Source organism: Equus caballus, chromosome 24 (genome assembly GCF_041296265.1).
Source record: "Equus caballus isolate H_3958 breed thoroughbred chromosome 24, TB-T2T, whole genome shotgun sequence".
NCBI classification, from domain to species: Eukaryota; Metazoa; Chordata; class Mammalia; order Perissodactyla; family Equidae; genus Equus; species Equus caballus.
The window spans coordinates 14,328,616-14,472,794 of record NC_091707.1 but is presented as its reverse complement, the minus strand read 5'-3'; the positions used below and the strand labels follow the sequence as shown (position 1 = coordinate 14,472,794).

General features: G+C 40.8%; 1 protein-coding gene across 12 annotated transcripts; it reads left to right on the top strand.

The window, feature by feature from the left end:
* The first annotated feature begins 51,642 nt into the window (after positions 1–51,642).
* Positions 51,643–127,131, top strand: FERMT2 (FERM domain containing kindlin 2). Of its 12 annotated transcripts, none has more exons than XM_070249459.1 (18): positions 51,643–52,592; positions 53,722–53,887; positions 81,225–81,458; positions 98,655–98,789; positions 104,681–104,713; positions 105,035–105,260; positions 105,372–105,474; positions 107,200–107,307; positions 110,767–110,901; positions 111,869–111,918; positions 112,987–113,111; positions 119,836–119,942; positions 120,073–120,294; positions 122,292–122,315; positions 122,833–122,853; positions 123,753–123,877; positions 124,457–124,598; positions 125,861–127,131. In XM_070249459.1, exons 1-18 carry the CDS (start codon positions 52,368–52,370, stop codon positions 126,032–126,034), a joined length of 2,355 nt encoding a protein of 784 aa, XP_070105560.1. In that variant the 5' UTR covers positions 51,643–52,367; the 3' UTR covers positions 126,035–127,131. The 12 variants fall into 12 exon arrangements, with proteins under 12 accessions (XP_070105560.1, XP_070105563.1, XP_070105561.1 ...); XM_023627747.2 differs by lacking the exon at positions 51,643–52,592 and adding an exon at positions 53,241–53,434; XM_070249462.1 differs by lacking the exon at positions 104,681–104,713.
* The last annotated feature ends 17,048 nt before the right edge of the window (positions 127,132–144,179 follow it).

The window sequence follows — 144,179 nt, the reverse complement described above, 5'->3', positions numbered from 1 at the left end:
AATGATTTAAAGCAGTCACAGTAAATGCAGGTTAAAAGAAAAACTAAGAGATTGAAGTAGAAAGGAGATAGTGTTACCAACCCCCAAGAGACTGGTAACCCGCAAGTGGCTCCTTTTGCCTGGAGCCGCCTGTGCCAGTGGAACGAGCCTGGGTTCGGAATAGCAGAGCAGAAACATTATTCATTGATCAATGAATGGAGGAGGCAGAGCTCGTGCTTTAAAACACCTTCTCCCAAAAGGGAGGTGAGCAGGGTTCTTATGGGATGTGGAGGGGAAGGTGCCTCTGTGCTATCATTTGGGGTAGGGTCACTTGGGGCATACACAGATCTTCACTTCTTGCACATGGCACCTTTTGCACACATTTCCTTTTGCGCATGGCAACCCATCACCATCTTGGGACCTTTCTGGTTTCGACTGGTTCTGTGGTTTGGCCATCTTGCAAAATTCTGCCTTGGTTCCTACAAGCAAGCATAACTTTAAAACAAAGGATTAGACATGGAAAATGTTTTAGGGACTTCCCTGATGACAAAATCCCTCCTCTGACTATGTCCTGCTCCTCATTCTTGAAGGGCAGTAGGTGAAGCTCTGTCTTCTATAACTATTTCCAGCTGGCCAAGGTGGCATCACAGGGGCCCATGGAAGAGCAGAACTTATCCCTAGCAACTTTAGATATGTTTCCTTGTCATCTTGTTGGACTCTCAATCTCTCATATCCCTGGTTAATACCATTTGGAATTTAATTAGCATTTTTCTAATGAACGAATCCAGATAGTTTAGGATGCAAGGCCCAAAGAGTAGAAGAAGCAGAATACTCAACAGAGGCCCCAAAAGTGGTAGAAACCAAGTCAGGCTGGGAAGAGCCTATTTAACCCCACTCCAGATGTGTTTTGTTGGTCTGATTGGCCTTTTTCCCTCTAACCAACTAGTCTCTCTTTGTAGCCTAGTGGTGATGTACATGTAGGCATTCCAGGGGGAGCACAGGTCAGGGTGAGGATACGTATAGTTATGAGAGAGGACAGAAGAAGGAGTCCCAGCACCTCCATGGGGGTGGGATGCCAATGCACCAAGGACTTATTTTTATGTCTCCAGAATAAGACCTTCAGGTCTGAGAGGGGCTCATAGGAGAAGTCAGGATGGGTTGGAGTTTCCAAGTCTTCTGGTTTAGGGGCTCTCTTGACTTGGGTCTGGAGCACCTGAGGGGTGACTTCCTGTAATTTTAGGGCAGAGTGAGTGGGTAGAATCACCAGATAAGGCCATCCCACTTGGGAGTGAGCTGGTCCTGTGGGCTCCCAGTTTTCCATGTTTTTAGGTATACCAAATCACTGGGCTGGATGGGATGGAGGGCCAGGTCCATGGGGCCAGACAGGACCTGGTTGCCATATGCTGTATGTGCCATCACTGTTTCCCCTATCTGAAGGGCACACTCTAGTTGTTCTCCTGTACTTCCAGTATTCTCCCATTGGCTTTTTGATCAGGAGTGTTGGAGTGTTACCTGTTGAAAGGCGTGGCCTGATGAGGCCATAATCAATCAAGTTCTGTACAACAGGGGCTGTGCAATTTAGGGTATCCCAACTGAAAGGATATTCTTTAACATTTGGGCATTTGTGCCTAGGTTTTAGTTTGACAATCATGGGGTCCACTAGGAGAACATGTCCCACTTTTCCTTGAGCTCAAACTTGGGGATTTACCTCTGGTAATCCTATTAAGCTTCTCTTTAAATCTTTGGACTCAGTTCCTTTTTTGGGGTGCATAATCAGCTGGTGACCAAAGGCTAAGTGGACATTTGCCCCCAATTTGTCCTCTTTCAAATAAATGCAGGCTCCTAATTTATGTGGTATGTCTCTACCCAGCAAAGGGCATTCTGGCACATATAGAAAGGAATAGGTTACCTGTTTTTCACCTAATTTGTAGCTTTAAAGTTTTAATCAGCCACTTGTTCTTTGGGACCCCTAATATACCCACTATATTACATCTCTGGCTGGTAAGTTTGGAAATTTGTAGCCAGATATTTCAGGAAACTAGAAGAATTTAAGATCCAGTCCAGTTTACAGGTAGAAAACAAAAACCTCAAAGATAATGAATAGAACTAGAATCTAATATCCACCAATTGTGTTTTAGTTTCTACTAAAACGTAATTTTTTTCTCTCTAAAATCACCCTCATTTTTACCAAAGATAGCCAAATTAAGCCAATGGCAATTGATCATAGGCTCTTTTAAATCTGCTTTCCTGGAACTTTTTTAAGGAATCTCAGATTGAACTTTAAAGGCCTCTTGAAGCCAGGAAAGCCGGACCAAGAACTTGTCATCAGATTCTGCCTGTAACACCTAGAGATTTGGGTGAATTCCTCTCTTGTCTTAAGGTTCCCCAAAATATCCTAAGGTTCCTTGCACCTGCCAGAGAAGTGACCTTCTTTCTCACCTGATAAGGTTGCTGGGAACCCTGTAAACAAGGTACCAGGCCAGTATTTCCAGGTGGCTTTATTACATAAAGTCAACCTTTGTTCCTAAAAAGCTTTCTGCTCATCTGAGTCTGCATGTTTTTCTCAAATATGACATTCCAGTCAAAGTTTTGGTAATATAACCACTGTTTCCAATTGTGTCCTGTTATAAGGAAAACAGATTCTTACTGAACCTATGTAAATAAATGTATTGCCATGAAAATAACAATATTCACTCACTTAAGAGTTTCCAAATTCTGGAGGGATCAGGTAGGGAGAAAAAGATAATGTTTCAATTCTGCTTACAAAAGTATAATTTATCAAGTTGCCATAAGTCATAGTTTAATAGAAAAGAGAAGGGGGCCGGCTCCGCAGCCGAGTGGTTAAGTTCGTGCGCTCCACTGCAGCAGCCCAGGGTTCGGATCCTGGGTGCGGACATGGCACCACTCATCAGGCCACATTGAGGTGGCGTCCCACATCCCACAACTAGAAGGACCTGCAACTAAGATATACAACTATGTACCAGGGGGGTATGGGAAATAAAGCAGAAAAAGAAAAGAGAAAAGAGAAAAATATTTCCCTAAATCTAAAAAACAAAACATGTAAAAAATCAGCAATATTTCTAATGAAAAGTAATAGAAATTATAATCATCTCTGTAAGTTCATTCAGTCCTATATAACCAAATCTTAATCTTGATCTTTTATTAGCAGTTTCATGAAGTCATCAGTTTCTCTATTAAAGTTCTGTAATTTCTTACTTAATTCAGCCTTATGATCTTTAAGTTTATCAGAAACCTGTGTTCTAGAGCCAGTGTCAGAGTCCTTTCCATGAATCTCTCTGAAGAGGAAACATATATACAAAAATATCAGAGTAAAACAACTGTTTGCAAATAACAAAACACTCAAAAATAGCAATTGACAGACACCTGACTATTTCTGTGACATACAACACTTTGAGATAATAACTAGAATTATAACCAACAACCAGGACAGATCAGAATTTTTGGAATGTTATATAATTTTTAAAAGTTATATTAATAAATTTACCCACAAAATATAACATAGGGAAGTTTATCATCATTGATTTGATAATATTTCCCATGTAATTTAACATACCAAATAAGTCTAATTGGTTTAATATCCTCTTCTTTATAGAAAGAGAGCATAAATTCTTTGAGAAGTCCCAAGCCTGATTGGAAATTCTCAGTTTCCTTTTTTAAGTCAAAAGAAAGACTCTCATTTGGGGGGAGGTTCATCAAAAAATATCAAAATTTTAAAACACTTGGTCAAATAGGAAACAATGATTAGTTATCCATTCAAAGTGACAACAGAAAGAGTCAAAAAAAAAAAAAAAACCCTTAATAGAGAGACCTCAGTCTTTTGAACATAGGAAATTCTTTTAGCCAAACATAGATTTTCTGTCTTTTAGGTAGACTTACTTAAAAATAAAGAAAAACCTTTTAACTTCTTTATCAAGAGCAGACCAAAATTTCAAGAAAATTATATTATTAAGAGAGAAATCCAAATTCTAATTTTTGTGCCCATTTACTTTCTATATTAAAACTCATTTACTTAATTAAATTCATTTCAACCTTAGCCAACTTGACCATGCACAAAACTCCTCAGGGTATTATTTCCCTTCACCTTCTGTCACTTACTTTTTATATTCAGAATTTGTCCCATGCATTCCTTTTTTTTTAATCATAGTACTTTAAGACAAATTTATCTTTCTTACCAAAGCAAACAAAAATATCTCCATTCTTTATACCTTCTATACTGAAAACATATATTTTACTTTCCTTGAATAAAAAGATGTTTTCCTTACTAAATTTTTGGTAGTCCTTGAATACAAAGATGTTTTCCTTATTAAATTTTAGTAGTTTTAATTACATATATTAATTAGAATTCTTAACTCTTACAGACCTTAATTTTTAGTGAAAACTAAAAAGCTAGCAATTATGAACAGTCCTTTACATTAGCATTCTTTGACTTGGCAAATTCATAAATATTTTTTATAATTTCTAGAAACATGTTACCTTTGTCAATGCAAAATAACCAGTAACCATTCTATAGATAAGAGAAATAACGTGAGTTTTATTTGGGTCAGACTGAGGATTATAACCTGGGAAGGCCTTAGAAAGCATTCCAGAAAGCATGGTTTTCAGTAGAGTCTTACATTTTTTAGAACAAAGAGCATACATTAAAAACACCCAGGATACCTTTTCATCAAAGTTTCAAAGAGGTACTTAGTTGCAAACTAGCAGGTCAACATGACCCTAACATTGATGTCAGGAAAGGGACTAAGCCAGGCAATACCAACAGAGTGTACGTGGGGGAGTGTGCATTCTTATCTTAGAGAGTGCATACTTTATTTTAATGGTTAAGCAAATGTACAATGTATATTTCATAGACCATAAGTCAGGCTTCTTTAGTTCAAGCCAAATCAGTTTTGAACCCTAATAGTTACCCCATATATCTCAATATGTGAACATCTCTTGTCACCTTATAGTACAATTTTAAAAAAAAAAAAATACAGGACATGTTGGGGCCTGCCTAGTGGTGCATTGGTTAAGTTCATGCACTCCACTTTGGTGGCCCCAGATTTACTAGTTCATATCCTGGGTGGAGATCTATGCACTGCTATACCAAGCCATGCTGTGGCAGGCGTCCCACATACAAAATAGAGGGACATGGGCACAGATGTTAGCTCAGGGCTAATCTTCCTCAGAAAAAAAAAAATACATGACATGTTTACTAACAGACCAAATATCTTTTAGTTTCTCTGTAATAAAAAGCCAAAAGTAGATAAACCTATATTACTGATTACTGTCTAATATTTTATCTTATTTGGAAATGATCTAGATACTTAATGAATTTTTTTATCATTTAAGTTAACCTAGCAAAACTTCAAAGTTTCAAGTTACCAGAGATTTTGGAAGCTGTTTTAGGTATCTGTGTCATAAACTGTCATTATTGATAAAAGTTTATCTATAAACTCTTATCTCACATCTAGACTATTTATTTGTAGCAATCATATTTAGATTACTCACAAAAACTTTATGTGACACTAAAGCAGTTTGCCATCACCTGAAGTTGTTTTAAATACATGCATTGTACCACATAATCATTGATAGAAAGCTTCTCCAAAAACTTTTACCTTTTTTACACTTATTTAGTTTACCTGTTTCCACTAATTATTTAGATTGCCTATAAAGACTTTGAGACATCAGACAAAATCAGCTATCATCTTAAGCTATTGCTTTGCTGACACATTTGTAACAGGGATACGATGAGCTTATTTGACTGGTAAACCCAGGCCGTATGTCTGCATCGTATCCAATGCTGATAACTCTGAGGACATGCCTATTTTAATCAAACCAACAAACTTAAGTTTTTATTTAGCAAAGATTATTTCATATCATGTTAACTTGAAAGACATTTGGGTTAGTTTCTATTACATTTAGAAATAATTTATGAAAGTGCTTACTTTAGGCCAACTAAATAGAGCTCTTAATTTTGGCCATGTGATCCAGGGGTAGAAAAATATCTCAAATTTATAACATATGTAGAGAGACACACACACACATAAACAACAAAGAGATGAAACAAAGATTTTATAGCCTCTGTTTTAAAACTTTTCCTTAGATTTTTGGGCAAGGGTGCTTTCATAGCAGGCTACATCTCCAAAAGCTTCTTTTCCATTTTTTTCTTTCTTTCTTTCCATTTTCTTTTAGTCTTAGGAATCTGAGATGGTCTAGATAACAGCTCCCAGAGAGGTCACAAGTTTTTGAGATTAACAGGGGAGGTTAGTTTCTTATCAAAAGATTGACACACCCATCCGATTACATTATCCTTAATTTGCTTCTTTCCCTGTGGGTGCATAGTTTTATCTTAGTTTAGGGAAGAAGGCCAAAAAAAATTCCTATCAGGTTTTAAATATCAGCTTCTGATTTGGCCACATTTCTGATCATATGTTACTAAATCCTTTCAAACACCTTGTCAAGTTTCAGCTGGGACAAACAGTCATTATTCCTGACAGCATTAAACAACTCCATTAAATTTCTGTTTTTCTTTTTTTTTTTTTTTAAGTTTCCCCTTGATTGTTTAAGGGTAGCAGTTTCCCAGAAAATCTCTCAGAGTCTCATTAACCCCTGGGAGGGCCTGTATTGGGTCCTCCTTTGAAGGTAGATTATGGGGATGTCTGTAAAGCCATGGCTTAGTAAATGCACTTCTTACCTAAATGGAAGGTTCCTTCTAAGAGCAAACATGCAAATTTTAGAGACTCAAAGGAGGCCAAAGTGACCACTGTAATTTTAAATGATCCCTCTTCTCCCTCAGTCCTGCATGTGCACACCCACCCTGTTCTGATGCTAAACTGAAGGTAGACTGTATGTTGGCCCACAGGAGATCCCCTTTGACTCAACAAAGTCACAGAAGACAAAAGTCTAAATGTGGCCACTGGTGCCAGTTCAGTGAGAGTCAGTAGGGAGAGTCCAGCAGCCAAGCACTGGGCAGGACAGCCCTGGTTTCCCTCCCGTTCACAAGCCTCCAACAACGTAGGCAAGTTAGCCCAGGATGTGCTGCTGCAACCCATTGCTTCATCTGTTGGGAGTCAAGAGGCCAGAATCAGAGGAGCCAGCAACTATTCCAGTCATGCCAGTCACCATATTTTGTTACGAAACCCCAAGGGATGGGGGTATCATACCCAAAAGTGGGTATGATACCAGCTCAACACAAGGTTGACATAAGGGAAGCCACATTGTAGAAATGACCTCTGACTAACTAGCCCAGATATGCTCGGTAGATTTTATGGCCCCTCCCAGCTGCTCTAAGTTGATAACTTTGTTCTTTTGAGTTCCTTAGGAATGTGATGACCCCAGAGCAGAGAGTCTCTGCTGATAGCCATCATCAATGACAACTGAAAGGTGAAGGTATAAGGCATTGCTCCTGTCTCTGATGCATATCCAGTAAAACAAAAGACTATCCAGGAACTCAGAGCAGATGTCTGTCCCTACCTAGAGATCAGATGGATGCCCCATCTGGAGACTAGATGCCTCCCCCACCCAGAGAGCAGCACCCTATATAACTGGCCTATAGTCTTTGTCTTGTAAGATGGTTCTTTCTGATATTAGTCAACCATCTTCCCTCTTGCTAGCAAGCTGTAATAAAAAGTCCTTTCTCTCCAACCACCTTGCCTCTTGACTATTGGCATGTCTTGCAGCAGGAGATGACCGCTGCTTGGGCAGTAACACCAATGCAAACTGTTGGACCATCAACGCAGAGAATGTTAATGTTACAAACTCATCAGTATAAAAATCATAATACAAAAGTTGGGGGTCAGGGATGTGAAGATGGGAGAAGGTATGAGAACGTTATTACCCCATCTTTCATAGATTGGATCAGTCAAAGGATGAATTTGAAATATGTGGCTCAAAAAATGCATGACAGGGGCCGGCCCAGTGGCACAATGGTTAGGTTCACACATTCTGCTTCAGCAGCCCAGGGTTCACTGGTTCAGATCCCAGGTGCAGACATGGCGCCACTTGGCAAGCCATGCTGTGGCAGGCATCCCACATATAAAGTAGAGGAAGATGGGACCGATGTTAGCTCAGGGCCAGTCTTCCTCAGCAAAAAGAGGAGGATTGGCAGCAGATGTTAGCCCAGGGCTAATCTTCCTCAAAAAAAAATGCATGATGACTTTCAAAATCTCTTCTTAATCTTAAAGAGATCTTTTAGGAGCTAATATTTCTTATAAAGAAAAAGTTGTTTTAAATTTAGCAAGTCTTTTCATTTCACTTCAATTTTGTTTTCTATTAAATCCAAGTTATTTGCTTCTATGAAATTCAAGTAAAACTAAATTGAGTATCATTATTCGTTTGATAGTAAAGGAGCCTTAACATGTGATGATGTCACACCTGTGGGGTTAGGACAATATAGGTGAATATTAAACTCTGTTGATCCCCCTCCTTAAAAAAACATACATTTATTTCTTTGTGCTCATATTTCCTAAGCCAGTGGTTTCAAATTATGCCTTACATGGTACATATATTTGCCAAACTCATCAAATTGTACATTTAAAATGAATGTCTTTTTTTTGTTTTGTTTTGAGGAAGATTAACCTTGAGCTAACATCCGCCGCCAATCCTCCTCTTTTTGCTGAGGAACATTGGCCCTGAGCTAACACGTGTGCCCATCTTCCTCTACTTTATATGTGGGACGCCTGCCACAGCATGGCTTGCCAAGTGGTGCGTAGGTCCGCACCCGGGATCCGAACCAGCAAATTCCAGGCTGCTGGAGTGGAACATACAAATTTAACCGCTGCACCACCGGCCAGACCCAAAACGGGTGTGTCTTATTGGATGTAAATTCACCTTGATAAAGTTAATTTAAAAGATTTTCTTTTAATTATGCCCCATTGGAGTCTGTAAAGAAGAGCAGGGAGGAAACGGTGAAGGTCAGTGCGCAGGCTTGCCCCTCCCCTGACCCCCACCCCTTTCTGCTGAATTAATCTCGGCAGTTCGGCATTTGTTTCTTTTACACAAAGACTTCAACATAAGGTTCCATAGCTAGGTTCCTTAGCTTTAAGGAAGAGAAAAACACACTACTGTTTTGAAAGTAGATGTCAATTGGCCTGAATATAAACATGTATTGTGTACAGCTGTAGGTGGTGGGGAGGAGGAATAAGCTAACAAAATAATTCCAGTGAATTAAAGGTAAACTATTATTTGAAACAAACGTTTCTGGAGTAGACACACATATCTGCTATCCAGAGTGCCTTCAACCCAGTCCTTCCTGAACAGATGGAGATGGTCTCCAGATGGTGTTTGGTGCTTCTGGATGTGTGAATGGGCTTCACTGGGGCTTGACAACCCCCTGACTCAGCCTCCACGGCATCCCCCCGCCCTGCTCCAGTTACCAGCAGGTCCAAACTAGGGAGCGGCTGGCTGGTGTTTTACCAGCAGAAAACCTTTCCAGTTTCCCTAACAATTTTCCCCTCATCCTTGCAATTATTTGGCAGCTGTGGGGACTCTTTTTCTCCTCCCTTTCAACTTGCCTAATGCTTTGAGCCACAAGGGAGCCCCAAACCCTGCAGAACATCCCGGAATGCAAAGCATCTACAATGAGTCACAGCTGCAGAGATGCCAGCGCGCACTGTTCCAGACTTAGAGAGGGAGCGAGGAGGGGTCAGTGGCACAGCTGCAGAGCTGGTGGCAAAGGCTGGACCCAGGACAGAGTGGCAGCAGCACTGGCCAGAATGAGGAAGGAAAACAATGAGGAAAGGCTGCATGGGACCCCACCTCTGAAACTTCCCCACCTGCTCTGCATGGAGCTGTCAGCTCTTCTGGCCACATTCCCTAACCCTAAACATTTTCACCGGAGAAACAACCTTCTGGAGGAGTAGAGAGGACTGCAAGTCAGCCCTGGAAGATGAGCCCTGACGGCCCTCTAACCAACGGTCACAAAGGCCAAGGCCACGGAGCTTGGAGTGATGCTATTTTAAGACGCACTTTAAAGATGGTGGGGGGGCCGCTCCCTCCCACTGTGCCAGCAACCGGGCGTTCACTGGCTCCTCACCGTCTGAAGGTCCTCCTCCCTTTTAAGTCCTGGAGAGAGCATTCAGGTGCCAGAAGATTCCCTCTTAAATTTTTTTATTAATGACTATGAATAGAGGATACATTCATACTATTCATCTAAAATATTTGCAAAACTATAGAATAAGAAGTGCTCCTCTCGCTTCTGCCCATCCAGGCACCTAGCTCTCCATCCTAGAAGCAAGCTCTGTTGCTCGTTTCCTGTGTATTTTCCGGAAGTGTTCTTCACATGTACAAGTATGTCTGATATAAGTAAAGTTTTGTACAAATAGCCCACAATACACAACGTTCCATTCTTTGTTATTAACTACCTTGGACACTGTTTCATATCAGTACAAATAGAACTGTCTTGTTTATTTGTTGATGTTAACTAGATATTTAAACAGTACCCTGTTAATGCACATGTTGGTTATTTTCAATCTTTCCCTGTTACAAACTGTGCTTCAGTGAATGTATTTGAACATATATCATGTGCAGGCACATACAGAGGTCAAATTTCTAGAGGTGAGATCACTGTGTCCCGTTTTGACATTTGATAAGATATTTTGTCAAGCCGCCCCCCGTGAGATGACCCCAATTTACGCTCGCGCGCCTGAGAGCGTCTGCTCCCCTGTTGCTCAGCACGAGGTTATCCAACGTTCTTACCTTTGCCAGTTGATACTTTAAAAAATGGCAGTTCATTGTAATTTTAATGTGGTTTCTTCTTACTGTAAGCGAGGCTGAGCACCTTTACCTCGGTTTGAGAACCACTGGTACTTTCTGTTCCATGAGCTGTGATCTCTGCCCATTCTGCATCCTATTGTTTGTTCCGACATGTTGAACTCGACATAGTAAGGAAATTAGCCCTTTGTCAAATGTATGTACAGAAAATCTTTTCGTTTGTTTTTCCTTCCTTTTAGCATTTAGATAGTATTTCCACTGAAATTATGAAAATTTCCCCCCATATCTTCCACTATAAGATATATTATCTTGTATTTAGCAGTTGAATCTGTGATCCAGTCAGAACATATTGCAGTGTCAGGATAGATACACAGGGCTCCGTCTGTATCTCTCTCCAGATGGCTATGCAGTTGCTCCAATACCATTTCTCCAATAAGCCAATCCTCCCCCCATTAAGCTGATATGCTACCTTTATCAGAAACTGTTTCCAAATATATTTGCATAGTAGTTATTTACTGCTGCGTCACAAATCACCACAAATTTAGTGACAAAATAACACACATTTATTACCTCCCAGTTTCTGTGGCTCGGGGATCCAGGCGCAGGTGAGCTGGACCCTCTGCATTAGGTCTTTCACAAAGGTGCAGTCAACGTGTCAGCTGGGGCTTGGGTCTCATCTAAAGATTTGCTTCCAGGCTCACATGGCTGTTGGCGGATTCAGCTCCTCATAAGATGTCAGACTGAGGCTTCAGCTCCTTGCCAGCGGCTACTCTAAGTTCCTTCCACAGCAGCCTCTCCATATGGCAGCTTATTTCACCAAAGCCAGCAAGGAAGAGAGTCAACAGAGAGAATCCACCAGCAAGATGGAAGTTACAATCTTATCCAATCTTGTCCAACACACAGAAGTGACATTCCATCATCAAGGCCATATTCCATCATCAAGGCCATATTCCATCATCTAGGCCATATTCCATCATCTAGGCCACATTCATACGGTTAGAAGCAAGTCAGAGGTCCCACTCACACTCAAGGGGAGGGGGTTACACAAAGGAGTGAATACAGGAGGTGGGGATTCATTGGGGGCCGTCCTAGAGTCTGTCTGCCCTCTGGCCCCCAATGATTCATGTCCCTCCCACAGGCAAATGTACCCACCACCTCTCAAGTTCTCCAGAAGTCTCCTCCCATCACCGCATCCCTTCAAGATCCAGAATCTGAAGATCTAAATCAGGCCCAGGCGTGGCTGAGGTTGCTCAGGTGTAGTTCATTAAGTCCAGTTCCTAGAGCACAATTCCTCTCCATCTGTGCACCTGTGAAACTAATGTGACAAGTTATCTGCCACACACGCAACATACAACCATGCACAGGCAAAGGATAGCAGCTAGAGATGCTCCCATTCAAAAAGGGAGAAAAGAAGAAAATGGGAGGTACGAAGGAGTCACTGTCCTTTCTGTCAATTCACAGGTTTAGGTTTGTTCAAAATTTCCATAGCTCAGTAGCAATATTATTTTATCCATTTGTTTTTTCCTGCTCCTTTCTTTATATATACATATATAGTTCCTTTTTTATTACTCCTCTCTTAATCAGCACCACCATCATCACTTCCATTGTGCCTACTAAGTTCCAAGTAGTGTTCTCAGTGCTCTAGGATGTTAACTGATTTAACCCTCACAACAGCCCTACGAGGGTAGGTGCTCTTATCATCCTTATTTTACATACGAGCAGAATGAAGTACAGGGAAGTTAAACGACTTTCCAGGAGCACACAGGTAATAAGCGGCAGAGCCAGACGTTGAGATGACTATTCCCGGAAGAGCGATTTATAGGGGGTTTGAGGAAAGGAGGAAATAAACCAGCGTTCTCAGTTGGCAAAAATTCTTCCCTGTTCCTTGTAACACAAAAGTGTGTGTGATGCTTTAGCCCTTTCTGCTCCCAAGTCAGCAGCGATCAACAACTGTGGGGCTGTTCTCAACTCACAGGTAGCATTTTGCTACCCTCCTTCACTGACAGACTGCTTCCAGCAAATACAGCAAGAGCGTGTGTTTCTTCATTTAACCCCGCCTCCCCGGCCACTCCGCAGTGCCGCCTGGAGACTCCTACAGCCAGCCTAAGCATCCTGTTCCCATCGTTTCCAACAAGGGAGTGTTGAGTGCTCCCTGGTGGCCTACCACGGAGGGGGATTTGGCTGAGACTCACACTGCGGGTGTCCCTCCTGCTGTCTTCACTCGCTCTCCTGGATCTTTGCTGCACTCGGCAGCCCTTCCTAGTGTTGTAGGTCAGGGCTGGCAGCGGTCACTTTTGGTTGTGCCCTCCATATCCATTCCCCTTTCCCTCCTTCCTAACAGAGCCCCAGCTTGGTTCAGGCATCCAATACCCGCACATGCAGCCCAGGAGCTCCAGGGGAAGATGGCGCCATTTCCTCTGTTCCCACTCAAGGAATGGGCTCTGATCGACCTAAACCAGTTTCAGCAATTCCTTCTCCCCTTTTTGCCAGTGTTTGGTTCAGCAACCAATGTTTGAGGCAAACAGCACATGGCAGTCCCTTGGTGACAGTGACTGATCCAGGGCCGGGCATGTGAACTAAGTCGGCCCATCAGGACTTTTACTTGCTCTCTCACCTAGTGCCTGTGAACAAAGAATCATGCAGTCAGAATTGCCATGGACGGCCACGTTAGGAGCACAAGGAGAACCAGCCTCCAGAGGACTCCTGTGACAAGAGTGAAGAGAGACAGAAAAACCCGGGTGATGGACAATATTCATGAGCCCGCCCTGTCTTTGGAGTTCCTGTTATATGACTTAATACATTTCCTTATTTTTTAAGCCAGTCTGAGTCAGACTTTCTGTTACTCAAAGTCAAGAGCTTTCTAATTAGTACAGAATTAAAGTTGTTGCCTAGTTTGATCAAAAATATATCCTGTCTTTTTATTATTTTAGCTTTTTTTGTAACTTCTACATTGGGTTGATTACAGTCATAAGTTTTGAGGATGTTCAAAACTAACTGTTAGTTCTAATGACCCTTGTGAACTCTACTAGCTCATTCAGGATTTTTAACTATCAAGAAGTATGATTATGGGGCCGGCCCATGGCATAGGGGTTGAGTTTGGCATGCTCTGCTTTGGGGGCCTGGGTTCTCGGGTTTGGATCCCAGGCATGGACCTACACCACTTGTCAACCATGCTGAGGCAGCAACCCACATACAAAATGGAGAAAGATTGGCACAGATGTTAACTCAGGGCTAATCTTCCTCAAGCAAAAAGAATAATAGAAGAAGACTGGCAGCACATGTTAGCTCAGGACGAATCTTCCTCACCAAAAAAAAAAGAAACATCATGAGTAGCTTCAAAACACAGAGCAAGAGCATTGCCAAGGGGAGGCTCAGCCTTGTGGTAATTGTCATACTCAAGGAAGCAGGGGGCATCCACAACATCATGCTTGTATGTCCCTCTTTATCTTCCGTCCATATCTGTCTCTTTACTTGTCAGTCATTCACCACTGGGGGTGTGGGGTGCTTGAGGCAGGGATTGGGTTCTCCTAGTCCAACATCTTAGCATAGTTCCTGCAACTTAAGAATGAATGCTAGGCATGAAACACGCCAATGTTCATTTCCAACTCTCAGAGTCATTCCAACGGCCATTAAGATGCCCTAGGTATAAAAACTGGAATCAGAATGGCACACGGAATAAAAAAATGGGGGGCTGGATGGCATAAAGACTTCTCTGAATCTTCAAAAGCCTTTATGATGGGAGGGCAGGAGGAAATGTTACGTTAGAATTTTTTCCTCAATCACCCATTGTGTTATATGTGCTAAGTACGTTCTATGTTGATTCTAAATGTCTGAGCGGTCCTTACAACTCTTCTTCTCCCGATGAAAAGTAAAGAGTTTTGCACTTCAGGCCCAGCATAGGCATCGATTTAAGTGAGTCTAGAGGAGGGTGGGATAGAGGCCGGGCTTGGAACAAGGCTTTTCTCCAAGCCTGGGTAGCCGGCAAGGAGCAGCTTCTACAGGTTATCTTGAAGTGGCAAAGATGGGACCTCATTTGCGTAGTGTCTCAGATAAGGGATTAGTAAGGGAAGGCTGAGTCCCTGGGGGTGAATTTACCCGTTGGCAGAGCGAATCACTGTGAAGAGCCACCCAGTTGGCCCAGCACGCCACAGCTGCAGCAGTGAGAGAAAGGGCAACCTCAACAATGCCAAGCAAATCTGATTTCATCTCAGTTTGAGCTTTTTGCGTTTTAGGAAGTCTTTCCCAGCATGGGTCACAGCAATCTGTATATTTTCTATTAGCTTCATGATAACTTTCAAAATAGATCTTTAACCCAATTGGAGCCAACATGTGTCTATGCAGTAGGTGGGGACTTGGTTGTATTTTTCTCAAAATATGTACTGAGCCAGTTTTCCCATCTACCAAACAGCCCATTCCTTCCTGCACTTACATGAGGGAACCAAGCTCCAGTCTCAACACGGCTCTGCCTCTGAGCCATGTGTTACTCTCTTCCAGTTGTCCATTGTGTCTATTCTTGAACTAGTACATGAGGCTCGAATGACCACGGCCTAGGAGTATGTCTTAAATATCCCCTCTTCACCTTTTTTTCAAAGCAAATTTAGCTAAATCATGGGCTTGTTTTTCCAAATAAATTTTAGAATAAGTTTTTAATGTTTCTCCAAAAAGCAAAACAACACAGAAGCTGCCATTTTGATAGAGGTTGAATTTAATTAATAGATTAATTTGGAGAGAATCTGCATTTTCATAATATTAAGCCATTCTGTTCATGAGCATGAACTATCTCACCATTTATTCAGATCTTCTTTTTTGTCCTTTAAGAGATTTTAAAATTTTTCCTTGTAGAGCTCTAGTGTATTCTTTGTTAGTTCCCAGATACTCTAGTGGTTTTTGTTGCTACTATAAAAAATATCTTATTTTTCTGTTATATATTTTCTAGTTGCATATTGGTAGTGTAAAGAAATGCTATTGAATTTTGTCTCATCAACTATTTATACCTTACTGGGAACAAGTTTTATAGATTCTTCACTGGGAGGAGATTTTAGTAGTTAGAAAGAGAGAGAAGAAAAAGGACATGAAAATGTATGTGTGAGGACGGGAGGCTGTCCAAGAAGCCAAAGGGCAGAGAAGAGAGCTGCCAGCTGCTTTGGAAACCAATTTTATTCCTTCAACTTTTTCTCTGAATTTTCATAGAATTAGCCGAGTTCTAGTAAACAAGCTAGCCTCTTCAGAAACATGTCATTCTTTCTTCTTTTTTTCTTTAAACATTGGCACCTGAGCTAACAACTGTTGCCAAACTTTTTTTTTTTTCTTTTCTGCTTTATCTCCCCAAATTCCCCCCTGGTACATAGTTGTATATCTTAGTTGCAGGTCCTTCTAGTTGTGGCATGTGACGCCACCTCAACGTGGCCTGATGAGTGGTGCCATGTCCGCGCCCAGGATCCAAACCAGTGAAACCCTGGGCTGCTGCAGCGGAGCGCGTGAACTTAACCACTGCGCCCTGGGGCCGGCCCCCATTCTTTCTTCTATGACTGGTCCCACCATCAGAACCGATCTGGAGTCCAGGCACCTCTCAGCACCGTCACCACTCTCTTTCTGATCCCAGCAGTCTCCTATGACAGTAAACCTTCCGGTTGGTCTCCCACGTTCAACACTCTGTCCCGTCAAGTCCGTCCTTTCATCTCATCACTCCTCTACTCAAAACTCTGCAGTCTGGATCCGCACCTCATTCAGAAGAGAAGCCAGTCTTTACTGTTGCTCCCAAAACTCTACGTGAGACGGTTGTGCATTTGCTCTCTGACCTCTTCTCCTGCCATATTCCCCCCGCCCACTCTGCTCCAGCCGCATTAGGCCCCTTGCTGTTCCTCCGACTTGGCCAGCAAGTTGCCTCCTCAGGGCCTAAATAAATTACACATTGCTGCGTAACAACTTATCCCAACACTTAGCAGCTTAAAACAACAAAGCTTTATTATTTCTCACAGTTTTTGAGGGTCAGAAACCCTGAAGTGGCTTAGATGGGTGGCTCTGACTCAGGGTCTCTGATGAGATTGCAGTCAAGCTTTTGGCTGTGGCTACTGTCTCGTCTGGAGGTTCACCCTTGGGAAGGATCTGCTTCTCAGCTTACTCACAGGGGTATTGGCAGGCCTCAGATCCTCACAGATTTTTGGACTGAGGGCCTCATTTCCTCCCTGGTGCTGACCAGCCACTGCCCTCAGTTCCTTGCCACGTATGCCTCTCTGCAGAGCATAGAGCAGCTCTCCTGGCAGCTGGCTTCCCCCAGGGAGAGTGATCTGAGACGAATAAGCACCCAGAATGCAAGCTGTAGCCTTTTTGAAACCTAATCTCAGAAGTAACATACCATCAGTTCTGCCATCTATTTATTCAAATCCAGCCCACTCTCAAGGGCAGCGGGTTAAGCTCTCCCTCTTGAAGGGTATCGGCATTCCTAGACATATTGTCATAGCCATCACTTATTCCCTCTGCAGGGACCACTGCATGGCTGGGTCCTCCTCTCACTCAGGTCTCTGCTCATCAGAGAGGCTTCCTGTGACCTTCCTGTCTAAAATAGTATCATTCTCTATCCCCTCCCTCTGTTTTTTTTTAATAGCCCTCATCATCTGACATATTAGCTGACAAATAAAAATGGCAAGCAATAGGATATATTGGGGTATATGAGGAAGGCATTTGGTATAAACCTAATTCGGCCTGACTTTGTTTTTTCCGAAAGGGCCTGACTGTGGCCGTTGAGCATGCATTGTATATACATTTCCTATGGCAAGAACAAAGGCCCTTGAGATAAAGGTGCAACTTCCCTCCCCCTCCCAACGTTGGCATTTCCTTAAAGATTAAGCATCTTTCCTTAGGCTAGGAACTGATTGCTGCACTCACCTTTGCCCATCCAGCTCACCTGTGACCACCTGGTTCGAGACAACAGACTGCCACCCTGCTGTGTTCACTGAGACAGCAGACCTACCTGCTGTTTCCATCAATCGCTGTGCCGACAGAGCAGTCTCACGACCATTGTAAAACGGACATTTCAATCCTATGTGAAACATCCTCTCTGGGGGTATATAACCACTCTGTGCACCCCACTTCTTTGGTGCCCTTTCTTCCTTTGGGAGGAAAGGCCCCAGGCCATGGTCCTCAGATTTCAGCTCAGAATAAACTCTCCCAAATTTTCATTTATAGATTGGTTATGGATTATTTTCATCGACATAGCTTTTATTTGTTTATAATTTGTCTTCCCACTAGAATATTAACTTGATAAAGGTAGAAACTTTGTTTTACTTACTTTTAAATCCCCATTAGCCTAGAATTATGACTGGCATATAGTAAGCACTCAATAAGTACTTGTAGGGAGAAGGAGGAGGTGGAAGAATCCAAAAATAGAGGCCCATGGCCTTAGTGTCTTCCAGGTGGAGGCCTGGTTCACTTCCAGAGTAAACCCTCCATCTGGCCCAGCCCCTCGGGCGTCTGGGGGAATCCTGGGGGATGATGGCAGGCCAGGGCGGAGCCTGTAGCTTTTCTACACATGGGGATTTGTAGTGGATTGAATTGTGTCACCAACAAAGATACATCCAAGTCCTAACCACTAGTATCTGTGAGTGTGACCTTATTTGAAAGTTAGGTCTTTACAGAGACAATTAAGTTAAGGATCTCAAGATGAGATCTTCCTGGATTTCCACTGGGCCCTAAATCCAACAGCTGGTGTTCGAGGAGAGGGAAATTTGAAGCACAGAGACACAGAGAGAAGGCCAAGAGCAGACGGAGGCAGCCTGGATTTATGCTGCCACAGCCAAGGAATGCCCAAGGCCACCAGAAGCTGGAGGAGGAAAGGAAAGATTCTCCCTCAGAGCCTTCAGGAGTGCAGCCCTGCCGACATCTTGATTTCAGACTTCTGGCTTCCAGAACCTGAGAGAATAAATTTCTGTTGTTCTAAGGCACCTTGTTTGTGGAAATTTTTTACAGCAGCCCTAGAAAGCTAATACAGGACTTCAGTGCATCTCTGAGCCCCTGGCCCTTGGGTCTCTGATTATAAGTGGTTAAGAAGGATGACTCCATCACTTCCATAAAAATTTATGACTCAGATCGCTTTTTATAATCCTACATACCAAATAAAAACCCTTTAAAATCATGTTGCTAACTACATATGTGTCTTTTAAAAAACAGCTTGTTGGGGCCGGCCTGGTGGTGCAGCGGTTAAGTGTGCACGTTCTGCTTCTGCGGCCTGGGGTTCCCGGGTTCAGGGTTTGCTGGTTCAGATCCCAGGTGCGGACATGGCACCACTTGACAAGCCATGCGGTGGTAGGCATCCCACATATAAGTAGAGGAAGATGGACACAGATGTTAGCTCAGGGCCAGTCTTCCCCAGCCAGAAAAAGAGGAAGATTGGCAGCAGATGTTAGCCCAGGGCTAATCTTCCTTAAAAAAAAAAAAAACAACTTGCTTGTATATGCTTAGAATTCTCTCTAAATTCGGAATATACAAGAAACGGTACCATTGGATGCCTCTGGTGAAGGGGACAAGGATGGAGGAACAAAGGTGGGAGGGAGACATTTTGAAATTTATCCCCTTTTGTGCTATCTGAGGTTTTATTTTGTGCTTTTCTTTTCTTAAACACACACAAACACAACGTGGCATTCCTATTGATTCTCTGGACAGTGTGGTCGTTTCCACAGAGTTACGGAAAAGTATCCTTTAGCCAACATGGCTTAATCAAATTCACACGTCTACCAAACCGTCACTGTGTTTATATGGAGAACAGTGATAAAAGCAGAGAGGGACCAGTGGTCACCCCAGGAGTGGGGGGTGCTGGCCAAAGCGAACAGTGTCAGTAACACAGGGCGAGTGAGTCGGGGACAGCGGTGCTCGAGGAGCCGGCAGGACCGTGCTGCGCGTGCCAGAACTCGTTAGGAGGACAGATCCTGTGTTAGAAATTCTTATCCCACACACAAAAAGAGAGGGAAGGAGGAAACTTTAGAGGTGATGCTTAAGTTTGCACCCTTGTTTATGGTGATATTCTCATGGGTGCCTACTTACCCTCAAACTCAAGATGTATACATTAAATATGTACAGCTTTTTTTGTATGCCAATCATACCTCAATAAAAAAGATATAAAGAAAAATAGAGCAGTGATATTACTAATAACAGTTTGGGAAACTGTTGTGAGATTTTGGTGCCTTGTTATATTGCCATTGCCTGAAATCTGTTTGCAAATCAAATTTGTCTTCCTCCACTTGTTTAATTTCTTTGCTACAACTTTGTTTGGAGTTTAGTGTGTGTTCGCAGCTTCCTTAACGTGGCTGAGTGAGTGAGGGCAGGCGGAGTGATCGTTACAGCTGGGCTTTCCTTAAAAATACCACAGTGACTCCAGAACCCAGGCATGGTTTTGTTGTTGCTGTTTTTTGGGTTTTTTTTTTTTTTTCAAATAAGAAGCTGAGACAGGCTTCTGTGTGAATGTTAAATTTAAGGATACTGATTATTATATCTGTCAGTAAGTAAGTATTTTTGGAGAACCACAATAAAAGTGCACTCATTGACACTCATTTATTCTTTCCTTCTTTCAGATGTATGGCCTGCATGTGACTTGTACTGTGTTAGAGGCTCAGGAGAAAGCGACAGGGCAGGCGACCCGCTCTCGGGGGGTGACAGAGGTGCAGCTGAGTACGCACGACTCACTGTGACAGCCCCAGTCACAGCACAGGGCAGCCGCAGGGAGGAGGGCAGCGCCACGCGGGGACGTCAGGAGCTTGGCGAGGAGGCTTGTATGGTAAAAGTCACAGAGACAGTGGATTCTGTTAATGAATCCGTGACGGACTGGATGACAACACTATCACTATAGTACCAGGCCATCTAAACAGAACCATTTTTTCCTCTTATGTTATCAAATTCTGTGATTCTTGGCAGTGTCTGTTCCTGGTCTGCTCTTAGCAAGTTTCCAAGACTTGATAGAGCTCATTGGCACGTATTGTGGGAGGAGGACGACCATCAAATAAGAGATATAAATCGGAAGCAAAGAGAGGTTTCCCTATAAAGTAACATAAGGAGCTATAATTTTGAAATGAAAATTTCACAGTCTTGGGGCCAGCACTCTGGAATAGTGGTTAAGTTTGGCATGCTCTGCTTCAGTGGCCTGGGTTCACAGGTTCAGATCCCCAGCACGAGCCTACACCACTCCACGGTGGCCATGCTGGGCCATGACCCACATACAAAATGGAGGAAGACTGGCACAGATGTTAGCTCAGGGCGAATCTTCCTCAGGAAAAAAAAAATTTAACATTCTTGGCCAACCTAGATCTTTAGTGACTTACAACGTGCACTACACTTTCCAGTTTTCACTGTTAGGAGCTGGCCATAAACTCGCTGGAACCACTTAGAGGAGTGTGGTTCTATCAAGAGCTTAGTCTGTTACTTAGGACAAACCAGTTTTGCTAAAGGACATTATTTCTGTACAATGGCAGACATGCCAGCTGCTCCTATCATGTCATCCTCTTCTTCCTGGGCACATGGCTACACCACATGTCCCCACCTCTCTTGCAGTAGGAGTGGCTTTGTGACTGAGTCGTAGCCAAGGGAACGAGCTGAAGTGGTGTGTGCTGGCTGGAATGGAGATGACCCCCAAGGCAACCTTGGAGGCCACCAGGTAAAGACAGAAAGGCCTCCGTCAGCCTAGGTGCTCGAATGACTGCACAAGGAGGCCCCCGCTGCCCATGGGGTTTGCCCAGTACCACCATGGGAACAAGAAATAAGCTAAGGTATTTGAGCTGTTAGACATTTTAGGGTCAATTTGTTACACTAGTTAGCCTTTTCTAACTCATAAACTACTTGCCTAGCAAAATTCTTCTCTTGTACCTTTTTTTGGGAGGGAGGAGACACACAAGAAAGGATAAGTTGAGGGAAATTTAATTACAATGATTGTGCTAGGCATCTATCTTTTGCCCCTCTAGGCCAATGCGGCCTCCTCCTGTGTCCTGCTCTCAGGCCCTGCAGACTGACCTACGTCCTGGGCCTCTCAGCCCTGAGTGCCTGGGAGATGAGAGGGCGGGAGGAGTCCTGCACTGTTCACCCCTGGGAGGCCCTGGCCTGGCCTGCAGGACTGTCTCGGCCCCACTGGAGGCGAGGAGCGGTTCCCTGCTCTCGTCCGTGTGGCCTTGTCTCAGCACAGCTTTGTCAGCTCAGGCTGCCATAACCAAATACCACTGGGGATGTCGTTGGCGGCTTAAACAACAGACACATTTCTCACAGCTCTGGAGGCTGGAAGTCTGAGATCAGGGTGCCAGCGTGGTCAGGTTCTGGTGAGGGCGCTCTTCCTGGTTTGCAGAGGGCTGCCTTCATGCTGTGTCCTCACAGGGCCAGGGAGAGAGAGAGACGGAGAGAGAGAGACAGAGCGAGAGAGGGAGGGTGAGAGAGCAAGCTCTCTGGTCGCTTCTCATAAGAGCACTGATCCCATCCTGGGGACCGCACCCTCATGGCCTCATCTAACGTGATCACCTGCCAAAGGCCACCTCCTAAGACTGTCACTTCAGGGGTCAGAGCTTCAACACAGGAATTTGGGGGGACACAGACATTCTTTCATAACAGCCTGGCCGTGTGTTGTTGTCCCGGCTGCTGCAAGACACGGTTACTGCAGCGTCCCCAGCAGCGACTCCATGCCCACACCTTTGAGTTATCCCTCAGTAAATAAACCCGCCTACAATCATCCTGCTTTGAGTGTTCCATCTATTTCCTGTTAGCGCTCTACTGAAACAATATTGCTTTGTCTTAACTCTCAAAAATAACAGTAAAAAATATTGTACATATTACCAGACCTAGTAAGGCAGGTGTACATTTCAGTACAATACAATCACAAGCAATAATTCACAAGCAAATCATTACATCTCTCTCTTCCATGACGTCTTGAACTTCTTGGCATCTCCAGGGTCACCACTCTCCACAACCCAAACCTCAGCATGGAAGTCCCCTTAGCCTTTAGGTCAGGATTTTAATCCTTAGCCCGGCATTCAAGGCCCTTCATAATCCAGCCCTTCATAACGCTGTCTCCTCTCCAGCCTTATCATTGCCATTTCCCTTCCCCCTCAACACCCCCATGCCACAAGCCCGGAGAACCAGGACTCGGTGACTCTGCACATCACAGGTGCTTTCTCTGAATGCACTCCCACCTTCCTCTTCACTGAACTCCTGGTAGTCTTTCAAAGCTCAGCTCACCTCTCTCCTGCCGGGGGAATCCTTCCCTGACACCTACACCCAGCACACACCCCCTTCCAACCCACACGCACACACACCTTCCCAGGCTGGAGGAGGTGCTCCCCGATGCTGGTGTCACATTGTGCTATATCACACCGCTTTACTCCCCGCCCCCGGACTCCTGGATGGTGATTCTCTCATGGACTGGAGGCAACTATTGTTAATATCTGTATCCTCATTGTAGGTACTTAATAAATGTTTGTTGAATGTCTATCTCCAATGGCTTTTGTCAAAAACTTGCACGTGCACTGGAATTCCTGTAGAGGACCTGGAGAAAGCTGGGGTGAGGACAGGGGCACGTGCCTCTTCTCTTCCCATTCACCCCTCTGCAGCGCTGGGGACTCGGGACAAGAGTCCTGTTTTTCTTTCGGAGTCTCTGCTCCTCCCCCCTCCCCATGGAATGAAGAGAGAACTCATCACTCCTGCCTTTGACGTGTTCAATTCACCACAAATTCCCAATGAGGAGGACCTGAATGACTGAAGTGTTGCTGTTAGACACATTTAATCTTCTTTTTAAGTTTAGTTTTCTGAATAGGTAATATATTCTCATGGGTCAAAACTAAAATGTATGAAAAGTTGTATAGTGAAATGTCTCCTCTGCCTCAATCCATGTTTCCGTTAGCCCAGTTCCTACGCTCCATGTGTAGCCACTCTTCCCAATTATTTACATATACGTAGTTCCAGAATTGTTTAATGCACATAAAAGCAAATTGCAAATATATATTCTTGTATTTCTCTCTTCTTTACCTCAGCATGATATACTTTTTTGAACTTTTCTTTTTTTACTTAACATGTTTTGGAAACCTTCTCTTACCTGTTTGTAACTTGCTGCCTCATTCTTTTGCACAGCTGACTAGTATTCCAGTGTGTGGGTGTATCATAACTCATTTAACCAAACATTTATTGATAGACATTTGGTTGCTCCTAATCTTTTTTTGTAAACAATGCTTATAATGCACATTTAATTTTGATATGATAAGATATGATTCAAGATGTAATTCTTTTTTTTTTTTTTTTTAAAGATTTTATTTTTTCCTTTTCCTCCCCAAAGCCCCCCAGTACATAGTTATGTATTCTTCGTTGTGGGTTCTTCTAGTTGTGGCATGTGGGACGCTGCCTCAGCGTGGTTTGATGAGCAGTGCCATGTCCGCGCCCAAGATTCGAACTAAGGAAACACTGGGCCGCCTGCAGCGGAGCGCGCGAACTTAACCACTCGGCCACCGGGCCAGCCCCTAGATGTAATTCTTATAATGTTTTGACTTTATTTCCAAAAACTTTTCTTTTAATCTGTGGACTAATCAACACATGACATTTATTAAAGGATAAATTAAGGTTAGACCATAGATGAGTGACCTGAAAAAGTTACTTAACTTTATGAGTTCATTTCTGGGCGTTTATCCATTAGAATGTTGGATGATATAGCAGAGCATGAGTTCATCTGAATGGAGCAGGCAGTGTATGTGTAAACTTTGCAGTTCCTGCCAAGGTCATCTGAACAAAGCAGCATTCCGGGGTTCCCCTTGGGAAAATATTCAATCATTTTGGAACCCTTGATGATGAGTAATACTTCAATATTATTTGAGAAGGTAATACATTGTATTCAGCAGAGGTTTACAAAAAAGGGAAGGACTCAGCATGTCTGTCTGCACCCAGAGCACCCGAGGCCTTTGGAGGAAGGCATAGCTCATCATCATCAGGTCCTTGCTCATCCCAGAGGCTGAGAGGTCAGTTCCCTGACTGCTCCCCAGTACAGAACAGACATGTATGGGATTCCATATGTGAATCCTGTTTATACCTGCTGCTGGAGAGGCTGGTGTTCCATCTGGCCAAAGAGGAATTGCATCCGGCTGGCCCCTCCTATGTGGCTGATTGGCATGGTTGCCTAGTGAAGAGAGCCCTCAGGCATGGCACGTGCAACACCTGCTGGAGGGCAGTGATGGGTTGGAAAGGGCCAACTAAATACTGCTAGAACTTACTAAAGGCATGTAAGAGCTCGTTTCCTCAAAGGGGGGCCCTGAGGGTCTTATGAAGCTACTCAGCCTAATGTTTGGGCTTAAGACCAATGCTGTAAGACTAGACACAGCTCCCTTCAGGAATGCTGGACCTCCAGGCCCTCTGAAGCAGAACCACAGAGGATACTCAGCAAGGCCCCAGAACCCTCCACCAAGCCTTGCTGGTGGAGCCTAGAGACATTTAAAGTTTTATCTCCTTTATCTCTTTTATCTCTTTACATGTATATTTTATACTTTCCAATTTGAAGACCTTTTTCTATTTTCTTAAATAAAATATGGGGCCAGCCCAGTGGCGCAGCGGTTAAGTTTGCATGTTCCACTTGTCGGCGGCCCGGGGTTCGCCTGTTGGGATCCCGGGTGTGGACATGGCACCACATGGCACACCACGCTGTGGCAGGCGTCCTGCATATAAAGTAGAGGAAGATGGGCACGGATGTTAGCTCAGGGCCAGTCTTCCTCAGTACAAAGAGGAGGGTTGGCAGCAGATGTTAGCTCAGGGCTAATCTTCCTCAAAAATAAATAAATAAAATAAAATTTAAAAAGTAAAACAAAAGAAAAAAGTGGAGCTAAAAATTAAAAGATCTAAATTAGAGGAAACTATTGCTGAAGAATATAGGTTTAAAGCCTTTTTATGAATAGTTTTCACAAACCTTGGCTTTATTTTGACCTTTAGCCCTCCTAACCCTCTCTGAGTTTCTGGTAATGGCATTATGTCTATTTTATAGATTTCTGGAACTTTCCCTAATTAACTCAGTCCACCTCTTCCCATCTCACCAGTCATCAGTTTGGAAACCTTAAATTGGATGAACTATTCTATTACATATCTGATATTTATTAGGTAAATTTTTAAAATTATATGACAGTTTCCATGTGTGTTTGTTTCCTGCCACAAGTTTTCAGTGAGCCTTTTGAGGCAGGCCCGGTTCCAGTCACTTGGGGATGCATCAGTGAGCAAAACCAGGAAGATCACATCCCTTCCAGTTTCTACACAGAAGACTGGAGTGGTAGATGAATGACTTTGTGTGACCAATAGTTGAACGTGTATCAGATTAATACTTATTTCCAATGCTTCTTGAATTCAAACATGGTCCTGAGAGAAAGATGAGCCCATCTGTTGACTATTTTCCCTATTCTTTTTTCTCCTCCTTTGGTTTTTCAGATATCTCCTTGACCTTCCCCCAACACACAGACACACGCATACGTGCACCTACACACTCACAACTTGTCTTTATCCTGTATTTAATCAAAATACAGTAATAATGATTCATATCTTTATTCCATGGATTTCTTCCAGGGTCTGAATTCCTCACTCTTCTTTGGGAGAGTTCCATTTGCTACAGCGTAAGGCCCAGGCAAGCAGAGATATCTCACACACACACACACAATTGTCTTTGCAAACTTCCTGACTGAAACCAAATGCAATTAAGTGCTTAATTAAAAATTTTTATTGTGGGGCTGGCCCCGTGGCCGAGTGGTTAAGTTCACGTGCTCCGCTGCAGGCGGCCCAGTGTTTCGTTGGTTCAAATCCTGGGCGTGGATATGGCACTGCTCATCAAACGACGCTGAGGCAGTGTCCCACATGCCACAACTAGAAGGACCCACAACGAAGAATATACAACTATGTACTGGGGCGCTTTGGGGAGAAAAAGGAAAAAAAAAAATTTATTGTGACAATATTTGCACATCTTAGTTATCTATTGCTGTGTAACAAACAACCCCAAAATTTAGTGGGTCTGTGTAGGTTGCTACACAGACCTGTTTGATGTTAGCTGCTAATCCACTCTAAATCCTAGTTCTGGGCAGTAGTAATGAATCTAATGTTAATTTCTTTGTTTTCTCCCTGTACGTCTGTCTTTAGCTTTTTACTAAGAGTACCTTAGCTATAAAGGATGTTTTGAGTATAATCCTGAGTTCCACAGGTATCAGTCAGTACTTTCAGTTCCAACGCACAAGAAGGAATTCTGGCTAACTTAAGCAGAAAGAGAATTCTCAGTGATTTATCAGTTAGTTCACAGAAGATGGGAGGTTGGAGAATTAGACTCAGGACACGGACAGAACCTCGGGGAGGCTGGGTGGGAAGGCATATCCACCGTGACAGCGCAAGGGCACTGCTGCTGGTGCTGCCCGTGCTGGATCGCAGACACGGCTGCCATGGGGCTCCCACTGCCGCTATGCCTGTGCCCACAGCTTTCATTCTTTCTCCTGTGGCTCCAGGTCCTGAGTGGGAACCACCAGGTGTGCAGCCTGTTTGCTCTCGTTGACCGGGAAGCGGGGAGAGTGTCGGTCCCACTTCACAGGCTGGGGCCCACGGTGTTCCGCCTCCCACCTGGACCACGTGATGGACTGTTCCCTCAGATGTGAAGAGCTGCCCAGTACGGGACGTCCAGGGCTCATCGCTCGAAGCAGCAAATGTCCTGCTCTGGCCCCCGCTGCCTCTCTGACCTCAGCTCCAACTCACTCCACTGCAGCTTCAATGCAACACACCAGGCGCGCTCCGGCCTCAGGGGCCTTGCCCGTGCTACTTTCATATCCGAAGCCCTCTTCCCCAAAGGTCTGCGGGACTCACTGTCAGCTTATTCAAGTCTTTACACGAATGCCACCTTCTCACGAGGCCTTCCACCAGCCAGTCCCTCTAGAATAGTGACTCCTCCCCCGCACTTTCTATTCCCCCTCCTTGCTTTTGTCTTCTTTTTAACTCTTGGTGTTATCTAACGCACCATTTGTGCATATTCTCTTCTCCCTAGAATGTAAGCTCCGTGGGGCAAGGATTTCAGTCTGTTTTGGTCAATGTTGTGTCCTCAGAGTCTAGAACAGTGCCTGGAAGATAGTAAGTGTGCGGTAGATAGGCTTTGTAGAAAGGAATCACAGCCGGTACCTGCACGAGCCTTTGAAACATATTTATTACATGGCTGACAGCGACTCCTCTTAGAGTTTAATCCTCCTACCAATACATCTGCCTAGAATATGTTTGTGTCATTTTAAGTTGTTATACAAGACAAAATGAAAACTTTTGATAGGTTCAAAAATTGTTTAAATTTATTGCTCCCTTTCCTTCAACCAGGCTTATCCCTCTGCCTAGAAGGAAATTAGATGAGTCAGACAAGGATCATTTCCTACAAAATATACTTTATGCTTCGTTCTCTTCTCAGCATTTCTAAATTGATATTTTGCTGGTTTATTATGCTACTTTTCAGGGTATTGCTGCAAGCTTAATAATTTTCAAGGTCATCCCTTCCATCCTTCATACAGAACGACATTAAGGTGGCCTCTTTCCAGTTTTCAGGAATGTGTTAGTCCTGGGGAGCTGCTGTGAGCGAGGCGGCCCCACAGTGACCTTAACTGATTCACGATCCAGCCCAGAAGGACAGTGTTCAGACAGCCATCAGTGAGTCAAAAGCATCTGCTGAGTGTCTACCAGATGCAAACCCTGCAGTAGCTCTTCCCTTTCTGGGGTTCGAGGGCCTGCCTTCCCTCTAGCCCAGGGACATCAGCGGAGGCGTCATCAGCTCTGCCGCGTGCACAGGAGAGGGGGGGCGGGGGAGGCAGACGGGCTCGACCAGCGCTTCACGGCAGCTCACCTTTGTGTCCCTGGCAGGGGCTGAGGTCAAGGGCCTGTTTCAGATGATAGGATTTTCCCTGTTTGCATAATAACTGGTGAAGATGATCTCTCATTCGTTCATTCATGCATGCATTCACGGAACACACACAGAGCCCCTCTCTGCCTCAGGCATTGTGGTTATAACAGTGACCAAAAGAAGTTCCAGCTCCCAGGTGGCTTATGAGTAATTGTACCACCTAGTTTTTACCATTCTTGCTTTAATAACCACCAGTAGACACAGAAGAGTGTTGATGCCTGGCACCCTTACCACCCCCGAAAGCAAAAAGCTTAGGCCAAAGATGAGCAAAAGGGATAAGCGGTGTTAGGTCCTATTCACATTCCCAGCAAGTGTCATCCAGACACACTGAGAAGAGGTGAGCAGATGTGGCTCCACCTGCCCCCTCGCTGCAGGCTCTGTCACACGCAGCACCGCCTCATTGTCACCCATCTTCCCCTAGACGGTGACCCCTGCTGTTCCGGTCCTGAATTGCCAGTGCTGGGATGTGCCCCATGGGCAGGCACTCAAGGGCTGTAATTGTTACAGCATTTGGGGCAGCAGTGCCTCATAAAACTCAAACCCTGAAATGTAAAACAGAAAGCTTGCAAACCGTTTTCTTCCGTTATTCCCGTCCTGGTCCTGGGTTGGGGCAGCCCGTCGGGTTTCCAGTTTTAGAGCTTGCTTGTTTTCTGTCTGCTATTTCCCATGAGAAGCCCTGCCTGCGGGCCTTGGGAGTTCATCTCCTCCCCAAAGCGGAGGAAGGACATCAACCCCAGGATGTATTAAGAGTTGGCATTCAGTGAGCAGTGAGCGCAGAGAGTGTGAGGCCAGGTATCTTCCAGCATAGGCAGTGAGCAAAAATTAATGCGACCTCTGAGACCCTGGATAAAAAGGAATTAAAGTCAGGCTGCGTGGCGCACAGCCATCTGTGAGCGCTCCGTTTCAGTGCAGCACACATTCTCTTTGAACGCTGGCTTTCCCTGGCTTCCGCAGTCCTGTTTCCCGTCCTACGTCTCTGGCTGCTGCTCCTCAGGCTGTGTGGGGGGGTCACTCCTCCGGCATCTGACCCCTACTTGTTGGAGATCCCCATAGCCCAGTCTAAGGCCACTTCTCTTCCCAGTCTGGCTGCACTTTCTCTCTAGGGGATTGCACCACACTCTTGTCTTTAATTACTACACATGATTTGATTTAATTACATTATATATATCTATTATTTTAATTACTATATATATGGGGGAGAGGAAGAAGGGAAAGAGCAAGGGGGAGGGGGAAGCCAATTAATTACTATATATATTACTTTAATTACTATCTAGAGAGAGCAACAAAGGGAAAGAAGAGGGAGAGAGACCGGAGGAGGGGCAGGGAGAGGGAAAGAGGAGAGAGAGGACATATATATATATATATATATGTTGTGCAATGACCCACAAATGCATAGTTTCTGCCCAGCTCTCTCCTCTGAACTCCAGATCCACATATCCAATGCCTTTTTGTTTGTTTACTTACTTATTTATTTTTTGCTGAGGAAGATTGGCCCTGAGCTAACATCTGTGCCCAACTTCCTCTATTTTGTATGTGGGATGCCACCACAGCATGGCTTGACGAGCAGTGTGTAGGTCCTCACCTCAGATCGAAACCTGCGAACCTGGGCCACTGAAGTCAAGCACACCAAAACTTAAGCACCACACCAAGGGGCCAGCCCCCCCAGTGCCTTCTGAACAACTCCACTTGGATGTTTCAAAGGCACAGGAGACTCAACATGTCGAAACTGAACTCCTGTTCTCTCTCAACACCTGGTCTCTCTCTACTCCTGACATCAGTGAGTGAGGCTTCCAAGCTGAAAACCCAGGACTTATTTTGACGCTTCCATCTCTCTTATCCCACGTCCAAACCGTCACCAAGTTTTGACAAGTTTGCCTCCTAAATACCACTCAAATCTGTCCTCTTCTGTCCTCCTCCCATCACTTCACTCCACACAGAGACCATAAATCCTCTGATTTCACTCCTGCTGGTCTGCTTGCATCTATTTTTGTCTCCTACAATCCATTTTCTTTTTTGTTGTTGTTGTTGTTGTTTACTTTTTTTTTTAAAGATTGGTACCTGGGCTAACAACTATTGCCAATCTTCTTTTTTTTTAGTTCTTTTCCCCCAAAGCCCCCCAGTACATAGCTGTATATCCTAGTTGTGAGTACCTTAGGTTGTGGCATGTGGGACACTGCCTCAGCACGGCTTGATGAGCGGTGCCATGTCTGCGCCCAGGATCTGAACCAGCAAAACTCTGGGCCGCCGAAACAGAGTGCGCCAACTTAACCACTCGGCCACAGGGCCGGCCCCTACAATCCATTTTCCACAGAGCAGTCAAAGAGACCATTCAAAATGCAAAGTCCTCAATGGCACCTCTGCTGCTCTTAGGATAAGTGTGGCCCCTGCCTACTGATAAATAAATGGCAAGCAATAGGATCTATTGGAGTATATGAGGAAGCCATTTGGTGTAAACCTAATTCGGCCTGAACTTGTTTTTCCAAAAAGGCCTGACATGGCCATTGAGCATGCATTGTACATCTGCTTTAAGTATTTGCTGTGTCCCAAAGACAAAAGCAAATGGCCCTGAGATAAAGATACAACTTACCCCACCTTGGCATGTCCTTAAGGATAAGCATTTCTCCCTAGGCTAGGGATTGATTGCTACACCCACCCTGTGACCACCCAGCTCAAGACAGCAGAACTGCCACCTGCTGTGTGAATAGCTGTGCTGTGTCTGCTGGTCAATCTCATGACTGCTGTAAAAGGGACATTCCTATCATATGTGATGTATACTCTTTGTTCCAAGACAGTATATGGCCACTCTGTGCACCCCACTTCTTTAGTGCCCTTCCCTCCTTGGGGAAGGAAGGCCCCAGGCTAGGCTAGTCCTCAGATCTGGCTCTAATGAACTCACCCCAGTTTTGATTTATACATTGGTTATGGATGATTTTCGTCAACACTGCCTGTATCGGCCCTCATCTGATCTGTAGTCCCCTCATTCTCTCCAGCCAGCTCCCCAGCCTTCTTTCAAGTCCTCATTTCTGCATGTCCCCCTCCCATTAGGCCTTTATCCTTCAGCCTGGAAATCTGGACCATATCTTCTCGGAGTTTACTCTGATTCATGCTTCGGACCTTGACTGTCTCTCCTCAGCACTTACCACAAAAACATTTGCTAAATGATGTTGGGGTTTGAAGGCAGGGGACCTGTAAGTCAGACTTCTCTTTTCCCTGCCTGGGTTTAGAGGCAGTTAAGCGATAAGATATGGAGGAAACAATAAGATGGAGATGAAAATATCAGTTTTATGATCAATAAAGTTGTTGAAAAATAAAGGTCAGGTGCATAGCAACATTGGTATCCTCAATACAGAACCCCAAATCAGGGAGTCTCATTTACCCAGGCTGCACTGTGCTGGAAAACTCCACACACACACACCCGTGGGACGAGACCCTCACAGAACTCACCTCCTAGAGTAAGAACAGAATGTGTGTCCAAGAGAGGAGAGAAGAAAGAGTCTAGGCTGTGCCCCCACCCTTATCCTTAACAGCCTTCCCCAAACTCACCAGTCAGGTAACCCACTCCCGCCCTGCGAGTGGAATAATTGTGCAGCAAGAGGGCGAGCGTGTGGGGAAAATCCTTCCTCATCAAACCAGAGGAGTGGATAAGAAGCAATCTCCTCTGACAAGTCAGCAGGTGGTTGGGTATGTGGTGAATGAAGGAGTGGATGAGCAGGGACTAGCCCTCCACTAAGTGGCAGGCCCAGTGCTAGGCAGTGGAGATACAAAGATAAATAGGAATGTCTGACTTTTATTGAACACACACTACATGCTTGACTCTCTTTTAAGTGCTTTGCCTGTATTAGTTTATCTAATATATTAAATACATTAATATGTATACATTTGTATTAATACATTAATCAAATTTAATTTTATTTATCAATAGAATTTATTTTATTTTGCTATAATTAATTTGTTATATGTTATCATCCTTTATTATATTTTATAATATTAAATATGAAAGTAATTCAATATTTATTGATATTTGTGATATGTTAATATATTTAATCCCCAGAGCAACCCTATGAGGTAGGAATGATTACCCCCATCTTTCTGCCCTCCAGATGGTCTGCTGGGCTGTGGAGAGGGCACCGTGCACGCCCACCACAGCCATCTCTCTCTCCCCTTCATCTCTGCCCGCCCACAGAGAGGGTGTATTCTCCTTTGCTCTGCCTGTGCAGTAGGCTCAAAAGCGGCAACCTACAGTTTTGTGGACTTCACTGGCTCTCTTAGTCAAAAAACCCCAACAGATCAAAGTCTCAGATTATGCTCACATTGAATAAAAATCTCACTGAGCATTTGTTGAGCATGATTCTGCAAGGTTAGGCCATTAATAAAAACTCAGCTCTGTCTTCTGCATTACTTAGATCTTTGATAAACAATATTATACCTAGTTTTGATATTATACTTTGAAAAAGATATCATGAATGTGCTTAAGTTTCTAAGAAAAGAGACAAAGATGTCCAAATCAATAGATAATATTATTGCAATGAAAGTTTAACTTAATTCAAGTAGTTAGCATATAGAAGAAAAGGCTAAGAAATTATTTGATTATGCTTTTCAATTAAATGAAGTGTTTCAATAAGTAGAATGGTCCCTATGTCCACGAGAAGAAATGAGTTAAATTTAAACAGCCGAGTTTTTGGTTTTAGAAATTTTAATTTTTAAACTACAGAAAATTGCAACCAATACAACAAAACCTGTATTCCTACAACCCAGAATTAGCAACTATTACCATTTTGTCTTATTTTGTTTCGAGCCTTAAAAAAATTTAAACAGGGGGCCGGCTCCGTGGCCGAGTGGTTAAGTTCACGCGCTCCGCTGTGGCGGCCCAGGGTTCGGATCCTGGGCGTGGACATGGCACCGCTCATCAAGCCACGTTGAGGCGGCACCCCACATCCCACAACTAGAAGGACCTGCAACTAAGATATACAACTGTATACAGGGGGGGTTTGGGGAGACAAAGCAGAAAAAAAAAAAAAAGATTGGCAACAGTTGTTAGCCCAGGTGCCAATCCTAAAAAAAAAAAAAAAAAAAAAAAAAATTAAACAGAAGGTTATACAGTGCATGACAGAAATTAGAATAATGTCCGAGGGTAAAAAGTAAGTCCCCAGTCCCTCAGCCCCTGATCTCCCCCCGCAAAGGCAACCCCTAGTACAGATTTCTTGTATTTCCTTACAGAGATATTCTACGCACATAAAGGCATATATGTAAATATATCCTCCCTTTTTTTTATTTTTTTATTTTTTTTTTAAGATTTTATTTTTTCCTTTTTCTCCCCAAAGCCCCCCGGTACATAGTTGTGTTTTCTTCGTTGTGGGTTCTTCTAGTTGTGGCATGTGGGACGCTGCCTCAGCGTGGTCTGATGAGCAGTGCCATGTCCGTGCCCAGGATTCAAACTAACGAAACACTGGGCCACCTGCAGCGAAGCGTGCGAACTTAACCACTCGGCCACGGGGCCAGCCCCTCCTCCCTTTTTTTTTTTTAAATAAATAGAAGCTCATGATATACATATACAACATTCTGTATCTTGCTTTTTTTGATTACTATATCTCAGAGACCACTGAAACAGGACAGTTTTAAATCTAACATGAGAAAGTACTTTTTAGTTGTTGTGATGATGAAATTCTGGAATGAGTCACTAAAACTGATAATATTAGTTTCAGCTCTCTCAAGCTACTTCTGGTACCAAATGCACAGATTGGGGTTCCTGGGAAGCCCACTCTGAAATGGAGATTAGTGCACAGGAAGTTATTAGGAAGTGCTCCTTGGATCGACATCTACGGAAGAGAATGGAAGGGGGGGGAAAAAAAGCAGACTTGAGCAGAGAGGAAGTTTGGGCTGCAATGCAATCTCAAGAAACACTTCACAACCTCTGGGGGAGCTGGATCTGGAATGGCCTTCTGAGTAGTCCTGAGTCAAGACGGAGTCCAGGCCTTTATACCTCCACATCAATTAGTCATGGGATGCAGACGGCCCCAGGGAGGGTGTGACCTTGGGCTTCACAGACTCTTTGACCAAAACACTTTCCCGAGAAGGCCAACTAAGGGCTATCTGCCAGCAGCACTCCAAAAATATGGGGCAATAAGTTCTTCATCCCTGAACAGGGATCTGAGCAAAGCATCATAGTACCTACTGCAAAAAAAAAAAGTCTTTGTTTTTAGGACTACATGCTATAGTATTTAAGAGAGAAATATCATGACATATATAATTAACTTTCAAATGGTTCAGGAAAATATATTTGTGGGAGTATGAGAAGGGAAAGAGATAAAGCAAATTTACAAAATGCTAACAATTAGTGAATCTAAACAAAGGATATATGGGTATTCACAGTATTGTTCTTGCAACTTTCCTATGGCACTGGTGACATAGCAGGAAATTGTACTTGGAACCCAAATGTTAGAACTAGATGCAATGACTTGTTAAAGGCAGGTTTTGTAACTATCTAGGGCCATCATGCTGGAATGGCAGGGTGACATGATTGGGAGGAACAAAGAACTTGATAAGCCCCCATTGACATCTTCTCCCAACCTGTCGGACCTCATTCTGAACAAAAAGAATTTTCCATTAACCCAAATATGTCTTCAGTAAGGATAGTGGGGAGATTTAAGAAGCCATTCTCTCTGTACATCATCGTGAAGAAAAAGTACCCAAAACCTACAAATAAAACAAAAAGTACCATGAGCCTTTTCAATATTCTGCTAGAGCATTGGCTAACAAGATGCCCAACAAGTCTGATTGTCTCGGAAATGTAATTTTGTTTGGTTTACCATTTACTGTTGACTAGAGCCTAGACTCTGTAAAGTTAAATATTACCATAGAAAATTGATAATGATTTTTGTCCAGTCAATAAGGTAACCTCAGAGGTTATGGCTTTACTGCCCTGAGGACATTTACCAGTTTTGTACTAATTTTGCCACCTTATTCCAGTATTTTTTTTTTCACTAATTCCATATATCAGCTCCCCAGATCCTTTTTGGATCCACTTTACCCTCCTGCTGTTTCCTTTGTTAATGAGTTAAATATGTTTTTAACATGTGCTCACTATATATTTATATGAAAGCATGTTTTTGAAAATTATACTGACCTCCCCCAGACTTCTAACTCCTAGTATCTTTTGTAAAAATGTGTTCCTTTTGCTTATCATTATAAATTCTCTTCTTAGAATTTATACATCCGAATGCTTTTTTATGCCAAGCCTTCAGCCCTGTCTTACATGGGACAACTTTGACAGAGTCTTCTGTGGCTTGCCACTGACAGCATTCTCCTTGAGATATGAAGCTTATTCCTCTCTCCCATATACTTTAGGGGGATTACAACCCCATTAGGCCTACAAAAAAAATTAGGGAACCAATCGAATCAGCTGTATAATTGTTACCTGGAAAGAAAATATCTAAAAATGATACAAGGCAAATAGCAACATGAGAGAGAGTTATGTAAGAGAGCAGGATTTGCGGAGCAGCTGTGAGCAGTGGTCGGGCCGTGCTGTTCTTTACATCTGTCGTCCCCTCTGACTGCCCTGAGCTTTGTTCTGAGCACCCAGGGCCCTGCCATTTCAGGCGCTGAATATTTTTAATATCACCCTTGAACTAATACAGCTGTAATAAGCTTAGTGTTATTTTGTCATTATTTAAAATCACTGCATGTTAGAGTTCAGAGGCATCAGTTCCTTCAACAAACGAGAATGAACTTGTATGCAGTGCCTAGAATAGTCAAATTCATAGAGACAGAAAAGAAAGCAGTGCTTACCAAGGACTGGGGCTTCAGGGACCGGGAGCTCTGTTTAACGGGGACAGAGTTTCAGTTGGGGATGAGAAAAAAGTTCTGGAGCTGGATGGTGGTGATATTATTTTATGTATGTGGTATATTTTACCACAAAAATGTCACTAGAAAAGAATAGTCAATTAAAGAAGAAGGATGAGACTATAAGCAGAAAATAAGTTCATACAGATAATAAAAGGATAGAAAAAATGATAGGCGTTCAGGAAAACAATGTAGCAAATGGTTGGGGGTATTAAATTCTTTGAAGAGACTAAAGAAATAGATTGCCTATGGGAAATTGTTGGCATATTTATACCACATTTGAAAATTTTAACTTTTCAAAGAAAGGAAATACTTAATTTCTAAGAGAACAAGATGAAATTTTAAAATTTGGGTTGATTACTGGAAACACTCCCTGTCTGGGACATAAATATTAAATTACAAAATGGTCTCCTTAGGGAAATTGTGAAAGTCATCATCCGAAATATTAAAAATTAAATCAGATAAAACATTAAACAGGCCTAATGTAGGAAATTATTTTGTTCTGGTTTTGGGGAGACAGACTGGAAGACTTATTGGGGCTTCTCTATTATTTAAAGATTCCACCAAGAAGAGGAATTCATATGCTCAATTTTAAGCATAAGCTTTGAAATCGCTATTTGGAGTTTTTGAAGAAACGTGCTTTATTAGAGGTTGGAGGTAAGGTTCGGGTCCTCTTTTGACTGTATTAAGGCCCAGACCCTGCACTGGCAAGTGTCCTTCATCCCCAGTTGACCTCAGCGCATGTAGAGAGGCCTCCAGAGGCCAAGCCCAGCTCCACTTCATGCACAGCTGAGCAAGCACCCCCACCCCACACAGCGGGTCTCCAGCTTGAATGAGATGTGGCTTCTGCGGAAGCTCTAGGTGAAGTCTTATTTCATTCTCCCAAATAGGAAGGACCTGAGTCTCTGGAAGCCACACGGAATGAAAGAGAAGAAGGTGTTGAGCCTGCCCCAGGCTCAAAAAACCCACAGGGCTATATATAGGTGCAAATTGTAATGTACAGTAACCTTGCCTGTTAACAAAACTGTCCCAACTGATAATCTAGATTCTAAACAACAAAATTAACACTGCCTCTCTTGGGGTATGAAGGCAACAGAGAAGGGCAAAGACTTAAATGTGTGGGGAGAAGAGGAAGTATCCTCTTTCTCATTTTCTCACACACAAAAAAAGTAATTTATAAGAGCTGATTAAATCTCAGAAATGCAAAGTTATTTAATATGTTTTCATATGTTCACCTCCTTTAGAAGTGAGAAGGCTTGGGGTCGGCCCAGCGGTGCAGTGGTTAAGTGTGCACGTTCCGCTTCAGTGGCCCAGGGTTTCGCTGGTTCGGATCCTGGGCGCAGACATGGCACCGCTTGTCAGGCCATGCTGAGGTGGCGTCCCACATGCCACAACTAGAAGGACCTGCAACTAAGATATACAACTATGTGTCATGGGGAATTGGGGGAGATAAAGCAGAAAAAAAAGAAAGAAAGAAAAAATTGAACTTTATAAAAAGAAAGAGGAGAAGACTAGGAGAAATGTGAAAGAAAAAATATGTTGAAATGTAGACAACAGAAAACCTGAGAATTTCTGAGCTAGCCCTTCAGCAAGTTATGAATGAAAGGGGGTACTATCCACTCCTTGTCATTTGTTCAACAAACATTTATCAGGTGTCTATTTTTGTGCCAGGCACTGGTAGATTTTGAGGATATAACAAGAGTGAAATAGACACTGTTCCTTCAAGGTGGGGATGGCATACATTAACCAAGGAATCACAAATATCTAAGGATAAACTGTGAAAAGTGCTGTGACGCGAAAGAAGAGAGTGGAAAAAAAAGCATGTAACAGAGTGAACTGACACAGTTTGGGGTGAGGGAAAGCTTCCTTTACATGAGCTATTTGCATTGTGTATCTTAGTCTGGGTTTCCCCAAATACAAGGATTTAGGCAAATACGACTTATTCAAGAGTCGATCCCAGGAAGCTCCGTGAAGGAGTAGGGAAGTGAGACAAGGAAGGGAGGAAAGCCATGAATGAGCAAGTTACCCTGTGGCTAACCAGGGCTCAGTCCTACACGGGCTCTCAGAGAGACTTTGTGGACATCCCTAAGAACCTCTCACTAAGAGGTGTGAGGCTGGGCCATTGATCCCCCAGCTCCCATCCCTCCGAAGTTAAAGGTCACGCCAGGAATGTTAAATTCTCAGCACTTTCCCCCTCCCCCTCAGGCAGAGAGACATAAGACGCTTTTATGGACAGCATAAGCCAGTCATTCTCAAATCATCAGAATCCCCTAGAGGGTTTGAGATAACAGGCTGCAGGGACCTGGCCTGAGTTTCTGATTCAGTAGGTCTGGGTGGGTTTGGAGAATGTATTTCTTATTTTTTTTAAAGATTGGCACCTGAGCCAACATCTGTTGCTAATCTTTCTTCTTCTTCTCCTCCTCCTCCTCCTCCTCCTTCCTCTGCTTCCTCGTCTTCTTCTTTCTCCCCAAAGTATCACTAGGACATAGTTGTATATTCTAGTTGTGGGTCCTTCTAGTCATGGTATGTGGGATGCCACCTCAACACGACCTGATGAGTGGTGCCATGTCCACGCCCAGGATCCAAATTGGCGAAACCCTGGGCCACTGAAGCGGAGTGTGCAAACTTAACCCCTCGGCCACGGGGCAGGCCCCAGAGAATGCGTTTCTAACAAATTTCCAGATGCTGCTGCTGGTTCAGGGACTACACTTTGAGAGCCACTGCTCTAGACCAGCTATGGAGCGGAGCGTCAAAGTATCTGCCACATACTAATATCTAAAGGATAATAGTCATTAACTAGACAAAGAGTCCGAGGAAAACTGTAGATGTCTAGGTAGAAGAAACCCTCTACAAAGACCCTGAGGCTGGAGAGAGTCTGTGGGGTGAGAGGAACTGAAAGGTAGTGCCGAAGAGAGAGAGAGAGCAGAACAAGATGGGGCTGGCAAAGTGTGCAGGGGTCAGATCAGCCGGGGCCTTGGGGGCATAGTAAGGATTTTGGTCTTTTTCATAAGAGAAAAGTAAAGGCATTGAATGGTTTTAAACAGAGGGATGATCAGATCAGATGTGCATTGTTTAAATGTTCATTCTGACTATAGCACTAAAAACAATAGAAGGGGCAAAGGCAGGTGTGGGGACCCTCGTGAGGCTTCTATTGCATATTCAGATGGGAGACCATGGTGGCTTAGACTAAGGTAGTGGCAGTGGAGATGAAGAGAAGCAAATGGATGTGGATCTAGTAAATATATAGGAGGAAAAAAATGAGACGTTGATGGACTAAGAAGAGGAAAGAAGTGAAGAATGTATCAAGAATAACTCTTAAGTGTCTGATCTGTGCAGTGGATTAACAAACAACACAGCAAGAAAAGATCCAGAGTTCAGTTGTGTGCCTGTTGTTTGAGGTTCATGTGGAACATCCAAGTAGAGACCTGGAATAAGCTATTAGGTACACAACTGGAGCTCAGAGAGAGTTCTGGGCTGTTAGGAGTTATTAACATATAGCTGGTATTTGAAGCCATGGGCATTGGTGAAACCCCTCAAAAGAGATCCTCAAACGAGAAGAGAAGGGGATTCAGACAGATCCTCAAAGGCTCCAATAAATCATGGTCATGATGAGGAACATAAGCCAGCAAAGGAATCTGAGAAGAAGCAAGGGAGGATCAGGAAAATATGGTATGACAAGAGGCAAAGGAATTGTTGCAAGGAGGAAATGAGCATCAGTGTTAAGCGCTGCCAAGAAATCAAGTAAGGTGAAGGTTAAAACGACTTTTGAATTTAGTGACACAGAGGCAATTCATGACCTCATCATGAGACACTCACGTGGAGTAAGGAGGCAGAAACAAGGATGAAATGGGTTCAACAGAAAGACAGAGGTAAGGAAATGGAGATAGTGAGTATGCAGACAATGCTTAAAATGCTTTTGAGAAGTTTTGCTATTTGGAAGGGGAGGATGGCAATTGAGGAGATGGGGAAGTCCAGGGAAGGCTCCCCGACCTGTGCTCCACCCAGCTTTCCAAATGATGGGACACACTTCAGCATATTTAAATGCTGATAAGAAGTCTCTGGGTTAAGGAGAGAGTCTGAAGACCCTGAGAAGAATAATCAAGAATTTATGAATTGGGAATAGGAGGGAATGGGATGTGGGGCACTGGTGGATTAACCTTTGATAAAAACATGAATGCCTCTTCTGCCTAAGGGCACCAATGGAGGAATGGGCACCGTGTACAGATGCAGGCAGGCTGAAGGTCTGGTAGCATAAGTCTAGGGACTTCTACCCTAATGGCTTCAATGTCCAATGGAAAGTAGGAGATGAAGTCATGGGAGAGCAAAGATGGGGCTAGGTTGGAAGGGGTGAGGGCCAACTATTCAAGGACAGTGGAGAAGACTGAAGAATGATTTTCCTTTTTTTTTTAACACTGGAAGAAAAAAGTCATGGCTTGAATTCAAATGATTTTCTCAAATGGACTCTCCTGGTGTGAAGATGAGGAGAGTATCTGTGTACATTGATGTACTTGTTTACAGCTCAAAGACCAGAGGGACCATGCTACTAAACATGAATGGGGCCCTGAGAAGCACATCCATATTTGTATGCAATGTTGATACTCTTGGTATTAATGGTCTCCAAGAGTTTAAATTTCTTGGAGGTGTGAGGGATTGGAATTGGCCACCCCAAGATATGTCTCTTTGGCATGAGGATTATTTTGGGCTGGTTACTTTTAAAAACTGCAGACATGAGAGAAACTCTGAAAAGTAGAATTTAACCCTTTGTAAAAAGACATTTACATTTGTGAAGGAAATCTCCATCTGTAAAGATGTCTCCCTCTGGGTACCAGGAAGAAGGAGGATGACCTTATCTCTAGAAACTCTTATCAGTGCAGAAGGTGGGGACTTAAATCTGCATAATAACCTTACTCTTGTTTACTGTACTTTTCTGGTAATCTCCCAGAACTGATTCCCCCCACCCCCAACAGCCTCCTTTGTCTTTAGCTGAGGATGGTATTTAAGGTAAGCTCTTCTGCCATTTTAGAGCGCTAGTCAGTTTTTCTGAGTGTCTCCCATGTATAATGTTATAAAGGTTTGTTTAATTTTCTCCTGTTATTCTGTCTCATGTGAATTTATTTCCATTTTCCAGCCAGAAGGACCCAGAGCAGGCAGAGGAAATGTCTTCCTCCCCTACAAGGCCTATCTGACTGGAGATGGTCAGCGAGAGGTCAGCGAGGTAGGTCAGCCCAGAACCCATGAGGCCTTTTAAGCAATGGTAAGCAATTTGGATTTTATGCTAAGTATGATGGAAAGCTGTTGATGTTTCTAAAGAGAAGAGTAAATGTTGTAATTTACAATTTAAAGGATCATTCTAGCTACTGCATAGGAAATACACTGGAGCGGGAAAGAGCAGAGACAACTCTTAGGAGGCTATTGGATAAATAATCCAAGTGAGAAGAAAGTGGCCACGACTAGGGTGGTGATGGTGAAGATATAGAGAAGCGGATCAATTTGGGAGCTATTTTAGAGACAGACTAGTGTTAAATTAGTCACTGGAGGAAGAGTGGTAAAGGAATGTGGGAAAGCAAGGCTGACTCCTAGTTTTCAGGCTGAGCAAACAGATAAAATGGTGGTGTCATTTCCTGAGGAGGAAAACATTGGAGGGTTACCACTCCAGGAGGGGTCCTTTGCTCCCTGCAAGACATGCCAATAGCCAGGAGACAAGGCGGTAGGAGAGAAAGGACTTTATTACAGCTTGCCAGCAAGAAGGAAGATGGCCGGCTCATGCCTGAAAGAACCATCTTCCCAGAGCAAAGACTACAGGCCAGTTATACAAGGGCCAGTCTCCATGTGGGGGAGGTGGCTGGTCTCTGGGTGGGCCACACATCTGGTCCCAGTTCCTGCTAGTCCTTTGTTTTACTGGATATGCATCAGAGAATGGAGCAACTGCCCTACACCCTGCTCTTTCAGTTGTCATTGATGATGGCTATCAGCAAAGGCTCTCTGCCTGGGGGTCATCACATTCCTAAGGAACTCAAAAGAACAGAGTTATCATCTTAAAGCAGCTGGGAGGGGCCGGCCTGGTGGCGCAGCGGTTAAGTTCGCACGTTCCACTTCTCGCTGGCCCAGGGTTCGCGGTTCAGATCCCAGGTGCGGACATGGCACTGCTTGGCAAAAGCCATGCTGTGGTAGGTGTCCCATGTATAAAGTAGAGGAAGATGGGCATGATGTTAGCTCAGGGCCAGGCTTCCTCAGCAAAAAAGAGGAAGACTGGCAGTAGTTAGCTCAGGGCTAATCTTCCTCAAAAAAAAATAAAATAAAATAAAGCAGCTGGGAGCGGCCATAATATCTACAGAGCATGTCTGGGCTAGTTAGTCAGAGGTCATTTAAAGTTACAATACAGTTTCCTTTCTACAATATGGCTTCCCTTATGCCAACTTGTGCTGAGGGGGCTGGCCCAGTGGCGCAGCGGTTCAGTGCCCACGTTCCACTTCAGCAGCCCGGGGTTTGCCGGTTCAGATCATGTGTGTGGACATGGCACTGCTTGGCAAGCCATGCGGTGGCAGGCATCCCACATGTAAAGTGGAGGAAGATGGGCGTGGATGTGAGCTCAGGGACAGTCTTCCTCAGCAAAAAGAGGAGGATTGGCGGCAGATGTTAGCTCAGGGCTAATCTTCCTCAAAAAGAAAAAAAAGAAAACCTTGTGTTGAGCCGGTATCAGGAGCAGGAATAGGTATTAGAGGAAAGTCAGTCTCATGCTGCACATGCTAGTTTGAAATGCCTATTACACATGGATCTCCAAGTTTGGAGCCCTAAGCACAGGTCTGGGCTAGAGATTTGGGAATGCTCAACGTAGGGGTAGTACTTTAAGTCTTGAGGCAGGAGGAGATCAGCTAGAGAGAAACTGCACATAGAGAAGAAAAGAGGCCCCGGACAGATTCCCATACCTACCACGCTGAATTTAGAGACTGGCTAGAGAAGGAGACAGCAAGGGAGACTGCAAAAAGAGGACAGAGAGTAGAAGAAAAGCAAGGAGACAGCGATTTCCAGCCTCCAAGAAGAGCAAGCCTTTCAGAAAGAGAGCAGACAGGCAGCTACTGCTGCTGAGAGCTTGAGTAAGAAGACGACCAAAGAAGCACCACGTCTTTACAACACACAGGTCATTAATGATAGTAAAAACCGCTGCAGTGGAGCATGGAAACAGACATCAATTTGGGGGTGAGCTAAAAAGTAATGTAGAGTTGAGGGAGAAGAGAGGTTGCATAGGCATCTCATTTAAGGGATCTCGTGTTCAAGGGGACCATAGCGGTAAGCAGGGAGTGGAGGAATATATGTGATCAAGAGAGACCTTCTCTTTCTCTAAATAGGAGATGGTAGTGACAAATAAAAATGGCAAGCAATAGGATATATTGGAATATATGAGGAAGCCATTTGGTGTAAACCTAATTCGGCCTGACCTTGTCTTTCCAAAAGGGCCTGACTGAGGTCGTTGAGCACGCATCGTATATCTGCTTTAGATATTCCCTATGGCAAGAGCCAAGGCCCTTTAGATAAAGGTGCAACTCCCCCCGCCCCCCCCCCCCACCAACGCTGGAATTTCCTTAAGGATTAAGCATCTTTCCTTAGGCTAGAAACTGATTGCTGCGCCCACCTGTGATCACCCAGCTCGAGACAATAGACTAGGCTCCTGCTACGCCCACTGAGATAGCAGACCCACTACCTGCTGTGTCCATCAGGCGCTGTGCCAACAGGGCAATCTTGTGACTATTGTGGGAGGGACATTTCAATCATATGTGAAACAGCCTGTTTGGGGGTATATAACCACGCTGTGCACCTCACTTCCTTGGTGCCCTTTCTTCCTTCAGGAAGAAAGGACCCAGGCCATGGTCCTCAGATTTTAGCTCAGAATAAACTCACCCAAATTTTCATTTATAGATTGGTTATGAATTATTTTTGTCAACAGTAGAGTCTGTTTATAGGGTGATGGCAATGATCTGGAAGCAAGCACAGAATCAGATGAAGCAAGAAAAATTGCTGATACAGGACTAGGGTGGATACCTGCAAGAGCACAGTTCTGCAGAGAGGATGGGATCCAGAAAAGAAGAGTTTATCTTTTAATATGTGCAAGCACACATTTTTCATTTGCTTACTAAGTTCTTAATGATTTATTTGTTGAATTTAGTTCGAGAGAAAAGATTTGCAGTGACACCTCCCAGGCACCAGAGCGCAATGTTCAGCTGCTGTCAGTCCTCTTTCACGTGAGCACCTTCTTAGGAGCAAGTAGATAGAAAGCACTTTTGTCCTTCCAATTTGGACTGAGTTGGCCCTAGGGCAATTGGCATTGTAGGTGACTTTCTGGTTTGGCTCTTTTAGTGGAACTGCAACTGCTGGTCTGGGAAGAAGAGAGGGTTTATGCACTTGAAGAGGACATTGTGACACAAAGCACAAAGGGTAGAGAGCATTTCTCAGAATGGGGGTTGGGAGTCAGCAGGTTACCTGCGGCCAAAATCTGGGAGGAGCCAGCTAGACAATAAATAACACTGAAACTCAGAGAGGCTCTGGCATGTTCATTAACAAGGAAACTCAGATCCCGTCGGAGTTTGTGCTGTGTTGTAGGAATTGACTGCATGAAGGCAGCTGTGGGGATTGGCCTCTTGGCCCGGGGCCTTCTGGTGATTTACAAGTGGTGGCTGTACTGTCCCCAGGCCAGCTGACCCGCAGCAGCACCCATGGGCTGGGCAAGTTGGCATCTGTGCTGTCACCACTGGCTCCCTTACGACCTCTGAATCTCTGCCCTAGTTGTACTGAAATAATCTCTCAGTCACATCCTTCCTTTGTTACATCCTGGCCCCAATCTGACCTCCTGGGAGGACATCCATCTGAACAGCACAATAACCCAGCCAGCCCCTGTCTCGTGGACAAAATGAACCCTGTTTGTCTAATTACGTTTGTGCACTAATTTGTGTATCCTGCTGTGCCTTTGCGCTTGTATAAGACGGTTGGGGCTTCCAATAACCCCATCCTATCCTGCACGCTGCTGTGTACTTCCTCTGCCTTGGCAAGGGCCACTCCAACTTCCCCCTGAACCTTTGGAATTATCCCAGATAATCCCAGAGGGATCCTGGTTTTAGTTTTAAGCAACTATTTCCCCCTTATAGTTTCCGTAAGTCTTTGCACATGCTCAGATCTCAAGGCGTCTTTGCTCCTGCAGCACCTCCAAATTACCATCCTATTTCTTCTTTCCTTTCACTGATACACTTCTCTTCTTTTCTTTGTCTCTTTGAAGCCCATCTTAAGTCAGCTATAAAATTGTCCTCTGCGAGGTAAACAATGATTTTCGCCAGTCCTCACATTCTGCAATCTTAATTCTCCCGGACTTCTCTGCATCTTGGATACTGCTGACCTCCTTTCCTTCCTGAAATGGTTTCTTCCTTCTTTCCTTCTTCCTTCCTCACTCTCTCCTTCCTTCACTTCCTTTCTTTCTCTTTCTTTTTTTGGCTTGCCTAACACGGGACCAACCTGCTTCTTTTCCCACCTCTGATCCTTTCTTCTCCATTGCCTCAGATTACTCTTCTTCTTGCTCCTGCCTTTCAGGAGCAGTTACCCAAGGGTCAGTCTCATTTTGGGGGGTTCAGCCATCCATTATGGCAGCCTCTATGTTAATGATTTCTCTGTGTGATGGTTCCTCTCACAACATTGCCAGGCTTATTTATCTAATTGCCCTCTAAATATTTCCACTGGGATATATGGCCTTCCCTCCAAGTTCAATATTTCTTTTTCAAAACACCTCATCTCTCCCTTGGTCCCTGAAATCCGCTCCTCCCAGCTTCTGTTCTCCAGTTCAGTAACTCCACTGTTCTTCCCAGCCGCCCAAACATGAAAACTTTGAGTCATTTCAAATCTTCTTTTTTCAGACCCGGTTTTTTTTTATTTGTTTGTTTGTTTTGCTGAGGAAGATTTGTCCTGAGCTAATATTTGTTGCCAATCTTCCTCCTTTTGCTTGAGGAAGATTCGCCCTGAGCTAACACCTTTGCCAATCTACCTCTATTTTGTATGTGGGTCACTGCCACAGCATGGCCACTGACAAGTGCTGTAGGTCCACACCCAGGAACCAAACCCTGATTGCATAAGTGGAGTGCACTGAACCTAACCACTAGGCCATAGGCCCAGCCCCTAGACCTGGATTTTAATCCTAGTTCTTCCATATACCAGCTGCATGGTTTAGGACAAATTATGTAACCAGATAACCAATCTAGCCATCAGTTAACTCACGTTAAATGAGGATAATCATAAAAACTCAGGGTTGTTGGGAGGAACCGTTAAAATGCCCTGCACAGCACTTAGAACAAAATGTTCAAAAGCTTTTGATAACAATTCTTTTGAAATTCTCTCCATCCCCTACCCCCATTACCTACCTTAGCAGCCAAAGGCTTTTTCTTACATTTAAATTATGGACAGATTCCAAACCAACTTTCTGGATTCTAGTCCCTAGCTCTTCCATTCCATCAGGCATATTTTTACTGGATTAATCTTATTTGAACATTGCTTTCATGATGTTAGTACTGTGCACCAACTTTTTAATGGCTCTCCATTTTCTATCTCCAAGTCTAAACCCCTGTCCCCCGTCTTCTGGCCTCACTCTGTGCTCGCTCTTCCCTAGAGCACCTCCTCGGCATTTCCTCCTTTCTTCTCCCTGGTGGTTGACATGACATGCTTACTTCTGCCTCATGATTTCACACACTCCTCCTCTCAGTAGGCCTCGTCCATCTCCTCCTTCAAACTGCTTTATCTTCTTCATAAAACGTTCCATGACTTCATTCATGAGCTTCTTCCAGAGGCTAAGTTATCACAGTCCTCAAAGTGAGTTTATACTTCACAGTTTAGTCATTAGAGTAACAGTTTTTCTCCCATCTGTTTTTTTTTTTTTTTTTTTGAGATTAGCCCTGAGCTAACATCTGCTGCCAACCCTCCTCTTCTTGCTGAGGAAGACTGGCCCTGAGCTAACATCCATGCCCATCTTCCTCCACTTTACAAGTGGGACACCTGCCACAGCATGGCTTGACAAGCGGTGCCATGTCTGCATCCGGGATCCGAACTGGCGAACCCCGGGCCGCCGAAGCGGAATGTGTGAACTTAACTGCTGTGCCATCGGGCCAGCCCCCTGATTTTTTTTTTATGAATCACTTTTTTAAATACTTGTTTATGAATGTTAAAAATAAACAAAAGATAGAAACAACCCAAATGTCTTTCATTCATTACTTGAAAAACATCTGGGTTGTTTCCATTTTTGGCTATAGTTAATATTTGTATACAACTGTTTGTGTGTATGTATGTTTTCAATTCTCTTGGATATATACCTAGGGGTAGAATTGCTGGGTTACATGGGAACCGTATTTAATGTTCTGAGGAACTGCCAAATTGTTTTCAAAACAACTCACCATTTTGCACTCCCACCAGTAACGTGTGAGGGTTGCAATTTCTCCATATCCTAGCCAGCACTTGTTATCATCTTCTTTTCTTTCATTCTAGTAGATGTGAAGTATTATATCATTGTGGTTTTGATTTGCATTTCCCTGATGCTTCATGATCTTGAGCATCTTATTATGTGCTTATTGGCCATGTACTTTTTGTTGTTGTTGTTTAGATTAGCCCTAAGCTAACATCTGTGCCAATCTTCCTCTATTTTGCACGTGGGACACCACCACAGCATGGCTTGATGAGTGATGTAGGTCTGCGCCCAGGATCCGAACCCATGAACCTGGGCTGCCGAAGCGAAGTGCGCTGGACTTAAGCACTATGCCACAGGACTGCCCCCGCTTATTGGCCATTTGTATACCTTCTTTGGAGAACTGTCTATTTAGATCATCTGCCCATTTTTAACTGGGTTGTCTTATTATTGAGTTGTAATAGCTCCTTATATATTCTAGATATGTCTCTCAAAAGATAAATGATTTGCAAATATTTTTTCCCATTCTGAGTTGTTTTTTCACATTTTTGATGTTGTCTTCCGGAATATATGCATTTTTAACTTTGATAAAATCCAACTTAGTTTTTCTTTTGTTGCTTTTGCTTTGATGTCTTATCTAAGAAGCCATTGCCTAATCCAAGGTCACAAAGGTTTACTACTATGTTTTATTCAAAAAGTTTTATAGTTTAGATCTTACATTTAGGTCTATGGTCCATTTTGAGTTAATTTTTGTATGTGCTGTAAGGTAGGGTTCTAATGTTATTCTTTTGGTGTGTGCATATCCTTTCTGAGTTTTTTTTTTAAACAAACCATTTTATCTGGCTGTGTACTCTAATTCTAGTCTAAACTTTTTTTAACTGAACATTTAAATTTAGTGTACAATTTATTTATTTATTTTTTCTTCTTCTTCTCCCCAAAGCCCCCCAGTACATAGTTGTATATTCTAGCTGTAGGTCCTTCTGGCCCTGCTATGTGGGATGCTGCCTCAACATGGCCTGATGAGTGGTGCCACGTCTGTGCCCAGGATCTGAACTGGCAAAACTCCAGGCCGCCGAAGAGGAGCTCCAACTTAACCACTCAGCCATGCGGCCTGCCCCGCTTTCTGATTTTTTAAATAGAAGCTCCCTGCATTAGACAGAATTTCCTTAGGAGCCTGTGACTGTTATATGTCTACATGTCTATCTCAGTGCCCTGCTCTGTGCTAAGCATACAGTGCTAACTGACTACCCCGTTTGTCTAAGTGTATGTGTGAACATTTCATACTTTTGTCAGGGGTAGAGCACTTCATAAGCTGCCGTGACATTTGAACTTAAATCAGAGGAAATTTTTTTTTTAAAGTGTCACCCAGCACAGTTTTCTGCAGTAAACGCAAGCAATGCATTTCTGTCCCCTTGAAGTAGAGATTTCACTGTTCTGTCAGAGCCCCTCTTTACCAGCCCCACTCCTGGCAAATCGTCCCTGTTTCTCAGTTTGCCAGTCCTTTTCTTGCTGTTTACAGTGACTGCCTACTTCTACCAAAAAAAGTGCCCCTGCAACTTGCATTCCCGTTCTTAGTCCATACTCCATGCCCCTAGATTTCTACCCCCTTAAACCTTAAACTTTCTATCCCCTAAAACCCCAAGACAGAGAATTCTGCCCGCTGGGTATTTAACAGAAATAATTCATTGCCTTTTATCTTGCTGGCCTCACATGGCATCTTAAGCACATTTTTAACCACCTGACACATTCACACTCACATAAACCTCTTATTTCTCCTATCCCTCAACCTCCCTTTCTTTCAAACCCAGTGGTTATATTTTTTTTATTAACCTCTTAGAAATTCAAAGCACAGTTTAAGTGGGTTCAGAGAAAAAGCTAAAGTCAACCTGCAGATTACCAAGCCCGAGGGCTGCATTTGATGGCAGATCTGTGAGGTATCATTTGGTCTAAATCTAAGTCCAGTGCTTAGTACCTTATTTGGATATTGCTGCTTTCACTGCTTGAGCTGTTCTTCCAAACACTGGAGTTCTCGGCTCCTTTTCAGTATGATGTAAGTTCCATAAGTATTGCATTGTCTTAGAGGTTCCAGTGGGGGATTTCAGATAAGATTCCACATCTGAAAACACTGGAAAATATTAGGTGGAAGTAAACATTTAAGAAATGCACTTGAAGGTCTCACTTGATAAACTAGAAAAAAAATCCCAGTTTCAGAGATTCGAGTCTGACTCCTCTTTAATCTTCAAAGCAAGCAACAGCTTGAAATACTCAAAAAGAGGGCCTGAAGGGACCAGCTGCACCCACCCTAATCTAATTATTCTTCCAATGGCACGTAACGGAGGGTCACTGCCTTCCTGTTACTCTGCTCAAATATAAACTGATGATTTTCTAAAGATAGTAAAGTCTCTTATAAAGCTATAATTAAGCTATTTCAGATGTTAAGAAATGAAACTGTTATTTATGATATTAAGCCCCTCTCCCTGTGTCACTAAATGTACGAAACATGGAAGCGGGCAGCAGTGAGAGTAGTAGGCACTGTGGCAGGAGGTTGTTCAGAAAGTAACTCACTGGAGAGAGAGGACAGTTGGCTTCGACAAATTTGTCTGAAGGAAAGAGGCTATTCAGAAAGGACATGGATCTTTTTGGTTCTATAAGGGCTTGTTTGAGAAGCCATAGTTACTCGGAGCTTCTTGGAGCACTTGTGAAGGTCCTTAGGCACAAGTCTTAGCCTCATCCTCAGCTCCATTTTAAATCTCTATCCCTACACCTCCTGCCTTTTTTTTTCTTGTTCTGTGCCATTTATAATGTATGTATCTCACAGTTTATGCATCCTTATACATTGCCATACATCTTTTTGGGATAAGGTGTGGAAATAAACACGTAAAATTTAAAAGCCAGGATTTCTCCAATAATGAGCTTTCTCCGTGGGCAGCCCTGCTCTTTCCTTCACATTTGCGCCGATTTGGTACCAGCATGTTTTCCATTTTCTTTGTGCCAAACTATTTGTAAATTTGTGGGCAATGCAAAGAATTGGAAGTCCCGGCTCTCACAGAACTCATGTTTTACTGAGGGATATTAAAAAAACACAAAATGAAAGTCCTCCCAGGAGTCCAGAAACTGCTCTATCAGCTGTGTCTCTCCTCAAGAATGGAATGGCGTGTGCAGAGAAACGGATGCTCCATGCAGTTTGAGGTGTCGATAGAGAAGTCTTGGGTGCAAAGTGTTGGAATGTGTAGGAAATAAAGAAGAACAGAAGGGAAAAAGATGTCCCATGATCTCAACATACAGACAGCTTCTTAACTTAACTTAACTTAAGCTTCTTGATGTATTTCCTTCCAGTCTTTTTTCTGTGAATAAAGATAAGCTTGTGATTCTACAGCCATATGTACAGTTTTATACAGTTTCTTGCCCTAACAGGCAATTCTCCATTTTATTAAAAACATTTTCCTATATGTTTTCAACACCATGATTTACATAAACATTCCCTCCTCTCCAGACATTCCTATTGCTTCCAAGTGAACTATTTGGAACTCCGATGAGTAGAAATAATTGGAGAATGGGCCGGCCAAGGGGCACAGAGGTTAAGTTCACATGTTGCCGCTTTGGCAGCCCGGGGTTCGCTGGTTCGGATCCCAGGTGTGGACATGGCACCATATGGCAAGCCATGCTGTGGCAGGCATCCCACACATAAAGTAGAGGAAGATGGGCACGGATGTTAGCTCAGGGCCAGTCTTCCTCAGCAAAAAGAGGAGGATTGGTGGAAGATGTTAGCTCAGGGCTAATCTTCCTCAAAGAAAGAAAGAAAGAATTGGAGAGTGAAGAGACTACAAACTCAAGGCATCAATTTCTCCATGATGACTAGCTGAAAATACTCTAGTGGTTTTCCCTATTTTTTGTGCCAAACCTCTGGCATCTGACTAAATTTCTCTACTTTCCTTTCACTTCTTTATGGGTTCCACCCCTTTCTTGAGGCCTCTCTAACCTCGTTTCCCAATTGTGTTGATAAACGATGGGTTATTTGCCTGGTGGGTTCCTCTTCAAAGTGTTTGAGTCTTTTATGGCCCCTGGGATACCTTACTCCTGACCTAAATGTTTTGAGCCATGCTTTTGCCAGCGAGACAGTTTTCCTGGCAAGCTGTTTCCTTACAGAGCGCCCTGGAGAGCGCAGCAGTAGACAGGAAGTGTAAGTAAAGGGGCAAGCAGGACGGTGGTTCTCCATCACTCGTCAGTCCCAACAGGTACAGTTCTTTAGTTTCTCCCTGTACCTGCTGGCACCGTTCCAGAGTTGTTAAAATTCGTTCTAGGTGTGGCTGAGGGCGGGGTAGAGGATGCATATCCATCTAAAGCCTTAGTAGACTGTTAGTTCTAAGTTGCATATGAAAATACACAAATAGGTGCAGTATAAAGAGCTGGAGAGGCTGGAGAAAGTCTCTGAGTAACGCTCACTACACTGAATTTTTTTCCTCAAACAAGAGCATCGTAGGATGCATTTGACTCGCTGGTTGGAGCTTCCGAATGGGTTAAGAGCGCATGCAGACTCTCGGGAGTCCAGTAGGAGTTGCTGATTGTGCCGGACACTGCTTGCAAAGCAATTTTTGTGGTTCACCTCCCTCTGGGCTTTCGCATTCTTTTGTGGGATGTTCATGGAGCTGGCTTGGGCATTTACTTTTTAAAGATTTTGTGCCCCGAGCCCCTCTCTCCAGCTCCCGGAGCGCGACACTTCTCACCGCCCGGAGACTTCTGGACTCGCTCCAGGTGTGGGGAGGAGGCGAGGGGACTTTCTTCCCCCAAAACGACCTTGCCCTGGGAACTTCCTGCGGCCATTTCTCACGGACGAGCCCCCTCCCCCGCCTGGGAGCGCAGACGCCCACCGCCGCCGGGCCTTGCAAAGCCGCAGCCGCGAGCGCCGGAGGGAGTGCCCCGCCGCCCACCCGCGCCCCCCTGCGCCCCCCTGCGCCCCCCTCGCTCCCCTCCTCAGGTCCCGCTGCCGAGAGCCCGGATGTTGGATTCCATCCCTGCGCCGGGTCCTTCATTTCCATAAAAGGGCAGTGGCTCGCCGCGGCCGAGATTGCTGCCGCCGCGGCTCCCCGCCTCCCCCGCACAGCTCCCGCGCCGCCCCGCCCCCAGCCCGGGGGCCACGCGGACCCCCGACGCCCCCCGCCCCCCCGAGCGCGGCCCCCAAGGCGCTCCAGCCCCGAGCGCGGCCCCCGCGGCCCCCCAGCCCCGAGCGCGGCCCCCGCAGCCCCCAGCCCCGAGCGCGGTCCCCGCGGACCCCCACGCCCCGAGCGCGGCCCCCGCAGCCACCCCCCCGCCCCGAGCGCGGCCCCCGCGGACCCCCGCCCTGAGCGCGGCCGCGGGGACGTGGGGGAGGGGCGTGGGCCGCGCGGCCGGGGCGCGGGCGGCGGGGAGGAGGGAGCAGGCGCCCTGCCCGCCGGGCTGGACTGAGGGGCGGGGAGCAGGGGTGGAGCGCGCGGAGGGAGGCGAGGGGCTGCGCGGCCGGACTCCATTAGTCGCTCGGCCGGGAGCAGCGCGTCGCCGGCTGAGGAGGCCCCGGCCCGCCGCCGCGCGAGCCTCTGGCCGGGAGCGCGAGGAGCGCGGTGAGGGCCGGCGGGCCGGGGCGCGCGGCGGCGGGAGGTGCGGGCCGGGGCGGCGCCGCCGGCGGGCGCGGCGCTCGAGGGGCGGGGGCCGCGCGGGCCGCTAGGCGGGGGCGCTGGGCCGGGCGGCGGGCCTGGAGGGGGAGGGCCGCGGGCGCCCCGTCCTGCCCCGCCGCGGCCCAGCTCGGGCGGAGCCCCGGCCTCGCCTCGCGCCGCGCGCGGCCGCTTCGGTGGGCTTTGCCGGCCTGGGGGAGGGACGCTGACGAGATCCGTTTCCTCCGTGCGCGCAGGAAGGAGCCATGGCCCTGGACGGGATCAGGATGCCGGATGGCTGCTACGCGGACGGGACGTGGGAACTGAGCGTGCATGTGACGGACCTGAGCCGCGATGTCACCCTCAGAGTGACCGGGGAGGTGCACATCGGAGGGGTGATGCTCAAGTTGGTGGAGAAGCTCGGTGAGTGCCGGCGGCGACCTTCCGGACGGGGGGAGGGGCGGCCGGCGGTGGGGGAGGGCCGCTTTGGAAATCTGGCTCGGCGTCCCGCAAATACTTCAAGAAAGTAAGAGCTTTCAGTGTTTAAGCAAATGGACCTTTTCCTCTTTGCGTCTTGTTTTGTTTTGTTACTTTCTGAAATATTCATAATGTGGTGATTGCAGCCTCCCCGTTAATAAACTTAATTGCGTAGTTAACGGGAGAAAACACTTAGTTCTTCGCATTAAAAGAAATGGGAGTAGCGCGCAAGAGAACGCGACGGGGGTATCACAGGCTTGCGCTTATCAGCGAATCTTCAAAGGATCTGAAAGTTGGTGACGTTTAGCATGGAGGATGATGCAAAATCTATTTAAGAAGAAACCGTGGTGGAAAATTGCGGCTCCGGCGCCGGTGCGGAGCCTGGTCCTCGCGGGCTGCCCTCTCGGGAAGCTGTGTCGAGCGTTCGGTTTTTCTATTAATGACAAGCTAGTGAAAGAATTTTATGTGGAAAAGAAGACAGGATTAAACTAATTCGAGATTGAGAGTGTTTGCTCGGGTACAAATATATAGCGGATCGATTTTTAACTGACTCAGTTTTAAATATTCAACAAAATGAGGTATAAGAAAGTTTTGCAGTACATATTTTGTTTGTGATGGATAAAAACATTTTCAGCTGAAAGAATCAACTGAAATGATTCACTGGAGGATTTTATCACAAGATAAATGCCCGGAGGACAGTCTTGCTGAGCTTTAATGTGCCTTTTGTGTGTGATGCAGTTCTGATAAGGTGACGTGTGTGGCCTTGTCTTTTTAAGCTCTTTGCGGGGGATCTTGTTGAAACGCAGCATTCGTTGTTTAAGCTACTCTGGAAGAGTGGCGGAGTGGTTTTTGATCAGGAAATGCATTTTTAACCCGGGGATTGTTGTATACTTTCCATATACACTTACCCAAATAGTGCCCCCAAGCAATTTGCAAAATAAGACAGAATTCGTTTCGGTGGACGTTTTTTGTATCCTTGCAGGAAGTTTAATAATTGAAGGACCAAAAAGAAGCTCCTTACAAGACAGCCTCCTGCTTAGGACTCTGCGTTGTTTGACGCTGAGACACAGCCCCGGAAGAGAGCCCTCTGGGAAGCCCCTTGAAAATGAGATTTTGCTGTATTTTTTATACAATTAACTTTTGGTTAACATTGCTCTTAAGTGATTTGACTAAATCAATCGCGGTTTGCAAATATTTGTGAACCTTTTTTGTCCAGCAAGAAAATATCACGTGTAATTGTTGCTGTTTCTTTTGTTTTCAAAGGAAACAATCATTTGCATGCTTTATGCGTGAAAAATGGACCTTATCAATATACTGGTTTCAATAGGAGATATTTCTTATTGTGAGAAAGGAGCTGTTGAAGGTGACTGAGACAACTTCTAGTTCTTGAAAGCCAGTTTTTATCTAATTAAGTAATGGCTTCTGTATTTATATTGCATTGATTAGGACTGTTTGTTACAAAATTACAGGCAGAAATAGAAATACAGAGAATAAACTACTTGCTGACAGAACTGATACTAATTTTAAGTACCTATAAATCTTTTAATGTTGATGCATTTTTAATTTTTTATGCAGTGAAAAGAAGCCCATTAACGTAGGAAATGCTGTGTACCTGGAAACCTTGCATCTATCTTGAACTGAACCAGAACTGACCTTCTTATATTTTGACTTCCAAATAGAAAGTGCTTTTCAGCATAATTCTGACTTTCCTGTTTGGTAAAAGTAGAGCTAAACTGTTGCTCCTGACTTTAGGATTAGGTGCTTTGAATGGAAAGCTGTTTTGTTACCTGTTGGCAAGTAAATAGAGGAGAAATTCAGGAGGGCAGCATTTAGAACTTAGGGACCAGGCCAATCAGATCAGAAAAGAACTTTGTAATTCTTCAGAGTTGCCTAAAATTGGCCTGGTCTGCCTTCTGAAAGCTTAAATTGTGTCATTGAGGGTATTAGAGGGCAGACTGGATGGCTACTTGTCAGTAGCTGAAGTCAAAGCAGCTTGCAGTGTCTAGATGAAAAAAGGAGTAGATGATAATAGGGGTGAGGTGGCACAGGGTCTCATGTCTCAAGGGACTGCAGAGCAGGGCTGGACAATTAGCTGAACCAGGCTGTTGTGGCCTTGGAGCAGTTACGGTGCCACGGCACAGAAGGTATCGCAGCATTCACCTACGTCTTCAAACTCCAGATGCCAGTCTGATAGCCTTATTCTTATAGGAGTGTGTACGAATACCAAAAGATTTGTGTTTGAAGACTGTCTTCCCATGTAATCAGTGATAGCAGTTATTTCCCTTGGGTTGATAGATTCTGTGATGACTCCTCTCCTTGACATTGTGTTCAAATTTTGTGTGTAGTGCATGTGTGGAATTTTCTAGAAAGAGGCCTCTTAGCTTTCATTAGATTCTCAAAGAAGTCTATGAATAATGCTTCCTTAGTATGTGACAGCAACATCTTTGTATTTAGTTAGAATTTTATAAAGAATTTTGCACTTTAGTTAAGGTCGTTAAACCATGGTTCTTAGATTTATGGCTTTAAGTCAAAGATCTGAAAGGTCCCTTTTAAATCTTAGTGTAAAACGCATTTGTCGTTCTGCACTAATATTTTAAAAGAAAATAAAGAGTGTATACCATGAAGAAATGGGCTTTAGGAAATTATATCCTGACGTCACAGAACTTTTTGCATCAGTGACTTAGTCTAGGCTGATACTAGACAAATAGTCTCAACATCAAACCCCTCAGTGTTTAGACCTCATTCAGAAAATGAAAAATTATTTTCACCTTTTTATTTTCTGAAAACCTAGATCAAAAGTTTTAAATAGAATTTCTAAAATTTATTGCAGTTTATGTTAAAAAATTTCAATCCTGTATATGGCTTTTTATTTTAAACAAAAGAGTTAAAATATAAAACATCAGGGATAAGGATTATAAAAATAAGAGACCACAGAATAACATTAGAAAATAATTGTATTAAAAGATAAATTTTCTAAGGAAGAGGCCCAATTTTATGAGATTTCCTGATGTTCCTGTGGAGATCATTGAGAAGTATTAAAACTGTTCTATTCATTAGGGTTCAGAGCTTAGTCACTGTTGAGGATTCTAAATGCCAAAGAGATGCTTTTTTCACTGTATTGTTTTAGTATCACTTTATAAAAATTCTCCTTTTTTTTTTCTCCTGAGGAAGATTCACCCTGAGCTAACATCTGTGCCAGTCTTCCGCTGTCTTGTGTGTGAGCTACCACCACAGCGTGGCTACTGACGAGTGGTGTAGGTCCATGCCGGGAACCAAACCCTGGCATCTGAAGCAGAGCGCACTGAACTTAACCACTGGGCCATTGGGCTGGCCCCTAAAGATTGTCTTTTTAAAGCCATGTACAATTAAATTTTTACCTTCCTGTAAAAATTCGTATTAGTTGGAGAGTGAGGAATTTATTTTAACGTGGAACGTGTAAATGGAAGTCTCCAGTCAATAGGTCAATGAGCTTAGAGGGAGGGACAGATTATGTGGCTTCTGTTTCCTCTAGCTCTGATTCTATGAGTAGAAGAATGTAGAAAGTTGGGTTAGAGCAAGATAAATAATCCAGAGAAAAAATGCAAGTTTGGGGACTCAGGAGTAATTAAAAAGAAATGTATGGGGGCCAGCCCTGTGGCTTAGTGGTTAAGTTCACATGCTCTGCTTTGGCGGTCCAGGGTTTCACAGGTTCAGATCCTGGGTGCAGACATGGCACCGCTCATCAAGCCATGCTGAGGCAGCGTCCCACATAGCACAACTAGAAGGACCCACAACTAAAAAAAATACACAACTGTGTACCAGGGGGCTTTGGGGAGAAAAAGGAAAAATCTTTAAAAAAAAAAAAAGTATATGCCGTAGACTTAGATTTGAGGAATAGGTTTCTGAATGTAGCCTTTAGAAAGAAGTCATCCTTGCTGTAAAGTGTGTCATGTTCTTGCCATAGCAGTGAAATAGAGTACCTTTACGTTGGAGTTTCATGTCAGGATTGAGTTAGGTTGTGAAATTAGCACATGTGACCAAAAAAAATAGGTTTTAATTAAAATTACCCTTAAAAATTCCTTAAAGTGATCATAGATTATGATATACATTCATTCCATCTCACAGAAGTGTAAAACAGCTAGTTTTTCCTTCAAAAACTTAAAAAATAAATTTCTTTAGTTGAGCACCAGATGAAGAAGTTGGCTTGCATTAGGGGCTTTGTTACACAAAAATACTTTAAATTCTAGGATCAGAGCATGGCAAGATGCACACAGGGAGAGAAGCATATGTAACTGGACAGCTCCCTTCTCGTACTTTTGCTTGGTGCTCCATGGGGAAGGTGTGCTTATTTAGTGGAATGGTGTCTAGCCTGTTGAAATCCTGTTTTTCTCCCTGAGTGCTTATGGTTGAATTCATGGAAATAAAATGTCTACATAACGCAACCTCACTGCATTCATAGTGAAATATATTAAAATTATAAGAAAATTTTTAAATCTTTTGAAATAGAGTGGGAGAAACACCTAATGGTGAAATCCTGTATATTAAAGTGAATTACAATTTTAGTTAAATATGTCCTGTCTACCAGCAAGTTTACTCAGTGTTTAGAATACTGTTAATGATCCATAGGAATTGAACATTGAATTTTATCTATTTCTTAGCAAATTTTAAGCTCCTTAAAAATAGAGGACAGCATGTGAATTTTACTAGAATTCTCATAGCACCTAATAAAGTATGGGCTATTCCTTGGATACATTATGTGTTGTTTGCTGCCATGTTTTATACCCTGTTTTAAAAAAAATCAACAAATACCCTTTGATTCCAGCTAGATTTATAAACATAGGCACTGAAAAGACTATGTCTGATAGCTATTGAAAAAAACAGAAAATTTGAAGTTTCACCTTTTATCTTCAACTCTATTTTTTGAAATTTCAGAGTTACAAGTTCAAGAATAATAGTGAACACTGTGTAATCTTCATCTAGATGAGCAGTTAGCATTTCGCCATTTGATTTCTCTGCACACATGTTTTTGAACCATTTGAGTAAGTTGAAGACATGATAACCCTTCATCCCTAAATACTTAAAGTACGTATCACTTAAGAACAAGGACTTTCTCTTACATGTTGCCATTCTCAAATTCAGGAAGTTTGACATTGGTTCAATACTATTGTCTAATATGCATCCATTTTGAAATTTGCCAGTTTTTCCAGTACTGGCCTTTGTTTTTTCCCATCCAGGATCTCATTCCACATTTAATTGTCAAAAAATTGGCCTCTACTTAATCTCCTTTAATATACACAATGGCTGCCGAGTTTGGAACCACAGGAGAGTGTGTAATAAGTGGTTATTACTATTAGATTAATATACGTGTAAAGTAATAGTACCTGTTTGCACACTTTATTGCCACCCTGTAGAGCAGTTCCTTAGCCTTTGTCTCTCAAGACATTGTTTTACCTTTTTTGGTAAGATTCTTTACCAGTGTGAGTTTCACTTTAGAATGATATATGTGTTTTTTTTAAGATTTTATTTTTCCTTTTTCTCCCCAAAGCCCCCCAGTAAATAGTCGTGTCTTTTTAGTTGTGGGTCCTTCTAGTTGTGGCATGTGGGATGCTGCCTCAGCGTGGCTTGATGAGTGATGCCATGTCTGCGCCCAGGATCTGGACCAGAGAAACCCTGGGCCACCAAAGCGGAGCACGCGGACTTAACCACTCAGCCACGGGGTCGGCCCCCAGAATGATATTTTTATAGGTTCTTTTTCAATACTTTATCTTTGAATTTCAGTTTTCTTCTTAGCGTACTATTAGATAAGGTATTGATAATATTTTTAGACATCATTGGGTATAGATTTCCTGTAGTGTTGACTGTCTTCATACTGTGGTAGAAGCTAATGGATACACAGAATAGTAGGAAACAACATTCTGGCCTTGCCACTTGCTGGTTTGTGTGATCTGAACAGCTAATCCAACCTGAGTGTGTTTTGACATCTGTAAAATGGCAATTAAAAAAAAAACTTTCTCATAGGTCTTGATGAGATAGTACATATGAAAGTACATTATATAATGCGTGTGCTATACAAATGAGAGTGACTGTTTTCTCAGTGATGTTGAAAGTCGCTGAGTATACTGAACTGGGGGAAAAAAAAACTTTTAAAAGGAGTTAAAATGTAAATTAGACTACTGGACTTTAGTAGGTTTCAGTAGTGGAGGGTGTACTCCTCAGAAGGAGCTTAGTCTGGAACTGCTTCGTGTTCTCACCCCTAATCAACAAGAGACATACCTCTCATTCCACCCTTCGTCTCACTTCCAAACACACACCTGCCTCTGTAATGTAGCAAAGAGCTATTTAACTACTGTTTTCATGAGATTTCTGAAATGGAATGGAACTGTAAGTGGATCATGGTATTCCAGAGATTTGAAAAATTTATAGCCATGCAGCCTTTAGTAGTAAATTCTTCACTTCATGCATTTTATAAGAGCAATGTTTTCTATTCAGTTATAACAAAGGAATGATATAAAGATTGTTTCTTGGGGCCGGCCCCGTGGCCGAGTGGTTAAGTTCACATGCTCCGCTTCTGTGGCCCAGGGTTTCACTGGTTCAAATCCTGGACATGGCACTGCTCATCAAGCCATGCTGAGGCAGCATCCCGCATGCCACAACTAGAAGGACCCACAAAAAATACACAACTTTGTACCAGGGGGCTTTGGGAGAAAAAGGAAAAAAATAAAACAATCTTTAAAAATAAATTAAAAAAAGAAAGATTGTTTCTTGGCACATGAAAACGTTGGGCCCATTTAGAAACTAATGAAAGTGGTTTCACAGAAAAGCTAATGTATGCAGTATTTTTATTTCAATAGTTATTTTACTGAAGCAGAAATAATGCTAATACTATGGTACATTACAAAATGGTGTATATATATCCAGTGTGAAGTAAACAAATATTCTAGAAGAGTATTTTAAAGTAATTTTCTTTATTTGAGATGTGACTTTCTACAGTTAAGTTTGTGGTTACAAATTCGTATCCATTATAATTCAGTTGTATCAAATTATTTGCATAAATTTTTTTTGTTTTTTTCTTAATGTCAAGCTTACTGAAATATAATTTACATACAGTAAAATTCATCCTTTCTAGTATAGTGTGCAGAGTTGTGACAAACATATATGGTCATGTAAAACTGCCGCAGTGAACATGCAGTATTTTCCAACACTTCAAAAGGCTTCCTTGTGTTTCTTTACAATCAGCCCATCCCTTCAACCCCAGTTCCTGAAAACCACTGATAGTTTGCCTTTTTAAAAATATATTATAAATTGAACCATACAGTATGTAGCTTTGAGTCTGGTTTCTTTCACTTAGCATAAAACATTTTATTTTATTTAAAAAACTGTTTTTTAGCTTAATACATTTTAGAAGCATTCCTGTGTGTGTGAGAGAGATTTTTTTACTACTGAGTAGTAGTCTCTTCTGTGGATGTACCACAGTTTAGCCATTCACCAATTGAAAGGCATTTGTGTTGTTTCTAGTTTGGGGAGATTATGAAAGGGGCTGCTTACATTTTCATGAACATATGTTTTAACTTCTCTTGGGTAACTTGAACAGTGGGATTGCTGGATAGTATCCTAAGTATATGCTTAAGTTTATGAGAACTGCCAAACTTTTCCAAAGTGGGCACGTCTTTTTGCATGCCTGTCAGCATTGTATGAGAACTAAGAAAATTTGTCAGAGCTCCGATTGCTCTGAGTCCTCCCTAGCACTTGGTATTATCAGGTGTTTTCATTTTTGTTTAGTTTTAGTCAATCTGATAGTGGTATCTCGTGATTTTAATGCATGGTTCCCTAATGACTAATGATGTTGGGGAGCTTTTCACATGCTTATATTCCGTCTGTATATCTCTCTAGTGAAGTGTCTTTATATCTTTTGCCTACTTTTTAAAAATTGTATTGTTTTCTTATTGAGTTTAAGAGTTTTTAATATATTTTAGATAGACATCTTTTAACAGATACCTGTTTTGCGGTATTTCCTCCCAGTCTGGCTTGTCTTTTCATTTTTCTTGTCACACTGTCTTTCAAAGAGAAGAAGTTCTTACTTTTCATGAAGTCCATTTTATCAATTTTTTTCTTTTGTGGATTGGGCTTTTTAAAAATTGTCATATGTAAAGAATCTGCCTAATCAAGGTCGCAAAGATTTTGTCCTATAAGTTGTATCGCTTCTATCTCCTTTTATATGTTAACAGGGGGAATATGGGGGTATAGTAATGATTATGTATCAGAAAGGAAATAATTGCATCAGATCAATTTAAAATAATGTAATTACAATTTTAATTTGATAGAATCTGAGGTGTAAAATAGTCCAGTGAAAACTGATTTATCATCATTCTACTAGAAAACTTAGAATTTTAGAACTTTAACCATAAAAATGGACCTGTATTAAAGCATCTTTGAACAGTCAAAAGTTTCAGGGGTTAATGTTATAGAAAGAATTAACTAGGTCTGAGTTCTGGTCCTAGCCGTACCACGTAATAGCTGTGATTTTTTTTTTTTGCCTTTTCAAAACAGGGTTTTCACTGTTGAGAATCTCATTGCTTATCTGTACAGTGTAGATTAATACAGAATAAGCCTTCATTTAAGTTTATTCCCTTCCCTTTCTAATGTTATTAGAGTTCTTTGAAAATTGGTTTTCAAATATGGCAACTCTAAGCTAGAAGATATTCTAAAACAATACTGTTGTGGATAAAGGGGTCATTATTCAAATCCTGGTCTACTTTTCTTCGTTGAGAATATTACATCATTTATTCATAGTGACTCACCTAGTTATGTAACTACATGGTAAAATGTTGTGAAAATTTGAAATGTGGTATTTTCTCTCAGTTTCAATAATTTCTGCTTCTAAGTCAGTTAGTGTTTATAGGAGAAGCAGATAAGCAATAAATGGTTAAATTGTGAGGTTTACATTTGGATTTCCTTTCCTTTTACAATTCAGTTTTCAGACTTGATTATCTGCTACTATCTGATGGTTGTATGAAGACCAGCCAGCTTCAGAGTCTCCTTAGGCGACCCTTCCACTGTTTTCAAGGTTAGGGAGCTGATAACCTCCCACCCAGAGGAGGTGACATCTGCTTTCGAATCTGTAGTGAATCTTTTCCCAGGTATTTAACTGTCTTATTTTTATATTATGCTGTAACTAAAGACTACATCCAGCATTTTAAAGATCAATTGTAATTTCAAAGCATCAGTGTAGTGATGATTTTGATAGTTTTTTCTTAATGGAACACTCAGGGTTATGAATAAAACACCAATAAAGTACCAGCATTATTGATCGTAGGTGAAGATGTCCACTGGTTACAAACCTCCCAGCTTAATGTTCCTTAATGTAGTTCTTAAATTTTATAACCTTTGAAATTACAAATAACTTCAAAAAAAGCAAACCATTGCTGTGTTGATTTAAAGTTTTGTTAAATTGTTGATGATCTCTGTTGCTGTGATAGAAGGCTCCCGTTGTGGAGCATGGACTGTGGGGGAGGGGGGAGCAGCCTACTGTGTCACAATCCTGACTTGACAGTGTTCTAGCTGAACAGCCTTGCACTGTGTGTGATCTACCTGTCTGTGCCAGGATTGCTCATCTGTAAAGTGAGGATAGTACTAGTACCTTTGTCGTAGAATTATTGTAAGAGTTAATTTAGTTAGTACACATGGAGTGTTGAGAACAGCTTCTGCAGCTGTGACGACGATGATGAGTGCCGTCCAGTCTATTTTAGTGGTATGTGAATTTTCTCCTTTTACTGAGCCAGAGAAATAATAGTATTTTATAAAAAATTGAGAATGTGTCTTTTGTAAAGGTATGTACTTATTCTCTACTACGTTAGGAATGTGTTTTAACTTTATTGTGCTATCCTTTGTCATTATTGGTAATATAAAGTATCACGAAGATGTGTTATATACAAAATTATAGATAAACTATAGTAAAATGAAGGTTATTTCCAATACATTTAATATTTTGGTTTGGTTAAATGACTTCTTTAAAAGGTAAACTTTGTTAGTGTTTAAAGCTTAGTCTAAGATTTGGCCACTTATAGCTATATATGACCTTGGCATGTTATTTTAACCTCTCCTGATTATTTAATCTCACTTAACCTTAGTTTCTTTCTCTGTTTCTTGGAGTTAATGTAAGAACTAAGTATGGTGTTAAAAGGATTAACAGAATCCCTGATAATTAGTAGAATGCCTGCAGGAAGAGCTCAATAAAATGTTATCCTCAGTTATCTTTTAAATACTACTGAAAACGTAATTTTGAATTGTGGACTAAAATAATCTATATAAATAAATTTTCATTGTGTTTAGTATTTAAGTGGAAACCCCTTCTTATTTTCTTGCTTTTGTAAATTTCGTTTAATAGTTCTAAACTCTGAATACATTACCTGAAGCCAGACTGCCTGAGTTTGAATGCTGACTTCATTACACAGAAGCTTTGTGAGCTGTGCCAAGTAATTTAACGTGGCTTTGACGTAGTTTCCTTCTAAGTAAAATGGGGATAATAATAGACTGACCTCACAGGGTTGTTGTGAGGATTAAATGAATGTGTGTGTGTGAAGCGCTTAGGACACTTCTTGGCACAGAGTAAGTATTGGTATTTTATTGTTATTTTATTGAGGATCCTAATGAACTGTTGGGGTGTCTCACTGTTGAGTATCTTTATGAATTTGGGGAATAAAAGCCTTAAGAAACTTAGACTAGGAAAGAAGGGCTTTAGAGTGAGACGGGACGTTCATGTGTAGACATACCTGCATAAAGATAGAAATTCTGTTCACTCATACTCTGTTTTTGATGGGTTGTAGAGGTATATAGCATGAGACTTCTGTGGGGATAAAAGACATACGTGAACTTGACTTCATCAGTAGTAGCAGCAGCAAACATTTATCGAGAGCCAAGCATTGTGTTACGCAAGGAGGCATAGTCCCCACTCAATGTGAGCAGCTTTCTAGTACCAAAATTAAAACAGAAGATTGCTTTGAGCTGACAGTCTGGTTGTGAAGTGCCGAATAAGTGGTACAGGAAGATGATGGAGAAGCGTGAGCCTTGACTGGCCTTATATGAAGAGGGCCAGGACGAAAAGTTAGGAGGAAAGGCATTCCAGGTTGAGGATTGCAGTGTTTGTGGTGTATTGAAACTAGCTTGGAGAAGCAGAAGATAAGATTATAGAGAGGAAAGATATAGTTAAGTGAGGAAATGATGTTCTCTTTTCTTCCATTATTCCTTCACTCACCCACTTACTATTTTAAATGAAAGCCTACCAAATGCTAGACACTGTACTACAAGTGGGAGAGACAACAAGTGAACAAAATTAGCTTACTCCTTACCCTCACTCAACTTGTAGTCTTAAGGGCAAGACAGTCTTTAAGTAAGTGCGTGCTATAGTGTGAGGGCTGTTGTGATCATTGAAATAGTTATCAGAGTACATACCAGAGAATCTGCCCTGGTATATAAGGAAAGATTTCTGGAGGAAATTACTTTTAAGCTGAGAGCTGAAGGTGGAGTAGGAATTAGCCAGAAGAGTGAGAATGTTAGGATGGGGGCATGGGATGGAAGAACAACAGGTTGGGAGAAGGTAAGTTCCAGCAGGAGAGGTGGAGCAAGGGAGGACGGCTGTTTGAGGAACTGGAAAAAGCCTAATGATGACGGAGGAGCAGTCCTGGGGAAGCAGTGGCCTGACAGGCTTAAGAAACAAGCAAGTGCTTCAAGTCCTTTGTAAGCCAGGTTTTAAAAGATACAGCCTTATACTAAGAGCTGTGAGACGCCAGTAAAAGATATTAAACAGGGAGAGACATCAGATTTTTACAAATTTCGAGTTCATCCATACGTATAAGTCAATAACATAAGATTTAAGTAATAATAAGCCTCTTGCATTCCAATAAATATTTTTTCAGTAGTCTACACTCCAGTCCTGTATTGGGATTTGTTAGTACTTTCTGAGATCAATTTAAAATATCAAGGCAATAAAATACTCTTACTAAGTTAATTCTCTTTTGAACTATAGAATAGCTAGTGCCTTTGATCACCTTTAAAAGACAAATCCAGTTAGTACTTCTGTGACGCAAATACTAACTGATGAATTCAGCCCTGATCGTAATCTCGTAGAATTTCTCAGACATTGACATCGCATGAACTTTGAGTCCTGTCTTCTAGGAGCTAAGCGAAGTTGAACCAAATTGATAGTAAGCCTTCAGGATTGGATAGGAAGTTACCTAACCTCTGGAAATGAGTAATTGGCATACCTTCTGTTCATGTGCACTGTATAATTGCATGCATGGTTTATGTGATCCAGTAAAGCTTCTCAACTACTTTGAGTTAGTATATTTTGTAGTATCAAATAATAAATTGAAATTGATAGACATTATTATTGGTTTTATGAGTAACTTCAAAAGGCGATTTATCAACTTAATTGATTTTATTTTGTTTTGATGAGTGAGTTCCTAAATTTTCAATGTTAGCTATGTTGAAGAAATATCAATTTGTCACCTTTTTTTTTTTAAGATTTTATTTTTCCTTTTTTTTCCCCAAAGCCCCCTGGTACATAGTTGTGTATTTTTAGTTGTGGGTCCTTCTAGTTGTGGCATGTAGGATTCCGCCTCAGCGTGGCTTGATGAGTGGTGTCCTGTCTGTGCCCAGGAGCTTAACTGGCGAAACCCTGGGCCGCCAAAGCAGAGCACATGAACTTAACCCATGGCCACGGGGCCAGTCCCTATTTGTCACTTTTTATCAGAAGTTTAGTTCCTAAATGTTTTCCGTAATTAGTTGATTCATATGCTTTAGTCAGTCTTAATGTAAGCCTTACTGTAAAATAACTTTCTTAAGTTAAAATTGAATGAGGTACTTTAATTGCAATATGTTGGCAATTTGAATGATATGTAAACTTTGAAGCAGTTTATAGCTTCTGCTAACAGATTTAAAACATTTTTAAAAAAAATATGACATAGACACATATTTGGAAATCTTTCAATATTACGTATTTCAGTTACCACAGTTTAGTTGAGTAACACCAGTCATCCAACAACACGGTTCACATTTTAGTTATGTGGGGAACTGGAATTGGCCACCCCAAGATATGTCTCTTTGGCATGAGGATTATTTTGGGCTGGTTACTTTTAAAAACTGCAGACATGAGAGAAACTCTGAAAAGTAGAATTTACTTACCCTTTGTTAAGAGACATTTACGTTTATAAAGGAAATCTCCATCTGTAAAGATGTCTCCCTCTCTCTCCCAGGAAGAAGGGGGATGACCTTTTCTCTAGAAATTCATCATTGTGGAAGGCAAGGACTCAAGTGTGCATAATAACATGATTCTTGTTTACTGGACTTGTCTGGTAATCTCCCATAACTGACTCCCTCCACCCCCAGCATCCTCCTTTGTATTTAGCTGAGGGTGGTGGTTAAGATGAGAACTTCCACCATTTTGGGGAGTTGCTCAGTTTGCCTGAGCCTCTCCCATGTGTACATGTTATAAAGCTTTATTTAATTTTCTCCTTTTTTTTGTCTCATGTGAATTGAATTCGTTTTCCAGCCAGAAGGACCCAGAGTGGCTAGAGGAAATGTCTTCCTCCCCTACAGTTACTACCATACGTTTTTTTTTGCCTTGAGGAAGATCCACCCTGAGCTAACATCTGCCTCCAGTCCTCCTGTTTTTTGCTGAGGAAGACTGGCCCTGAGCTAACATCCGTGCCCTTATTCCTCTACTTTTTATATGTGGGACTCCTGCCACAGTATGGCTTGACAAGCGGTTCTTAGAGCCACACCCAGGATCCAAACCAGCAAACCCCAGGCCACCGAATTGGAACATGTGACCTTAACTCCTGCACCACTGGGTTGGCCCCTACTGCCATACTTTAGCCTTGAGTAATTGCGTGAAGTACAAACTTTGCTTCTAGCTCTTCAGTCCACAGTTCGCTATGTAAATAACAGATGTGCATCATGATCAGTGACCAATCATGTCACTTACTTCAAAGTCTTTCCCTGATTGGTTGCTATATATCCATTATACAGTTCATGCCTAGACAGCAAAGTGTGTAGTTGTGTTGCCTCTTTGTCTTCCACTGATAAACTCATGAGATATTTTACAAAAATGAGTAATTGAAAGAAGAAATTGGCCATCAAAGATAAATGTGCAGGAAAGAAACAAAAAGTGATAATGCTGGAAGTGAAATTTGCATCAAATATGAATGGAGTTATAGAAGAAATAGCTCACTGTAGGAATGTGGGTGCTGTCACCATTTGAGAGACTCTAGATGTACAGCCAAAAGAATTCAGAGAAGGCAGATTTATGGGCATAAATGAGGAAAGTCGTGTGACAGAAAGGATGAGAAGATGTCTCTGAGGACGTAACACCAGTAAAAGCAACTGCATCTTAAAGGAGCTCTCAGAGATGTTTCATGACATTGCAAGTACAAAAGATAAAATGTTGAAAGTTGATCCAGACTTAGAAAGGAGTGTGATAATTTGCCAAGACATAGGCAAGCATTATTTAAACTACCCTGGATAAGGTTTTACAGAGAAGTGTAACACTTCTCAGTGTTTCTAATGTTTTAAATTACAATTACAGTGCACTAAATACCAGTTTTACTGTTTTTTCGTTTCCATGTATACACTTAAAACCAACAGTAAGATTCTTTTTAATGTTTGGCAAAAATTTTTGTCATGAAATAATTATAATTTTCCCCATTAATTATTTAGATCTCTTTATATGTTTCCTGTATATTACAAGTATTTATAGATTTGATTCCATGTGCAGGCCCTGGGCCCTGCCTTTGAGATACAAGATGAATAAGATCAAAGACCCTTAATCTAGTGGAGGAAGTTAGTTACATAAAATAAATTATAACAAAATGTGATAAATTATTCAGAGTGCTAATATGTACTTACCCACTTTGACAGGATGGTGGGTAAAGACTCGGAGATGGTAAAAGTTGAGCTGATTTTTGTGTAGGATTTTGTCAGCCTGGTGGGGGCTGGGGGGCGTGTAAGGGAAAGGTATCCAATTAAAGAGGCCCAAAACACCAAGTTCTTACACTAGCTAGGCCAGTGTGAGCTGCACGGGGGGATAGCTAGACCAGTGTGGGGCATAGATGGTTAAGATTTGTATAACCTGTTAAGAGGTTATAAAACACTTCAGCAGCAGAGGGACTTGGAAAGTTAAGTAGAGGAGTAAAATTCTCAATTTTACATTTTAAAGGATAACTCAGTTTTGTAAAAAATGGGATTATAGTAGTTCAGGCAAGAGATGTTGAGGACTTGAACTAAGGCAATGTAAAGGCAGAGGAAGGGACAAATTGAAAGCTACTCCAGAGGTAAATTACTTAGTACTTGGATAGAAAGAAAAAACTGAGAGGAGGAAGGAAAATAGGACTTGGAGATATATCCACTTTCAAGGAGTTAAAGATTAGGTTAATGTAATTGCTGTTTGTATGATCTTGGTAGTCTTCCCTTAAGCTGTTGCATGGGGTGAGTGTGGAGCGGGGGACAATTACTGAGTTACAAAATATTTGCATGATTCATTGCCAGTGTGCCTTTTTTTCGTTTTATTGATTAACCGAAGTACATGTCAGCTAAATTAGTGTTGGGACTTTTTTTAAGCAGTCTGTTTGTTTTTCATGATTGGAAAATCAAGAATATACTTCTTTCTAGTATACTGATAATTGTATGACAGAAACTTTGATTAAGTTGTAGATTATAGTGTTGTAGTGATATAGTGTAGAATGCACTGCTGAGTATTCTATTGGGGGTTATTCCTCTAGAATAAAGGGTAGTTCTGGAAGGGAGGGTCGTCCTTCTAGAATAAGATTAAGAATAATTTAGGAATTTGCCTCTGGTCTCTCTGTCTAGAACAGTCTTACCAAGGAAGAGAGGAATGACTTGGAAAGTATTGCAATTATTTTTAGATGATAGAGTATTCATTTTATAATAATATAAATCTGATTTCTAATATAAAAATAAAACTGGTTACATTGTTTTTCTAAATTGCTTCTTGGCGTTGATACCTGTTTTTCTTCACTTGTTTTAAGCTCACTTTAATTTTGCATATTAGAATTACATTTTTAAAAGTTATTTTTTTATTTTTTATTTATTTAATTTAATTTTTTTTTTAGGAAGATTAGCCCTGAGCTAACTACTGCCAATCGTCCTCTTTTTGCTGAGGAAGACTGGCCCTGAGCGCACATCCATGCCCATCTTCCTGTACTTTATATGTGGGACGCCTACCACAGCATGGCTTTTGCCAAGTGGTGCCGTGTCCACACCTGGGATCCGAACCGGCCAACCCCGGGCTGCCGAGAAGTGGAACGTGTGAACTTAACTGCTGCACCACCGGGCCAGCCCCTAAAATAGTTACACAGCTGCTAACCATAACCTTTTTGAGTTCTATTGTCTGTAGTTGGCCATTATTAAATCAGTTAAAGACGTGCATAATATAAATATTCCTTCACGTTCGGTATTTTGGCAGTGAGCTCATGAGAAACTTGTGTAGTGTTGACTGGTTCTAGGCCAGGCCTCCTAAAACCAGCTTCTCCCTCTCTTGAATTACAATTTCCGTGGTTCAGTCCTGCATTTTCTGGTGTTAATCCCTTATCTTTCTTAGGCTATATCTCAAATTGATTAGCTTCTAATGAACTGATAAGTGTATGGTAGGGGATGGGGTTCATTATGTATAAATAAATTGGCATTTCAATGTATGATAGTATCGGACAGAAGAATGGAATGGTTTGAGTGACCCTTCACGGTACCTCTGGGAGGCCCTAATGGAATAGCAGTCTCTGGTGACAAGGTTTCTGTGTGCCAGGGAGGCAGTGTTTGTTTACCGTGAGCAGAGATAGGTGAACATATATTAGTCTATGAACCTATGTTTGCATGCTGACCATCTCTATTCAGTTGGTATATCAGATATCTATGAGAACTGGACTCTGTCACTGAGGAACTGTAGTGCCTCAAGCAAGTTACTGAGCCCACTGGACCTGATTTCCTTATCTGTTAGAAGAATTTCGGTTGGGTTGATTTCTGAGGACCTTTTCACTTGCCAATTTACATGAGCCTCATAGCATCCCGGTGACACTGGTGGTGGGCAGACACATTTACGTGAGCCTCGTGGCATCCTGGTGACACTGGCAGTGAGAAGACACAAGTTAAGCAAGTTGCAGTAAGATGTGTTGATGTCAGACTTGTGCAAAGTTTGTTGAAATGCTCACCAGAATTTTACTCTCTGCTGCAGCCCTTTGCCGTCAAGATTGCTTGAAATCTACCCCACAGTAGTCCTCTTAGCGTGCAGGTCACTTAGCTCTGAATAGGAAAGACAGGTGCTAAGTTGAGGGAAGGAAAGAAATAGAGCCCCTAGGTGAAACATACTCTCTTTGGCATCCTCTTTGCTTAATAGTCTCTTTACCTCTCTGTAGATATCCAGTCTATCTTCTTTCTTAGTCCTCAATACCTGTCTATTTCCTATAAGAAATGTGCAGGGTAATCATCATCAGGATTTTACTGTGAAATATAAGTGAATCTTAGCATTAGTCCTTTGTCCTCAAATTCAACATGTCCAAACCTGCTTTTCTTCTGAATAACTTTATCTTGGTTAATGAAGTGTTATTTAAGAATGCCACTTGTGAAGTCACACTGATCAGGATTTAAATCCTATCTTCTGTGTATACTAGCTTTGTGACCTTTGGCCAAGTTACGTAACTTCTCTGTCCTTTGGTTTTCTCATCTCCAAAACAGGGATTATAATAACTTATTTACCACTTGGCATTTTTGTAAGAATTAAATGAGAATATGTTAGGTGCTACCAATTGGCAATGACATCTCATTAGAAACTTTAGAAGAGTTGTATATTTGTTTCAGCAATTGGAGAGGAAAGCAGAAGCTAACGCCCTTCTATTGTCATTAGCTTATTAGTAAAGGAATTGTAGCCGAGAAAGAGGAAGGAGGCAGGTGAATTCCTGGAGTTTGGAAAGATGGTGAGGGAGCAGCCACGTGCTCTACTTGAGCAGAAATCTGTCTCCCTCACACTTAGCAGCAACATTCCCTTTCTTCTACCCGCTGACCCATGCTCTGCAGATGCCACTCCTAGGAGTTTTCTTTACATCTCAAGTTGAAGCATTCACCATCTATTCTGCGGAAAGCCTTATGGTATGATCAGAATAGTATATATTGCTAGTAGTACACTTTGGGTTATTTTAGATTTGGTAACAGTCTGATTTGGAACCTTACCATTGCTTATAATGTTTCTCTGTGGTGAATCTGAATTCTAAGGCTTATAAATGAACTTTTGGGACATAATCATTTTGCACAGTAGAGATTGTCTTGACCACAGGAATTCATCATTTTTAGATGTGGGAAAGAAGAACAAGTCAGTTCCATTTGATTCCCCATGTCCAGGGGAATTTCTGCCACACTTCTAGTTAGCATAGAAGCATGTTTTAATTCTGAAGTTGAAGAAGATAAAATGGATTTTTAAACATACAACTAAATTAATAAATCTAACATACTGTTTTTCTTGATGGCTTAAGAATAGTTTCCTTGTTGGGATTAATATTTTCTTAGAATAATGAAGGATCTTTAAAATTTTCAATATGAGGACTCATTAACTTAACTCATTAACTTATTAAATGTTGTGTGCCAGGCACTGTGCTATGTGCTGGATATAATGGTGATCAGCATAGAAATTGTCCTTGTCTTCTCAGAGTTTATAGTCTAATAGGGAAGAAAGACACCTCTGCTGCTCCTGGGAACAGCAAACAAAGTGAATTCAGTTTTGATAAGTCATATCACACTGTACTGAAAGAGAGAAAAATGGAAGGACCTAGGACATTGGCGAGCTCATCTTAGGGTGGTTAAGAAAGGCTTCTCTGAGAACATGGAATTTAAAATTGGAAAGATGAGAGGGAATTAGACATTCAAAGAGTGGAATAGCATGTGCAAAGCCACTGAGGCAGGAAGGAGCTTACTTATTAGACAGTTCTTGGAATAAAAAGAAGGCAAGTGTGGCTGAAGCAGAGGAAGAGCAGCACACACAGGATCAGTTTAGAGGAGTAGATGGACCATATTGTGTGGGGCTTTGTAGACCATGATAAGGCGTTTGGATTTTATTCTCGGTACAATGGGAAGCTGTTAAAGGATTTTCAGCAGAGGTGTGACATGAAAGTGTTGAATAGATCAGTTTGGGTGTTGTGTGGACAGTGCTGAAGGAATCAAGGAGACCAGGTAGGAGGCTGTCACAGTAGTCATGGAAGAGGTGATGGTGACCTGAAATAGGGTGGTGCCAGTGGAGACTGAAGTGGAGATTTTTGGAGGTGTAACTGAAGGGCTTGCTCATAAACGTGGGGAATAGGGGAAAGAGAAGAATCCATTCTGGGTTTCTGGCTGAGCAACTGGGTTGATGATTAGTGCTCTTTAGTAACAGTAGAGACAGGAGAAAATTGGGTTGTGTTTGGATATATTAAGTTTGAGATGCCTGTGAGACATCCAGGTGGAGATGTAAGATAGGCAGTAGTACGTAAAAGCTGGTGCTCCAAGCAGAAGGTTCGACTGGAGAGAAAAATTAGGAATGTAAGTGTTTAAATGCCATTTAAAGCCGTGAGAGGGGCTGGCCCGGTAGCATAGTGCTTAAGTTCGCGTGCTCCGCTTCAGCAGCCCAGGTTCGCTGATTCGGATCCTGGCACAGAGCTATACACCACTCATGAAGCCATGCTGTGGCGGTGTCCAACATACAATGTAGAGGAACATTGGCACAGATGTTAGCTCAGGGACAATCTTCCTTGAGCAAAAAGAGGAGGATTGGCAACAGATGTTAGCTTAGAGCCAATCTTCCTCACAAAAAAATAATAATATAAATAAATAAATAAAGCCTTGGGAATGGAGGAGATATTCAGGGAGCCAGTGTAAGAAGTGCATGATTCCTAGAAGCTGGGAGGTGCAGCAGAGCCTACATAGTAGCGGGATTGGATTCAGATAAATAGGAAGAGAGACATTTCTTTCGTTGTAATGCAAAGGCAGGAGACCCATGCAGGTACAAATGCAAGATTTGTAGATTTGGTTGGCATGCAGGTAAAATAGTCCCATCTGATGGATTCTGTATTTTCTGAAGTAGAATCCACGGTTGTCTCCTGAGAAGGAAGATGCTCAGGAATTTGAGGAGTGTTGAGAAGTCTGAAGTACAGTGGTGGCCAGAAGAGAAGAAACATAGTCCGATTGCCCAGTGGTAGCTTGGACCCTCTTGGCCAGAAATTTATAGTAATTGTTTTAGTCTGCCTGGTTGTGAAATGAAGGAGAGGAAATCGTCTAAGTTTGGTAGATAAGTGTGACTAGATGGTAAAGGTGAATGGCATGATGGAAGAGGAATTTCAAAGTCTTATTTTGGAGGTCAGGAGGACACCGGCCTGTGACGTTAGCTGGTTTGTCAGTTACAGTTCGCTTGCAGTCGTGTCAGAAGCAGCTGCTCAGTAGCTTTGTTACCAGCACACTAGGCTTGAAGTGCTCTTTGCCATCAGTAAAGACAGGCTAAACTCTTGAATGTGGTATGAGTTATACTATCTAATTTGGGCTTCAAGAGGATCCTAAAATAAAAGGAAACAGCAGAAAGTGTTAAGAATGTTAGCAGAATACAGAAATACCTGTCTACCAAAAATAGGGCGTGTGCCCAGAAAGCTTCTCTGCACTTGCATTTAAAGCAAGATGCTGCCCACCCAGAGACTGTCTCATGCAGTGTAAACGTTGATTCCAATTTATGGAAGTCAGGAGAATGCCAAACTTTGCATTTTTTTCTGAATGAATATTATTTCTTAAATATACAACTAGAAATCTAAGCCACTTAAAACTAACATCTTCTCTTCTGTTCATTGCAAGCTGTTACTAATGCGTTATTTTTTTTAATGTGGGTACCTAAGAAAAAACGTTACTTGGTTAACATTCTATTTAGCATTCTCTTGATTTTTTAAACAATTAAATTATTTTTAAAGGAAAGTAAATAATAGCATTTTAGAAGCCTGTATCAAAACTGTTGAGTAGGAATTGGTAGCCCTATTAAGAAAAGATTAAATACGGTTTATCAATAGTGTATCCCCTTTCTTTGTGCTTGTATTTTCTAGACTCTAAGCTAGCCATCATTACATAAATAGGCGCGTAATATTTTCTCTATAGTAGAAAGCTTTTTGAAATATTTGTTTTTCTTTTGTGACTCATGGAGCAGGGGAAAGCTGTGATACCAAAAGTTATTTAGTGGAAGAAAACAATTTTTGTATACTAAGGCCCCAGTAGTGAAACCCTAAGCCTTCAGTTCCTTAGAATACACACATGGTATCTTTATAGAATAAATATGCAGCCACTTCTTGAGTTTGAGGAGCATTCTGTTATAGTCAAGGGAGGAGAGTTTTATTTCTTTAGTTAATGTTTTAGCTATTTGCAATTTTAATGATATGAATTTGAGTACCTGTTAGATATTGTTATTTTTATGTGCATCAGAGCACAGCGTGGTTGGATCTGTTAAATAAGAGAAGAACACAGGAATAATTCTTTCCGGAATCCTGGCAAAATATTTTGAAAAATTAACATATTTTACCAAACTTTATTATACAAGTAAGACCTTTGTTAGGTATATTAAACCATAATCCAAGTAGTTCTTAACTTCTAAAAAATTACTAAATAGGCTAAATTTATAAATAATGAAATCCCTTCTTTTCTCTCCCAAAGAAGGAAAATAAACAATAACTTCATAATAGTACATTTTCTGCCTTAGTTTTTGTTTCTGAGAAAGTTTGTATTTATGGTATGTTGCTTCTGAAAATCTAGAAACAAAATTTTAAAATCACAATGTACCAAATAAAAGCTATAGCTTTTTTTAAGCTATAGCTGGAGCATAACTGAAAATCATGAGGTTGGAAAACTTGACTATTAGAGCATGCTGTTGAGCATGGTCTCCCCCTTGAATGGTTTTATAATGTTGATTAAACAAGTCTGGTTTGGTGATGCTTACTAACTACTCCTGTGGCAAGTGCTGGCCTGATTATTCTTATATGTGTCTGAGTGTGTTATTGCATTTACTTGTCTAATGCTGTGTTTGAAACACCAAGGCCGCCATTCTGAAAAAGCAGAAATGTTTGTTTATTTAGAACATGGTCCAGGGTCTAGGTTGTAATGTGGAGAGGAGTTACATGCATGGAAAGTTCCAAAATTTTAGATTATGCAGATGTAGGGAACTTCCGTTCCTTTATAAATCCTAATACCACACAAAAATAAACCATTATTTGACTGAGTGGCATTTGCTTTTGCTTGCCATTATTTATTTTCATAATTTGTAGATGTCCATTTTCCTTTTAAAGTCAGCATAATTTTTTTATGGTTCTACTTAGCCTTTAACTAGAGGAATACATAAATGTGTGTGTTGATATCTGAAATCTGTTGTGCACAGAGTATATATACAAGTTATGGTTGCATAGTGTGTTACGGTTTAACTTGCCGCTGTAGAGTCAAGTATGCTGTAATGTACTAGATAACTTAAGTACTTTCAAGAGCTATTGCATTGAGATATACTGCTTTACAATTTGTGCACTTAAGTATTTTTGACGTACAGTTGGTTCTTATGTTTGCCTCAGTGAATGATTCTCAGGTGGCATACCATTATTTTTCTTGGGATTTTGATCAGTGTATAAAATTTGTTTTTGCTACTTCTGAATAGTATAGATATATATTTGTGATAACCTGAGTGGAACCAATTGTGGAACTTGATGTGTAGATATTATTAGTTTCAAACTAGGATCCATTGTATAATACAAAGTCAGCTCCAAAGAAAGATTTTCTAGAAGTTGGGAAAACGTCGTCTTGCATATTTAAGAGAGCTCAGTCAAGTCTGTAAAAAGTTTTGAAGTGACACTGATACAGTGACTTTGCTGAGGGACAGTTCAAGAATGATAATAATTGTAAATGTATTTTGAGCTTTACAGGATCACTCCAGTCACTTTAAATAATGCTGTAATAGCTTTCCCTTCTTAAAAACAAAACTAAAAACACTCCGTACACTTGCCATCCCCTTTCTCTCCATCTACCATCCATTATTCTGCTTGCCACTCTAACAAAATACTCAGGAAAAGTTGTCTATATTCCTATTTCTACTTCCTCTCTGCCTAGCCATTGTAATTCAAACTTCATTGTTTCCACTCCCACATTGGCTTCTTGCCTGGTCTCTCGGTTTCACTTGTGCACACCCCTGCCCTGCAATTCTTAAAAGTCACCATGAGGTCGGCCCCAGGGCTGAGTGGTTAAGTTCACGCGCTCCACTTTGGCGGCCCAGGATTTCCCTAGTTCGGATCCTGGGCGCAGACATGGCACCGCTCATCAAGCCATGCTGAGGCGGCATCCCACATGCCACAACTAGAAGGACCCACAACTAAAAATTCACAACTATGTACTGAGGGGCTTTGGGGAGAAAAAGGAAAAATAGAATCTTAAAAAAAAATTATCATGATTTTGAAACATAAATCACTCCCCTGCTTCAAACCAATTTTCAGACCCACACCGAAAGTGGTTTGGGTTGGGTCCAGGCATTAGTGTATTTGAAAAGTTGCTCAGATGCCAAACAGGCTGAAAACCCACTGCTCTAGTGCCTTCTCTCCTATTGATAATAAAAGCTGATCAGCGTTATGACCTACAAGGCTTCTTACTAGCTGCCTGATGCCATCTCCTGTTTTCTTCACCTCCTTCACTCTGTTCACATTGGCGTTCTTCGAAGATGCTGGAGCTTTGTTCTCGTCACTGTGTCTCCAGCACTAGAACAGTGCCTTCTGGCAGATAGGACATGTTCGGTAGATATTTATTGAATTAATAAATATCTTATAGATGCTGTTGGTTCTTATTTTGTAGTAGTGATTACTCTATAACTAAAGATGATTAGGTTGAGTCTTCAAGAATGCCACCAAAAATTCTCTATCTGAACAAATGTCACAGGCTCCCATAGTCCAGCCATTCCATCGTCAACACTGTCTACTTCTTTTGGCATCAGAATGCCTGCTTTTCTCTGTTTTTGTCTCTTGGTACATGCACAATTGACACCTCATATCTTTTCTGGTGTCCTATTTCTGCTTTTATTTGGTGTAATTTTTCTTTCCTATGTTGTTACTTATTCGCTGTTTTCTGTGGATAAAGATGAGTGGTCGTACCATGTTGTCAGTAAGAGATATTCTTTCCTTTTGGAGGTAAACAAATTGCTCCTCTGGTGTCTAGTACATAATCTTTGGATCGTATGCCCTCCTTGTCTGTGTTTATTCTTGCTGAATTTAGGTGGGCTGCTCCTTTGGTGTGAAAAACCAAGGTGGAATTGATGGGCAGGGTCAGATTTTAAAGGGGAAGATCAAGGGAGGTGCCTGTTTGTGAGGTCAGAGTTTGTAATCTAATTGATGGAAAGTTGAGATTTTATTGCATCAGGGGCTTGCAAAGTTTTTCTACAAAAATCCAGGTAGTAAATATTTTGGGCTTTGTGAGTTTGCTCTGCCTGAGTGCAGGGTGGCTGCTGGGAAGTGCTGGGAATTTAATGGCCCTAGGAGCAGCCCTCAGCCAAGGAAATGGGTTGAGACACCAGCCTTCTCCTTTCTTGGTGGGACAGTTCTAAGGCGTGTGCACATGATTCTTCAGCAGGTCTCCCGCAGGACTGCACTCCAGTCATCCGCACCACTGCAGGAACCGTCCCTCGGCTTTTCTCCCTCCCTTTCACTTTTCCTAATCCCCTCCAGTGTGCTTCCTGGGAGTTCCCTCACCTCAAATAAGCTGCTTGCACCAAGTTCTTATCCCAGGATTGCCTTTTGGGGGAACCCAAGTGATTTAATTATAGGCTGTATTATTATTATTATTATTATTATCATCATTATTATTAGCAGGAACAGCCTTTTCCTCCTTTTATTATTATTACTCTTAGCAGGGAACAGCCTTGTCCTCCCTTCTCCCTGCACTGGGACTATATGATGTAGCTCCTTAATGGTTGACACTGGCACCACAGTACAGCAGAAGGGAAGGGAAGAAAGTATTTTGTACTTACCTACCGTTAATTCAGTTCAGCTCAGCCTTACTGTCCTTGGTTACTGTCATTCTCTGCAAGTTATCTTTTTCTGCCATGGGTTCTCTAATCCTTTTTTTTTTTTTAAATATTGAAAGGAGCAAATTTATTGATTGTATGTTCCTGCTGTATATCTTTTTTTTTTTCTTGCTGAGGAAGATTAGCCCTGAGCTAACGTCTGTGCCAGTTTTCCTCTACTTTATATGTGGGTCGCTGCCACAGCGTGACTGACAAGTAGTCTAAGTCCACACCCGGGATCGAAACCCACAAACCCAGGCCACTGAAGCAGAGCGTGCTGAACTTAACCACTACACCATGGGCTGGCCCCGGGTTCTGTGTTCGTGAAGAGAAAAGTAAACTATCTGTAACATGTGTGACCATTTATTTCATAATATATGAAAAGGTCTCAACCTTGGTTGTCTTCTGTAAGCTGGAGCAGATTTGCTATTTCTTTTTCTTTCTTTTTTTTTTTTTTTGAAGAATATTAGCCCTGAGCTAACTACTGCCAGTCCTCCTCTTTTTGCTGAGGAAGACTGGCCCTGAGCTAACATCCATGCCCATCTTCCTCTGCTTTATACGTGGGACACCTGCCACAGCATGGCTTTTGCCAAACAGTGCCATGTCCGCACCTGGGATCTGAACCAGCAAACCCCAGGCCGTGGAGAAGCGGAATGTGCAAACTTAACTGCTGCGCCACCGGGCCGGCCGCCAGATTTGCTATTTCTAAAACTTAGTTGACAAATTCTGTGCTGGAAAGTAATTTAAGATGCAGGGTACTATATACATTGTGTCACAATTAGGTGAGTAGTTGTAAAATAGCAGTTATGTGTATTTCTGGTGCCACACTTCAAATAACATGATTGACTGGGCTTTTCCAAAACAAACATTAAAATTTCAAAATTGCAGTATCATCACGAGTAACTGCAGTTCTCCCATTGAATACTTACTGATTGAAATGCTTTTTTAATGTCTGGGGAATTGAAAGTCTTTTTCCACTTGTGTCTCTTCCATAGTGAAGAGAAGTTCAGTTATATCAAGTCAATTTCACCATTATAGAATGTGTTTCTAGGCACATAATCAATGTGGAAATTTGATTTTTTACTACCTGGGGCTTTCAGGTAGACAAGTTGTGTTAAAAAAATGTTCCAGATTAGTATATACTTTGAAATTATCTTCTTAAAGTTGATCAGTTCATTTTAAAGCTGTATTAAAATGAGCTTCATATCAGAATCATGATAATAGTTTTTGTTTTTATTTGCAAGAACATTGTTTTCCAGGGTTTTTTCTTCCCTTGGAAGGCTTTGTTTTGGCAATTATTCTTTTTTGAAATATCATATCCCTATTTTTTGGTTCTTAGTTTAACATATAATTGATCTACAAAGTCTCTTTTATTACTATCTTAAAAATGAGATGAAGTGGGATTTTATTTTGCAAGCTTATTATGATGTGCCTTATCTGGGGGTAGCCAAATCTTTTGTAAACTGCTTTCTTTTCATTATTTGGTTTCATTTAATTTAATTGCATAAGACTGTTAAAGACAGTTTAACAGATACTAATGTTTTTTGTTATACTTGTACCAAAATATATTGGGAGGGAAAGTTGGACAGTGTGACTTTGTAAGTTACTTTTCTTGGAATGGATTTTGGACAGCATGTATGGTTGGGATGTAGTTTGTGTGTGTTTTCTCTTAGGTTATAGAGTATTCCTCATGGAGGTGTGCTTTTCTGTGTTCTCTTCTTCAGTTAGGAGTGTAGGTGTGTCCACTTTGGTTCCCCATCTTACTTTTCACTACTCCTTACCCTCCTCAGCACGCTTCTGTGGCCTCACAGTGTCAGCCTTCTCACCTCCTTTATCATCAGAGTATTGTTCATTCCACAAGGCTGGTCTCAGAACCCACCAACTCCACTTCATTATTAATCCTTCCCATGCCAGTCTCCGGGGTTCTCTGTGTTCTCTGAATGAGTACAGAGAGTATTTACTCTCTCTGTCATCCGTATGTCCCACGTTGTACCTTATTTAAGCATTATTAGTTACCCTGTGTATTCTGCCTCAGCTACCTTGTATACTGATTTTCAAGGGCAGAGAGTGTGTTTTCTTAGCTGTTTAGTATTTCTTTTGTACCTGTCACAAAACAGGCACTTAGTATTTAATTGTATTAAATACTCATTTATTTAGTTTTCTGCTTGTAATTTCTCTCAAAGTAATCTTGGTGATTTTTAAGTATTTTGTTTGTTTTTGTAATAGATGTGAAGAAAGATTGGTCTGACCATGCTCTCTGGTGGGAAAAGAAAAGAACTTGGCTTCTTAAGACACATTGGACGCTGGATAAGTATGGCATTCAGGCAGATGCGAAGCTTCAGTTCACCCCCCAGCACAAACTTCTTCGCCTGCAGCTTCCCAACATGAAGTATGTGAAGGTGAAAGTGAATTTCTCTGATAGAGTCTTCAAAGCTGTTTCTGACATCTGTAAGACTTTCAGTAAGTATTAGACAGATTCTTCATGAAAGTAGGAATTGTGTGATGTATATGTAACTGACGACTGACGTGTAGCTTATCTCAAGGATAAGCTTCGAGTTGCTACCTTGTATGTATGTGTATGTGAAATTTTTGCTTTATTTTTTTAAGTTTTTATATTACTTAAGATAAAGAAATGTTGAGTTAAAGTGGAACAGGAGGAATCTAGTAGAGATTCTTTCCTTACTAGAAGTATATCAGGTATTTATTATTCTATAATACTTTATTCTGATCACTTAATTTGTTTTTATGGGAAGGAGAAGAGAACAGGCATTATTTTCAGAGGGATTTGGCTTTTGCAGTGTTTCCTTCACATGTCACTATTTGATTTTAGTGATTGAGGCAGATTGTATCTCTTCCTCCAGTGAAGGCCTGACACAGCTCCTAAGGAAATGATCATGAGTGTTGTCTTCCTTAACCAATCTGCAATTTGAACACTCTTATGGTAGTTCTTTCTGAAATGGTTATGCTTTCTGAAATGACATCTGGATTACTTTTGGCTGACCCAGTTATGTCATATGACAGGAAGTATTCAGCCATCAGAGAAAGTAGGAACTATTGTCATTATTACTGGTACCTAACTTTCTTGTACCATAGATTTGGGAGAGATACAGGACGTTACTGTTTTGATCTAATGACTCTGAAATTATAATGTTTTTTATGTTTAATTGCATTTTTAAGAAAAAATTTTTTAAAGTACAAGGAATTATATAATTAATTACCTAATTCCTATTATCTAGAATTAATAGCTGATATTTTATCATTTTACCAAAGTTTTTCTAAGTCTAAATAGTATAGGTAAAGTTCTTGGGTTACATTCTCCTAATTTCCCTTCACAAAGCAACTACTGTCATAAGTTTAGTGTGTATCCTTCCAGTACTTTTAAAAATACATAAATACACACATGCATGTATCTATATCTGTGTGTGTGTATATATCCATAAACAATATATGTTGCTGCCATTGCTGTGTAGTTTTCTCGAGTGTTTATGTAGAAGTAGAAAGTAGAATTGCTGTGTTTTAAGTGTACACATAATTTATTTCAGAGTACTGTCAAATTGCTCTCCCAAGTTTACATTCCAGCTGGCAATGTATAAAAACCCATTGCCCCAGGGGCTGGCCCCGTGGCCGAGTGGTTAAGTTCATGCGCTCCGCTGCAGGCGACCCAGTGTTTCGTTGATTTGAATCCTGGGCGCGGACATGGCACTGCTCATCAAACCACGCTGAGGCAGCATCCCACATGCCACAACTAGAAGGACCCACAACGAAGAATATACAACTATGCACCGGGGGGCTTTGGGGAGAAAAAGGAGAAAATAAAATCTTTAAAAAAAAAAAAAAGCCCATTGTCCCAAATTGTCACTAACACTTGAATATGGCCAGTTTTTGGTGTTTGCTTCTCTGAGTGAAAAAATACAGTATTTCATTTTAGTTTATAAAGTCACGTATATTTTTATATCTTTATTGGCCATCTGTTTCTTTTTTGAATTGATATCATTTGTCTATTTTTTTTTAAATAATAAACTTTATTTTTCAGAGCAGTTTTAGGTTCACAGCAAAACTGAACAGAAAGTACAGATTTATGGATGTATATACACCAGCATTTGTTGTTATCAGTGTTCTGGGTTGTGGCCAGCCATTGTAATAGATGCGTAGTAGTATGTCGTTGTTTTAATTTGCATTTCCCTGATAACATATGATGTGGCACATCTTTACACATGCTCAGTTGCCATCTGTACATCTTCTTTGATAAGGTGTCTGTTAAGGTCTTTGGCCTATTTTTTAATCAGGTTGTTTTCTTATTGTTTATTTTAAGAGTTCTTTGTATATTTTGGATAACAATCCTTTATCAAACATGTCTTTTACAAGTATTTTATCCTAGGCTGTGGCTTGTCTTTTCATTCTCTTTGACAGTTCTTTCACAGAGCAGAAATTTTTAATGTTAATGAAGTCTAGCTTATCCGTTATTTCTTTAATGGATCATGTGTTTGTTGTATCAAAAAAGTCATTGCCAAACCCAAGGTCATCTGTACTTTTTCCTGTGTTATCTTCTGGGGGTTTTATAATTTTGCATGTAAGTCTATGATCCATTTTGAGTTAATTTTTGTGAAGGGTGTAAGGTCTGTGTCTAGATTCATTTTTTGGCATGTGGATGTCTAGTTGTCCTAGCGCCTTTCTTTTTTCAATTGAGTTCATAACAGTTTACATCATTGTGAAGTTTCAGTTGTACGTTATTTCTTGTCATATAAGTCTAGCATCATTTTTTGAAAATTATCTTTTTTCCATCGTATTGCGTTTGCTCCTTTGACAAGATCAGTTGACTGTATTTATGTAGGTCTATTCTGGGCTCTATATTCTGTTCCATTGATCTGTTTGCTGTTCTTTTGCCAATAACACTCTCTGTTGATTACTGTAGCTTTATAGCAAGAATTGAAGTTAGGTAGTGTCAGTCCTCCAACTTTGTTCTTCTCTTTCAACATTGTGTTGGCTGTTCTGGGTCTTTTGCCTTTCCATATGAACTTTAGAATTAGTTTGTCAATATCCATAAAATATAACTTGCTGGGATTTTGATTGGGATTGCATTCAATTTGTAGATTAAATCGAGAAGAATTGACATCTTGTCAGTATTGGGTGTTCTTGTCCGTAAACATGGAACATCTCTCCATTTATTTATTTCTTTGATTTCTTTCATCACAGTTTTGTAGTTTTCTTCATATAGATCTTACACATATTTTGTTAGATTTATACCTAAGTATTTCTTTTTGTTTATGTTTTGTTTTTGGTGCTAATGTAAATAGTATTGTGTTTTATATTTCAAATTCTGTTTGTTCATTGCTGGTATATAGGAAAGCAACTTACTTTTATATATTAACCTAGTATCCAACCTTGCTGTAATCATTTATTTATCCCAGGAGTTTTTGTCGATACTTCCATATTTTCTGTAGAGATGATCATGTCCTCTGCGAGTAAAGACAGTTTTCTTCCTTACCAATCTGTATACCTTTTATTTACTTTTCTCGCGTTAGCTAGAACTTCTAGTACCATGTTGAAAAGCAGTGGTGAGAGGGGACATTCTTGCCTTGTTCCTGGTCTTAATGGGAAAACCTCAAGTTTCTCACCAGTAAGTGTATTTTCAGCTGAAGGTTTTTTGTAGATATTCTTTGTCAAGTTGAGGAAGTTCCCCTTTATTCTAGTTTATTGAGTTTTTATGAATGAATGAATCCAACACTTGAATGAATGTTGGATTTTTGTCATGGTTTTTTTACATCTGTTGATATGATCATGTGACTTTTCTTTATAGCCTTTTGATGTAATAAATTATACTGATTTTTGGATGTTGAACTACCCTTGCATACTTGGTATAAATCTTACTTGGTCACAGTGTATAATTTTCTTTATACATTATTGCATTCGATTTGCTAATATTTTGTTCGAGATTTTTGCATGTATGTTCACGATATATATTGTCTATAGTTTTGTTTTCTTATAATGTCTTCATTTGGTTTTAGTATTAGAGTAATGCTGGCCTCATATAATGAATTAGGAAGTATTGCCTTTGCTTCTGTCTTCTGAAAGAGATTGTAGAGAATTAGTGTAATTTCTTCCTTAAATGTTTGGTAGATAGGAAAAAAGCTCCTTAACATGGGTCTTGGCAATGATGTTTTGGATATAACATCTAAAGCACAAGCAAGAATAAACAAGTGGGATTAGATGAAACCAAGAAATTTGTGCACAGCAAAAAAAAACAGTCAACAAAATGAAAACGTATGGAATAGGCAAAAGGATTTACAAATCGTATGTCTGATAAGGAGTTAATATCCAAAATATATAAATACAACTCAGTAACTGAAAACCAAATAATCCAATTAAAAAATGGGCAGAGGACCTGAATAGACGTTTTCCCAAAGAAGATATACAGATGGTCAACAGTATATGAAAAAGTGCTCAAAATCACTAATCACTAGGGAAATACAAATCAAAACCACAATGAGATATCACCTCATGTCTATTAGAATAGCAATGATCAAAAAGACAAGAGATAAATTCTGGCGAGGGTGTGGAGAAAAAGGAACTCTCGTATACTCTCGGTGGTATTGTAAACTGGTACAGCCACTGTGGAAACCAGTTTGAAGTTTCCTCAGAAAGTTAAAAATAGAACTACCATATGATCCAGCAGTTCCTCTTCTGGGAATATATCCAAAGGAAACAAAAACACTGTGTCAAAGAGATACTGCACCCCCATGTTCATAGCAGCATGATTTATGATAGCTAACACGTGGAAACAACCTAAGTGTCCATCAACAGGTGAATGGACAAAGAGGTCGTGGTATGTATATACAGTGGAATATTATCCAGCCATAAAAAACAAGGAAATCTGCCATTTGCAACAATGTGGTTGGATCTTGAGGGCATTTTGCTAAGTGAAATAGTCAGAAAAAGACAAATACTGTGTGATTTCACTTATATATGGAATCTAAAAGCCAAAGCAAAACAAACAAAAAACCAAACTCACAGAAAAAGAGATCAGATTTGTGGTTAACAGAGGCAAGCAGTGGGGAGTAGAGAAATTGGGTAAACGCAACCAAAAGGTACAAGCATACAGTTATAAGATAAGTACTGGGGATATGATGTACAACATGATGACTATAGCTAACACTGCCGTATGATATATAGGAAGGTTGTTAGAGTAAATCCTAAGAGTTATCATCACAAGGGAGAAGAACATTTTCTTATATCTATATGAGATGGTGCATGTTAGTTAACTAAACTTATTGTGGTAATCATTTGACAGTATATCTAAGTCCAGTCATTATGCTGTACACTTTAAACTTAACACAGTGCTGTATGTCAATTATATCTCAATAAAACTACAAAAAAAACGTTTGATAGAATTTACCAGTGAACCCATGTGGGCCTAGTGCTTTCTGTTTTGGAAGATTATTAATTATTGATTCAATTTCTTTAATAGATATAGGCCTATTCAGATTGTGTATTTCTTCTTATGTGAGTTTTGGCAGATGGCTTTTTATGTTTTTTATTTGGTAAAAATTATCTTGTTTTTCTTTTATAATTTTAACTCTTAAGAAAATGCTTCTGTGTAATGATTTTAAGTGATGCTTTTAGTTATGTTTTCCTTTCCTTTTTGAAAGAAACACTGTTGGCAAAGCATGCTAAGTTCTTTCATGTAACGTGTTCTGACATGCAGGTTTTACAAATGAAGAGCCTTATTAAAAGGAAATGGAAATTCTCCCCAAGTTTGATTGACAAATTATGTAGAGCTACTATAAAAGAATATATTCTGTGTTTATAGCTCACTGCCATTCCATATCATCAACATGACCTATAATTTGGGTAGTGCTATACATATACTAACTCATTCACATTTTTTCTCTTTATTTTCTACTCCAGAGAACATAAATTCTGAAGAAGAATCTCTATTTGGCTTAAAGTCTGCTTTGTCTGATATAAGTATGGCAACACCTGCTTTCTTTTGTTTGCTGTTAGCTTGCAGTATCATCTTCCATCCCGTCTCTCTAACCCTGTGTTTGTGTTTAGAGCTGAGATGTGTTTCCTGGAGGCAGCATCTTGGTGGGTCTGTTCTTTAATCCATCCTGCCACTCTGTGTCTTTTGATTGGAGAATTCAATCTGTTTACATTTAGAGTGATTATTGATATATGAGGACTTAATACTGCCATCTTACCACTCGTTGTCCAGTTCTTCTGCATATCCTTTGTTTCTCATCCCGTCTATTTTGGACTACCAGTTTGATTAGGTAGTTTTCTACGGTGGTTTTCTTCATTTTCCCATTGTTTATTGTATATGTCTCTGTTCTAACTTTTTTTTTCGTGGTTACCGTTAGGTTTATATAAAAATCTCGTAGATGAGACAGTCCATTTTGTGATAGACTCTTATTTCTTTGGACTGCTGATTCCACCCATCTCCTCTTCCCCTTCTAAATTATTTTTGTTGTATCTTAGAAATAGCTCTATTTGCTAGGGAAGAGAAGCACACACTGGTAGTGGAACAGAACTCAAATTAACTGAAGCTCAGTTGTGTTTAAAAATTTTTTTTTAATACAAAAGTTTGTTTTAGGAGTAACAGTGAAGATTACTTTTTCTGTAAAGATGAAAAGGAAATGGAGAATCATGTAAACTACTTGCAACATTGTCTAGTTTGGCGGTTCTAGTGGATCTGGGGTGATATCTCCTTGTGGCTTCATTCTGCAATACCCTAATGACTAATGATGTTGAACATCTTTTCATGTGCTTAATTGCCACCAATGTATCTTCTTTGGTAAAGTGTCTGTTTGAATCTTTTGCCTCCCTTTTTAAAAAAAGAATTAGGTTGTTGTCACCTTATTGAGTTGTAAGCATTTTTTCTTTTTTTGTTTTGTTTTTTTTTTTTGCTTATTCTGGATATGGAAAATTTATTGGATATGTATTTTGCAAATATTTTCTCACTGTCTATGGCTTACCTTTTTACTTCATTAAATGTCTTTTCAAGAACAAAAGTTTTAATTTTGATAAAGACTAGTTTATGATCTCTTTATATTTTTGTTGGTAGACAAAAAACTCTGTAACACAATTTTAGCAAATTGAATCTAGCAATATATAAGAAAGATTAAACACATCATGATCAAGTGAGTTTTATCCCAAGAACACAAAACTTGATGTGCATGTGAAAAGAATGTATATTATATTGTCATTGGGTGGGAATGTTCTATAAATGATAGGTCAATTGGTTGGTTTAGAGAGGGATGTTAAAATTTTCAACTGTAATTGTTGTTTTGTTCTTCCTCCTTTCACTTGTATCAGTTTTATTGGAGTATTCTTAGTAGTATGTGCACATATTCTTAGTAGGATTTAGAATTGTTCTGTCCTCTTGAAGAATTTACTCTGTCACTATGAGATGACCCTCTAGATCCCTGATAATCTTGTTTGCTTTGAAATATACCTTGTCTGGTATTAAAATAATACTATAGCTATCTTTTGATTAGTATTAGCATAGTATATCTTTTTCTGTACTGTTTATTTTAATCTGTATTTAAACTAGGTTTCTTGTAAGCAGCATGTAGCAAGGGCTTTTAAAATTTATTCTGACAATCCCTGCCCTTTTATAAACTGTTTGGGCCATTTATATTTAATGTGATTATCAATGTGGTTGGGTTTAAAACTAGCATCTTGGTGTTTGTTTTTTGTATGGTATTTATTTTTTATTTTCTGTTTGTTCTGTTTTTTTTTTCTTTTTCCTTTTCTTTTGGATTGAGGGGGGTTTATATTGATTACACTTATCTCCACTTGTGACTTACTAGCTATTGCCACTTTTATTTGGTCGTTTTAGTGGTTACTCTAGGATTTACAAAGGGTGACTTTAACTTATTCACAGTCTATGTTCAAACAATATACCATTTCGTACATAGTATAACAATCTTACAACAGAATAGTTGTTTCCCTGTTTCTCTCCTTTGTGTTATTGTTTTATGGTTTACTTTCAAATATACTAAACTCACAATATGTTATTATTTCCCCCTTAGACAATAACTCTCTTTTTAAAAGTATTAGAAAATAAGGAAAATGGTCTTTTGTAATTGCACACACATTTACCATTTTTTAGTGTTCTTTGTGAGGAGTCTTTCCATATGGTATCTTTTTTCTTCTATCTAAAGAACATCCCATGACCCTCTTTTTATAACGGTGACGTTTTTCACCTTTTGTTTGTCTACAACAGTCTCAGTTCTGCCTTGATTTTTGAAAGATACCGCAGCTGGTTGAAGAACTCTAGATATGTTTTCCTCCTCCAGTAATTTTCAGGTGTCTTTCTATTTTCTTCTGCTTTGCTTAATTTCAGAGAAGTCTGTTATTGGTCTTTTATTTGTTTCTCTGTCTGTTTTCTCTGTTACATTTAGGAATTTATCTTTATCTTGGTTTTTAGCAGTTTAATTCTGATGTGTCCTGGCATAGTTTTCTTTAGGTTTATTCTGTTCTAGGTTCATTGTTTTTCTTAGATCTGTGTGTTTATGATTTTTATCAAATCTGGATAATTTTCAACCATTAGTTCTTCAGTTAGTTTTTGGTGTCCTTTCCTACACTTCTCATCCTTTGTGGGATGCTAGTTTCATGTCTGTTAGATCGATTGTTGTTGTTCCACAGGTCACTGGCGCTCTATTTCTGTTTCAGTTTATATTCTGTGCTTCCCTTTGGATGGTGTCACTTTGGATCGCTATGTCTTCAAGTTCATTGATCTTTCTTCTGCTAATTTGCTTTAATCCCACCCAGGGTATTTTTCATAAGAAATGTATTTTTCATCACCAGAAGTTTGAGTTGGGCCTTTTAAAAATACATAAATCTTTCATTTTTCTCCTCGTTATGTTTTCTTCTGCTTTCTTAAACAGAGTATATTTATAATAGCTATTTTAATATCTGATTACTGATTCATCACAGTTATTTCTGCTTCTGTTACTTTCTTTTTTTCCCTTTACTCTTAGTAATGTGTCTATTTTCCTGCCTCTTTTTTGCCTGGTAATTTTGGATCGAATGCTAGACTTGATTAAGTTTACCTTGGTGGTGGTGGTGGTGGCTTTTTTTCTGGTCAGCAGTCAGATTACTTGGAGTCAGCTGGATCCTTTTGATACCTGTTTTTAAGTTTTGTTAGGGTAGGTCCAGAGCTACCATTATTCTGGGGCTAATTTCCTTCTGAGGATTCTTCTGAATGCCCTGTGTATTAGGAGACCTTAGTATTCAGCCAGACTCCAGCAGCTAACTGCAAATCTCTGCAGCTGTCTGTGGAGCTCCCTTCTCCTTTGTCCTCTGACCCACGAATTCTAGCCATCTTGGCCCCTCTCAATGGCATCTCAGATCTCTCAGCTCAGCAAGACCTGCCTCTCTTTGCCACTCCCTGCCCTGAACTACTTCTAGGCAGTAAGTTGGTACCCCCAAAAGGCTCATCATATTTTTTTCTATTCTCTCCTCTGTTCCTTGTTGTCTAGTGTCTGAAAACCTTTCTTTTCCTTTCCTTTCTTGTTGTTTAAATAAAGCAGGAGGGTAAATCAAGTTCCTGGTACTTCCTCTTAGTTGAGGCCCTCCATTCGTCATTTGTCCTTGATTTTCTTCTAACCTTAGACCTTTTTTAGAAAGCCATCATTTGCTCATTGAATCATTATTTACATTAATAAAAGCTTTTCCTTCAAAGAAATTTCAAATTGAACATGTTCAAAACTGAGCTCATGGTATTTGTTCCCAAATCCCTGTGCTCCCACCTCCACACTGCGTCCCTCAGAAGTCTCCATAGCAGTAAAAGGCACCACCATCCCAGATACACATACCAGAAACTGGGGAGTCAGCCTTAGCACCACTCTCCTCCTTACCTGCACGTCTTATCAGCCACCCAGAAGGGTTTATTTTACCCCCAGGATACGTCTTGAATCTTTTCACATCTTTCTGTCTCTACCACCCCTACAGCTCCATTAGACCACACTGCCACCATCTCTCCCCTGGACTGTTCCGTCAGCTTCCCAAACAGTCTCCTTTATCCATTCCAATTCCTTCCAATACATTCTTTACACAGTAAACAGATTTTGAAATTATTTTTTTATCATAGCAATAGATGCAGAGTTAAAGTTAAAAAGGCTTATAAAATAAAACCACTTTTGTGTCCTGTTTCTCCTCAGCCTCTCATCACATTCTTACCACTTTCTACTCTTCTAGTGTTTCTGACTTTTAGTTCCATGATTCTAAATAATGTGCTTGTACTGTTATTTCTTGATTTGTCAGTTTTAGATATCTGTTCACTTCTTTTTACTCAACTTTTTCTTTTTCTCTTCATTATAACTATCATAACTTTTGGCTAAATCATTATCGTTGTCTACATTATTTTAACAAGGTAAACATTCTTACTTGTTGAACCTGAGTATATATTTTTACCTTTCCTATCTCATACGCCTTTTTGTTTATCCTTTGCTTAGTTTTCAACCCGTGTCTGTCACTGATTCTTCTTCATTCTACCTTCCCTATAGTTTTCATGATCAAATAGGTTATCTGATAATAATCTCCTTCCTCCCCCCTTTTTTCTTCCTACACACACTCCTGCTCCTGTCAAGTGGATGGAAAGACCACAGTATACAGGCATTCCTTCCCCATTGTCCAAGGAAAATGTCTTCTCTCTCATGTCCAATCCTTGCATTTTCCTTAGTGTCGATTTGCTTCCTTATTTTGGTGGACTGTGTCCTCCCATCAGCATACTAAGAAAAAGGTGAATGGGGTGTCAATTTTTGAGATATTGTATTTGAAAATGTCTTTATTTTGCCCTTTAATAGAATTGTTGCGTTGAAAATTATTTTCCCTCAGAATTGGGAAGTCATTTTAGCTTCCAGTGTTTTAGCTTCCAGTGTTGCTATTAACAGTCCTGATAGCGTTCTTAATTTTTATTTTCAACCCTTCTTTGTAGACTGCTTTCTCTCTCTGGAAATTTTTAGGATCTTTTCTTTTCCCTTCCATTTTGAAATTTCATAGCGATGCACCCACTTCCTCCCTCGTTTTCTCTGCTGCTAGTGATTAGTCAGGCCTTGTGATTGGATTGATCCTCTTACTTGACTTTCTCTTTCTTCTGTGGGATTTTTTTTTTTTTTAAAGATTTTATTTTTCCTTTTTCTGCCAAAGCCCCCCGGTACATAGTTGTATATTCTCAGTTGTGGGTCCTTCTAGTTGTGGCATGTGGGACGCTGCCTCAACGTGGCCCGACAAGAGGTGCCATGTCCCCGCTCAGGATCTGAACTGGTGAAACCCTGGGCCACCAAAGGACAGCACATGAACTTAACCACTCAGCCAAGGGGCTGGCCCCTGTTTCTTTATTTTTTGTATGATTTTGGGAAGGAGTGAAAATTAATGTACAAGCTCAATATACATGTTTAACCAGAAACTCTCAAGAAAAATTTATTTTTAAGCTAAAATCTGATTATCTTACCTGAGAGCCCTTCTCTGTCCCTCAGTTTCCTACTTTCTCACCCCCATAGTTTTTGAGGTATATATATACACACACATATATTGTTAATGTAGTCTGTCTTCTACTAGATTTGTCAAAATCAACGTTATTTTGATTTTGAACATTAAATTTCATTGCTGTATGGTGTATCTTTCTGTTATAAAGAGGTCCTGGATCACTGCTGGATTTGAGTGGGGACTCATAAATGCTAGTTTATCTTTATTAGTGAACTGTAAAATTTAGCCTAAATGAAAGATAGCATTGTATTTTGGTGTGCCCATTTTCAAGTTCTTATATCTTATAATCCTCTAGGGGTATTATTTTAGTATGAACCTTGTTTAATTATTTATGCTCTTCACCAGGCCCACACTTCTACACGTGATTCTGATTCCTAAATGCACTAGTATAATTCTTTCTTGATACAAGACACAGAGTAAATCAGTAGGTCCTGAATTCCTGTATCAGTGAAATAATTAGCATCTTATGTGACAGGGTAGGTTTACTTGACTTTTTTGTTACTGTAATGAAATGAAAACCAGTTATTCGCAGACTTCATTTGTAGCCAGTGGCTACCCTGTTCCAAAGTAGAACCACCTACATTAGAGAAATAAGATGTCACTCTTTTCCCCTCCCCCCTTTCCCTAAGCTACTAGTTCTCCAGGAGAAGTTGGAATCGGAAGTACCTATAGAGCTTTTTTTAAAAATTGAGATATAATTGACATATAGCATTATGTTAGTTTCAGGGTACAGCATAATCATTTGATATTTGTATATATTATGAAATGATCACCACATTAAGTCTAGTTAACATCCATCACTAGAGCTTTTTTAAAACAAGCTGTTGGAAGCCCTGAGTCACTAAGAGTATCTGGGGGTGTGGCCCAAGCATGTATTTTTAATATTATTATTTTTAACCTCAGTGGCAATTCTCATGGGCCTGTCTAGTTAAGAACTACTTCATCTGCTTATGACTGACCAAAATGCTAGTTAACAGTATTCATTCTTCTAGTAACATTAATGCCTGGTTTGTGAGCTGGACAGGAAATGACCTAGGAACAAAAATCTCGAAGGATGAGTCATGTAGTGCAGTGGTTCTCAAGCAGAAGGGACGTGCCAGAAACATTTGGGAGGCCTTTTCAAGGACGTATACATGGCTTGCTTTCCCCTCTCCCACTCAACTGGACCATAGAGGGTGAGGTGATAGAAGCACGTCCTCTCTCCCAGGCATGAACTTCCACGCTTTTTGGATTTTTCACCCTGTGCCAGTACATGATCGACTTGGGAGGAACAAATGGGTGGAGAGAGATCACCACCACCACCCTGCCCTTACTGATCCTGAAGTGGTGTAGATAACTGATTATTCACAAGCTTAGAATTTTCTAATGCCTTTCTTTTCTCCCAACATGGCAGTGTTAACATTTAAAGCTGAGGGAACACTGAAAATTGAAAGTGCAACTCCTAAATTGTTAGGTCTGTTAGATGTTAAATCTTGTTTCTTTTAAAAGCCTAGGAAATGATGATTCGGTTCTGTTAATTAGATAAATATGGCTCAAAAGATATACTTGAAATATCTTCTGAGTTTCTGAATCTATGGAATCATAGCAATGCATCAAAGCCCCCAAAATACATCAAACCCCAAAAGGTAGATTTGAGAATAAGTATGTTAATGTCTTTATACCTTGACTATACAACAGTGAAGGAAATCTGTGATTTTCATTGTGTAACTTTAGCTAAAGAATTTGCTGTACTATTTTTAACTTAAAAAAGAAATCAGGGGAGCCGGCCCCGTGACCAAGTGGTTAAGTTCATCCCCTGTACCTTGGCAGCCCAGGGTTTACCAGTTCAGATCCTCGGTGTGGACCTACACACCGCTCATCAAGCCGTGCTGTGATGGCCTCCCACGTAGAAGAACTAGAATGACCTACAACTAGGATATACAACTATGTGTTGTGGTTTTGGGGGGAGGGGGGAAGAGGAAGATTGGCAACAGATGTTAGCTCAGGGCCAATCTTCCTCACCAAAAAAAAAAGATAAAAAACAAAAAAGTCAGATTTGCCTGGAAGCTTTTAAGAAAGTGACAGAATTTAAGGAGCAAGCATTCTTTTTTTTTTTAAAGTTCTTTTTTAATGAATGTTTTTTCATTTTTATTTTTTTTAAAGATTTTATTTTTCCTTTCTCTCCCCAAAGCTCCCTGGTACGTAGTTGTATATTTTTTTTAGTTGTGGGTCCCTCTAGTTGTGGCATGTGGGGTGCCACCTCAACATGGCCTGATGAGCGGTGCCATGTCTGCGCCCAGGATCCGAACTGGCGAAACCCTGGGCTGCTGCAGCACAGTGCTCGAACTTAACTCGGCCACGGGGCTGGCCATGCATTCATTTTTAACATGATTTCTGCTATTTAGTACTTGAGATGTACTTACCCCAAATTTATTAATAATTCATAGAAGTTATGTTTACCTACTCTCTGGTAACATAATCTGTTCAGGATAGTTTTCCTGGTAATTCTATTCTCATGTTTCAGAAGAACATTCCCCAGAAAATAGTCCGTAAAATACAGAACAGAACAAAACCCTAATGTGTACCAGAGTGTTCCTAATAGTAAAATTCAAATATCCAACAGAGAAACAAACAAAAAACCCATATTGTTATTAAAAGATTCTTTTGGCCGTTTCTTTTAAACATGGGACAAGGTGTATATAAGATAAAAATTTTTTAGCAGTTTGTTTTTTTAAAGATTGAGACCTGAGCTAATATCTGTTGCCAGTCTTCTTATTTTCTTCTTCTTCTTCTCCCCCCCAAAGCATCCCAGTGCATAGCTGTGTATCCTAGTTGTAGGTCCTTCTGGCTCTGCTATGTGGGATGCCGCCTCAGCATGGCTTGATGAGCGGTGTGTAAGTCCACGCCCAGGATCTGAACTTGCAAAACCCTGGGCCACCGAAGCAGAGCACACAAACTTAACCACTCGGCCACGGGGCTGGCCCCTAAAATAAATTCCTTTAAAAAAGAAGGTGCAGTGTGGTTTGCAGTGATTGCTACCATGCTAATTTTTACACGCAAGTTAACTTTTATTTGAAGAACTCTAATAGAAAAATTAGCAAAGGAAGGAAATATATATAAGTAGTTAAAAATCCACGAGGAACTGTACATCATCACTAGTAATCAAAGAAATGTAAATTAAAACAAGGAGATAATCATACTGTTTTTAAAATAAGCAAAGCTTTAAAAAATAACATGTGCCCATCTTGGTCCACTTCTGCCCTAAAATTATTATAACCTCTGATCCAGTTAAATTTTACTTCTACTCCAGTGAATTCCTAAACAAATGTGGAAAAATCTGTGCAAAGATAGATGTTTGTAGAACCATTGTTTATAATGGGCTCAGTATTAGAAGAATGGTTAAATTATGATATAGTTACACAGTAGAATTTTATACGTCTATTAAAGTGAGCACCTGTATATAAAGTCATATTCTATTTTTCAAGAACATGTTTTAAATGACTCAATTATTTATACTTTTTTGTCATTTTCAGATTTCTACCATGATTGTATATTTTTTAAATTAGGAAAAGACATTAATACCTAATACTTAAGGAGTACTTGTTATGTGCCAGGCCCTGTTCAAAGAACTTTACCCATATTAATCATTTAATTTTCACAACGACCTCCTGAGGTCCTGTTTTTCTCATTTTACATTGAGGAAACTCAGACACTGGCAGGCTGAGTAGCTTATCCAAAGTCATGGCTAATGAATAGTGGGGCTGAGATTTGAATCCAGGTAGTTTGCATGTGTGCTTCTGTGCCAAATTGTGCCTCATCAGCTCTGCAGCAGTAGGGTCCATCCTAGTGACAGGTCCCCTACGAACAAAAAACTTCCTGAGTTTATAACACTGGATTCAGTCGTGGGCTCCTGAAGGTGCGAGATGCCGCATGTGCAACTTTGATCCTGTAACTTAGAGTCTGTCGCATCACAGGTTACACAGTGCTTTGCGTGTTGTGGTCTGTTCTGCTCATACCGTGCCATTGAGTGCTGTGCTGCCACACTTAGGATTTATAGGCCTAGTGCTTCTCCTTTTGGCTGCTTTTTTCTTGCCTCTCCCTCTCTTTATTCTTGTTTATTTTTAAATTAACTTTATTTTGGTGTAATTGATGTACAATAAACTGTGCCCATTTAAAGTGTACGGTTAGGTGAGTTTTCACAAATGTTTACATCTTTGAACTACCACCATCAGGATACAGAACATTTTCGTTAGCCCTCAAAATTTAGACACCCACCCATTGATCTGCCCTGTCACTGTAGATTTGTTGTCATTTTCTGGAATTTTATGAATGGAATCATACAATATATACCCTCTTCTAATTGGCTCCTTCCACTTAGTATAATGGTCTTGAGATATATTCATGTTATTGCATCTATCAGTAGTTGGTTTCTTTTTACTTATGAGTTGTGTTCCATTGTGAGTAGTATTCCACTGTTATGAAAATACTACATTTTGTTTATCCATTTGGATTATTTCTAGTTTTGGCTTTTATGAGTAAAGCTGTTACAAATGTGCTTTCCACTTTGTTGAGTAAATAGCTAGGATTAGAATGTCTGAATTTTATATATTTAAGGTTTTAAGAAATTGCCAAACTGTTCTCAAAAATTGTCTCATTTCACATTCCCACCAGCTAGGAATGAGAGTTCCAGTTCCTCTGCATCCTCACCAACACTGGATATTATCAGGCTTATTAATGTTGGCCACTCTGATAGGTGTATCGTGGTTTTAATTTGTGTTCCCCTGACCACTGATATTGAAGATCTCTTCATGTGCTTCTTGGCCGTTACTATGTATTCTCTGTTGAAGTCTTTGTTCAAATCTTGAGCCCCTTGATCTGCTTATTATTGAGTTGTATGGTGCTTTAAATATTTTGGATACAAGTCCTTTGTCAGATACACATAATATGTTTTGCGAGTATTTTGTCTGTGTAGCTTGCCGTTTTCTTTTCTCAGCAGGATCTTTTATTTGTTTTTAATAAAGGGCATTTTTTTCGTGGTGTGTGTGTATTTCCTATCTAAGAAATCTTTATCTACTTAGATTTTCTTTTAGTCCATGGTCCATTCAGAATTAATTTTTGCATATTGGGTAAGAGCTAATATTCTTTTTTTAAAACTATATGAATCTCTTGTTCAGCATTGTTAGAGTTGGAAAGATTTCCCCTTCGCCTTGAATTGCCGTGGCACCTTTGTCCAGAATAATTGCCCACCTATATGTGGCTCTGTTTCTGGGCCCTCTCTTCTGTTCCCTTCATCGAGATGTCTTATCATTGAGCCAGTAGTTGTACGGTCTGGATTGCTGTAGCTTTTTGATGTCTTGAAATCAGGTAGTTAAGTCCTCCAACTTCATTCTTCTTTTTAAAAGTTGCTTTGAGCTTCATACTGCATGGTAGCCCTCATTCATCCTGTATGTCCTAAGTTCCACATAATACGTGAAGTAAATGTACTGCAAATGCTTTCAGATCATTACTAAATCTCAAAATTTTAATTGATTCCAACTTTCTGCATTGTATTGAATGGCTACAAGTTTCTCTGTTTCTCCTCTTCATTTTCATGTGAGGCATCTGCTAAGTGGCAAAATACTTAAATGAAAGTAACAAAAAAGAATTAAAGGTGACCCAAATAAATACATATTACCTTACATTATATATCATATATATTACACTCCATGTCCATGAATATCAAGAATTAAGAAGTGAGCTCTCCCCAAATTGAGCTAAAGATCCAGTGGAATCCCAGTAAAAGTTCCAACTTGCTCTTTTATACAAGTTGACACGTTGATTGTAAAATTTATATGGAAATGAGAACAATCCTAGAATACTCAATTTCATATTATGGTTTTAGATAAAAAATATATAAATAAGAATTCTAAGAATTTCTTTCTGTCAGTTGTCAATTGTTATCTCTCCACTTTGAGATCACTGCATTTATTAGATAGTTATGAATTCAGAGTGCTTTGGTAGATTATTTTTAAAAGTGTCATACTTCAGTCTTCTGCATGGCATTAATATCTGCCCGAATACAAATACACATACACAGAAGGAAATTACAAATTTATATCTGAAAGTGGATTAGTAGACGACTTTACCAAGTGTAAAGTGTTTAAATTTTCCATTATTCTAGTAAAATAATTTTTCTTATTTTAACAGATATCAGACACCCTGAAGAACTCTCTCTATTGAAAAAACCCAGAGATCCAACAAAGAAAAAAAAGAAAAAGCTAGATGACCAGTCTGAAGATGAGGCACTTGAATTAGAGGGGCCTCTCATCACTCCTGGATCAGGTGAGACTTTGACTAAGCAGGGGCTCAATGGGAGAACCATGGGCTGTATGCCTGGGTCTTTTTGATAGTGGATAAGTGGATTATGAAGCTGAGGAGAGGGGTCAAGTTGAAAAAAACGCCCCTTCAGTGTCTTTCCCCTCGATCAAAAAATTACCACCAGAGTCTGTCATGTGCAAATCATTATGTCAGGTGTTCATCGTTAAATCAGTAAAAAGGAAGACAGGTTCTCTGCTCAGGACAAGTCAGAAACGGGCAGTACCTTAACTGAGTTCATTGCTTTGCTTTGCAGACATTGGACAGTCCTTAATTTAGTTCCTTTTTTCTGTATGCTATGGAAACCACCATTATTGAGTTAAGGCGTTATTACTTCTGTCAGGTTACTTAAACCTTCTCTGTGCTTTGCATATGCCCATCCCTTTGCCTCTCTACCTTTTCCCTTTAAGGTGTGCTACTTTAAGAAGCCTTCTCAGATTTCCTCCCATTACCTCCCCAACCTGAATTAGATATCCTTCTGTCGTAAGTCATCAGACATTTCTGTGTTTGGTGTTATACTGCGTGTTCTCCCCTAATAATTGTGAGCTCCCTGCGTGACAGGACTATCTCTCGCCTTTTTGTTACCAGAACCTAACTCAGCATATGGCATCCGGCAGGCACCTAGGCACTGCCTTTTGGGTAGCTAGATGGCTAAGTAAGTAGATTACATAGTTCTTTAGTCCTGAGCGTAGACATGGACTGGCCATACAGCTTGCCGTGTTTCCATTGGCCACAGTTTATAAGTCCATTTCTTAGGATGAATCCCTCAAGCAAATATGTAAACTGGTTTGACTAGTTCAGTTCCTTCCTGGTTTTTAAATTCTGGGGTGGTGATGATAATAATGAAAGCAAATAATTAATATAGTGCTTACTTATGCCCAGAACTATTTCATACCCTTTACCCATGAAAGCTCATTTAATTCTCACTATAACCCATTGAAGTGGATTATGTTATTACTCATATTTTAAGGATGATGAAATTATGGTACAGTAAGGTGAGGGAAATCTAAGGTCACATACCTTGTAACTTTTATGTCACTCTTCATGAACTGATAGCATTTGGGAGATACCAAAAAATAAGACAGTCCTTACTCTTAAGTAGTCTATAGAGTAGTTGAAAAACACAGTTACTGTACTTAAGGAGGTAATATATAAATGCTAAGTGAATGTTGTAGAAACTAATGTTACAGGAATTTAGAAGACAAGACAATTCCAAATAGGTATATTCAGTTTATGGGCTGGAGAAGTAAGTTTGTGAATGAAGCTTTTAAGTTCCAGTGGCTAGGATTTTGATGGGAAGAAAAGGCAGTCTAAGCAGAAAGAATGATATTGACAGTACAGTAAAATGAACACATTTTAAATTACAGATAAATATTTACAGATCTGTATGTCTTGTAACCACCCAGAACATGATCCTCGCACCCCAGAAGGCCTCCCACATGCTTTTTCCCACTCAGTATCCCACAGTATCCCTCTGTCACCACAGATTAGTGTTGCCTATTGAATGCCTGTAAGAGTGGAATCGTACACTGTGTGCTCTCTTGTGTCTGTGAAGTGATTGTGTTTTGAATGAGGGACTTGAAAAACAGGTTTTAGTTGTCTACACCCAAACAGTTTAATTAAAACAAAAACATCTGAGGAGTTCCAAGAAGTTGATGAGATGAAATGCTAAGAAAGTACAGTACAGAGTAGATACATAGAGAGTCTGGTGATCTGTAGAGAAGTCCACTGAGTGCCATATGCACATAAAAAGTAATGTGAAGTTAATTTTTAAAAGAAATATTAAATAATCTAGTTTACCTGCTTTTATGATTTGTCAGCACTTTAGTTAATTATTGGACCAAATACTGAAAAATATGATCAGTTGCATCTTGGGTCCATAATAAATAGCAACAGGTCCAGATATATCTCAATACGTGACACCTTCGGGATGTCAAACTCTGTGCTCGGTGCTTCACAGATGCTCCTCTACTGCAGAGTGTGGTGAGCATTAGATAGAATGTTCATTTTACTGAAGAGGAAACAGGCTCAGTTTTCCTTAGTTTCTACAAGCTTCTTGAATTGTGAGCATCTCAGTGTGAGCAAGGCCAATAATTACATGTATTCAATTAGTGATAACTATTTAATACGTAAATTATCTTTCATTTGATCCTCACAGAACCCCTGTGATTTTGGTGGCATTATCTCTATTTTGCTTGTAAGTAAAGTAATTTGTTGAAGATCACCAAGCCATTAGGGGCAGAATTAGAATTCAAATCCAGGTCTGTCTGACTCCAGCGTTCATGTTTCTAACCATTACGTAGTATCATCTCTAGTTAGAATATTTAGAGTAAATCTTTTGTGAATTATAATAGGAACATTTGATTAAAATGTTAGTCTATAAATTATACCTCAACGAAGTTTGGTTTTTTTAAAAGTAATGTTTCAAGAGGTAGAGGATCATGAGCGAATTAATGATTCTCAGACTTTAGTCAAATTCTTAACATTATCATAGAATTCTATGAGTTCTTAAATACCTTGCTTACACAGCTGTGCTCAGCTGATCTGCTGTTGAGTGCTTTGCCACTTCCTAGCTGTAACTAGGTTAAATATCTAATCTTTAATTACCTATAAGGAGGAAACCAGTTGAACTCTAGCCTGATCCTGTCTGGGGAAAGTAATTTTTCCCAGTAAGAATTATTCTACAGTATAGTACTGACTTAAAAATTACTAATTTCAGGATCTATAATGTAAGTAGAAATAGCAAATTCTTGTTTTACTTGCTTGGCACAGGAAAGTTGCTTATGCAGGATGCCATTTTTTGTAACTGTAACGTGCTATTTTAAGCATCAAAAAATTTTTTTTAACTATTCTTTAATTATAAAATTAATGTATGCTCATAGGAAAAATTCAAATATTAGAGATTTATGTATTCATCTTTGTTTTTAATGAAAGTGGGACTGTGTTATACACACATTTGTAATTTGTTTTTTTTCAATTGGTGATAGATACTAATGGACCTCATATCTTGTTTTAATTACAGAAGTCACACGTTAATATAGTCTATAAAAAATCAAATAGTACAGAAAATGTAGTAAACTGAAGGTGAAACCTACACTTCAGCTTTTTCTCTTGCTACTCTGTCAAGAAGAAGCCATTTCTTTCTTTTTTCTTTCTTTCTTTCCCTCCTTTTTTTTTTTTCTTTTTTTGCTAAGGAAGATTTGCCCTGAGCTAACACCTGTGCCAGTGTTTGTCTGTTTTGTAAGTGGGTCACTGCCACAGCATGGCTGCCAACCAGTGGTGTAGGTCCATGCCCAGGAACTGAACCCAGGCCACAGAAGCAGAGCTTGCCAAACTTAACCACTAGGCCATGGGGCCAGCCCCAAGAAGAAGCCATTTCTTGATCGCTGTGTATGACAATATTGTAAGCAGTTGTGGTACAACTTGTCAGCAACTTTTCTGTGTATACCCTCTGACTCAGCAGTGGTGCTAGAATTGGGAAATAAGTACAAGATGTTTATTGGAAGGCATTGTTTGCAGTAGCAGTGGTGGTGACATCAGTAACAAAACTCTAAACAAACGCACACCAACTTAGATAAGTCACAAAGCCGGGAGGCAGTGGTATAGCGCGGCAGACTGGCTCATTCATCATTGGCTCTGCAGCTGTTGAGCTCTTGACATTGTGCAAGTTCTTTAACCTTGCTGCGCCTCAGTTCGCTCCTCTAAGATAAGGGTAATAGGGTTGTTGGGAACACTAAGTGAGTTATTGCCGCGGAGTGCCTAACAAGTAGGGACAATGCAGTGATCAGATATGAAGTGTAGAAAACATGAAGTACAGGAAGTTGAGAGGGCAGAGAATGGATTGGGTGGCTGAATCTATTAAATGTTGTGTGATTGAGGGCGATATATTTTCTGTTTTAGAAACTTCATAAAGGAAATTGTCAATTCTAACTTTACTCCGTTCTGAGTAGTTATTATATAGATCATCATACTAGGAATGATGTTTCAGTGTTCTGATGTTCTTAAAGATTTATTCACTAGATCTTTGAAATAAACAGGAGATTCTGCCTAGAAGATAATGTTTTCCACACCTTATTTGCATGTATATTCTGTATAGCAGAATTAGTCTTTGCCCAGCTGAGCTGGAGCAGTGTTTTCAGCTATTTTAATAAGTGTGGGTGACCAAATGACTCTTTCACAAAATGCCCTCACAGGTTAAGGTTCTAGCTTTTAAAGCTACCACTAAATGTCCTAATGTTCCTCTTTAAAGGCTAAAAAAAGGAGAGTTCACAGCTTTTTTTGTTGCTTATTCAAGTTCAACAATGTTGATTCTATGAGGTGTTTTAGTACTCACGTTGGAAGAACACATTTTGGGGACATCAAATCAGATACCCTGTGGCTAGTAAGAGTTTTGTTTTTGTTTTTATTTTCTTTTACTTTGTGTCCTCTTCCTGAAGTAGGTCATGATGACTACAGAAATCTCTCTCTTTACTACCACTTTCTCATAGGTTTTGTTTCTATCCTTGCCCGAGGGCAGGGGGTTTAGAGAGGAAAGGAGAGAGATTCCTAAGCATATTCCTAAATAGGGTAAGGGAAGCAGCCATTCTCTTTCCATCATCCGATAATGTTGTGATACCCACTTACATATTTTCTTTTTAAAAATTATGACTGCGGGGCCAGCCTGGTGGCACAGCAGTTGGCTTCGCACATTCCACTTCGGTGGCCCAGGGTTCGCCGGTTCAGATCCTGGGTGTGGACATGGCACTGCATGGCAAGCCATGCTGTGGCAGGCGTCCCACATATAAAGTGGAAGAAGATGGGCACGGATGTTAGCTCAGGGCCAGTCTTCCTCAGCAAAAAGAGGAGGATTGGCAGCAGATGTTAGCTCAGGGCTAATCTTCCTCAAAAATAAAAAAAATTATGACTGAAAGACAAAATATGGTTAACAGAGTTAGGACTTTAGAGGGTGGTGCTTTGTACTTAATATAATTCCGAACCTTTTTTTTCCCCAAAAAGTCTTAATTTAGTCTCCTTAATTTTTAGAGTTTAAATAATGAAAGCTATATCATCAGTTGACTAAGTCAACAAATTTTTATTTGTGTAGCCTCTCTATGTCTAGCCCTTTAATAATTAACCCAGCAATCAGAAGATTAAAAGGACAATATCCCTGCCTTCAGGGGGTTTAATTATAACGTGTACCTTTGTTAGACTCTTTCTAGGGCAAAATTGTATTGCCCCTTTGCTTTAAAGATTTTATTTTTCCTTTTTCTCCCCAAAGCCTCCCGGTACCTAATTGTGTGTTGTCAGTTGTGGGTCCTTCTGGTTGTGCTGTGTGGGACGCCACCTCATCATGGCCTGATGAGCGGTGCCATGTCAGCGCCCGGGATCCGAACCGGCGAAAGCCTGGGCAGCTGAAGTGGAGCGGGCAAAGCCAACCACGCGGCCACAGGGCGGCCCCCATGCCTCTTTACTTTAATGCTTTATTTATAAATCTGCTGGGACCAGTGTAGCTATGCACTGAGAAAGCATTAACATAAAATTGCTCTCTTAATTCAAGTGAATGTATTCCTTTACATTGAGCTGCCTTAAAACAGGGCGTGGGTTTCAGAGAGTGATGGTGTGGACATGATTGTCTCACTAGACACTTCACTGGAGCACAGCTTCCTTCTTTTGAATTGGACACAAAACTTACTTTACTTATGTTATAGCTTCTAAGGTTCTTCACTTTTAAATCCACTTGAAATATTTATTTCAGTTTATGGTTCACAATTAGGAAAAATCTGCTTTTCTTTTTCTCATTTCCTTTTCGTTCTTTTGTTTCTGTCTTCTGTTGTTGCCTTTCCTTTACCTTCTGAATTCCTTTCTTTCCTTTCCTGTAGGCACCGATGTTCTTTACATTGGCCCTCTGAAAGGTGAGCCTTGCCACAATTAAAAACAGAAAGTTGGTCTGTCTGCTTCAGCTATATCCTTAACTTATCTTCTAATTCTCTTGAACTGATTTTTTCCCAGAATTTTCACCAACTTAATTCTTTTGATCTTGTTTACACGTTCTTAATGTTATACAAGTAAAGTTCATTTCACATATTTTCAAGACAGGTGAAATAATATACTAAGCTTTCCTTCCAGAATGAAGCTTGTGTTTCACAATGTGCTTTATGTCATTTTAGCATGTATTCTTCGAAAGTAAGATCTGCGCTTCATACTTACTACCTATTTTTCGTGTTATTTATTAGGAAGTATATATTCAAGCCCAGGACTTTATAGTAAAACAATGACCCCCACTTACGATGCCCATGATGGAAGCCCCTTGTCACCGACTTCAGCTTGGTTTGGTGACAGTGCTTTGTCAGAAGGCAATCCTGGTATCCTTGCTGTCAGTCAGCCAATCACATCACCAGAAATCTTGGCAAAAATGTTCAAGCCTCAAGCTCTTCTTGACAAAGCGAAAATCAACCAAGGGTAGGTTTTAAAATATAGATACAATTGAAGAATTTCTTTATCTGATTAGAGTTAGAAATATTTCATTAATTCTGTCTTGGTCTGTTCCACTGCTCTTGTTAATTTGTCTAGATGGCTTGATTCCTCAAGATCTCTCATGGAACAAGATGTGAAGGAAAATGAGGCCTTGCTGCTCCGGTTCAAGTATTACAGCTTTTTTGATTTGAATCCAAAGGTACCTAGGGTTTAGAGGGATCTCTTCTTTTGTTCCGTTTGGTTTGTTTGTTCATGTGGATGTTGGTTTCTTGAAAGTTGGTGGAGCAAGGAATTATTTGTGTATAGCAAGTCTTGAGTAATATTAAAAACCCAAAGCTTTAAGCAAAAGCATCTGTATTTTAAATAAGTTTATTGTTTAGTAAGTTGGAAACATAACTGAATCTTTCTCTTTTTTGTTAAGGTAATTGAATTTTTGATTGATTTGTATTTTAAAGGCACTAGTTTGGTATCGCAGAATTGGTAACATTAGTTCTGGGGTTTGTTGTTTTTTTTTTTACGCCTCTCTTCACTTGTACTTTAGGTGAAAGAAAAGTTTGCTGCCAGATTACCTTTTCACTTACTTTCAGATTTCTAATTGTATACCAAAAGATGTTGCTTCAAAAAAGCTTTTTTTGCGCCTACATTTCTTGCTGTTTAGTAACCATCACTGTAATATGTTTTTACTATCAAATGATTGGCATCATTTATGCTGCTAAAGTACTTTGCTTTTCTGATAAGGTTTAAATTTGCTATAAAAATCTGGAGTATTTCCCCCCAGGAAACACATGGTACAGAGATTTGAATCTTTTGCTTCCCTATCATCTTCGGAGGGGGAACAAACCTCTCTTGACTACCTTCTATCCTTTTCATGTCTAGATTTTAATATGCATATTTACCATTTTTTTATTATGTGCTTAATTCTTTATACAACAGTAAAATGTATATAATAGGACTATTAAAGAAACCATTTTAATCCCTTTTCAGGCCATATCCTATCTAATTTTAGTGAAATTACCAAAGTAATTATTTGGGAACATAATTACATTTGGGGAGGGGGTTATTTATTTTTAACATTCTATGATAGTGTTGTTAAGACCTTAAGACGTCACTGTTGATTTTTATTAACATAACTAAATGGATAATTCAATAATATAAGTAAATCTATTTCACAAGTAATATACATGTACCCTATATTTTGAATTTTTAAAATAACTACTGTTTCCAAGGACCTGCCACTTCGTCTGTGTATGCTTTTCCACAATGAGTAAGATGTTCCCCCAAATAAATAATTTACTCTGGTTATGACATTTTGGTGTGACAGGTTGAAATAACAATACTGAAAAGCAATCAGTTCTACCTTACCTTTTTTTTTTTAAAGATTTTATTTTCCTTTTTCTCCCAAATACCCCCCAGTACATAGTTGTGTATTTTTAGTTGTGGGTCCCTCTAGTTGTGGCATGTGGGACGCCACCTCAGCATGGCCTGATGTCCACGCCTAGGATTTGAACCGGCAAAACCCTGGGCCACTGAAGCAGAGCGCATGAACTTAACCACTCTGCGACGGGGCTGGCCCCCATCTGCTTTACTTTAATGTCTTCAAGTTAGACTCTGTTTGTTGAGGGTTATAACATTTAATGGTTATTTCCCTCAAAAATAACATACAGAATCTGTTTCTAATACTGAATAATAATCTTTGGTATATTTTAATGTCATTTTTAATGGAAAATTAGATGTGGGTATATATAGGTATACCTAACCAGATAGACATCTTTCTTCTTGAGTATTCGATAGGGAATAAAAATCCCAGAAAAAAATTTGTATATTAAGTTTTTCTTGTCAGGCTTTAAAAGTGAATATTAAGAGTTTTCAAACTTTTTGATGTTAAAGGTGATATATTACAAAAGAGTTGTCTCTTTTGCTGCAGTATGATGCAATCAGAATCAATCAGCTTTATGAGCAGGCCAAATGGGCGATTCTCCTAGAAGAAATTGAATGCACGGAAGAAGAAATGATGATGTTTGCAGCCTTGCAGGTAGTGGAGAGTATTGGTAAATAGCACTTTTGGGGGGAAAGGGTAAGGAAATTATTTTTAACTAGTAAAGTGGCATAGTAATCCTAATAGCATTTTGATAAACAACTTTTGCTTTTCGCTATGTAGAAAATGAGTAGACACTTAGGAAAGCAAAATAAACACATCAATTTAGTTTAATTTTTGTCTTATGTAAGAATGTAGTATATGGGATACTTAATAGTTATTTTTCTGTATCCTGTAGGAGAAAAAGTATCCTCCCACCCCTAGATGTATATTAGCTTAAAAATGCCCAATTTTCCCTTGGAAATGAAATCTATGTTAAAGATCAGATTTCTGAAATGAATCTTGCTGGCATATAATTTCATAAGTAGCTGGGGATGGTAATATTTGTGAAATGGACCGTGGCAGAAATAACCCCTTTAAAGATGATAAAATTTTAAGAGACTAGTGAAACTAAACATAAATTAGTTTTTAGAACGATAATCCTTAAGAAGTGGGTAGGTAACCTTTTCCTTAGATCAAGCTAGTGTTTTTCCAAATGTGGTTCTGGCACACCACCTGCTTCACAGTTACACAGCAGGCCTTGCAAAAGTGTCTACTTCATTACTGCTGCCCCTCTGGGAAAATAATTTTAGGGTGGCATCCACACATCAGCATTCTTAGAGACCCTGAGGGCTAATGACCACTAGATTAATCTTCCTTACATTTCAGACATCTGAGCGAGTCTTTGGTAAGTGTTCTCAGATTGTGGTGGAATTCCGGTCTGCCTAAAGTACTGATAAAGTTGATGTTCTTTAAGTAACAAAAATACAAGAAGCAAAGTTGCTATTCAGTTATGAAAAGCTTTCGCTATAAAAATGATTTCATTTTTTCCTTAGAACACAAAAATGCTCTCAGTCTTTCAAATGCTTTTATGCACCCAGAAAAGTTCTCCAGTTAGGACTCAGAAAGTTGTCCTTAAGAGGAAGTACAGCTGATTTCTCCTTAGTTTACATGATGAAAGAAGGGAATTGAAATGAAGCTCAGACGAGGAAAATCTTGGATGGCGGATGAATTCGTTTAATCAGTCATTTTCTAGAGACTTGCTTAATCAACCAGTTAGGAATGTTCTCTTGTGTTTCTGGATGATTCAGACTATCTGAGGAATTTCTCAAATTAAATTCTGGAGCACTATTATTGAAAGTCACACGCTTGGTTATGGCTTTCTACCTGCATCTTTCTCACTTAGAATACAGGCTCGTAATTTTCCATTGAAGGTTTTGCCGAGATAGAATAATAAAACATATATGGGAAAAACTCATGGATCTTATTGTATAGCATTTCTTTTTATTACAAAAATAATTCCTAATTTTGTTTTTAATTCAACAAATACATACAGTGCCTGGCACCTAGTAGGTGCTCAAAAAATATTTGAGTGAGTCATATTTTCAGAGAAATGGGATTATTCTGCAGCTTTCCCCCACCCCCACTCTCTCCCAATGTACAGAAGATACTCCATTTCACTGCAGTAGAAAACACCTCAGAAACCATAGATTTTAATTTGTGGAGACTGAATGTCCTAGAGCGTAGCTCTCCTGGAGCATTTTAGGATCTAGATTTAATGACAGAATTTTGAACTGCAGATCACCTGAATTGTTAGGAGCCTTCCCAGAGACTGACATGAAGGGGTGGGGGGGTATTTTGAAAGAGATGCCTACTATTTTTTGTTTCAGACATAGCCTGTACTCTGAACTATTCTTCATGGGATTTCTGGTTACTTGTGTAAAATAAATCTACAGTTAGTAAAATAAATAAATAATAACAATTCAAAGAAAGAAGCTGTGGATAAAAAATGTTGTAGGTAAGTTAGGAACACTGTTTCTTTTTAAAGCATTTAGGTCCAAGTACATATTGTAACAGTTAACAGATATCCCGTGTACCTTGGAAAGCAGAGCTGGAGTTTAGGACCAGTCTTATTCACAGCCAGGGTTTCTCCTGTGTAACTTAAAAGGACCTTTTACATCAGAATTACCGAAGGCACTTAGTAAAAATGCAGATCCCAGGCTTGACTCCAGATTTGCTGAATGAAAATCTCTGGGGGTGAACCTAAGAATGTGTATTTTTAACCAACTCTCCACATTTTTTATTTATTAATTTTTTTTTTTGAGGAAGATTAGCCCTGAGCTAACTACTGCCAGTCCTCCTTTTTTTGCTGAGGAAGCCTGGCCCTGAGCTAACATCCATGCCCATCTTCCTCTACTTTATATGTGGGATGCCTACCACAGCATGGCATGCCAAGCAGTCCCATGTCCACACCTGGGATCCAAACTGGCAAATCCCGGGCCGCTGAGAAGTGGAACGTACCAGCTTCACTGCTGTGCCACCGGCCCGGCCCCCCATGTGATTCTTAATATACTCTGACATTTGAGGCCGCTGCCTGAGGGACTCAACCCACCTCATTCCCTATGATTTGTAAACCTGGAAGTGTCTACCACTTTAAGGATCTCATTTCAGTACAACTTTAGGTATAGCCAGAGACTATTCATTACTAGTTCACTAAATCTTACAGAAGGACATTGATAATTGCCCTCATGAATAGATTGTGTTCAGTGAATGAATACTTCAGAAGTTTGGAGTGCTACTTAGTGCTTTGAAAGGTAACTGATTAAATGATTTAAAAGTTTTGCTTACCTTTGTATAAAACCTCTCTAAGGTTTAGCATCAAAATAATAAATATTAATATTTGTTCAAAGTCACTTACCCTAGGTGTATTTAAAATTGGCTAGTTATTCTTAGGGACTTCTCTATCTGCGTATAGGGTAGTTATCTACATGTAGCACTACATAGAGTAGTTATCACTACTCATACACACACACATACACACACACACACACACCGTGAGTCTTCGTGTGTGTACTCAGATATGAACATAACCTGTCGTGTCACTTTCCTGTAACTGAGAACATAAACATCGCCTCCCTCTGCTTGTGTCTTAGCGTTCGTTGAAGGGGTCTGGGGAAGTAGAGCTTTAGCTCTCCACGTGGTAATGATGACTGCTTCTCCCTTCTTGCTGGTCTAGTAGTAATGGAAGGGAATCAGTGTTAGTCCATTTCTATAAAAGACCTTATGCGTATTCTTTTCACTTCTTCAATATTCATTGGTTCCAGGCCCCCTTGTAGACACAAGGAGTACTGCGGTGAGTGAAAAAAGTAAAAAATCTCTGCTCATTAACTCATCTCTCCGTCCTAGGGCCTCCCAGGCTACGAATTCATTTGTATATGTCCAAAGACCCTACTTTTTTTTGGATTAATATTTATTAAGACATTGATTTCAGATGACGTGTCTTTCATTTTCCTACCTGGAAACTTTTATCTTTTCAAATTAGGTGATGAAAAACATTCAACATAGATGCAGATCATAGTCTAATTTTGAAGTTTTACAGTTAGAACAATCGTTTAAATAAAATATTTCTGGTTTCAGTATCATATCAATAAGCTGTCAATCATGACATCAGAGAATCATTTGAACAACAGTGACAAAGAAGTTGATGAAGTCGATGCTGCTCTTTCAGACCTGGAGATTACTTTGGAAGGGGGTAAAACATCAACAATTTTGGTAGGGTAACTCTTTTTACCTACTTAACTTAGTTTGAATTGATTCTCACCTGTTTGTCAGTTTAGGTTCTCATGAAGTCTTTGGGGGATGTAGAGAAATATTTAATACTTTAGAGAATTCAGACACTGATTTTTCAGAAACTTTCAGGGAAAGTTTTAAAATTAGTATTGTTGTAGTCTCTAGTGCTTCTAACACGTAAAGACGATCTTCTGATACTCTGCGCCTTCTCTGACAAGTGGTGGGAGAGCATTTCTGCAGAGGAAAAGTTAATCTTGAGTCACGGTAAAATCCATTTAGTGATCTCCAAATCTGCAATGTTACAAAAAGAAGAGAAAAATAGATCTCAGGAAAAATTTTAAATGCTAAGTTTAGTTTTTTTGTTTTGTTTTTTTTTTTTAAGATTTTTTTAAATTTTTTTCCTGTTTCTCCCCAAAGCCCCCTGGTACATAGTTGTATATTCTTTGTTGTGGGTCCTTCTAGTTGTGGCATGTGGGACGCTGCCTCAGCGTGGTTTGATGAGCAGTGCCATGTCCGTGCCCAGGATTCGAACCAACGAAACACTGGGCCACCTGCAGTGGAGCTCGCGAACTTAACCACTCGGCCACGGGGCCAGCCCCTAAGTTTAGTTTTAAAGCTTGGGACTTAGTTATTACAGAAGAGTCACTTATCTGAGGGCTGTTACGATTTACAAAATTTCCATATGCAGCTACCAACAGTTCTAGATTTTAGAATCAACCGTATATTCTTGTGGGTTGTATAAATTGCCATGTTGATCAGATTTTTATACCATTTGAAAATGCCTGTGTGCCATATAATGACCATATAATATAATATGATGGTACTTTTAAAATCTTTATAATCTATTTTATATAATTTTCTTTATTAAGTAAGCTGTTCTTCATATCAGATACCAGAGTTTCACATTTCAAGAAAAATAAGAAAAAAAATGATTTAATTCTTTCCCTAGGGTGACATCACTTCCATTCCTGAACTTGCTGACTATATTAAAGTTTTCAAGTAAGTATAAAAAGGGGAGGGATTCCAAATATTAATGAATAATAAGTGCTAGGTTTATAGTCATGTTCACATTATTGGAATTTACTGTAAATTTGGCATATGCATCTGTAAAGGCATTTACGAATTAGGTGAACACTAAATTTTAATGAGGGAAAATAACCATCTTTACCAAATTAAAATCACAGTACTCGTTAAATTGTTTTATCTGATAAATAGTTTAAGAGAAAAAAACAGACTGTAACCTAGATTGCACTGTTGAAGTTTCTGAGACGTGAAGCAGCCTATCTGTATAAAGCATCCCCGCTGGGTGAAAGCAGTGGATAGTGAACTGTTAATGCCAGTGGCGATTTCCTTGTTCAGAGCCCCAGATTCTATTGAGTTCTATTCTATTCTATTCTAAACATAGAACAGCTCAACATGTAACATTTTTGAGATAAGGGCACTATTTCAGATGCCACTTCCTACCTACCTTCTCTCTTCTCCCTTTACACACCTTTTTCATCTACGTCTCCCCTTCCTTATCCAGTCTCTCAGGACTGCCGTGTCTTCTTTGTGTTTGACTTTGAAATGGCAAGTTAAGTCACCACTGAAACACATCCCTGAGAGAGAAGCACCTCCCCCACTCTGCATGCCATCTGCACTTGCTTGTTCAGAGAGGCACCAACCGAAGGCAGCCCTGCAGACATCCATGAACCTGCAGGTCGTTGGGAGACTAGGAACCTTGCGGTTATTGATAGTTACTTCACCTTTATTTTCCTGTCCTTTCCATGTGGCCTGCTAGTAGTAGCGATGGCTGCGGTGGACAGAAAGACTGACTGTTGGCCCTGCTGTCTTTCTCCTTTGCCCACTCAACTGTTTGTGAGATCTTCCTGAGTAGATTGATTGAGAAGGAAGGGGCAAATCCAGTAACAGCAGCATTGAATTGAACACACTGGCCAAAGGGAACTGAACTCAGCAGATGTAAAACTTGGCCTCAGGCTTTTAATATTGTGACACTTTACTGCTAAACATAGCATTGATAAAGTTACATCAAACTTGGTTTTTCTTTCAATTCTATTTGACACATAGGCCAAAAAAGCTGACTCTCAAAGGTTACAAGCAATATTGGTGCACCTTCAAAGATACATCTATTTCTTGCTATAAGAGCAAAGAAGAATCCAGTGGCACACCAGCTCATCAGATGAACCTAAGAGGTAAGAAATGCCTTGGAGCACCAGTGTCAATAGTGGAATGTCTACTAAGTAATATTCAATGAACTTCACTTTGCTGGGGGAGAAAGGTTTTCAGCAGTTTCTGTACTCCTTTAGGTTCTTTCTTATGTTTAGATATTATTTTTTCAACTTAGTTCTTGTCACAGTTTTAAGTACTGTCACGTGCCACAAAACAACGTTTCAGTCAACAGCAGACCACATATATGGCAGTCATCCCATAAGATTAGTACCATGTAGCCTAGGTGTATAGTAGGCTACACCATCTAGGTTTGTGTAAGTGCACTCTGTGACGTTCACACAAGGACAAAATCACCTACAGATGCATTTCTCTGAATGTGTCCCTGTCATTAAGCGATGCATGACTATAATCAATTTCACACGAATATTTTGTTGTAATCTCTTAACATGGTCCTCACTTAAAGTGTGTGATGCTGCTTTTCTCACTTGTCAAGTAAATTTGTGATGTCTCTTTTCTCCTAATCCTTCAGCATTAGGATGTGTGGGTTTTCCTCAGTCTGCAGGAGCAAGCTGCCTGCTTGTCTCTTTCAGATTCTACCTCAGTCCCATCTGTGCTGTAGTCATCTCCTCCCAGTTTTTCCTGATTTCTCCCTTCCTCATCAACACCCACTCCTCTTCCTGACCTTCACTGGTGACAAGCTGGTCCCCCTCAGGGTCCCCAGTCTCTTGATTTTCCTGGCTCACCAGTAGGGTAGCTGGCACCTCTGGGGTTTGGCCATGTTCTTCTTCCCCAGCCCTTCTTCCCTGCGCATTTTTGTCGTTTTCAACACTCTTCCTCTCTGCTGGTTCCTGGGGCAGCCCCAAGATCCTCCTCTGAGGCCCTTCCTAGCTGACAACCTGAATCTCATTGGTTTTCTCTCGTCTCTTCAAATCCAAAGCTGTCTCGGAACTAGGGTCTGGTGTTTGAGACACGTACTGCTGGACAGGTTTCCGCTGTCTTGTGGCAGCTGTGGCTGGCTTGCTTCCTGTGGCCGGGGCTGAGCCTGGCTCAGGGCTCAGAGCTCCTGGCTTTGGTCTTTTTTTCCCATTCAGTTCTTTGGACTACAGCTTCATTTCCCGTTTTGGTGACTTCTTTTGGTTCTTCACACTACTCCTTCATCTCTTCCACCTGATTGGTATACTGTTCAGGTGGTAGAAGAATTTCCTCTCCAGGTTGGTCTGGTTCTTCTGCAGCTGAAGGCATCCTACTGCTGCTTGCCACGATTTCTCTGTGGGGCAGTTAGCTGGTCTTGTAGATTGCCGATGCACTTCTCACTTGTGGTGACATTATTCACTGAAACCACCTGGCTGACTTTAGTCTAGTTATCAGTTTGTCTAGGAAGCCGTACCCCTGAGAACCATTCCCACGAACTCACAGCACTCACTCCACCCGGCGCGCTTGGTGGAGGCTGCAGTAGATTGGCTCCTCGCTGTTCCACACTCCTTTTGATGTGCCTTACCTTTCAGCAAAGGCTAGAAAACCAGAATGCATTTTCCAGACTCATTTCCAGGGAGATTTAGATTCCAGTCAGATGCATTCATAGGAGACTTGTATACCCAACTGAGTGAAGGGTTTGGAGAGGCAGAATTGAGAAAGGAGTGAGGCACTTCTGGGCTCTGGAGCTGCAGCTGTGGCAGCAGCCTCCTGGTTTCCCAGACTCTTGATTGTAGCGAAGCCTGCACCTCCCTGGGAAGGCCACTGCTGGGGTAACACTCAGGGAGTTATTGCTATCAGCTGAGCCCATCTATCCTTTGGGTTACATCTTGCATGCATGTTTATTATTATACATAAAGCAATACGCCGTTCTAACTAAAAATGTTCATATTTGGACAGAAGTACCCAAAAACAGCCTCTGAGTCATTTCACAAAAATGTTTCCCAAAGTAAGATCACTTGAAATACAGAGGTGCTTTTCCTGATCTATATTCTGAAGTCGTCTTAGTACATTTACATTAGGATATTTTTAGTATATTTCAACAAAGTGTCCAAATCTCTACCATATCTCTGTTCTGCCCAGTAGCCATCTAAACGGTGGCTTTGTAGTTATATGCACTGTAAACAATAGAAAACCTCTGTCCTGAGTAGAAGATTGCTGTGCCCACGTGTTGGAATTCTGTAATTTCCTTAGAACTTTTAATTAAGCTTATTGCCTTTCTCTCTAAGTCTCATGAGTTTAACTTTTGGGTCTCTATCATTATTTGTACTTTCAGAATCCATCGCAGCTTTCTTCTTGATTAGCTCCTAAACTGCCCAGGACCAGCTAGGTTATCAACTCTTGATTTAGAGACTAGATCTGTCCTCTGGCCCCTGTCTTACCTGTCTTTATTACATCCTTAACCTTCTCCCTGTGTAGCTGAGAAGTCAAGTTCTCGTATGGATAATAGCTTCCAAGGTGGCCTCATCCCACCTTTCTCAGGTCCTCCCAAAGGAGCACTTTTTCCAGCACATCACACTGACACTAGCGTGAGACTCAAATGGCGTAGCTTTTGCTCTGCCACTAAACATGCCCTATGATTTTGGCAAAATAGCCCATCTGAACCTCAGTGTCTTCCCTTGAGAACTGAGAGTATTAGCCTAGGTGCTCTCTAAGGCCCCTTGGAGATCTAAAATGTAAAATTCTAAAAAATTCAGCTTAGCCAATACTAATTGAACTCGTATGCTGCAAACTGTGCTACCTGCTAGAGAGATAAATAAGAATAAATTACAGTTCCCATCTCTCAAGATGTTTAGAGCATGTGGCAGGGTGGGGGGAGATAAACAGTTAGAATTTGGGCAATAAATAGTAGTCTAAAAAAGTAAGAAACAGGTCACAGGAGCAGGGTTAAGGGTGCTCTATCCAGTGACAGTGGGGAGAATGAAGAGAGACTTCATGGGGAAATAATGTCAGAGTTAAGATCCGAAAGAGAAAAATTGAGATCTGCGAAAGGAAAGAGGAGAGTTGGTAAAAGGGCCCTCCAGGCAGAGACTGGTGTGCAGGAATACCTGGAGAGCAGTCTCAGCCACAGGAGGCTTGTTCTGGAAGGTGGAGTTTAAGGGGAGAGGATGAGTACTTCCTTAATAGCTGTTGAATCTGATTCCTCCTAACATGAGAGAAAAGAGCAGAAGAAATTGGCAGGAATTAGAGAATAAAATGTTAAGGAGATTGTTTTTTTAAACTGGCAGCAGTGGCGTGTCACTGAAACATTCTTGACATGAAAATGACAGGATCCATCATATTTATATTGGCTATAATATAAAGGAGTAATTTTATAGCAGCGTAGTGATCCGAATTAAGGTTATCAATATGGATGGAGAATAGGGCACAAATTCAGTCAATGCTGAGGGAGTTCAGTCAACGGAGATTGTTTTGGGAGAGGCTAAACGGGAGGGACTTGTTTCTGGCTTGTGTAGCTGGGTGGATTGGGTGATCTGGAGGTTGGGAATATAGAAAAGCTGAGTTTGGGGAGAAAGGCAGTTTAATTTTGGGGTATTTTAAATTTGAGGTACCTGTGGGATATCTATTTGGAGATAGGCCGTTGAACCACCAGAGAGATTCGTGCTACAGATACTGATATGGTAGCAGTTAGCATTAATGGTAAGTGTAGCCGTTGGAATGGTTGTCTATAACATAAGAAGGTTAAGAACAGAATCCTGCAGAATACCCATGTTCAAGAGAGAGGGCAGATTAGAGGAAGAGGAGTTTGCAAAGGAAGCAACCAAAAAATGCATAGGAAGACCATGCAAATAAGATATGATAGAAGCTAAGGTCAAAGTTGTTTCGGAAAGGACAGAGTAGTTAGTGTCAAACGCTACAGAAAAGTAAGATAGAGATCGTTAAGCCCCCATAGGATTTAGCCACCTGGAGGTGGTTAGTGGCCTTGATTAAGAACAGATTCTTCAGGGGCTGGCCCCGTGGCTGAGTGGCTAAGTTCACACACACTGCTTCGGTGGCCGGGGTTTCTCTGGTTCAGATCCTGGGCACAGACATGGCACCACTCAGCAAGCCATGCTGATGTGGCGTCCCACAGAGCACAACCAGAAGAACCTACAACTAGAATATACAACTATATACTGGGCGGCTTTGGGGAGAAGAGGAAGAAGAAAAAGTAAAAATTAAGAAAATTTAAAAAGAACAAATTCTGCAGATTTCAGTGGCATTTTGAGTATGGGAGTCAAAGTAGTGTCAATGAGACATAAATAGGAAACAAAGACATCTTTTTAATGAACCATATCTGTAACAGGGAGGGAGGAAAGAGGGCAGTAATGAAGACAGAGGAACAAAGTGGAGGCGAGGGGGTACTTTGTGGTTTAAAATGGGGGAGACTCAAGGAAGTTAAATGCTAATAGAAATGTCACAGTTACAGAAAGAAATCTAGTGTCTGGAAGAGGGAGAGGAACTCATTGATGAGGCAAGCTTCCTGGGGTCCTGGGAAACTCAGCCCACTTGGGTAGAAGAGCCGTAGGAGAAGAGATGCCTCTTCCACTGTGTGGATCCCTGAATTCCTAGTGAAACCCGTCTGCTTGGCTTTGTGAATTTTCCCCCTTGCCCTCTTAACAGAGCTCAGCAGCCTGAGGATAGGCAAGTAAAAAGTAGATGGTTGGATTGAGCCAGGGTTAGCGTTAGGGTTTTGCTAAATGTATATAATGGAAAGACAGTGAACCTGGGGAGTTGGAGTCCAGGCTGGACTGGGGAGAAGGAAGAGGTGAAACGTGTTGCTGATGGGGAAAAAGTTCAGGGGTTGAAGATAGAGTTCCTCAAAGAGTTTGAAGAGACTTAGGATTAAAGATTGTGATAAGAATGGGCTGTTTGCTCTTAACGTTTCAGAGGAATAGTGATTGGGTTACAGAAGTCTAGCATGTCACCACTGGAAGCAGGTAGCCAAGGTGGCGTGGAGTGAATATTGTCTGAGATGTGGTCCAGTAAGTGCCTCTGTGCCTACACTAGCACCTGAGTTTCCACTCATTTTGTCTCTCCCTTTTAGTTTTCTTGATATTGTACTTTTAAAAGAGGCCTTATTAGCGTGGAATTATATACTTTAAATCCACTTGAATGGTTAATGAAATTTATGCCAAGGATTGTCAGTCTTCAAACATCTGCTCTTTGTTTTAACTTTGCAGGTTAAACACATTGCCAACACCTTCCTCGTGGCTTCTGATGCTTGTATAGAAGGAGTTAAATGCTTTAGCTGTTTGTATGTAGTACATATTTTTAAAAGGAAAGCGAAGAAGGGGAGGCTGTCCACCAAATTCGTGATAGGAGTTGCTTCTGGAGAGGAGAGGATCTCCCCTTCATCTAAAATGTTCTGTTTCTTTTATTTAATACTTAAAACATTTATGTGGAGGGAAAATTGGCAGTGTTAATTAACATTTTTCTTTTTGTGTGGTAGAGGTTTATTATCTTGTTCCTTGTGCTCTGTGCCGAGAGACTGCTCCGGTACAGAGAACAAGTCAGCAGCACACCCTGCTCACGGTTACAGTTCTGCTCTGGAGCCGACTGGATGGTCTTGAGACACATTGAGGGTGACAAACCAAGTACAAACAACTGGAATAGCCTTTAGGAGCTTTGACATGTGCATTATCTTACTTACCTTTACAGCGTCCCCATGAGGTAGGGTTTAAGGTCAGGAAATTGGGCTTAGAGATGTTACTTAAATTGACCATAATTATTGAGTGATAGAGAAAAGTCTGGAACCCAAATCTGTCTGATTCAGAGCTCTTGGTTACTACCTACTTCTGTCAACCATTACCCCATTGTCTAACTGGGTGTATGTTCAGTAAATCTGTGTTCTCTTCTATAAGCCACCAGCTAATGCTTAACAGAGTTAGTTTAGATGGATTTTTGTAACCATAAATGTATGTATTCCTGAAAACTTGTATGTAAAGTGAAATTCTGAATACCAGTTATTTTCGTACTGACTTCCTCAAGTATATATGTAACCTTCTATAGCAGGTATGCTCCTAAAATATTGTGCATAAAGTTAATTTATGAGTTGAGTCAGATTTATGAAGCAATTCAGTTTAAAGAAACAATGTGCAAGTGGTCACCCTCTGAATTGAACTGTTGGTAAGTGTGAATATTTAAGTGTTCCAACAGCCTGGAGTTGTGGAAGGAGGCGTGTGCCGGGAGCATCCAGCTGGAGCAGGAGAGCCTGTGCCTCCCCCTGTGCCCTTAGGCTTCCTCCCTCCACGCAGGAGCAGGGGTCCCTGAAGAGGCTCATACAGCACTCTAGCTCAGACGGGGTAACCCCACGCACACTTTTTTAAGGCATCATAAAAGCCGTTTATTCCTACCAAAACACAATTAAGTTAGAATTTAATTATAGAAAGATATTTAAAACTTCCTATACATTTAAAAATCCCAAGTAACTTAACATTCAGAGAACTGAATGATGTTAAAATAACACATGAAACTTGTGGGATGCAGTGCAAGTGGTGTTTTGTGGTAATATGCTTTTAACAGAACCCTGTCTTTTTCTTTTCAGTCAAGTTTTGTGAACTGTGAGTGCCACAAACTCTGTGTCATTACCTCTGTTCTATATTAGACCTCTCTGACTCTTTGTTCCACCCCAAACAAAATTACTGAGCCTAAAGAATTGATTTCCCGACTTAGAGATTCCATAACAGCGAAATTCAGCATGTTGAGATGCCATAAAATGACGGCTGCCTGTATTGGCTTGGGATGTCTTAAAAGTAAATTTGACCGTGTTAATAATTAATTTTCTTATTACAGGATGTGAAGTTACCCCAGATGTAAACATTTCAGGCCAGAAATTTAACATTAAACTCCTGATTCCAGTTGCAGACGGCATGAATGAAATCTGGCTTCGTTGTGACAATGTAAGTTTTCCAGTTAAAAGTAAACCTCAATTTTCTTTGATTCCTTAGTGAGTTGACCAGTCATCCTTAGATTTTATACTCAAAGGACTCGGCATCTGATACATTTCGTACTCTTGTGTTTTTTTAACAGGAGAAACAGTATGCACATTGGATGGCAGCCTGCAGGTTAGCCTCCAAAGGCAAGACGATGGCAGACAGCTCCTACAACCCAGAGGTGCAGAATATTCTCTCCTTCCTGAAAATGCAGCACTTAAACCCAGATCCTCAGTTCATACCGGAGCAGATCACAGCTGATATCAATCCTGAGTGTCTGGTGTCCCCTCGCTATCTGAAAAAGTACAAGAACAAGCAGGTACTGGGTTCATTTTACTTTCATCTACCATTTTCTGCTGGTTTGTTTCATAATTTTGTACAGACACTTTAAATTTAGTTTCCCCTCTTAAAACTTTTTGGTCTTAGTTGGTAGCCCTAATTTCCTCTCAGGTGGTTAGAATACAAAATAGCAAATAAATAGCCTTCAGTCAGTTTAAATTGGTCATTTATAAAAACCTGTTAAAAATAGGACAGGTAATGAGGTGGAATAGCTGGGAACATATTTATTCTGAACAACCTGAGGAAATTGCTCTGTTAGCATGATGTTCTTTCAGGGAATTGAATGTAGTCTTAATGCTTTGTCTTCCTTAGTTAAGGCAGTTTTATTCCTTGCATAATTAAGTAAGTGTGATATAAAGCACAGCCACCGTTTCCCAACAAATCTACAAGGACTCTTGCTGCTGTCGAAGTGGACTTCACCAGCTCCAGAAATAAGCTTTACTTGTCTTTTCTTAGCATTAACAGTCAAAACCTAACCAGGATTTGCGTAAAGTGACAAAGTTTGGTCAGTTTTCATTGAAATTCACCGCTTTTGTTCACTCTTTTTAGAATTCCTTTCCTGGAAATTAATATCATAAAAGGATCACTATTTGAGAAAGTGGTGCTTTGGGGTAACATAAAACGTTCCTTGCAGGGGAATGTCACTTGGGATTGCCCCCAGTATTCTCTACACCAACCATCACGCCGTAAAAGGGAAAAGCTTCAGTTGAGGAGGGGTGGTACTAAAAAGGACCTTTAAAATAAATATTTGATGTTTGTCTAATTTCATTTTTATCTTTATTGATAGGAGTAATTTAAAAACATACTGAAAAGGCCCAACGAAATACCCAGAAGCCTTATTAATTCTTAACTTTAAATGTCATGTTTGTCTTATGGGTCTGAAGTCACTTCGCTAGAAATGTTCAGAAGTTGTAATCACTAAGTATTTGTCTTTAGGTTTCAGAGGTTGTGTAAGCAACACGGAAATTGTTTATCCCACAGTCAGATGATGTGGGAGTAGTAAGGACTGGAGGAAATGCTGCCCTGGGGAGCTTTGTGGAATGTAGATTGTAAGTTAAAAAGGGAAAGCAAATGAAGCATTGAGTTCATTTTATATTCTTCAGTATTTCATATAAAAATTATTTGTAAAGAAATTCATTTCAAAAAGTGGATTCCTTTGCCTTAAAAAGCAATGAATAATTTCAAATCTTAGCAATCTTATAATTTCACTATCAGATATCAAGGAAAAAATCTTAAAGCATAATTGTGAAGATTGCCAAATGTTGGTTTAGCTATCAAAGATAGGTATTGACTTGTTTTCTTAGAAGCCTTTAACATGATAGTTTTCACTTTAGATGTTTCCAGTCCCTGAGCTCTCAACTAGGTTGTCAGTGGAAAGTTCTCTGGAGGACACAGACAATGAACGTTTGTCTTTAACTCGCAGGATGTGTGTGGCTTGTGTGCGGTTAAGGATCCATCTAGCCTTGTCTTCCACACCTTGGCATCTTACCAGATGCACGTTGTTTTTAATCCTCCTTTCTCTGACAGGACTGAAAGGTTGTTCGCAGAAGGTAGAGACCCTGTATTGCCCTGAGGCCCAGTAAGTGCCGATGGGCAGAAGTGTAGTAGTTGCTGTGTCTCAGCTGCCAAGCTGATCCTGGACATGGTGCTTAGTAATTGTTAGACCACGTAGCCCAGTGGCATTCAGGAGCCAGCTAGGAAGATGTGCAGGCGATGGGGTCATTCTTCCCTACCAGGGCATCAGCACATGGTTTGCCTTTGGGTCCGTCAATATAACCTTTGTTATATTTACTCTACTTTAATTCCCCCCAAACTAAATATGAATTAAACTTACATGAATATGACTCTCAAATTGGATTTCTACATTTTAAAGAAAAGAGTTGTCCTACGTTTTATCCTTGTTAATCCAAAGTGAAATGGACTGCTGTGTTTATAGCCACCATTCCTAGTGTAGTATCTCTTTATTTTCCCTTCCAGGAAAAAGGATGCAAAAAACAGATGGTAATTGAGGGGTTTGCTTTTCTTATGTAAATAAACAGATGGTCAGTGCACTTATTTTATGCCTTCAACTTATTTCTGAAAAGCAGTGCATGGATCATAGGATATGATGCCATCCGAGTCAGCGTTAAAGGCTTCTGAGTATTACCTTTGGTTTCGCTACTAAAATCATGAGCTTTGCCCTAACCAGTAAGAATTAGTAGACCAGGGGGAAGAAGGGTATTCGTTCTTTTTATTTCCTCCCTGCAAATCTCTACCCTTAATTTTAGTAACGCTTAACAGTCTAAAATAATGTGGAGTGTTCTTCAGTATTCTAAACAGAAGGTATCGCTGCTTCCTCGTTTTCATGCCTGCATTTACTTGCTTGGTTTCCACCTAAAGTAATTTTTTGCATGGTTTTCGGCTGGAATTTTGGTTTGCAGGTTACCGCAACTTTTTCTTTGCTTCATTGCCATTTTTTCTGATTGCCTTTTTTTTTTCTTTCTGCTTCCTTTTTCTTTCCTCGCATTGCCATCTACAGCCAGGCTATATAAGAGATTTGGTAAGTTCTCCATATTAACCAAAAAAAAAAAAAGAGAGAGAAAGAAAACAAATAAATAAAAATATTTAAAGCCCTAGCCGCAGTCTCCCCTCATGGATTAATTTCCTTCCACTCCTTGTGGGAGTAGTCATCCCAAAGTGAGTGTAATTTAAATTAAAATATAACTTTCCTAATGATTCCTTTAAAAAAGTTCTTAAAGTAATATGGTGATTTCAAGTACTCTAAGCTGCTAATAAATGTTCCTACTAGAAATTTGTGTTCCAGGTACTCGTTCTGATCTTGGTGCTATAAATTTAGCACTCGTTATGTGTGTGAGGATGGGAACGTGCATTTTATAACAGCAGTATTGTGTATGTGAGGACTCAGAATATGTCTCAAGAGTGGCAGTTACGTATTCCTAATAGCAGTTTTTGTTTCTTGATATATGGAAACTAAAATTGAGAAGAAATGTATCGGGGCCGGCCTGGTGGCACAGCGGTTAAATTCGCGCATTCCACTTCAGCGGCTGGTGTTCACCCGTTCAGATCCCAGGTGTGGACGTGGCACCGCTTGTCAAGCCATGCTGTGGCAGGCATCCCACATATAAAGTAGAGGAAGATGGGCATGGATGTTAGCTCAGGGCCAGGCTTCCTCAGCAAAAAGAGGAGGATTGGCAGCAGATGTTAGCTCAGGGCTAATCTTCCTCAAAAAAAAAAAAAAAGGAAATGTCTCAGGGTTTACTTTGAAAAGTCATTATTTTACTAAAATTCCCAAATGTAGCTTTAGATACTTTCTAACTCCAGCTCTCGCAGTACATGATTTTGGGATGGGGCACATAATTCAACTTTTTTATCTTTTTGTTTTGATTCTACCATGAAGGAATAATGTCTAATGGTAAGGTGATGTTTAATCATGTTTAGATAACAGCAAGAATCCTGGAGGCCCATCAGAACGTAGCTCAGATGAGTCTAATTGAAGCCAAGATGAGATTTATTCAAGCGTGGCAGTCGCTACCAGAATTCGGCATCACACACTTTATTGCAAGGTAAGCACCTGTATGTAAACCTTAATCTGTGCCTTTTTATTTAATTTGCTTCATGTAATTAGAAATTAAATAATTAAGGCCAACTACTGAGACCCATTCACTTATTTTACAGTAAACTTTAAACAGTGTTGGGATGGGGGCGGGCCCACTTGAGCGGCGGTTAAGTTTGCACGTTCCGCTTCAGCGGCCTGGGGTTCGCCAGTTGGGATCCTGGGTGCAGACATGGCACTGCTTGTCAAGGCATGCTGTGGCAGCGTCCCACATACAAAGTAGAGGAAGATGGGCACGGATGTTAGCTCAGGGCCAGGCTTCCTCAGCAAGAAAGAGGGGGATTGGCAGTAGTTAGCTCAGGGCTAATCTTCCTCAAAAAAAAATTAAAATTAATGTTGGGATGTATTTTCTATACTTGTAATTTTTACATTAAAAATTCAAAATGATTGCAATTCTGTTTTTACTCGTATAAAAATAGCACTTTCTTTAGAGTTCAAGAAGCACATATCTTGACGAAAAACAGACCAGTATGTCCCCCAGCCCCAGCATGTTTTTAAACATGTATTTATTCTGTTTTGAATGCTATAGGTTCCAAGGGGGAAAAAAAGAAGAACTTATTGGCATTGCGTACAACAGACTGATTAGGATGGATGCTGGCACAGGAGACGCAATTAAAACATGGCGTTTCAGTAACATGAAACAGTGGAATGTTAACTGGGAAATAAAAATGGTAAGCTGTAGGGCCAGCCCAGGAGCACAGTAGTTAAGTGCACACGTTCTGCTTTTGCAGCCCAGGGTTTGCTAGTTCGGATCCCAGGCACAGACCTATGCACTGCTTGTCAGGCCACGCTGTGGCAGGCGTCCCACTAGTAGAGGAAGATGGCCACGGATGTTAGCTCAGGGCCAGTCTTCCTCAGCAAAAAGAGGAGGATTGGCTGCAGATGTTAGCTCAGGGCTAATCTTCCTCCAAAAAAGAAAAATGGCAAGCTATAACAATGTTACTTGAATATATATATAGTCCTGCTAAAAATGAGCAAATTAAGAATAGAAAGTCCTATAAATTCTGAAGATTTGTACAATTACCTCTTAAAGTATAGAACATGGTTGGATATTCGTTTCCAACTTAAACTTTGGCCTGTTTCCTAATTAGCCCAGTTATTAAACTTAGTAGAACAGAATTACCTGCTTAGAATATTCTTTTTCGAGATTATCTTTCTATAGTGGATGAGTTCCTCACCTCACAGCAGCAGCTGCTGTTTCTTGAACACCTGCTCTGCCGGGCGTGACACCAGATGTTTTCCCGTGGCGCCCTCTCTCTGACCCTCACCACAGCCTGTGAGCTGCTAACGCATGGTGAGGACGCTAGAATTAGAGGCCTGAGGGCCTCATCGTCCCTGATCACACACCTAGTAACAGAATCAGGATTCAAACTCAGAGGCTTGGGGCTCTGAGACCTGGCACACGTACTGTGCGTCGTGCTGCCCCAAGCCTGGAGTCCAGGAGTCTCATTTAAACTAAACAGAATCTTTTACTAATAAGTATTTGTTTTAGGATATTGGGTTTGTTATATCAATTCCTGTTACTTCATAGACTCTTCAGAACATTTCTGAAATACTCAGACATGATACCTAAAGGTTAAATATCTAACGCAAATATTAAATTAAACACAGGAAATAGGTTTTCTCCTGGGACTTGCAGAGACATTCTCATTAATTGAATCCCCAGAGACCATTTGGGAACTTAATGACCTAAACCCCTTGCCTTCAGTCTTCCTTTCTGGAGCATGAAAACTAAGGAGGAGTATTGGGGGGGCGGGGGAGGTGCTGGCAAGCTTTTTTTATTCTTTTGGGCTTGAGGCAGTATTAGGGTAGGATTTAAAAAGGGTATTTGCGCGTCAATGAGTATTTTGTGATGAACATTACACAGGACAGTAGCTTGCTTGCACCCAGCCGTCTGGAGTTCTGGGGTGACAGGTCTTTGTCTTTGCTCCAGGTCACCGTAGAGTTTGCAGACGAAGTACGATTGTCCTTCATCTGTACTGAAGTAGATTGCAAGGTGGTTCATGAATTCATCGGTGGCTACATATTTCTCTCAACGCGTGCAAAAGACCAAAATGAGAGTCTGGATGAAGAGATGTTCTACAAACTTACCAGTGGCTGGGTGTGAGGAGAAGTGCGTGGTGAAACTGTGGCCATACTGATATTTAACTTTCAGAGCTGTTGTTTGTTATATGCTGCTTAATAAAGTAAGCTTGAAATTCCTCATTTTATCATGAAAACTCTTTTTGCCTTACCAGACCAGTTAATATGTGCACTAACAACACGACTGTTAATCTGCTATCATGATACAGTGTATGAACTCGAACAGTCACACATTCCTTAGGCCATGAATTGAAAACTGAAGTAGTGGGCAAGTCAGGAACAAACATCCCCGGTTGAAGCTAGCCAACTTGCGAGAAACTCAAGCCATCTACTTTACAGCTATCCAGGGCTTAAACTATATGAAGTCTATTTATCATGTTTAATGCATGTGTTTTAATGTATGTTTAATTTGACCTCGTGTTTTAAAAATATCCTACTTCTGGTGGCCATTTGATTCCCTCCCCTGCACTCCTTACATAATCCAGGCTCGCAAAAGATGCCTGATATTTAATAATGTTACTGTTTGACCTTGAAGGAAAATGCTGTTAGTCCGTTATGCTTGGTTGGTTTTTGTTCTTGAATAAGCATGTATGTATATTGTCTTGTTTTTATTTTTACACCATATTGTATTAGAACACTTTTTAGTATTCACCAGCATATTCACTGTCTGCCTAAAATATGCAACTTTTGCATTACAGTATGAAGTAAAGGTCTCTGAAGTGTGCATTTTATGTAACTAATGTACAAACACAAATTTTATAAAATTGTACAGTTTTTTAAAAAACTACTCACAGTTAGCAAATGGCTTAGACGTATCATCTTTGCATTAAATGCTTTTAAAAGTATAATTAATGTGCAGTTTTAATATCTGCTAAATTAAGAATGACTTCATTACAGTCGTGATTTGCCACAGTGCCCTTAACTCTGCCGCCCGCGCCGGCCGTGCTCCAGTCTGCTGCGCTGTCACGACCCACGTTGGTGCTAGTCAGACAACTCATAGCTCACGTAGCCCGAGAGGGTGCGGGGAGGGACGGGTTACAAGTATTGTCCAATAACCCATGGTTTAAAGACTGTATAAATGCATTTTATTTTAAATAAAAGCAAAATCTTTTATTTAATGTTTCCTTTTGTACTTCTAGTTTTTGCTTTAGAAATGCTTTGCCTGTATCTTGTGTTATGAGAACAACTTAGCTAGTATTCCAAAGTGTCACCAGATAGAAATACTTAATCACTTAGATTCTTCCACTTAAATTGAGAACCCCTTATTTTTCCTGCTACTTAAAAATGAATATTTAAGTGTTAGAAATGTAGTTATAAACAGAAATACATTGTTGACTTGGGCAGAATTTGTGTTAAACAGCAAAATGATTCGATTTTTTAAAACACAACGGGCTGGCCCGGTGGCGCAGTGGTTAAGTTCGTACGTTCCACTTTGGTGGCCCGGGGTTCACCCGTTCAGATCCCAGGTGCAGACATGGCACCGCTTGGCAAGCCATGCTGTGGGTAGGCGTCCCACATATAAAGTAGAGGAAGATGGGCATGGTTGTTAGCTCAGGGCCAGTCTTCCTCAGCAAAAAGAGGAGGATTGGCAGCAATTAGCTCAGGGCTAATCTTCCTCAAAAAGAAAAAAAGAAAAAACCCACAACAGCGATTTATGAGCTTACTCCCTATTGTTAACTGCTGTCATATCATCATTCAGAATTCAGACTCAGAACTTGAGTTCTGGACTTTCTCTCTTACCTCCTGCAGTTAATCAGGCCAAGTCCTGTTGATTTTTCCCTCATGCAAACTTGTGTCTTTCTTTTGTCATTGCTCTCACCGTCACCTGAATTCGGGTCTTTGTGCTGTGCCTGCCACAATGCAACAGCCAGATGCCATTCTCCACAGCTTTTCTTTGTACTCTAAGGCCAGATCATAACAGGCTTTCCTCCAAAACTTAACAGCTCCTTCTCATTAAAAAAAGTTTTAATAATATATTCCCTTTCCTCTTCTTAAGAACAGGTCACCAACTTAAATAGTCATTTGCTAAAAAGCCCTAAGATGTGTCTAGACTATGGTAAACCTGAGTCTGTATAGTCCCAGGCCTCCTCACAAGTGAGACCAGCCTCTCTGCTGATTTCTTCCTCTGGTTTGCCCCACTGCCCCCGCCGGCAGCCTCAAGATCAAGTCGGCCCCAGCGCAGCACCGGCTGTGTTTCAGCTCTAATGACTCCTGGTTGCTACAGCAGAAAAGCCAAAGTCCCCAGTCAGGTACTCAGAGGTCTTCCACGGTCTGTTTCCCAGCTCATGTTTCCATCTTTACCTCTCAGCAGCCTTCTGCATTCCACTCAAACTGCGCGCTCACATTCCCCAGGCGCGCTTTGAATTCGCCCATCTCCATGGCATTCCCCAAACCTGGAATGTCTTCATCCCCAAACCTTCCAGTCTCCACCTCTCCAAATGTCACAATTCCAGCATTTTAGAAAGAGCTCGAGTGTTCTTTATCCCATGAACACTTTCAAGTTTGCTCACAGCCAAAGATTTTCTCTTAGTCCTCTGAACTGCCATTGAATTTGGTCCTTTTGGAACTTAAGAGCAATCATCCTTATGTTGAGTATATCCTATTGCCCCTGATAAATTATTTCCTGAAGTCTGAGTCTGAGCTTCATGGTCTCTACCTAGGATCAATTAACACATTTTTTTATTGAAGATAATAAGTTATTTTGGAAATCCAGGAGTTATTGCTACGTGGAAGTTTTACAGCCTCAGCATAGTTTAATATGGAGGAGTCAAATGTTTTTTGCATACCAATTACGTGTTAAGCAGCATGCCGAGTACTTTCACATACATTCTCTCTTCTAAAGATTCATACGCTCCAGCTGCCTCGTTTTGTAGACGAGGCTCAGAGAGGCCAAGTGAGCTGTTTAAAATCACACAGCTGTAGTTAATTAGTGCCAAGGCAGCGCTAGAAGTGGAAAGCAGGTTTCCGTCTCCCTATTCAGCAATGTCAGACACAAACCCTTCGTGAATCCCAAGGAGCTCTGTTGGTAGAGGTCTCACAGAGACAGCATTGGTCCGTGAGAAGAACCCCAGCCAGGGCCTCCAGAGAGGCACTTGCAGGTTTCTGCTGTGTCTTAATTTCACGTGGACATGAAAGCCCTGGAGACAGGAAACCACCCAAGCTCCCCTCCCCGTCTGTTCCTCTCCAATCAGCGGATGAGCGACCTGCTGGAGGCCCTGATGCAGTTAATCAGCAATCTGGGTACAAATTCATTTTTGCACAACCTTGAACTTCAACACTCAGGGACCTAGGGACATGAACTTGTTTGTTTTCCAGCTTTACCGAGGTATAATTGACAAAACTAAGACATTTGAAGCGTACATCTTGGTGATTCGATACACAAGCGTATTATGAAAGGACTCCCAGCATCTAGTCAGCGCCCTAGAGACATGAACTTTGTGGACAGAAGGCCACTTGGAGTTCTTGGCCTTTTGCTCTTGGCCAAAAAGCAACAATGTGGCAGATGATAGCTTTTTCATTCTTTATACCAGTTTCTGTTTTTTTTATGTTGAAAGTCTTATTAAGGTGCTTTTAATTAGTTCTCAGTTAGTGAAGTAGTGGGATCAGACCAACCTGGGTTTTTGACCCTTTATCTGGAGAAATTTATGTGGTATCTGGAGAAATCTCACACAGATAAATAAAATGTTTTAATGTCCAATGTTGTACCTGCATGGATAGTTTCCCAATACAGCAAAATGTTGGTTTTTTAACTCAGAATTTTTTCTGGTCCTTTGGAACTCATTCCTATCCTGTGTCGTTCGTAACTATTTCTACCACCTGTAATAAAGTTTGTCAAGGGCTGCTGCTGTTTGTAGACTAATCACCTAAAAACAGGGCAACGTCTTCCCCGTGGTGACAATTCAGAGACGAGGGCTTTCTGAGCCTCCTGTTGTGACATGGTCCTAAATGGAGGCCCTACACCGCTCCTGCTCCACTCTGCTCTGCTCCAAAAATGTCGATGCTGATTCAAAGCCATTCTGCCGTCCCCAAAGACAATTTATAGCTATTGCACTTATTCCCTCTTTTTGTAGCTATCTAGTTGCGAAGAAACAAGGATGAGTTGATGCGCTGTATGGCTGTGGGCCTGATGGACATGGTACGATCACAAACCCATGCGGCTCTTCCTATGCTGATCAAGTTCAGTCATTCTCACACAGTAAAATCCAGGAAGAAGTCGCTTACTGAAAGCTCTGTGCTCGTCAACAAATGAACTGTGTCTGTTTGCACTGCTTTGGTTTGGCAGCTCGAGCAGGGGAGGCGGTGGAGGGGCAGGAAATGGGAAGTGTGCAGTCTGGGGAGGAGCAGTGAAGTTCTCAGGGTGGACTGCAGAGCCGCCCAGAGCAGGAAACAGGAGCAAAAAGAGCCTTATCTGGTGACCTGATTTCCCACTGTGCTGATTCTTCACTTGCTTTCTCTGCTTTATTTAATAAACAAGACAAAGTTTCCCAGGCTGAATGTGTATATTAAAATCCTCTGTTCCCTTCAGAAACAGTTATCAGTGCACACCCCTCGTTGAGTTTCCCTGTTGGTATCTGTGCTTGGGTCTGCTTATTACTAAAAATTACAAGCACTTAAAATAGTTTAAAACCATTATTTCATGAGATCTAATTATAGTCTCACGTGGCTTCATTGGCCAGGCATCCAAGTTCAATGTTAATTAAATTTGTGATTAAAAATACCCCAACCAACCAACCAATTTTAACATATCTGCATTAATATGGTTTGTAGATATTGCATGATAAAGAAGAAAACACTTTTTATGAGCATAAATTCTCATCTCAAATCTAAATTTTGTGAACTTTATTTTTATGACCAAGTAAAATTCAAGTAAGCATTTACTCTCAGATTTACTGCTCAAAATATCTAAGCCTTGTTTCTGTCTTCCTTGCCTAGTTATAAATTCAGTTAGCTCTTAGAAGGAGCATTCAGCAAACAGACAGCATTTCTTCTGTTCCGGGAGAGCAAGGGCCCAAGAATAGCCAGAATATCCTAAAGAACAACAGGCGAGAAACTAGCTCACTGAACAGCAAGAAGTCACGTACACTCTGCTGAAAATGTAGTGTGGGCACAGGGATAAATGAAATAATCAAACAACCCAAACATGCACACATATGGGAAGTCGATCTCTCCTGAGAGCTGGCCTTGCAGATCGGCATGAAAGAAATTTCCCAATGAGTGGTGCTCGTGGTTATCTTTTTTTTTTTTTTTTTTCCTTTTTCTCCCCAAAGCCCCCCGGTACATAGTTGTATATTCTTCGTTGTGGGTCCGTCTAGTTGTGGCATGTGGGATGCTGCCTCAGCGTGGCCTGATGAGCAGTGCCATGTCCACGCCCAGGATTCGAACCAACGAAACACTGGGCCGCCTGCAGCGGAGCGCGCGAACTTAACCACTCGGCCACCGGGCCATCCCCACTTGTGGTTATCTTTATAAAGCTAACGGATTTGCATCACTACCCCATATACGTACGCAGTAGTTTAAATCAATTCCAAATGAATTAGAGACAAGTGTGAAAAGCAAAACTATAAAACTTAAAAGATGACGTAAAAGAGCGTTCACGTGATATTGAGGAAAGATTTTGTGTATTAACAAGACACAAAAAGTAGAAACTAACGATGTTAAAATGAGAACTATAAAGGTATCATAAAGTGTAAAAAGGCATATCAAATTTGGAGAAGGTATTTGCCAGACAATTGACAAGGGATTACCGTCTAGATTATGAATACGCACTCATGCTCACTGATCAAGTCAAAAGAAAACAGACAAAACACTGGAATGGATAGTTCACAAAAGAAGAAAACTGAATAGCCCATACATGCACTAAGTACTGTTTAACTTCACTAGTATTCTAGAAAATGGGAACAAACAAATTTTAAATACAATTAAAATATGGTTTCACACCTACCATATTAGTAAACTTTCAAAGTCTGACAATACCAAGTATTGAGCAGGGCATGGAATCGTTGGAGTACTTATTACGGGTGGGGCTATAAATCAGAACAGAGCACTTTGACGTCATCTGGTAAAATTAAAGATATATCCTGTGACGCAGCCATGTCTTCCTAGGCATGGGTACACCCTGGAGAAACCTGCACGTGCATTCCAGGAGATGTGCACAGGAAGATGCAGAGCAGAACTACTCATAACGCAAAACACTGGACACAAATTTCCATCCCAGTAGAACGCAGACATTATAACACAGCTGTGAAATGGAGTCAAGTAGCAGTGAATAAACGCCAGCAACAAACAACATGGGCGAGTCTCACCCTAACACGAGCCGAACATAGAGCTGCAGAACACAGAGCATGAGTCAAGTTTAAAAATGTGCAAGATTTTTAAACACTAAAAAAAATAGAAGCGGCAAATATTTTTCTCTTCTGTTTGTAGAGTAAAAGCTGCATTTTTCAAAAGCACATTGTTGGTGATTCTAAAGTCCAGTGTGAAACCATTTGACACTAAAAGTCGCTGCAGCCTAATAGAAGCAAGTGAGTCTTGCTCTGACAGCTGCCACTCTGCTCTTCGATAGACCTTCCTGGGTCTGGACTAGCTCAGCACGTGAGTGTGGCCCCTGCTGCCAAGTGAATCACTAATTGGCTGACCGGCTGCCCTGGTTTGAGAATGGAGCTAATGAGGGTCAGGGGTTCAGTCCCTTTGTGGTCCGGTTGGCTCTGCTCTATTTCATGCTCACAGGCTGCACTGTTATTCTGTAAACGCGCGGGGTTAACCACAAGAGGAACTGGACGAGAGACGGACAGATCCAACAGCTCAATTAGAAAATCAACTTTAAGCTCAATGCTGTGGTCAGTATACAAATAACAGCATTGTTACTCATAAGCAATTGTGAAGATGTCAACCCAAATCGTATTAAACCATCCGAGTCAAAGCAGAGGAGTGAGGGACTTACCGACCGACTCCTTCTCTTGCTGCCTGGATTAGTGTCAAAGGTGTTCCTATACTTTGGATTCAGCCTTCTGTAGATGTTGACTTTATGAGACAGGAATTCTGAACGAGATGTTGATTCTTAAGAAATTAGGCTTTTGTGATTTGAAAGTGCTTTATAAATGTACAAACATGAAGTCAACAGGACAGGCAAGGTAGGCAGATTTAAAAAACCCACTGTACATAGCAGGACAATCTTGAAAATGGCTAGAATCTATTTTTATTTGTTTGCTTTAAAAATGTCCCTGGTTCATAGAGAAAGTACTAGAGTAAGGAGTGATTACAGGTAAGTAAAACCATCAGGTGGCTTTTTAAAAAAAATTGATCAGTAAAACTAGTTCAGCACGGCTTCAGTGAGAACGGAAACAACCCAGCGAGATAAGTGTAAAGGTTTCTGACACGGATTCATTTTGAAAAGCCATCATTTGTACCAGGGTGTGACAATACCAGTTGATCTGTACCAGAGATGGGGAAAAGGAAGCTGGCTCTCCGAAAACAGCCTCAACAGGGAAGAAACTTACTAACAAGAGCAGAGACTAGGCAGCAAAAGGGAGACTGTTTTGAGGTCATCTTTGTCACTCAGGTTAGACTTTTATTTCTAAACCTCATACTCAAGAAATACCTTTGTGTAATCAGCCTATACATATATGCCTGCCCGTCTTGTCCTAAATATGTTATGTTTCTTTTTTGATTGAGTTTTAGTCTTGTTTCAGCGCTCCAAGTACTTGCCCTCTGGCAATTGTTTAGAAACTTCCTTTTGCTTTCTCATAAATTTTGTTGAAAGCAACTACATAATGAAGAATAAATGCCTTCTACTTATGCTTAGCAGGAAGCCAGGGCTCAGTTCCGTGCCCTGCCCTGCCCAGGCCCTGCTGCCTGTAGACAGAGGCCCACACTGTGAACTTGACTCCTTTCACATGCCCGGAACTCCTCCTATTAAGATCTTTAAAGAGGGAACTGGACAGATGTTTTCTTTAATCTTCACTGGTTAAGACAAATCTATGGAATGTAGAACTTCCAGAGGGTTGTTTTCAGGCAAACAACATGAGTTAACAACGTTTGCTGTAGTCCCAAGAACTGCTTGAGATCAAATTGTGTTGACTTCTAAATAAAAAGGATTCTCAACCTATGAGATGAATTGTAAACCTCGCCCTTGGGTGATGGTGTGAGACGCTGAAGAAGATGTGTTCCACAGGAGGCTGGGGCATACATAGTCTTTTGCAATCTGTTAGGCAACTGTTTAAAAGGGGGGGAAATGTATAATAACGAATTGTTTGGTTCATAATTAATTGAGTTTTGTCTCTAAGTAAGAGGTCACAAGTCGCTGGAGGCAGTCAGCTCATCTTGTTCCAAGAGATCTACAGATTCAGACGTGTTCCTCAGCGAGGCAAGGAAAGCCAGAGGACTGCCTCCTCTTTTGAGAAAGGGAAGAATGTCTTCTTGGAGAGCTGAAAACCAGAGGAGGTTACTGGAGATGAAGATGGAGAAGGAGAAAGCAAGGAGCTATCTCTTTTTAATAAACCTAGTATTTTGAGTGCTCAGAAGTAAGAGAATACTACAGTAAGTGATGTAGGGCCCAGAGATGGACAGACTCATAATCGTGTGGAAGACAGTGCGTGACGAGTTGGATACGTGTCACATGGCTGTTCATGACTAACTGCCAAGTGAGTGATGGAGGTGATAAGTGCTCCTGAGTCAGAGAACACTGGCCCCGAGGACACACCAGCGGGGCCTTAAAAGATGTGGAAAGAAGCCACGCAGGGATGAAGGCAGGAGGGTTAGAAGCAAGGCTCCAGATCCACGAGAAAACCCCAGTCCTGACACCAGGAAATGGTAGGTACTCCATAAATATTTCTGAAAACCTAAAAGACGGATTTTTTGTTTAAAGAAACTGATTAAAATGTTCAAACAGAGAAATCATGTGGAGTACTGTGGTATGTGTTTGAGTTGTTCAAATGAAGCTAAATTTAGCCAACTATTTCAGAAGTACAGACAGGGAAACCAGAATGTGATGGAGATAAGCCATGAAAAATCATCCTGAAGGAACACAGAAAATAATATGCACATGTGAAGCATCAGCTGTGACCTTAATTAGTTTAAATGCTTATATTTTTCAAAAGCAGTGGAGGAACAAAGATGAGAAAGCAACAAGAAGGTTTTACAAAAGCACAAGATAAAGGAGTATAACACATTGAAGCTTCCAGAAACAGGATGTCATGGAGAAGACCCATGGAAAGGCCAGCTTCCGTTTTCAAAGATGCTCCTTACATTTCAGGATTCGGAGGGAGACAGGCATGTGAGCACGTCCTCAGGGGAGGATGGAAGGGAAGGAGAGCAAGCACAGCCTCCAGCAAGAGAGCTGAAGCGTGGGAATCTCTGCTGCAACGCGGTAAGGGCTGTGCGGAGAAGTTCAACCCCGAGCAGATGTCCCAAAATCTGATTTTCTAAAACAAAAATATGCTGTGGTGCTCAGAAAAACTTCTGTGGAGGGATGGGGAAAGACTGTCACCACAATAAGTCTTCAAAGACAGCTCTTTCTGGAAAATTCCATTTAGGCCCTCTAAGGAAAAATGACACCAAAAGCCAAGAGTATGTAAAGCAAGAAAAAGAGACCAAGGAAGCCCTTCTCACCCAACAGGGTCCGAGCTCATGACATCTTGGAGGGGCCTTGCCCGACAGCCCCTGCGCCCCCACAAGTTTCCCTTGGTTTCCTAAATGTCTCCCAGCCCAGGAACTAGGAGAGCAGTGCTCATCTCCCCAGGCCTCCTCAGGGCTTAGCCAGGTGCAGCAGAGAAGGGGCTCGGACGCATTCCTTGAATGAAGAGGGCGAGGATCCCAGCGCGGAAGGGAAGAGCTAGCCTTTAACAATGCGAAAGACTGGAGGGGAAAGTTGCTCACAAAAGAGACTCAGAGGGAGCTGTCCCCCAGGCCTGAGATTGAACACAGGCATATGCTTGGTTTTTTATTAACCAGCTGGGGATTATTTATTTTGCTATTTTTAGGTCTAAAAAGCATAGCCTTCTCTCCCTACCACAAGCTGTTTTGAAGTTAGAAAACAGAGCCAATTCAAACATTGGTCCAAGCAAAACATCCCAGAGACAGGTGATCTCAAAAAAACAAAAAAAGCTCAAATTTAAAAAGCGAGCAAACAAGAAAAGAGATTTCGAGATTGTCTGCGTTATCATTTCGTGTGTTTTACGTTAGGAATACGAAGACAGTCTCGTGGAGATAGAGTTGTAGGTGTTAATTCTCACGTTAAACATGACGTGGAGAGTTCACCGCAGGCAGGAGCCTCGTTTCTTCTCAGCCAGACCTTCCCCAGTGTGACCCGTTGTGTCGATTCCCAGATATCAGACAGCCACAGTCAAATGAAACAAAAAAGGATTTTTTCAAAGTCAAATGAAAATAAAATTTTTAAAGTGATCTCTGCCACATTTTCCCTCCACTAATAATAATAACTAACATTTATTGAGCAAGAACTTGGCAAAGCACTTGACATGTATTTCACCTCATTTAAACCGCACAAAGCCCTTTGAGGGACCTGAACTATGGAGAAATCAAGGAATTTTCTCAGAGCTGCATAGCTATTAAACGTTTCCAAAGCTTGTAATCTTAAACCACTGTGTTCTGCCCCATTAATATGGATAACAGAACATTGCCCAGGAAAAGTACAGCAACGAGAGCAATCCATGATCCATCTGGTCAATTCACTTTTTATATTTTGTAAATACTTTTTAGAAATGTTTTATTATGGAAAAATTCAAACAGATGTAAAGAAAATAGGACAGAATCCCCACGTACCCATCACACTATTTTAACAATTACCAATATCTTGCCATTCTTGCCTCATCTTTACCTCTACCCACTCCTCCTTCAGTTATTTTTTTGCTGAGTTTTTTTGATATAAAATGCACGTACACTGAAATGTACCAATCTTCGCTGTGCAATTTGACAAATGAACACATGCATGTAATCCACACTCCTCTGATGATTCAGAGCAGGGCTGTCTCCCCAGAAAGTGCCTCCATGTCCCTTCCCAGTCATTCCTCCCCACCCCCAGAAGCAACCACTCTTACTGTTTTTGTTTTTCCACCTTAGATTACTTTTGCCCCTTCTAGAATTTCTATAAATGGAATCACACAGTTTGTCCTCTTGTCTGGCTTCTGCTCAGCATGTTTTTGAGATTTATCCAATGTTGTGGAATGTATCCATTCTTCTGTTCATGCACATATGGGATGCTTTCATTCCGGAGCTATTATGAATACAGCTACTATGAACACTTCTGGATAAGCCTTTTTGTGAATGTGCGGTTCATTTCTCTTAGCAGTGGAATTTCTAAGTCAAAGGGTAGGTATATATTTGATTTTTATGTGAAACTGTTGAACCTTTTTCCAAAGTGGATATACTATTTTATATTTCCACTAGCAATGTGTAAAAGCTGACTACAGCCTCATCAACATTTGATGTTATCAGTCTTTTTATTTTTATTTTTTTACTGAGATTCATAACAGTTTACATCGCTGTGAAGTTTCAGTTGTGCATTATTTCTTGCCCCTTACCATTTAAGTGCTCCACTCACTCCCTGTGCCCTCCTCTTCCCCTAGTAACCACTAAACTGTTTTCTTTGTCCATGTGTTTGTTTATGTTCCACATATGAGTGAAATCATCTGGTGTTTGTCTTTCGCAGTCTGGTGTATTTCGCTTAGCATAATTCCCTCCAGGTCCATCCATGTTGTTGCAAATGGGATGATTTTGTCCTTTTTTATGGCTGAGTAGTATTCCATTGTATTTATATACCACATCTTCTTTATCCAATCGTCAGTCGATGGGCACTTGGATAGTTTCTATGTCTTGGCTCTTGTGAATAACGCTGCGATGAAGATAGGGGTACATATGTTACTTTAGATTGTTGATTTCAAGTTGTTTGGGTAGATACCCAGTAGTGGGATACCTAGGTCATATTGATGAGGATCAAGGCGGACCCAGGAAGAGAAGCCCAAGGCGTCCTGCCCTACATACCGATCTATCCTCCGGGAAGCATAGAACATCCTGACCTGATCCGACCCGATTCCTAGCCAAAGTTATAGGACCACCCAATAACCAGACCTCACCTGCACTGATACCATTTTAATGATTTTTTTCCCATGGTCTTTCCATTGTCTTGGAAAGAGATAACTCACACACCTGTGCCTTATAAATTTAGCCCTACCCTCAACACATTGCAGCTCTTCACTGCCCATGGGTCCTGTCCCCATGCTATTCTCTGAATAAAAGAACACTACTACCAGACCTTGAGAGTCCAAGGAATCTTTCTTTTGACTCCTCGGCTTGCTGAGCCCGCATCAGTATGATAGTTCTATTTTTTTGTTTTTTTTTTTTTTGAGGAATCTCCTTACTATTTTCCACAGTGGCTACCCCAGTTTGCATTGCCACCAGCAGTGTATGAGGGTTCCCTTTTCTCCACATCCTCTCCAACATTTATTGTTTTTTGTCTTGGTGATTATAGCCATTCTGACTAGTGTAAGGTGATATCTCATTGTAGTTTTGATTTGCATTTCCCTGATGATTAGTGATGTTGAACATCTTTTCATGTGTCTGTTGGCTATCTGGGAAAACGTCTGTTCATATCCTCTGCCCATTTTTTGTTCGGGTTGTTTGGGTTTTTTTCTTGTTGTTGAGTTGTGTGAGTTCTTTATATACTTTGGAGATCAACCTCTTGTCTGATAAATGATTTGCAAATATTTTCTCTCACTTGGTGGGTTGTCTTTCCATTTTGTTGTTCCTTTGCTTTGCAGAAGCTTTTTAGTCTGATGTAGTCCCATTTGTTAACTTTTTCTCTTGTTTCCCTTACCCGAGTAGACATACTATTCGAAAAGATGTGGCTAAGACCAATGTCAAAGAGTGTACCGCGTATATTTTCTTCTGAGGATTTTTATGGTTTCAGGTCTTACATTCAAATCTTTAATCCATTTAGAGCTAATTTTTGTGTATGGTGCAAGATAATGGTCTACTTTCATTCTTTTGCATGTAGCTGTCCAGTTTTCCCAACACCAGTGATTGAAGATACATTCCTTTCTCCATTGTGTATGTTCTTGGCTCCTATCAGTCTTTTTAAATTTTAGCTATTCTAATGGGTGCATAGTACTAGTTCATTGTAGTTTTACTTTGCATTTCTCTGATGGTTAATGATGTTGAGCATCTTTTAATGTACTTGATGACCATTCACATATCTTCCTTTGTGAAGTGTTGGTTTAAGATTTTTGTCCATCTTTTAAGAAGTGGGGGGCCGGCCCAGTGGTGCAGCAGTTAAGTGCACCCGTTTTGCATCTCGGCGGCCCAGGGTTTGCCAGTTCAGATCCCGGGCAAGGACATGGCACTGCTTGGTAAGCCATGCTGTGGTAGGTGTCCCACATACAAAGTAGAGGAAGATGGGCATGGATGTTAGCTCAGGGCCAGTCTTCCTTAGCAAAAAGAGGAGGACTGGCAGCAGATGTTAGCTCAGGGCTGATCTTCTTCTTCAAAAGAAAAAGTGAGTTGTCTTTGTTATTGAATTGTAGAGTTCTTTATATTTTCTGGTTACAAGTCCTTTATTAGATATATATTTTGCCACTGTCTTCTTCCAGTCTGTGGATTACTTATTTATTTTCTTTATAGTGTTTCTGATAAACAGAAATATTTAATTTTGAAGAAATCTAATTTATAAGTTTTTTCTTTTATGGTTATTGCTTTCTAAGTCCTATCTAAAAAATAGCTGCCTAACCCCAGTTCATGACGGTATTCTATTATTTCTTTTCCTAAGACTTTGTAGTTTTAGCTTTTACATTTCGGTCTAGGATCCATCTTGTTAAGTTTGTATGTGATGTGAGGTATTGGTCGAGGTTCACTTTTTTGCAAGTGGTTATCCAGTTAGTCCTGTGCCATTTGTTGAAAACACTGTTGTTTCCCCATTGACTTACCTTGCCCCTTTGACAAAAATCAATTGACTGTATAAGCGAGGCTCTATTTCTGGACTCTCTGTTCTGTCCTTGCGCCGCACCTTTCTCCCTTCTGCCAGGGCCACAGTATTTGATCATTGTAGCTTTATATTGTAAACCCTGAGTCAGAAAACACAAGTCTTCTCGCTTTATTCTTCTTCTTAAAGATTGTTTTGACAAGTCTATGTCCTTTGCATTTTCGTATAGATTTTAGAATCATCTTTCGTGTCAATTTCTACATTAAAAACCCTGCTGGGATTCTGATTGGGAGTGTACTGAATCTCTACGTTACTTTGGGGAGAACTGACATTTTCACACTATTGAGTCTTACAACCCACGAGTATAGTATCCCTTTCCGTTTATTGGAGTCTTTATTTTTTTTTTTTATTTTTTTTTTTAAAGATTTTATTTTTTTTCCTTTTTCTCCCCAAAGCCCCCCAGTACATAGTTGTATATTTCTCGTTGTGGGTTCTTCCAGTTGTGGTATGTGGGACGCTGCCTCAGCGTGGTCTGACGAGCAGTGCCATGTCCGCGCCCAGGATTCGAACCAACGAAACACTGGGCCGCCTGCATCGGAGCGTGTGAACTTAACCACTCGGCCACGGGGCCAGCCCCTGGAGTCTTTATTTTTGACAAGACTGAGCCTCTACTTACCTGACAGAAACAAAGTTATTCTCTTTTTAAAAAAACAGCTTGATGGACACATAATTGATACACCAAAAGACCTGCACATATTTAATGTATGCAGTCTGATGGGTTTGGACATATGCATACACCCATGATGCCACACTGGAATCTTTAAAAGAAAAAATGTTAGGCTGGCCCAGTGGCATAGTGGTTAAGTTTGCACTCTCCACTTCAGCAGCCCAGGGTTTGTGGGCCTGGATCCCGAGTGTGGACCTACACACCCTTTATCAAGCCAGGCTGTGGTGGCGTCCCACATACAAAATATAGAGGAAGATTGGCACAGATGTTAGGTCAGTGATAATCTTCTTCAAGCAAAAAAAAGAGGAAGATAGGCATGGAGGTTACCTCAGGGCCAATCTTCCTCACCAAAAACAAAACAAAAGAAAAAAGTTATCAGAAATATCTTATTCCAAGGTTTTAAGGGAAAAATTTATTAGTTATTGCATTATTTTAGTCAGAGATTACCTCAAATAATAATAATAATTCCAAACAGGGAAAAACGCATTCCCAAAATGCAAATTAAAAATATATATGAGCTAATCAAGCAAGATGTCCACTACTGTGTTAAAATACATTTTTGTTTGTTTGGTGTATAACGTTTTTTTTAGCAGCACGTTTAAGGGGTGGTCACAGAGTCTACCTGAGAGAAGGGGAAATTAGTCAGAAGATTTGAGGGCCTGAAGTGTCAGACAACATAAGTTTTAAAAAAAAGAAAGTAGATGCTGGCTGAAAGGTAATGGAAAGTGGAAGTCCCAGCTTCCTCATGAGAGCACAAGATACCTTCTCTTGTTAACTTCTCAGAAACAGTCAAGTGTGATTTGTTAAAGAGAAAAAGCATTGACCAGAGTGATTGGTGATGTCGTGCACTCTAGTGTCACAAGTCATCTCTCCTGTGACAACGACCAGGAAGTGAGAGACAAATAACAGACCAGGGAAAGCCCTCGGCAGGGAGCTAAGGGAGGAAGGGTCCAGCCTCGGTGGGACTCTGTGGTACTAACATCCAGTAATGCTCAAGTCCTATGTTGCCAACTCAATGAGATTAATGAGGCACTAATGAGATACAGATTTTGAATGTGATTTAGTGCATCTTTCCCTTCATGAATCAAGGTGCTTTACGGACATCCGAACCAAATTTTAAAAGTATTCTTCTCTACTGTGTAGTGGAGATGATTTTGGCTAGAAAAAAGAGCTTACTGGACAAAAATGTCAATCTTTAATAATTTAAAAAACATCCTAATTCTTGCAATGTATAAATGGAACTGTTAAAATATCCAGTACTCACCAGAGGTGTCCCAGTTTCAACAATATCGTCTACATTTTAAATATCTGCTATTTAAATATGTGCAATCAACTCAAACTGGAATCATTACAAAATCATGACAAATCTCAAAAAGAGATAATTGTGTATGTGAGTGTGTGTGTGTGTGTATCTGTGTGTGTGTTGGAGGTGAAGGTGCGGGTCACAGAAAGGAAACTGTCCAGTTAGGTGTTGTTCAGCACTGAAGTCTTTTCATTTTTCCCTTAAAAGAAGGACCGGACAGACAATATCTATAAGAAATCTTGCCAGGCCTGGAGAAATATGTGCTACTGCATGAAAAAAAATGCTAACGGGCCGGGTCCTGGGCACGGACATCTGTGGATTACTCATGCGCACACCCAAGGCCTCTCCCTTGCACAGCTGTGGAGTTGGCAGAATTTGTCTTTAGACCCTCCTACTCTCCCTTCTGGGCCATGGGCCTCTCTCCTGGGTGCATCCACGGTGCTCAGTGCCTCAGGCTGTCCAGGCAGCACCACACTCAGGCCTGCCCTTCTTAGAACGTGGCCTTGTCCCTTTTCTTCTACTTCTCCCCAAACCTCCAATAAAGTGGAAGTTAAAATTCCCTTCTTCTCAGCTAATCAACTGGGAGGAGAGTAATGTTGTAAATGAATTCACACTGGCATGTAATACTTTTTAGCTTAATATTTTTTATTCCTCCCATGTCTGCTGGCAGTCTAAAAGTTTGCTAAGCTAAAGGAATATGTTCCTTAGGAGGAAAGTTCAGTCTGTAGGATCCGCAACAAAGAAAACGTGGGGAGGTCTGGATTTCCTCAAACCAGCCAAGTACCATCAGACTGGCAGAATCCATCATGGAACCAGGCCTCATCACCCCAATAGAGATTAAAGTCACTATCCCCATTGACTCTTGAGCAAAGCGCTGGTGAAAAACTGGCAGATGCATAGATTTTCAAAACTTGTTGAAAAGTGAAATGTAAATATGAAAGATGAGATATAATTCTAACAGTTTCCTCTCCTCAATGTAAAATAAAACTGAATGATCAACATGATACCAAGACCATTCAGTGGGGAAAGGACGGTCTTTTCAATAAATGGTGCCAGAAAAACTGGACAGCCGCATGTAAAAGAATGAAATTGGACCCATACCTTACTATATAAAAAATTAAATCAAAATGGATCAGAGACCCATGAGAATAAAACTCTAAAACTCTTAGAAGGAAACAGGGGGAAAGCTTCATGACATTGCATTTGGCAATGAAGTCTTGGATATGACACCAAAACACAGACAACAAAAGGAAAAAAAAGATAAATTGGACTTTATCAAAATTCACATCTTTTGTGTATCAAAGGATACTATCAACAAAGTGAAAAGGCAACCTAAAGAAAGAGAGAAAATATTTGCAAATCATATATCTGATAAGGGATTAATATCCAGAATATATAAAGAACTCCTATAACTTGAGAACAACAACAACAAAAACAACCCAATTTAAAAATGGGCAAAGGATTTAAACAGACATTTCTCCAAAGAAGATATACAAACGGCCAATAATCACATGAAAAGATGCTCAACCCCATCAATCATTAGGTAAATGCAAATCGAAACCACAGTGAGATGCCACTACACACACATCAGGATGGCTACTATAAAAAAAAAAAAAACACAAAATAAGTGTTGGTAAGGATATGGAAAAATTGGAACTCTTGTGCATGGCTGGTGGGAATGTAAAATGGCGTAGCCATTGTGGAAAACAGTACAATACTTCCTCAAAAAGTTAAAAATAGAATTACCAAATGATCCAGCAATTCCACTTCTAATATAAACCCAAAAGAATTGAAGGCAGGGGCTCAAACAGATATTTGTACATCCATGTTCATAGCAGCATTACTCACAACAGCCAAAAGGTAGAAGAAACCCAAGTGTCCTTCAGACGAATGAATAGACAAAATGTGGTAGATCCATACAATGGAATATTATTCATCCTTTTAATGTAAGGAAATTCTGACACATCTGCAACATGGATGAAACTCGAAGACATTATGCAGAGTGAAATAAGCCAGTCAGAAAAAGACAAACATTGTATGATCCAGTACCACATAGAGCACAGAAATTCATAGAGACAGGAAGTAGAACAGTGGGTGCCAGGGACTAAGGGAGGGGGAACGGGGAGTTTAATGGGTATAGAGTTTCAGTTTGAAATGATGGAAAAGTTCTGGAAGTGGATAGTGGTGAATGAATATACTTTAATGCCACTGAA

Coding starts and splice junctions, on each gene's coding strand:
- FERMT2 (XM_070249459.1), top strand. CDS start 52,368: ATGCAGACTCTCGGGAGTCCAGTAGGAGTTGCTGATTGTGCCGGACAC. Junction 107,308..110,766: donor TGATGTTTGCAGCCTTGCAG/GTAGTGGAGAGT, acceptor TTCTGGTTTCAG/TATCATATCAATAAGCTGTC. Junction 111,919..112,986: donor GACTATATTAAAGTTTTCAA/GTAAGTATAAAA, acceptor TTTGACACATAG/GCCAAAAAAGCTGACTCTCA.